We start from the raw sequence: 144,179 nt of genomic DNA on the forward strand, positions 1-144,179 counted from the left end.
AAACTGGAAATGTTTATGCTATATTTCGTAATTTTCTGTACACAATAAGAAAAATAAATTATTCGAAATTAAAAAAAAATATATATATAATAAAACAGGATCTAAAGAACTACCTACTCATTTACAAATATCGTTATTAGTATCATTACGCATGCGATGCTAAAAAATTACAAGATAATTACAAGAAATCGCTTTTGTTTAGAACAACGAGGTCTAATAGTTCAGTTAAATATTAACTCTCTTTAAAAATATGCTGCAATATTTTTAATGAAGCAGCATAACAATGGTAATATGTTCGTACAATTTAATAATAAGCACTACATAAATCATATTGCTTTTTAGATATTTAATTCCTTCATAGATTTGTTGCATGCTCATCAACTCAGAAGTGTCACAGGCTATATTTAACTACTGGAAGGTGTCTTAGTGGAGCTACCCTTAGCTCTAAAACAAATTACTTACCATGAACCAAAACCATCTTTTAAATACATGTAGCCTTTATTGGCATATTCATATCTATTCCTTTCTTTTTACAGGTCATGCGGGAAACAAGATGTTTTAGTTGAGCCAAGCTAATAAACTGGTGACACAACAGAAGATGGGTACAATGACTTATCTGAGGAGTCTGATGGTGACTTACCTAAGTTGATAGTTGAAAAGGACGACTCATACATTCCTGTCACCAAACAGCTGTGTGTTGATAGATGTGTCGATATTGCACATATAATCTAACAAATGGAATCACTTAACTCCCACAAAAAGGAATGCACCATGAGAAAATTTAATTTCCACAAAAAAACCTATTCTGTTTTTTTTTATACATGGCAATAATTTGTATGTGCATCCTGCGACCAAGTTCAACACATAACTTCTCACAATAAAGACCAGTCTGAAGACATCAATGATGCTGCTGTTTGGGGAGCTGTGTCTGTGGGAATTGGCTACAGTCAACTCGAAGAGATATTTTCCGTTATGAACACTCCCGTTATGACAAATGAGAAATTTTGAAAACACGAAACTAAAATTGAACAGGTGTTACAATTATTATCAATGATTACGTTTCTTTGCCTAGTGCATTGCGCACGTACTTTGCGTTTCCATGAAAGAAATAATACCAGGTTACATTCCATTGCATTATCTTGTAGAACAAATATCACCAAACTACTCAGTGTAATAGCCTCAGCATTAATAAATAGCGACACACTAATTAACACGAATATTATGAACGTTAAGAATAAGCATTACTTATATGAACTTAAATAAATGTAGTTAACCAACAAAAACATTTTATATTCCTTCAATACTGAAATTATTTTTACTTTGATATTAATGACTTTCAGGCCTGGGAAAAATATCTGACAGCAAAAGTGAACACAGCAGGCGTTCAAAAAAAATTGCTGAAGAAAACGGCCAAGATTTATATTGCCAGTTATCCCAAAATGAGCAGGAAAAATATCAGTACCTCACTTTGCAAGTATGATCACCGGTTTTCCGTGAGCAGCACAACTATCACTGAGGGGAAATGTTGAATTGTCTGGTGCATTTGTTTTTTTATTTACAATATATTTTCTTGCTTAAAATATTTGTCTATGTGCCACTCTATATCAGTGTTGTAGTGACAACTACAAAGTACTTTTAATATTTTCAAAACGTCGCTGACGAGCGGCGAGATGCAAATGATGCATCACCTCTCAGACTCACAGCGTTTACCGTGTCTCTCAAACACCAAACATCTAAAGTGGTATTTGTCCAGAAACCCGGATTGCCGTAGAGAGATGTCGGCGTGCTATGTGTAACTGACTGACACATCAATGATATCTCTAACTACCTTATTACATTAAATATGTAATGTATTTTCGTGTAAGCTTGTGCGCCATCCTCTAAAAATAGTTAGTGCATAAATCGGGTAACGTTATTACATGATTAAAAAAAGTTTCATTACATGTATTAGCGTCACCCTGCTCACCTAGGCTAAATGCGACGACATCTCTAATATTGAATGTAAACAAACAGCAAATAAAGAATTTATGCCTATAACTATAAAAGTTATATAAGCTTATATACTGCACAGGCCGTATGCATGTGTATGAAGCATCATTAAAAAGAATCTAGGAAGTATATGCGAGATGGCAGGCGTGGAGCAGGAACACGTGTGAAGCCGCGCACTGCTGGCCAGCGAGCCAGGCGCCGGGCCACGACACGACAAGGTGGGCTCTGCGCTCCGAGTTGTTGTCTGTCACATCCTCCCCCACCCCTTGTCCAAAGGGCGCTCCCACAAGCCAGCGCGACTACCTGCTCCCAGCCTACAAGCAGTTAGCTTTCCCTCCGCTAGGAGTGACACTGTCCATTTTCTTACGCGCATCGCCTTTCCATTGTTCGGGAGCGGAGCGACATAAACATAACCTCCCCTTTGGAGGCTGTCTCGCCACTGAATGCCCAGCGGCGCGACCCTGAGTCTTATACAGCGCTGTCAGGGTGTTCGGCCATCAGTTTTCATGCTGTTGTGAGTGATGTATCAGTTTGAAGACATTCTGAAGTAGGGACGATTTTTGGACCTCTTGAACAGCCTTAAGTAAGATAACCGCATGCACAAGTACTGCTTTGTTTCTTGGAGCGCCACCTACATAACATGGTGACTCCTGAATGTAAAGCGTTTAGTGTTCTGCAATTTGCTGAGAGTGAATCTGTAATTTCAGCGTCCCCATTGGAATATCTCTGGGGATTTATAAAAGATTGCGTCTACATTCTGCTGCTACCTAATGATTTACCAGAGCTGAGATACACAATTGAAGAGGCTATTGCTTACATTATTCTGGACTTGTTAACTAAAGTGTAGGAAGAATTGGACTTATGGTTGGATATGTGCCACATATCTAAACATTTGTATGAAATAAATAATAGTTTCAAAAACTAAAAACATGTTTTATATAGAAAACCAAACTAAAAAATAGAAAATAAATTTTAATAAATTTGAATTAAGAATAGTGTACAATATTTTTACAAATATAAATTAATAATAGTGTAAATAAGAAAATAATTTATTTTATTTAAAAAAAATCGTGGGGTGCATGGAGTCAATAGTTATAAATATTTTATTGGCAGATATGAGTAGAAGGTTTATCATTTCGATAATATCTTAAAAGCACCCCACACTTTTTTTTTAAATAAAATTATTTTCTTATTTACACTATTATTAATTTATATTTGTAAAAAAAAATTTTAACTATTCTTTATTCAAATTTATTAAAATTTATTTTCTATTTGTTAGTTTGGTTTTCTATATAAAGCGTATTTTTAGTTTTTGAAACTATTATTTATTTTCTAATTTTTAGTTTGGTTTATTTATAGAAGCATTTTTTTTTTCCTCAATTTCTTCCAGGTAAAAATCCTTAAACTGTAAGTTTTGCTCTCTATCCAAATATGTTTTTGATCTGTCAAACTTATCCATATTTTCCGTGTTTGATGTCTTTTATTTAATGATTTACTGACCTTGGCATAGTTTGGAGTATTTGTAACTGCTTGGTGTAGATTTGCAGGTTGGTGTTCGAGTGGAATTTCAAAAATCTGCCCATCAGGTGTGGCTATTGAGGTTATGCATATGGTGTTTGATTTCCCATCTGCTGTTGGTTTCACAGCAAAAACAAACCTCAATTTTACCATGTTTCGTGAAATATTTGCATAAAATGTTGTTTTATTATAATGTTTCACTCTTGGTTAATTGGTAAAAATGAAACAAAGACGTAACTGTGTTTCTCTATTTAAAGAAAGAAACAACATTTAAAGCCCTTATTTCAGTTTTTTTCTTCATATTTTTTACAAATATAGATAATATTCTCTTCAAGAAAGTATATTGTTCACAATAATCATAACCCACTCTCAATTTTCATTTAATTAAATGTCACAATATTTAGTAGGCTTTGTTTATATCGCGGCAAAGACAAACTGAAAGAAAAGAGTTCGCACATGAGCAAAATGGTTTTCTGTACATACCGTATTTACTCGTGTATAGCGCGCCCTCGTGTATAGCGCGCACCACGATTTTTGCAACAAATTCCAAAGAAAAAAAAATAGAATTTTTTTTTCCCATAAATAAATTTTACTAACTTTTGTGGTACCTGATTATTTAAATTGATGTGTGGTGATGCGTCAGGAAAATACTTAAACTCTGCTGTGTAGACGGAAGATAATGAAGCGCTGTATCGTCACAACTGGTAAATGGACGGGAGGGAGGGAGGCGTGCCACGCTACGTTGCTAAGCTGCCGCTACGTTGCTAAGCTGGGGAGGAGAACTAGATGACTCACCAGTCGCTGCTGGGACGAGGAATGGAGGAAGCAAAGGAGGGAGGGGGGGGGGGGACTGGTGACAACATTCTCTCTCTCTCTCTCTTTTTACTAGCTTCTGAGCTGGCTTTCTGTAAAGGGGGGAGGTCTAAAAATAAACAAGAGACCATGATGTGCGAGCTTGTGCCGCGCGCGCGTGTGTGTGTGTGTGTGTGTGTGTGTGCGAGAGACCAGGTTGTGAGTTGTGTGTGTGTGAAACAGAGGCCTTGTTGCTTGTGCGTATGTGTGGGGGCTGGCCAGAAACGTCACCCGTCATACGGCAGTTAACGACTTCCACTCCTCCCTGCCTCCCCCCACCAAACAATTTTTTTCCGTGTATAGCGCGCATCCTTATTTTTTTCCTTTACTTGAGGGGAAAAAAGGCCGCACTATACACGAGTATATACGGTAATTGTCTTTGTTTCATTTTACCAATTATATAAATTGACAGAAATCTTATTTTGCAAATTGATTAATGGAATAATCTTATCAAATTAGTGTATTGTCATCGGTGCTCGATAAATCTACAAAGTTTCAATGAAATCTGGCCGTTTAAAGTGGGTTAAAATCGCACCCAAAGAAGTCGGTTACAAACATACAAACAGGTGAAGCTAATATAAAGCGTGTAAAAATAGGCTAATATACCTTCAGTTTGATGTTTAATTTGTTGAATAGTCTGAATTAAACATTTTTAATATACCATTGAAACAGGGACATTATTTTATGGACACCCAGTATTATAGTTTAGGTATGAAATTTTGTAGTTACAGGTTAGGTAAAGAACTGCGTAGTATGCCCAAAGGTATAGTACATTTTGGTTTTTTTACGTCATAGCTCTCGTATTCTGCATTTGTTAGGAGTAATTTTTTTAATGGAATGGAATTCAATTGGAACAGAAATGTTTCAACATGGTGCTGCCATCTGTGGAAGACTCGGAAATCTCGAAAAGATGGAAACATCGAGGGGTGTAGTAAACGTATTGGTGTGCCAAACTAAACTTTTTAATAGTACAACTAGCCTTTAATACATTGTTATAATTTATAGTCATAAATATAAATTATGACAACTTAAAAAATAAGCTAAAATGCTGGCATTGAAATGTGGAGATAGTGAGGGGTTGTAATAACTGGGTTTTACGGTAGTTGTTTTTGTTGCACTGACTACTGCAGCTAATTATTTAATCAACCTTTTTTGTCCTGTTAATTTTTTTCTGTTTTGTTAAAACATAGCTTAATGTTTAATAAGCTTTTACTTAACACGTCCCTATTACACAACATCGTCACTTATCCAATGTTCTGGTGGATAGTTTATTTCTGAATAGTGAGATTCTGCTTTACATGGTTTACTGTACCTTCGCACAGACTGCAATTTAAGCATGGGATATACAGTAAAGTCCCTTTATTCTGGACCCTGCTCGTTGGGACATCCAGTTAATCTGGACAAGATTTAAAAACATGTTTTGTTTAGTTAGTCCTAAATCAGTTCATAGGTTAAAAATCTAAAATTGAGCTCTAGGAAAATTTATATTTATGAGAGAAAATTTTTTTATAGTTTCACCCATCTGTGAATTTTAGTATGTGCATTTTAAGGCAAACACAGTTTCTTCTGGACTTTCTATGATCCAAATGATCCGGATTAGCAGGACACTGCTGTAAGTGGTACTACATTAGTTCAACTTGTTTATTTACTTTTCAAAATATAAAGATACAAACTGGAGAGGAAGTCTAGGGTGGTTTGGCTGGTGTGGCTGACAGGTTGAAGCCACCTCCGACGAACTGCCGCTCTCCGTCGCCCGCTGCTTCTGTGGCAGTTGGGCTTGCGTCGTCTTGGCTGCGACGTCTGTCTCTGTTGTTCTGCTCCTTGCGCTTCTGGAAGAGGAACAGTCATCTCGTCGGCTACATCGCCGGAAAAGCACTGGTGTACAATCGTAAAAAAAATAAACAACAGGTGAAATATAGAATTTTCTTAAAGCAGTTTATTAGGGATGGGGCGACCGAATCCAATATCCGCCGAATCCTAGGGATTCGAAGATTCGGCGGGTCTGATATAGGATTCGTCAAAGGATTCGGTTTTTTACTATTTACGGGAAAAAAAATACAGTAAAACTCACGAGGTCCCGCATGGTAGGTTTTTCCGTATAAAGCGTTTAAATTGCCCGAGGTCGCATCATTTACGCCATTAAATGTGTGATATAAAGTCCGTTAAAATTTTTTCTGAAACTTTCTGTCTCAAATTATGGCGCACGTAAAACGTAAATATGAAGAAAAGACAAATGAACAACAATATACGAAGAAATATGGATGATGTACCATAACTACAGTACAAAGCCAATAGATATTTTAAGATAATTACCATAATAAGAACTAAAGATTCTTTGTAGAATACCATAATTACTACAGAAGCATGATGGCTACCATATTTGCACTATATTTACCGTAACAACCGAGATGTATATTTACCGTGATAGTAATGTATTATTTATTTATGACATATTAAATTAAAGAACATTGTTGGAAAAAAAAAAGGATGTTAAACTTTGATATGTATGGTTGGCACATTTTGCTAAGAAATAATGTGATGTGAAAGAATGCAGTACTACTACGAAAAGTGAAAATGGTACTCGTGGATTTTTAGGTTTTTTTTTTTTTTTTTTTTTTTTTTATTATTACTTAACCTGCAATTGGGCTTTCACCCGGTGGCAAGAACTCCCACTCACTCCCCTCTCCCCCCCCCCCTCCATCAGCTTTCTCCTCAGCTCCCTCCCATCCCTGACCTCCACCATTTCCTCCCCCAGCCCATTCCACTCCCTCCCCGTCCTCACCAGGAAGGTGTTCCGCCCTCTCTCTGTCCGCCTCCACACCCTCTGGAGCTTACATCTGTGGTCTCTTCGTCCTCTGTACTCCCCTCTATGTACTTTGCTTCCCAATTGCCCCCATCCCCCTTCCCCCTTCAGCACCTTGAACATCCTGACCAACCTTTCCACTCTTCTTCTCCTCTGTAACGTTTCCCACCCCAACTCCTTAATCATTTCCGTTGGGCTATGCAGTTTCCCATCCTGCCCCTCCCTCCTTCTCCACATTCCCATCACCCACCTAGCCGCTCTGCGCTGCACCCCTTCCAGCTCCTTCACCTCAGTCACCAGGTAGGGGTCCCAGACCGCCGCCGCATACTCCAACATTGGCCTGACCAATGTGGAGTATGCCTTCTCCTTTGTCCTCCTCCCAGCTCCCTGCAGGGTCCTACCAAGCAACCCCAGCGCCTGCCTTCCCCTCCTGACCACCCCCTCTATGTGCTCCGCCCATCCTAGGTCATTTTTCAGTGTCACCCCCAGGTACTTATATCCTGCTGCCTCTCTTATCTCCTGCCCCTTCCAGTAATATACATTTCGTGTGACTTTCCTCCTCTTTGTAAATCTGACAACTTTTGTCTTACCAACATTCAAGGACATTCCATTTTTCTCCGTCCATTGCTCCAACCTTATCAAGTCCTCTGTTAAACATCCCCCTTCCCCCACAACCTCATACACTACACAGTCATCTGCAAATAGCCTCCATCTGGCTTTCATGCCCTCCCCCAGATCGTTTATCATAATTGTGAACAACAGAGGCCCCAGCACACTCCCCTGTGGCACCCCCGACGTCACTTCCCCCTCCTCGGAGCTTTCCTCACCCACTCTCACTCTTTGTCTTCTATTCCTCAGGAAATCACCCACCCAGTTTACCACCCTTCCATCCCTCACCAGCAACTCAACCTTTTCCATTAACCTCCTATGGGGGACCTTATCAAACGCCTTTTCAAAATCTATAAAGATTGCATCTATCTGCTTCCCCCCGTCCACCGCTTCCACCAGGTCTTCCAACAGCCCAGCCATCTGGGTCTCGCATGAGAACCCCATCCTGAATCCATGCTGCCTGTTATCCACCCACCCCAGAACTTCCATTTCCCCCTTTACGTACCTTCCTACCAACCTCTCCATCACTTTTCCTACACAGGACGTCAAACTGACCGGCCTGTAACTTCCTGGCTCCGCCTTATCATTTCCCCCCTTGTAGATGGGAACTACCACTGCCTCCTTCCATTCCATTGGTAGTTTCCCCTCCTCCAGAGACTGCTTGAAAACCTCCAACAGGTACTTCCCAATCTCCCTATCACCCAACTTCAAATGACTATTCCCTATACCATCTGGCCCAGCTGCCTTTCTCCCTTTCAACCTCCTGATCACCTTAATTACATCTGTCAGTCGCAGCTCAAAGGCCTTCCTGCCCATTAAACTGTCGTCCTCTTTACCCTCCCATGCCTCCCCCTTTGTAAATACTGCCAGATATTGCTCCTGCAGTAAGTCTGCCTTTTCCCTGTCCTCTGTATATTCCTGCCCCCCTCCTCCTCTGAGAACCCCTATTCCCTCCTCACCCTTCACTCTTCTTATGTATCTGTAGAGCTCCGCCCCATTTACCGTCCCCCCTTCCCCCATCAGCTGTTCCATGTAAGCATCCCTTGCTTCCCGCGATTTCCTCCCTAGTTCCTTCCCAAGCGCCTTCATTTCCGCCTCTATCTCCTCTCCCCCAAGCTTCCTTGCCCTCGCATGCAGCCTCCTACATTTCCTTTTCAACACTTTCAACTCCCTTCCATAGTAGGGAGGGTCACCTCCTTGGCCTACCCTCCTCTGAGGTACAAAACGTGTAGCCATCTGCAGCAGAATATTTCTTAAGGCAGCCCATCTACCTTCGAGGTCCTCTATATCTACCCATCTACTGTATTCCCCCTTCAGGAATGCCTCTGCCCCCACTCTATCAGCCTTACCCCAACAGTTTACCACGTTTCCCCTCCTTACCCTTTTCTCCCTCCAGCCCACGTCTAACTCCACTACTGGGATCCTGTGATCACTGATGCCCTCCATTACCACACTTCCCCTGACCGCCTCCATTGGTCTCACAAGTACCACATCCAACAGGTTCCCGTCATCCTGCTCTCCTCTCCTGGCACCTTTTCTGGTGCTTTCAGTCACCACCTGCTCCAGTCCTCTGTTTGCCAGTTGAGATGCCCATCTCTGTTCCCTTGACCCCATCCCCTCCGGCCCCTTTTCCCATGCCACCCCTGGCATGTTCAGATCCCCCGCCACTATCACCCACTTGCCTTCCCCTAGCATGTCCAACCTGTCCTGCACCTCCCGTATGGCTTCATCCCCTTGCCCTGGTGGCCGGTACACCGCAATCAGCCGTACATTTTTCTCTCCTACCTGGAACTGCATCTCCAATAACTCCGCTCTCCCCCCAACCCATACAACCCTACCACAGAGTCCCTCTCGCATGCACACCATTACCCCTCCTCCATTCCTGTTCCTGTCCCTTCTAAATATTTCAAAGTGTGCTCTCTTCAGTTCCCCATCTCTAATTTCCTCGTCCAACCATGTCTCCACCGCTACAATGATATCCGCCCCATAGGCTTCCACCCTGCCCCAGAACTCCTCCACCTTCTTATATATACTTCTACAGTTTATAACTGCGACTTTTACATATTGGCATTTTCCCCTTTGCGCCTCTGTCCCTTCCGCCCTGATACGAGTGCCCCTTCCCCTTAGAACCCCGATTTCCAGCACTCTTGCAGCCCTATCCAACTCCACCCCCCTCTTTCCTCCTTCCTCGCTCCCCGTCCAACCAATCTGAGTTTTGTTGACTTTAGCTGTCACCTCCTCCCTAGCATTGCTATCGGCTCTATATTCACAATCACCCCCCTTCTCTCCACCTTCCTCACTATCTAGTTGCTATCTTCTTCCCTGCTGCTCAAACCTTGCCCTTTCCAAATGGCCAGAAGTCTCCCTTCCTAGCAGGTCTCCTAGCATCCATTTTCCCCTCTCTGTTAGGTGAACCTGATCCCTGCCCACACAGTCCTGCCCCACCCATTTCCTGCTATCTACCAACATGGCTCCCAAGTCCCTACACACCCTCTCATACACCTCGCTGACCGCCGCAGCCTTGACATAGTTTATACCCCTCCTTACTAGTACCCCACTGACCACAACTCTGGCTACAGGGAACTTCTCCTTCACCTTGCCCACTAGCCCCCTCATATCCTCCTCTACTTCCCTCCCCACCACTCTACCAGCCACATCATTTCCCCCTACATGAACAACCACCACCTTAACTTTACTGCTTCCTTTCATGCAGCCTACCCTCTCCCCCAAGTTCCTAATCTTTGCACCCCCAAACGCAGCTTTATATATACTTCCTTTCCCCACCCCCTGCAATTCTACCCCCTTCACAATAGAGCTACCCAGGAAAATCACTTCGGGCTCCTGTCTAACTATTGTACCCCTTTTCGTATCCCTGCCCTCTTCATGCCTGTTCACATCTACGTTGCTTGTACCCACAGCCTTACTGCCGGCCTCCTCCCGCACCCTCCTTGCTACCCCTTCATTCTGCAACCTGACACCTGTTTCCTGAACTTCCCCAGTACATGCCTCTGCATATGTGGCCTTAACAGCTTGAGTCCTTACTTTCTCCCTCCCTTCCAGCTCCTCCACCCTCCTGCGCAGCCTATCTACCTCCACATCTGCCTCCTTTCTCATCTGCCTTTCCTTCTCAACTTCCTCCTTTGTCCTCTTCAGCTCGCACTCCAGCCTTTCGACCCTTACTAACACACTTCTCAACCCATCCTCCCTTTTTACTTCTTCCTCTACCCTCTCTAATCTATGTTTTATTTCCATCTCCTTCCTGTACAACACCTCACCTAATCCTTCTTTCAAATCGACTTCCCTCCTTGTCCCACTCAGACCCTCAACAATCTTTCCTCCCAGAATATCACCAATGAAATTGAGTGCCCAGTCCTTACCCACATCTACATTCCCTCCTTCCCTCTGAGTTCCTGACACCCCACCTACCAGCTCCTGGCTACCACTGCTTCCTGCCATTGCCACTACACTTCCTGAACCCTTGTTATCCTTGTCACAATCCTTACACATCCACTCCTGCCCCAGACTACCCAGCTCCCCCTCCTCTAGTCCTGCACACTCCGTATGGACCCAGCCTTCGCATTTGTCACACCGTACACCACTCTCTCCATCTTTCCACACCTTTTTACAACCCACACATTTAAGCTTCGACTTACATTTCACCCTACCCATTTGTCACAATTCCAGGTTATGTCAGTCTCTTTCGTTTTCAGTAATATCGGCCGAAAATTAACAAGCGTACTGTATTGGAAGTCGGCAGAAATGCCGATTCAACTAAATATTGGCAAAATCGGCTTCTTCAATACAGCTGTACATTTAATGACATGAGTAAACATATTTCAGATTTCAGGATATTGAAAAAGACTTTAATTTCCATGTAGGTTTATGTGTGTATGTTTTTTTGCAAGTGTAAATTGAATGAAGTAAAATGCTTTTATTTTTATTACTTTCAATTGATTAAACTTTAATGACCAGTTACAGATATTTATGACACTAATTTTGGGGTTAAGCAATTTTACTAAAGCATTCCAGCCAAGCAGGTTGCCAGCGAGAGACGCTTCTCTTCTGCTGGAAACACTATCGCCAATCGTAGAGCTAATTTAACTCCTGAACGTGCAGAACAAATTATTGTTCTGCATGATAGATTAAAGAACAGAATTTAATACTCTGTGACAATCTCTCTCAGAATTATTGTGCTGAAAAGTGGAAATGTTGAAACAATGTGAATGTACTTTTCAAACAACATGATTTTTGGTGCTAAGTTTGTTGAAGCTCAGTAAGGACTCCAGAAAAATTGACAAGGATTAAATTTTCCCAAAGATATGTTACATTTACAAAAACATATACTTGGTTATGTTAGTTGGATGATATCAGTTACTAATGAACCAATGGAAACAGGTAAGATTCAATGGAAAAAAAATGTTATTTTTTTCTAGCAGTGCAAAATGTAAACACACACTGTCAATACTTACCCAAAATTAATAAGCCCACTTCATTTTAATACTTTATTCAAACATTATACTAAGTTTAAGATAAAAATAATTTCCCAAAAGTGTAACTGTACCACGAAAGCTCGAGCTTGGCTCGAAGTAAAATTCTTAGGCTCGCAGACCTCTAGCTTATTTATAGAAAAAATCCTAACCGCTAATCTGTACTAAAACTGAAATTTCTCAAGAAAATTTTTTTGTCTTTATATACACTTAGGCTATACCAGAAATGTACCAAACTACATGTGATAAAGTCAAGGGACTTTTAGTGCAAGCAGAATACATCTCACTTACATTAGATATGTGGACATCATCTGTTAAAAGATTCGGATTCGGGTTCGAGATTCGGCAATTCCAGTCGAGGATTTGAGTTAGGATTCGGATTCGAGGAAATCAGGATTCGCCCTATCCCTAAGTTTATATTAACACACAATTCTGGAAACAGAAAATTATATAAGACTATAAAACACTTCACTAAATTTTCTAACATAACCATAACAAAATGTATCTAAGGAAAAACACTTTCAGATTCTGCATTGTTTTTACTAAGACTGGAAAAATTGCAGGCCTAAACATCAACTAGGTATCCTGTGAGTGAGGCAACTCAAATAATTGCATTAAAGTCTTTAAATTTATTTTTAGAAGACCTTTCTAAAATAATTCACAATCAAATTAAATTCAGAGATAAAACTTGAAATACATTATCACAGTTCATTTCCATTATTTCAAACCATGTCCTAAAATTAGAAGAAATGGACGTGATTAATTTCGAGTCAAGTAGTCACAGAAGGTTTGTTTTATTTATGTGTAGAGTATTAAAATGGATTATGCTCTAATACTTTTGGTCAAAATAAATAAAATAATGCATGCAGAATCTTACTAGTAAATATTATATTTGGTTAAAATGTTGACCAATTTATCATAAGACAGATAATTTAACAAAATAAATTTTATCAGCTCGTGTTTAGAAATATTTTAAGTATTTTGGTATTTTTTGGAGATAAGAGAAATAATAACTTAAGTAAAAGGTTGGATTGGTCAGGTCAATTACACTAATTATTTTTATTATAAAATATAATATATATTTATTATTAACGTATCCGACAACATAAAATACCTTACACTTTTGTTTATATTCGTCTACCTTCCCAGAATATAAAATATTTTAGAATTTAAATGACTAAATTAACTTTTTAACACCAACTTACATGTTAAAAACCTGCTCTTTCACTTTAAAATAGTCAAATGGAAAAGTGTAAACACAACTGAAAGAAAGTTCAACTCCTATATTTCTTTTCCATTTTTTCCTGCCATTTTCTGATTAACGATGGTCAATGACTTCTCTCATTTCAAATTCAGTAGAATCCCGCTGATGCGACCCCTCACGGTTTCCGGAAAAACTGACTTATAAACGGAATGGTTGCAATAGAGAATTCGGGCCAATTTAACCACTTCCGCTTGCTGCAGGGCTCGCTCTCTTTTATCTCTGTCTCCCCCTCCCACAAATATATTGGCTGGCAGGTCTCGCCCTCTTCACCTTCTTTATCTTATCTCTCACGCACACTTGAAGCACCTAATATGTCGCGCCCCTCAAAATTTTCAATTGCAAATTGCTGCCTTCCTTCTGTACTGCATTTATAATTTCTTCTCTCTTTTTAAGAATCGTGAAGAGAGTAGACTTCGGAATGCCATATTTCTGTGCTATCTTCGTCTTGGAAATTGTCTTCTTATCCACTTGCTGGATAATCTCATAATTTTTCATTAGCGACAAACTGGTTCGCTTTATACTCATTTTCACGAATCCACGAGTCCGTGTAAATTCAGAAACGAGTCACAATCGTCAAATGGGACCGGGACGGCAATAGACGCACGCGTAGATGCTATCAGGTGATGCGCACAGATTACCGGTATTGGCTAGCGTGGACAGTCAAGGGGTGGTATCTTTTTTTAGCCGTCTTTTGTATGCCTGCCTGCTTACAGTACAGCGCTCGCCAAGATAAACATGAACACATAGCGCCCAAAAAAGTGTAACAGACTTGTTTTTCAGCCGATTTTACTCAAATTTTCGACTTTCTCTGCTCAAATTTTTCACGGTTTCTCAAAAAACGGTTGTATAAATGGAATGGACGCATCAGAGTGGGGTAGCATCGGCGGGATTCTACTGTATACTTTTTACAACAAAAAAAATCTACATGCAAATTTTATTATCGCCTTGTGTATAAAAAAAATAAAGCCATCTGACAGTTTCAAAAGATAATAAAAGATATGAAGTTTCAACTACCTACTACAAGACGTAACACTTTTGGTTTTGCTTAGTTTCGTACCAAATATGTAGGGATGTGCGAAAGTGACTTTATCCACACGAAATGAAAGTGAAAGAAAATTTATCAAGTTTCGCGAAAGTGAAACGAAAATGAATTTTTCTATGAGATAAATATATTCTTAACGAAAGTTAAGCGAAATTTTTTAATTAACAAAGAAAAAAAGTGCCCCAAAATTTGCTCTTCAATAATAAATTCTATTACATAAATCATTTTGGTACCTTTTGATGTATATATAAATATTACTATTTAATAAAATCAACATCCGCCCTAGACCACACAACACAGCCCCATGTCACTCGTAAATTTCAAGAATCAATCCAGATCTTTCAGCGCACAGACTATTTCCTTTACAGTCGTAATGTCGCAGTCTATGATAATATATTTATCACGTGCATGGTACTGATGAAAAAATACGTGAATACTGCGGAACGGCCGCCATCTTGCACCACTGTCACACATGGCTAGCTCAGGAAGCTGTAAACTAGGCAATGGACATGGTCAAAACAAAACATAACAAATGGTTGCTGCCAAGTGGTCATTACATGCAGTGACTTGTTGACCTTTTTGTCTAATTGGCTGTATATTATGAGGATTTTATATGCCAGTCAGAGTATGTAAAATTTAAATAAAGCAGACGACAATGTTTTTGTTTGGCTGTGCGCGAATAAAAGTAGGTACGTTCTTTGTTTATGTGTATACGGTAAATACTAAATAGTGTACTAACAGTTCTGGAATGTATGTTTTACGAATATAGTACCTACACTACTGTTTGAAAGCAAATGAATCAGGTAATTTTTCAAATATTGCATGATTTTGTTTTGATACCTAGGCCTACTGTAATCACGGTTGAATTTTGTTTACTTTATCTGCCATGTTTGTTCAAATTATGATTTTACCGTATTTTCATTAACGTGAGTTTTTTTCATCACCACGTAAATTAATCTTAATGGAAATCTTTTTTTTAATTAATGTCTTTATATGATTTGCATATGTTATTACATTATTAGTAATAACAAGCAAATCATATAAGGACATTACAGTAGAATCTCAGTGCTAAGTACTTACAGGTACCTCAAGTTTTTGTACTTAGCACTGAAACATGCATACATATCTTTACAAAGAGAAAAAAATATATAAAAAAATAGCTACAGGAGAGCCGCAATGCCATATGTATTCGCAACTGCGACTTGCTTTTTTCCCCGTGTCTAGTTCTCTGAGTATATCCACTTTTTCCTTAAGCGTGAATTGCTTTCGTTTCTTTTTATCTCCAGGATCATTCATATTGTAGCACAAATACAATGCGGTGTTTAAATAACGTAACCTGAAAATAAACTCAACAATAACAATAAACAATCCCGGCACAGACATCAAACAGTATTTTTAGCGTAGCGTAACACTTTTGTCTAAATAATTAATACTTCTCTCAAACCTCAGTCTTTCGATGTATCGAATGGTGTTGTGTTGCTCACGTCGCATACTACGTACGGTATAATCTATGGTTGTGCGCGCAACGTTTGTTAACTTTGTTTTGAGAATTTAGAGGTTAGAAAATACGTTGCATTGGTATTTGTGTATCTTTGTTCTACTACATTAATTATTTAGCTGGAAATTTATTTTCCAGTTTAAGTAAATTTTGGTGTAGTAATGCCACGCTACTAGTAGAATTTATACGTTATAGTGAAAATGATACTTTAAACTGAAACCGTTTTGCATGGCGAAGATACGATTTTTGGCGGGGACTTAAAAAAAATTCGTTAAGTGAAATATACTTTATAATAAGGAACGTTATTGTACCGGTATTATACTGTACATTTTTATTAAATTACGATTTCTTTTTCAACTAGAACAAACGAACTTCGGTAAGCTATTGAACTTTCGTTTGGCTCGAAATATTTCGCTAAAAACGAACTTCGACAGATGAAATTCTTACCGAAATCGAAAATGAAAGTAGCAAAATTTCGATATCGGTATCGGTATACCGAACATTCGCACAACCCTACAAATATGTATAGATACTATCAATTGAATATTTTCCTGCTATCGTAACTACATAATATACCACACTTTAAGAAACCTGTGAAAATGGCAGGAAAACATTAATCGTATGAACCTAAATACAATATTTCACTGTAAAATATTTGCATAATAGTCGTATGTGATTTTAGTTTAATGCACTTGTCGAATATATATTGAGTTTAAAAAAATACAGTCAAGTCTAGTCCGGTAGATCACAATGAACAAGATTTTCAAGAAGAGTTGAGCTGAAGCTAATCACACGACTTGGATTCAGTTTACGAGTCTCGGCCCACCTCTAAAAATCAGTACAAATGACTTAACGACAAAAATTAGAATAACTGCTTTATCTAGTTATCTGCAGTCTCATGCATTTTGCAGTCCTTACTTGCTTAACTTTACAAGATTTGTACCTCATTGACAATGTTGGCAAGCTAAGTTAACTAAATCACTAAACCATTGGTGCTCAACAGTCCACAGAAAGAGGGGGGAGGGGGGAAGGTGCAGGAGTTTGTGGTGTTGGAATTCTCTCGCTTCCATCAGAAATTCATGAAGAAACTTTGGCTAGACTGTCCATTTGCAACTGTTATAAAGTCATTTTTCCCAACATTGTCCAACCTAATGTTATTCATGAAGCTTTAGAACAATTATTACTGTATAATAGGCATACACTACCTATAAAAGTGAGAGAGAGATTATAAGTAGGTTCTGGAGTAAAATATAAGAATATTTTATCATTGGAAGTGCTTAATCTTCTACTAGTCTTATATGAGGGGTTGTCCTATGCTACCGTACTTATTTCGTTGCTACACGGAGCCAACAAGGATGGTACTTAAGCTGCTATTGTACCAAGTCCAAATATGGTAACTAAATAACCACCAGCAGTGTCTATGTTCAGTACTGTACATGTCACTCTTTCCTTCCCCCTCCCCTTTTTGTTGTAGTCACGTCATTGTTAAACTGCTGGTCGCCAAGTCCCAGACACTGACAGCCGTTATCCGAGGCTGGGCAAAACAAACATGCTCTGATCGTCAATACATAGGGACAAGATTATATGGTGAAATGCAATATAATTGAAATAACACTGCAAAGCATGTCAATACATATGTATAACACAAAAATGCACATTTATACACAATTTAGCACCAAAATGTTACTAAAAACATAAAATCAATAAGCAATTTGAGAAACATAATGCAAAATTACAAATATTTAATCTTTTAACATGGTAAATTCATTGAATGTAATTTATTTAGAATGAATTTTGTGCCAGAATGTATGACCTAAATGAATTTGGAAAAAATATTACGTATATTGTTTAATCTTGCACCTAATATTAGAAACATTTTTACATTGATGACAGCACATGTTTCAAACACACACAAATTTGCAGGTTAATTTTCTTTTTCTTAAATAGTTCTTTTACAGACATGCTTTATTACTAATTATTTTACTGTATAAGTGCATCAGGTGTCAATCAAAATGAGAATATAATGGTGAAACAAGAATTAAGAAGAATTTTAATTTCATATTTGTTGAATTATACACTTTTTTTTAATGAATAAAGACAATAATATATAAAAATAAAAACAATAACACAGAAATATCCTGTTTTAAAAACAACGTTGTCACGACTTGAGTAGCAGATGCAAGCATGCAACAGATCAGCGCTCTGGAGGCGGTGGTCAGAGCAGAGGGGCACGCACCAAGACGCAGTACTTCTTCTTGAGATCGCCGAGCTCCTGGGTGGTGCGGTCCAGGTCTGCCTTGTACTCGCTCGCCTGGGCCTCGCACATGCTCAGCTCCGCCAGCAGACCCTGGGACACACAGCCCGCTCAGCTCCCCCGCACCGGTGCCTACCAGTCTCTCTGGCAACATGAGCTCAGCTCTGTTCACAGCATCTGTGAAAGTGGAACGGAAGTCGATGAACGGACATGTGATGTAAAAGATGGCAGACCCACGTGTAGCAACATAAACCTGTATATTGTCACTTTTGTAAATATTAGGGTACGTAACAATCACACTGGTGTGCCAAATGAAACTTTATGATAGTGAAATATATTTGGTAAACTAAAATCATCATAGTAAAATGTAATCCCAAGTTTAAAAAACGTAAGAAACTCTGGCATTACAATGATAATAATAAATATTCTCCTTTCCAACTCCCAATGTCCTGATGACGCAGTGGTATTACACGTGCTTGATCACTTCAAGGTACATGGTGTAAAACCTCTCCTCCTTGTCATTATTTTCCATTCTTTAATAACATAGTATTATAAAGAAATTAAATTTTGAATCAACTCAAAAAGGGCAAGGTTTGTTTGTAGAAAGTATTTACAGACAGTCATTTAAGCAATAACAAATGTACAAATTAATTTTATAATACATTTTTTAAAATGTTTCAGATTACGGTAATATTTTAGTAATGCCATAGAAGTATAACTTCTAACATGTGCGGAAAATTTATAGTATTAACTGTGTAATGAATTTTAACAAGACGGCAAGTATTTTAATGAAATTCCAGGTGAAAATCAGGTCCAAAACCAGGATCTATTGGACTGCAACCTTTAGTTTGAAAAATACCTAAAAGATAGCACCACATTTGTAATGCTTATAGAACCAACAAAATGTTAAATATCGTTGACACCACGGTTGTCCCAACAGAATTTTCCTAGCTAAATAATTGACAGGTATTTTTTAAGTTATTATATTACATTATGATTATTCAAGTTTACAAATTGTATTCCAAGATAGTTTCACTACCATAAAGTTTACTTTGACATACCAATGTGCTTAGTACATCCCCCGATGTTCACAAGTGCATGTTTACACACGTGGGTCTAACTTCAACTCGTGTCTACATGAGTGCATGCATGGACTTTCTGTATACGTTGTGTAATGTGCATTTAATTCATTGAATTTCTTGGGCATACTAAAAATTCAGCCTCAAAGTGCCTAAAGAAGTACGTATAATCTCAAAAATGCAGGCAATGATAATTCCGTCTTGGGGGAAATGACACATGTTCAGCAATGAGGAATTTATGTGCGATGCGCTCGGTACTCCGGTTCTTCGGCTAGTCTTGAGAGGTCGCTGCTGTGTGCCACCAGAAGGGGTCGGATGTGGAAGCCGACACCTCAATATGCCCTCGGGATGATCCAACTGCCTTAAGAAAAAGGCATTATCTACCAGAACCTCAGCATCAGATTTTAAATTTAGATATTATAATTAACTTTTAAGCTTTCCTAAGGCTACCTAGGCAATATTTGTTAAGTGCTTAAACTTACTAGTACTAGTTAAAGCATTTTGAGACATAACTGTATGTTTTACTGCAGTGTTTTATCATAACAATGTTGTTCAACTTTTAATGTATTTAGTATTTCTGCAATTGAAATAGCTTGCTTTGTTAATAGTGTCAAAATTTCATTAAATTAATCATAATCCATATGTTCAGTGTTTCATCTTTAATACATTTTCTTTTATTTACACTAGGAATGTTATTCAGTTCCCACTTAAAAGACCACACGTGGAAAGCACTTAGAACAAGAATCTGTAGTAAAGTTTTCAAATTATTTTTTCGTTATGAACCTGCAACCAAAAATTTTGGTTGATTTAAGACACACCCTTATACGTAAGTATTTGTCCAAACATTAATACCCCAACACAATTAAAAATGAAACAGAGCTACCTTACCCTGAAAACAACCTTAAAAGTTTGTTTCATCACTATTTGCTTATGCTTCAGCAACAGTGCTTAAGTAACATTCTTACAATAGAACAACATTTTCTCCCACCAAAACGGCGTTCTTAACTCACCTTTATCTTGCGCTGCTTGTCTCGCATCTGGGCCTGAGCGCGGTGCAGCAGCTCGGCGGTGCTCGGTCCCTCCTGGGGCTCCGCGGCGGGACGCTCCGCCTGCATGCGCTCCAGCTCACGCAGCCGTGCCTCGCGTTCCACCGCAGCATCCGACTGCGCGAGCAATCTGCGCTGCAGCAGCCGCACCTTCTGCAGCAGCTCGTAGCGGTCCGGGTCCGAGCCCTGCCGATCACATCCCTCGCTGACTGCTCCGTCTCCCGCACACTTACACCACTACTGTGCAGCAGCTCGTAGCAGTCCGGGTCCGAGCCCTGCCGATCACATCCCTCGCTGACTGCTCCGTCTCCCGCACACATACACCACTACTGTGCAGCAGCTCGTAGCAGTCCGGGTCCGAGCCCTGCTGATCACATCCCTCGCTGACTGCTCCGTCTCCCGCACACCTACACCACTACTGTGCAGCAGCTCGTAGCAGTCCGGGTCCGAGCCCTGCCGATCACATCCCTCGCTGACTGCTCCGTCTCCCGCACACTTACACCACTACTGGGCAGCAGCTCGTAGCAGTCCGGGTCCGAGCCCTGCCGACCACATCCCTCGCTGACTGCTCCGTCTCCCGCACACTTACACCACTACTGGGCAGCAGCTCGTAGCAGTCCGGGTCCGAGCCCTGCCGATCACATCCCTCGCTGACTGCTCCGTCTCCCGCACACATACACCACTACTGTGCAGCAGCTCGTAGCAGTCCGGGTCCGAGCCCTGCCGATCACATCCCTCGCTGACTGCTCCGTCTCCCGCACACATACACCACTACTGTGCAGCAGCTCGTAGCAGTCCGGGTCCGAGCCCTGCCGATCACATCCCTCGCTGACTGCTCCGTCTCCCGCACACTTACACCACTACTGGGCAGCAGCTCGTAGCAGTCCGGGTCCGAGCCCTGCCGATCACATCCCTCGCTGACTGCTCCGTCTCCCGCACACTTACACCACTACTGGGCAGCAGCTCGTAGCAGTCCGGGTCCGAGCCCTGCCGATCACATCCCTCGCTGACTGCTCCGTCTCCCGCACACATACACCACTACTGTGCAGCAGCTCGTAGCAGTCCGGGTCCGAGCCCTGCCGATCACATCCCTCGCTGACTGCTCCGTCTCCCGCACACATACACCACTACTGTGCAGCAGCTCGTAGCAGTCCGGGTCCGAGCCCTGCCGATCACATCCCTCGCTGACTGCTCCGTCTCCCGCACACTTACACCACTACTGGGCAGCAGCTCGTAGCATTTCTATCAATAATATTCACAAAATATTTATTGCGTTTAATTATATGGACTAGTATTCAGTATCAATCACTAAATTTCTGAACGTGATTCACACATAGTTCAGCACCAGCCGCTAGAATTTGTTATGGGAGCAGCTATGTCAATTATAGAATCATTCAATTTGCAGAGCGAAAGGTTAAACTATATAATGAAACGTGTCAGACAAAAACAAAAAAAAAGACTTCAAAAAATACTGAATTTGACAAGAACACCTAGTTAAAATTCATTAAAAAGTTTAAATATATAATTTACACACACATTATATGACTATAAATTATTCATTACTAAATGATAAAAAAAAATTTTTTTTAAGTATTCCAGGATAAAATTTTATTTATTACCTATGCAAATTCATGGAAATGGGCTCACAGCTAGGTCAGATTACCAAACATAAATATCTTATAATGGAAATACCAAAGGAAAATTAACAAACATTACAATGGTGTTTAAACAATTTGTACTATGCTGCTATCCAGAATGAAATGTACAAATGAGCTTTGGTCTTCTTCAAAAAAATCATTTGGAATGATTCCAAATGCTGTGCTGAAATGAAAACTAATAGTAATGACAAACTCCAGGCGAACTAAAAAGTGCAGCACGGTGCAGGTCAACAACTGGAATCCACCTGGAAAAAATCTTAACACGAGCATCCCAACTGGTGCCGAATTACAGAATGTGCCAATCCATGGAATACAAGATTAAGACTGTTCACTGACATGGATCAGTTTCACACGCATGCTGGTTATTGCACTCTTACGAGGTCACTTTTCTCTGAGAGGTATGTCTTTCATTTGTGTTTGGTCACACATATTGTTATTGGATATTTACTTGACACTATTTGCAAACTATAAATACAAAAAGAAAATGAACTAATGTGATAAATGGCAAGTCCCATAAAAATCAGAACTTCTAAGAAAGGTTAAGTCAGTCAAAACATACAAAAAGTCAAGGAATTTAAAAAAAACATGTTTAAGTCACTAAAACGTGCTGATTTTAGAGAAAATTCTTGATCTTAAAAAAACAAATGGTTAAACGTTAATGTGATTTTTGCTGATATTAATAGTACTAATTTTCATCAGTTTACATATAATTACAAAAATACATGGAAGTCACTAACTTAAATGTTATTCTTGCAACCCGGTACACGGATAAAAGCACTACAGTTGAAACAAAATAACAAACAGCCAAAACTTTTGGAGCAGAGATAATGTTAGGAACTTATTTTTTTGTGAACACAAAAATTTAGAAAATTTACCAGTATTATACATTGCTTAGGCTGGTATTACAAACAGTTCTACATTAAATTATTTAGCCAACTGTGCTTACTCATGTTTGAAGTTTACCATTCAGTTGGCGACCATTCACTAACATGTAGCATTCTCTCTCTGCCATATTCACCTATACACCAGAATCTAATTTGGTGACTTTATGTAGCCTCATTTTATCTTTGTAAATATAGCTAACCTTTTTTCAACCTTAATTCTTTCATTTTTATTCACCCCTGCCCTTTTATGTTAAATAAAGTTGTCGCGTGGTGGTTTCCCAGTGGATGCCCCTTCTCCCAAAAATTATGCGCACGAGGTCTCTGTGTACGGGATTATTTGCGAATATACACGAGCAGGGGCGACAGCCTCCCCTCACAACTCGGCCTAGAACTAGTCGACTCTCCCTACTCTACGGCAGGTCCCGGACTTGACTTTTGTTCCATCACAACGTCTATTGCACGACTCTCTCTCACTAATTCGACAAGTACGGGTGTGGGTCGAACGGGGCGGGACCAGCACTACAACTCCCGAGGCTGGAGAGCGAACTCTCGGCTACCAGTGGCGCCTACTGACTCGTCTGGCCACGGGCCGACCTGAAGGCCTGGGTGTGACGCCGGGAATCGCCGGCCGCTTCCAGGTACTCAGCTGGCCTGGTGGGAGAGGAGGCGGGCGGGGGGTAGCAGCCGGTCAGGAAGGCTCGGATAGCTTTGCCAGCGCTCGGCAACGGGCGGCGACTGCTATCTCGGCCGTCTGCGGCGGCCCACATGTGATTAGCAAGAGAGGGGCTGAAGGCTTCGGGACTACAGACGTGCGTGGCACATCGCACGTCGAAGTAAAACTTCTATATAAGAAAATTGAAGGGACCAAATAGTTATGTGCTTGTTATAAATGAAAGAAGCAAAGGTAATAAGTATGCACCTTCTGATTTTCCACTATTGATACACACAATGCATGAAATTTTGAATGTGACTATCACAAAAATTGCAGTTAATTTGGTGCACCAATTGACAATTAAGTTCTAGAAAAAAAAAATTATATATATTAAATTTTAAATTTAAATACATTTATATATATTAGATACATGTAAAACTCTCAACTGACATTAAACTGTGTCAGTCAATCAGGCCATATTCTGTCAAAATTTATGTGTTTAAAGAAATAAATCAAAATAATGATCATGTATTTGTTTTGATTCTTTTCTCATTACTTTATTAGAAATTTTCACTATTTTGGGTTTTTGGCATAGTTTTGTAATGTATTTCTGCTATAATTTTTTGTGAATATTTAAATATTTTAAAAATGAATATTCTTAATTGCTATTGTTTCATTAAATTTTTAAACAGTTTTTGGTAAAATGAAAACAATTGACATTCTGAGCATCACTATGTTGTGGTGTACACATTATACATTTAGTATCCTCATTGGTTCATCTGTCTAATGAAGTCTTTTTTGTCAGTATTTACAGTTCTTAATACAACTGTCTTGTCATTGTTAACCACTGTGTTTGTCTGTGCTGCAATATTTTTTTAGGCTAATTTATTCCTTCCACGGAATACTCTGTGCTGTCGATGCATTTAACTTTTAATATCAGCTGGGTTTGGCATGTTTGTTTTGTGTGTGTTTGTGTATTCATCTCTTTGGCCATTCTTGAGGTTTCTCTATGACAAAGTGTAGACCAGCCATGGTGATAGTCCAAAAAATTGTTTTAAATAAATAATTTATCAAATACATTAATAAATAAAATTGAATAAATTTTGGTATTATAATAAAAAATAATATGTATTGATACAACTGTCCCTTTGTTATAACTGTGTTAGCATCTGAAAGAGAAGAAAAATGTTCGTTATATGTATAGAGGTGAAAAAGGTTTGGTTGGACAGAGTTTTGAATGGTAGTTAGAAAACAGTTTGTTATAAAGAGGTACACCATAAAGGAGTTTTGCTGTACACCTACATATATTTCTATGGACTCGCAACTGTCTTTCAGGGTTTAAAACTCCATTTGGCCTTATTCTTTAACGGAGGCTTTACAATAGACAAAACAAAGTAGTTTGTTAGAGTTGGACACGTGCGAGGAGCGCCATGCAGCGACCAGTGTTGCAAGGAACCACAACAGCCTCGGAAGGCCGAGATCAGGAACAGTGGGACGAGGCGGCCCTCACCTCCAGCTTGCGCCAGCGGTGCACGTTCAGGGGCGTCTGCAGCTCCTCCTCGAGGGCACGGCACTTGGTTTGCTCGCGCGCCAGGTCGCGCTGCAAGTGGAACACCTCCTGCCGCAGGTCTGTCGAGTTGGTCACGCTGTCCACCAGCAGCCCCTTCTCTCGCCTGGGGCACAGCCACATCAGTCCGCGTTCAACTCTCGCGAGAACATCTCCGTGGGACTTCAACCTTCAGTCTTTATTCCTGGTCTAACTGGCACCCTGCACACGGCTTAGAAAAGGACTCGGTTCACGCAACATCTTTCATTTTCTAACTGCCGAACAAGTTCAAGAATTTATGTATGCATGTACAGTAGCATCACAATCAACTGAGCTATGGTTGAACAAGGCTCCTTTATATCCAAGCCGACCTAAACAGCAATTACCTGGAAAAAACTGTTCAAACATTTGCTTGAAGACATAGAAAATGATCAGGTTGGGCAAATCACGAAGTGACGTGAAGAATATACACGGAAGAAAAGCTGGAAAATACCACCCCGAAAACTAATACGGTTTTCTTATTATAACAGAGTTAACATAGATTTTGCTTATCCAACTGAGCAGAGGTTCACATTTGCTCGGACATTCAAGGCCCTACTGTACTGAAATAGTTTTTCTACTTTTATTTTTTAAAAAAAGGAGGAGAGGGGCGGGGTAGAAAACAAGAAGAAAAAAAGTTTTATTTGTTTGAAAATAATTGCAAAAACAAGTAAAATTTTAATTAATTGTAGCAAAAAAATTAATACTGTGTAGTTGGTGGTTTATCGTTTGTCAGTTATCGAGTTAATATTTTAGTTCTCCAGTAATGGTGGTGTGGGTAGGAGCATTCTTCTCTTGAAATTTGCAACAAAAAAAAATTAATATTGTGCTCAATGTTACTAAACGCATAGCGGTAAGTGTGAGGAAGGACATTGAGTAGCATCCTATCCCTAGTAAAAAAATTCAAGTTTGCTTATGTATCACACTCAAAATACTCTTTTTTTTTAATTTGTGTTGTTTTCCTGGATTATACTTAAAACGAGAATTTTAAGGCTGCAAATTTTAAATCATAAATACAAAAATAATATCATTAATCCAGCACATTCTGTACGCCAGCGCCAAACAAACCAAACATGTTCTAATTCATTCAGTTGCACGCAGGCTACACCTGCCCGCCAGCCACGCTACTGCACTGCCGGGTTTTTTAGTTTGCTCAGAGTTTATTATTTCGGTCATTTTTTACTTCAGACCAGAATTGCCTGTTTTGTAGTGGGCTGAATTTTACATTATCACTTTTTGTATTGCCTTTTCAATAAAGTAAACTCCCTATAATCAGGCATCCCATAGTCCAGAATGCCTGATAGTCCAACCCCAGCAAGGGATGTACAGATTTAAGCCAAATAAGCATACTCTAGCGAAAAAATTTAATTTCTAGCAAAGTTCAAAAATGCTCTTTTACAGCATGCACACGAAGTGATGATCGGAAATGCTTTGAGTGGTCCGGGATCAGTCAGAAGTGATCGGGACGCTTCGTGTTTCCTCAGCAGAACTCTGCAGTCATTGACAGCAAATTTAGTTTTGGCCTGCAGTTCCAGCTAAACTCCACATTGCAACCTGAGGCGCCTGATCTCGAGACGCAGCAGGCGGATGTCGTCCAGCCGCTGGTCGTACTGCGCCTGGCCGCGGCTCAGCGTCGTCTCCAGGATGCGATCCTTCTTGTACACCAGAGCCAGCTCGTCGTTGCGACGCACTAGCTGCGTGCCCAGGATGTCCCGCTCGTTCATTATCTGCCGCACGCACACGCCCGCGCCCCTCAGTGTGGTGTCTCAACCCCCGTTCCCCCCGTCCCTTCCGTACAATTAAACACCCTCACACTACGAACGTCAAAGTTAACATTTTTAAAGTGAAACATCTTTGCTGAGGAGGCTACAATTTTATAGTGTTACCAAAATTCAGATCACATGAGGGGAATAGTTAAGTGGTGGAGGAACAGGTACATTGTGGAGGAGACGGCAGGGGAGTGGTGGAATGACGCAGCATACTTGCATGCTTTCACATTTGCATACTTGCGTTCTTGAATACTTTCATACTCTAATACTCACATACTTGCACACTTGTTAACATGCACTATTGTTAACTTGTACACTTGCATATTTCCATACTTGAACACTCGCATACTTGAACAATAGCATACCTAATTTAGCACTCATCATATATTTGCATATTTTATTTTACCTGTGATCTCAGCCTAAGAGAATTACGTTTCCTATACATAATAATATAATAAGCAAGAAGTTTCACTTCAGTCACGCATGAACTCTACATTTGTAAAATTTGTATTTGTAAAATGCCCACAGACAGTTGGAAAACTTTTGAGGTGGCATGACATAACAACAGTCAAACAAATATATAAACACATAGAGAACACAAATACACAATTGACATTGCAGGCACTTCAAAGGTATATGGGCTACAACAGAAAGGAATGTGACTACAGGACAAAAAACACCACAGACAAAAACATTAGATGAACAGAGGATAACACAATAAATGAGAATATTTAAAGAGAATGGTACGAAAAAAAAAACACATTTAAGTCAGATGAGATATTTTGTTGGTCTGACCTGTTTCCCCAAATGTTGAGAGAGAAGAATGAACTACAAAGCTGGTGGGAGGAAGGTAGGTTTAAAGATTCAAAGAATCATCTACGGTCATTAGAGATGGACATACACGTTGCAGTAGCATCCTGTTTAAAGCAGCCATCCGGCATCATTCGGAAATATTTTGGGAAACAGCGGAAAACCAAAATCATGAGTGGCCTGGGACTAAAACTCAGATTCTTCTGAATGTTAATATATACTGAAGGCTTCCATGAGCTTCATAGGAAAGTGTCAACAGGTGAAGTACATTCACGTGAACCTTCAACTGCGTGTAACACTATCCTTAAAAAATACTAAAAATGATTAAGCTGAGTAAACAGTGTTCAAAAGGGTAATCTAATAAATTATAGCCAAGGATGGATGCAAAGGTTAAATTAGCAAGTAATGAAATTAATACATTTCGTTTAATCCTGGGAAAAAGCCTCACGTAAATCCTTGTACAAATTCATCATTCTTTCACATACAAAAGTAATACTGAGTATTTATTAATACTGATAGCAAGAAAAAGCAGCGGTACAAATGCCACGGCAAAATACGTGAACGCATATCTAAGTTTTCTTTAGGATTAAATACTTGATAGAATACATGATAGAAACTTGATAGATACTTGATGGATAGAAGTTTTACAATTAATATAACGCTTACACACAGGGATAATGAATGTCGTTAACACAGACAAATGCCTCATTAGAGAATACAAAAACGTTAAATGAACATGCAGGCGACCGCGGCCTGACCTACACTAGGCGGTATAAAGCTTACTGTAAAGCATGATAAGGCATGATATAAAAAAAAAAATTCACAAATTAATACATTAAATACATTACGTAAAAACAAGAGTGAAGACATGACGGGGAGAAACGTCAAACAAACTATACGTGGTATTAATACAAAAAACGAGCAAGGTAAACAAAAAGAAATGCCAAATAGAATTTAGAAGGTGACGGCCGAAATAAGAATTTATAGTACAGCTATTACCAAGTACCGATTACATGACTGTAAGGGTCACCACCTTACAAAACACTTACGTGCATTCTCCCCGCTGTCACACTCTCTCTCTAAAGCAATTAACTGACTACATGCTTAATTCAGCACCGCACGACCAGCAACGACTGAGTGCTAACGAACAAGAAGAGCCTTCAAGGCAATACACCTAGTTTTAAGTAAGAAAGAGGGCGCCACGCGCATGCGCGGACACCTCACGAGGGGAAGTCAGACACAGCACTAGACGCAGAGAGGGGGGGGGAAAGTAGGAAGGGAAGGAGCGCCGAAGTCCGCCGCGCGGCACGAAGTTCAAATGACGCGCACCGACCACTTCAACTCCCCCACCCTTGACGAACGCAACCGCGAGCCTCGCCAACCAAGTCACAAAGACACGAGCTGGAACTGCAGGTCCGGTCACAACACTCTTGAAGTAACTCAAATGTCAAGTCAACACAATTCTATGTGTGTACAATAACAAAAGTGTATCTAACTGACGATTTCTTGAAGTGAGTTCAACACATTTCTATGTGTATACAACAACAAACAATGTTTCTAAATAACAATTTCTTGAAGTGAGTTCAACACATTTCTATGTGTATACAATAACAAAAAATGTTTCTAAATAACAATTTCTTGAAGTGAGTTCAACACATTTCTATGTGTATACAATAACAAACAATGTTTCTAAATAACAATTTCTTGAAGTGAGTTCATGACTGGCATAATTTTCCGTGTAGGACACCTAGTATGGATTCTCAGTGTATCCACTGAAATAAAGAGTCTTCAGCGTTTCCACTGAAATAAAGACACTTCAGCGCTGAAGAGAAGGTTTAGAGTACGAGACGTCCCTAATAAATTCAATATCGAACAGCATCTTCTTCATCCCAAAGTAGCAGGAACAGCATGCCTTCACTCAGCGCGAACCCAGGGCAAGAACGGCGGGCGTCCCCACCGCCTGCCCACGCTCGGCGCCTGGCAGGCAGGGCCATCCGAAGCGGCCGCTGCAGAAGAGTCAGTCTCCGCACGCGTCACGGCCCCTCACGGGCAGGAGACGGCGGCGACTCCATGCCACCGCTCCTCATCGGTGACGTGACGGCGACCAACGTCCCAGCAAGCAAGTGACCTTGCAGACACGACGAACCCGGCGGGCGGCTGCGGTCACGGTATCTCGGGCAGGGCGAGGAGCGTCGGGAGCGCTGCGGCGCGAAGTCCTCTTCTGGGCGTGGCGGGAGCATCGGTGGGAGGAAAGGAAAAAAAAAAAAGAAAGAGAAGGAAACACGAACAGCCAAACAACAACAAAAAAACTAAGTCTAAAAAAAAAGAAAAAAAATAGTTATTGATGAAATTTCTTTAATTGACCCACATGGGCCTTTTTATATTTTCTAGAACCAGAAGGGTTACGCAATAGGACCGTGTTGTCTCCCAAAAATGTATCAATCACGAATGGCCCAACAAAAGCAGAAATCAATTTTGAATTAACATTATCAGCCAGTTTTGGCAATTTAAAATTCTTTAAGAGAACCAAGTCATTAACAGCAAAACCATGTGGTCTCCGCGTAGCATTATAAGAGGCGGCTACAGCCTCGCGGGCCCTCTTAAGATTACAACTCACATCATCAAGCATGGCCTCCAGGGAATCACTGTCAGAGGCGAGTTCCAGAGGCGGCAGTCCCCAGGAGTTAAGCAAGGGATGGGTCAACTCACGGCCCATGAAGGGAATGGAAGGGGGAAACCCTGTCGCCATATGGACAGCAGAATTAAACGCCACGTTGATGAATTCAAGGTCACTGTCCCACAATGACTGATCATCCCTGTAATAAGCAGTAAGAGTGGCTTTAAGCACCTTGTTTACACGTTCAGACTGATTACCCTGGGGGCAATAGGGACTACTGTAAATGGGTTTAATAGCCCATTCAAAACACATATCCTTAAATAATACAGACCGGAAGTAACGGGCATTATCACAGGTTATCATAGCAGGAGCACCAAAATATTTCCACACTTGCTCTCTTAAGGCTTTAACAATACTAATCGCCTTCATATTTTTTAAGGGGAGTAACAACACAAATTTGGAAAAGATATCCAGAACCACTAGAATGCAAATATTTCCCTTTTTGGAGCGTGTAAGGGGCCCAAAAATATCCATATGCAGAACGTGCCATGGAGCAACCGGGGGATCTGCATAATACTGGCCAACCTTGGCACATTGCGGGGGTTTAGAAACCTGACAGTCAACACAGGACCTCACGTGGTGACGCACGTCTGCTCGTAGTTCGAGCCAAGCCAGATGCGCGCTGATGCGGCGGAACGTTTTTTCGATACCCAAGTGAGCACCCAACAATGAGTCATGAAAGTACTTAAGAACCATCGGACGAAGGGAGGCAGGGACCACTGCCTTCCTCTGCTTGCCTGACTTCCCTGTGTAATAAATTACACCTTGTTCCTCTACGTAGGGCGTAACAGTGCCATGATGCAAATCCCTGCGTATGTGAACGCACAGCGGGTCATCCTTCTGACAATCACGGATACTAAGAAAAGACTCTGGGAAGACCTTGCACACCGTGGCACTAATTGGCTCAGAACAGGAAACTGGCAAGGCACTGGTGTCAAACTCCTCAGGGGTAAACATCCGTGACAACGTGTCCGCGACCACATTGTCACTACCCTTAAGATGGTGTAGCTTAAAGTTAAAACGGGACAGCCGTAACACCCAGCGCCCTAATTTTCCTAGCTGGTTAGGGTGGTTAAATAACCAGCTAAGTGCCTAAGTGTACAGGTCAAATTCCTGACAGTCCAGGTACGAGGCGAACTTCTCAACGCCAAACAAGCATGCAAGCGCCTCCTTCTCATACACGCCGAGACGCCTTTCTCCGTCTGTCAACGATCGGCTAGCATAAGCTATGGGACGTAATCTATCATTTTCGAGGTGACCCAAGACGGCTCCTAGAGCCATGCTAGACGCATCGACCTGAAGTGCGAACCTACGCTGAAAATCCGGAAGGATCAAAACGGGAGGAGAAGAGACAAGGGCCTTAAGATTATCAAAGGCTTTCTGTTGTGCGTCAACCCATTCAAAGGCTGTATTTTTCTTGCGCAGCTTATTCAACGGACCACAGACCGCAGCATAGTCCGGTATAAAGCGTGCATAGTAACCTGTCATGCCTAGGAATCTCTGAATTCCCTTGACGTTTTTAGGGGGCGGAAAATTAACTATGGGTGAAACCTTGTCAGGGTCCATAATGAGCTTTCCCTTAGAAATAATGTAACCAAGGAACTTAACATGGTCCTGGGCCAAACGAAGTTTGTCAGGATTAACAGTTAACCCAGCCGCTCGAAGACGGTCAAACACCTGAGTTAGATGTTGTTTGTGCTCTTCTAAGCTAGCGCTATAAACAATAATATCATCAATATAGTTAAAGACAAATGTATACTTTAAATCAGAAAGAATATGGTCCAGCACGCGGCTCATGGCCTGACTACCAAATGAAACTCCCATGGGCACCCTATTGAACTGAAATTGTCCCCAAGGGGTAGAAAATGCGGTGTATTTACGGCAATCAGGATGCAAGAGGATTTGATGGAAACTGGCGTTCAAATCGATGACGGAAAAAATGGCTGTCTCTCCTAGGTGTTGTAGAGCGCTCTCTACCGTCGGTAATTCGTAAGAGTCCTGAATGACCTTATCATTTAGAGATTTGAAGTTGTGAACCAAGCGAAATTCTCCAGCCTCCTTTTTAGGAACTAGAAAAGTAGGCGAGCTAAAATCAGAAATAGATGGGGCAATGACCCCAGCTTCCATGAGGCGATCGACAATAATCTTCATTTTTTGTAGTTTAGGGGGTGATACTCTGTGGCCTTTGGCCTTAACAGGCGTGCGATCCTTTAAATAAAACTTGTAGGGCAATACATCACACCTACCTATACGACTGTTTATTACGTCAGGATAACGACTGAAAACGTCCGAAATCAGAGAGTCTCTGAAGGTCACGTCACTCATGTCAGGACAAGACATGACTTCAGGGGCGGCATTCTGCGGAATTAATTTAATTTTTAATGAAGGGTGAAAGCCAAAAACAAGATGCTGATTAGCCACGTCAATCAAACAACGAGTTTTCCCCAGAAAATCCAGACCAAGGATAAGTGAATGACACAAACCAGGAATAACGTAAAAATGCCAGTTCCAGGAAAATCCGGCAATTTTAATGTGAAGCTCAACTGTCATGTTAGCGCGTACTACTTCTCCGTTAGCTACACAAATAATGACGTCAGGGCACGTAGTCACACGGCTCTGCAATGCAGGAAATTTATTACGTAAGGAATCAAAAAAATCAGCACTCAACAAAGAACGAGTGGCTCCGGAATCCACTAAAGCCGGAACAATATCACTAAACAAATTAACATGAACAAAATTGTAAAATTTATGAAAAGCGGCTTTTCTCTGACAACGATCGCGGCGACCGCTCATACGCCCGATCGGGGCCCGTTTCCCGGACACTGATCCCTATAGTGCCCTGCGCGGTTGCACCTAAAGCATTTGCGTAAATCGCGGCTCACAGCGGGCTGCGTGCACTCAGACACCGCGTGACCGAACTTTCCGCAGTTGGCACACCTAGACCGGCTGGCCTTAAGGCCGGGCGCATTAGTGGAAGGGGGGCGCCTGTCGGTAGCGCGGCCGGAGCCGACAAGGGGCTCGGTTACACTAACCGCACAATCAACGAGCTGCGGCGCGCGCGTAGCACGAGCGGACTGAGAATAAACATTCACAGCAGGCTGAAATTCTAAGTTTTTGGGCTTATAAAACCGCGATGTAGATGAAATGGGGAATTCCTCCTTATATTTTCTAACTGCGAGCAAGCGATTCTCCACTTCAGAGCTCCACTTGCGTAAAGCATTCAAAGTTGTGGGAGGACTAAGCATGGCGCTATGTTGAAACACAAGCGGAGAGACATTCCCTAATATAGTTTGTACTAACTCTGTTTCTGTGAGGTTTAAATTCAGAACGGCGGCATAATTGGCCACGGAATTAATAAACTGAAGAGTGGGCTCGTTAGGCAATTGAAACCTAAATACTAAGTCCCGTTTTCAGCTCTCAAGTACACGTGGAGGACAAACAAATTGCAAAACTGAGCTCTTGAACTGAGCAAAAGAAAGATTCTGAGTAATTGCGTCAGTAAGTAATTGCAGAAATGCGGCTCCACAGAGACTCAGCAGGGCCTTTAACAATTCTGCCTCACTAACTAATTTCAGCCCTTCAAGACGTGATGCCGCACTTAAAAAATCCAAAACAGCTCGTGGCTCGCAGCTATCAAGCCGAGGAAGAAGCTTGAGGTTGGAAAAAAATATTTTTGAATTAAATTTTGAGTTCAAGGCAGGGCCAGAAGGGGGTGGGAACTGCCGAGACGGTACCTCATCCGCCGACTCCCAGGAGTTACGAACATGCTGGACGAGTAGGCTCCTCAAAACAGCAACAGTAGCGCCCTCCTCGAAGGAAACGCCCTCCTCGGAGAGGATTTGAACCAGCTCGTCACGGCGCAGACGATACACCCATCCCGTGACCGGTGACCCCATGGTGCATGCAAGACAAAAGAGAAAAACAAACACTTTAGTGCTCAGCATAACAAAGCAGAGTTGCGCAGTTGAAGGCTTCCATGAGCTTCATAGGAAAGTGTCAACAGGTGAAGTACATTCACGTGAACCTTCAACTGCGTGTAACACTATCCTTAAAAAATACTAAAAATGATTAAGCTGAGTAAACAGTGTTCAAAAGGGTAATCTAATAAATTATAGCCAAGGATGGATGCAAAGGTTAAATTAGCAAGTAATGAAATTAATACATTTCGTTTAATCCTGGGCAAAAGCCTCACGTAAATCCTTGTACAAATTCATCATTCTTTCACATACAAAAATAATACTGAGTATTTATTAATACTGATAGCAAGAAAAAGCAGCGGTACAAATGCCACGGCAAAATACGTGAACGCATATCTAAGTTTTCTTTAGGATTAAATACTTGATAGAATACATGATAGAAACTTGATAGATACTTGATGGATAGAAGTTTTACAATTAATATAACGCTTACACACAGGGATAATGAATGTCGTTAACACAGACAAATGCCTCATTAGAGAATACAAAAACGTTAAATGAACATGCAGGCGACCGCGGCCTGACCTACACTAGGCGGTATAAAGCTTACTGTAAAGCATGATAAGGCATGATATAAAAAGAAAACTCACAAATTAATACATTAAATACATTACGTAAAAACAAGAGTGAAGACATGACGGGGAGAAACGTCAAACAAACTATACGTGGTATTAATACAAAAAACGAGCAAGGTAAAGAAAAAGAAATGCCAAATAGAATTTAGAAGGTGACGGCCGAAATAAGAATTTATAGTACAGCTATTACCAAGTACCGATTACATGACTGTAAGGGTCACCACCTTACAAAACACTTACGTGCATTCTCCCCGCTGTCACACTCTCTCTCTAAAGCAGTGGTTCCCAACCAGTGGTCCGCGGACCATCAGTGGTCCGCGAGAGCTAAAATATGGTCCGTGAAAGATTTCAAACTTTGAATGAACGCGCGTCGGTGAACAAAAGCGAGCGCGGCGCGCAGGCGACCGGGGGAAGGGCAAGCAACTGACTAAATATTATAGCGCAAGCCGGTCAGTCAATCGTACGTTTTCTTTTGTTTTGCTCAGCAGTGTTGTGTTAGTGATTCTGTTTAGCTGTTTAGTGGGTCAACATCTGTAATTCCTCAATATTCTTATGGATATTTTGATAAAATATGAACAGGGTAAGTAGGCTACGCATTTTTCTCTGTTAAACGTTTTTAATAAAAACATGCAATTACAAAACAGATTGTGGACTTTAGTTTACGTATGATTCTTGTGTTTGTGTATTACAAATGTTCACAACAGTTAGGTACAGTTAGTTGAAAACCTAATTATATATAAAATAAAGCGATATGAAATTAAAAATTAAGATAGTAAAATAACACTGGCCTCCCAAATTAAAAAGTGGAGCCAACGACAAAAATTCTTAAAAATATGCTATCATTAAATTGTTGAATTGTTGTTATGCTGTTCTAGGTTTTTCATAACGAAATAAAAACACTGTTAACTCTTTTAATGCCAAAGTCGGATAAATCGCCTTTTCTGTGTTGTACGAAAAATTGGAGGATTAAAAAATCGGCCTGAATATTTTTTTTTTCAAAGACACATTTACGACAATTGCAGCGCACTCTACCGTTTCGGTTTGACTCGTCCTACTATTGAGTTGTTTTTTTCTCAAAATAGAGAGCAGAGCTGTCACGCTTCTGTCTTCCTTCCCTGATAGAGCAGGGTTCTCATGCTGTTTTCGAACAGATTGGTACCGTGTTTGTGTGCATTTCTTCGTTTTGAATTTAACTTTCCGTTGTGAGAAATTCAACTTTTATTTTTAAAAAAAAATTATCTTTTGATTCTTTTGTAAATTATAAGTGTTAATTATTTTATACATAAGTATGTGTTCCTGCTTATAAAAATTTATTTTGCGAATATTTACAAAAATTATATATTTCTGGCAAACAAATTATGAAGTTGCTTTATCAAAAAATAATAAGCAGTTTTGTGGATATTATAAATTGCCAGTTATTCTTTATTGTTGTTTATTGTGCGTTGAAAATCATTTTTGTAATAGTTGTAGTGATTATATTTTCCCACTAAATTCTTAGTGCCAAGAATATTACTTTGATAACCATGCCCTATTCGCACGCCAATCCATTAAAAAATATAACTTTTTCACGAGAACTTTAAAATAAAATAAATAGAGAATGCATTATATGTTTTATTTAATCTTAAAAAATGACAAAGAATAATTTATTTATAAGATGTAAAAATTTATACTTCCATACTTAAAGGTAAAAAAGTTATTAAAGGAAAAAAAGTTATTAAAGGTAAAAAAGTAATTAAAGGTAAAAATTTATTAAAGGTAAAAAAGGTATTAATATTTAACTCCAGATATGTAATTCATTTAAAAATGACTTGGCACTTTTAGTATAACAGTCATAGAATTAAACAATTCGAGGCTGGCACCAAGAGGGTTAAGGGAAATTAAAGGTACCTACCAAGACCCTTGTTTTTAACGATTAGACAACATTATTTTTTAAATTGTATAGTAAAAATCTAAGTTTGTAAAAAAAATGATAGCGAGGTTAGAATTTTTTGGAAGCCAGTTTATATTTATTTAATGATTTATTTTATGAATTATGAAAAAATTTAGCTATATTATTTTTTATTCTTTTACTTGGCATAAAATATAATATAAGCATAACAGTGTACATTCTATTGCATTTTGGTTTTGTTTTCAGAAAATGCTGCCTAAGAGAAAATATGATAATAGTTACATTAAATTTTGATTTACTTCGATAGAAAGTAATGGAGAAATAAAACCACAATGTGTTATATGCGCAACTGTTCTCGCGAACAAATCCTTGAAGCCAGTGAAATTAAAACGCCACCTAGAAACGATTCATCCAAATTTTTCTAACCGACCACCAGAGTTTTTTGAAGGAAAATTGGAGCGTTAAAAAAAAATAAAACTCGGGCCTAGTGGTACAAGATATGCATCATCTGAAAAAAACATTAGTAGCATCGTTTGAGATATCGAAATTAATAGCACAATCAAAAAAGCCTCACACAATAGGAGAAACTCTTGTGAAACCTTGTTTGATCAAAGCCGTCGAAGAAGTTTTAGGGTTAGAAGCAAAAAAAAAAAATACAAGATATACCTTTGTCGAACAACACGGTGAAAGCTAGAATTGAACTCATGTCAAATGATATCGAGGAGCAACTTGTTTCAAGAATTAAAATGTCGCCATTCTTCGCTTTGCAGTGCGATGAATCCACTGACATTTCTAATTGTGCTCAGTTACATACTTGTTTTTGTCCGCTTTTTAGACAACGACAACATAATCAAAGAACTGTTGTTTTCTCAGGAACTGGAAATTAATCAAGAAGTATCGACTTCATGAATATAACTGGATATTTCCATAAATATGGCATTATGTGGGAAAAGCTAGTCGGTTTCTGTACGTATGGTGCTCCTGCGATGTTAGGATTACATTCCGGTCTAGCAACGTTAATCAAACAGAGGAATCCGTCAACATTTACATCGCATTGTATCCTTCATCGCCAGGCGTTAGCTTCCAAGAGTGTTCCTAAATGCCTTAATGATACAATGCAATTGGCCATAAAAGTAGTAAATGTCATTAAAAGCAGTGCCTTAAATTCACGCCTTTTAAAAAAAATTGTGCACTGAAATGGACTCCAACCATGAGAACCTCCTCTTTCACACAGAGGTTCGTTGGTTGTCGAAATGCAATATGCTGGAAATATTATACGAACTGAGAGGACAGATTGAGTTGTTTCTAGGTGAGAAAAAAATGTAAGACTTACTAGTAATGTTTTCTGATTTGACATCCCAGATGCATTTGGCATATCATGTGGATATTTTTACACACTTAAATAAGTTGAACTTGCAAACGTAAGGTTCAGGAAACAGACAGTTAGAAGGCGTTGCAAATATTTTTAATTTTGAAGATAAACTTCGTGCTTTTATATGCAAACTTAAGTTATGGATTAGTCAAGTTTGTGAGGGCAATTATAGTGCATTTGCAACATTGAAGGCACTCCTTGACGACAAAAAGTATGTTATGTTTAGGGAAAGCATACAAAAAAACAGCAAATGTCATTTGCAAATGTTGGTTGATGAATTCAACAGTTACTTCCCAGAATATAACAATACAGAAGCTAATGTGGACCAAAAACTGATACGCAACCCTTTTGGCACTAACACTAGAGAAGTTGCAGAAGAAATCCAAGAAGGACTTATTGAATTACAAAACGACAGGAACTGTAAGGACGCTTTTAAATTCTGATTCTTTGGAGACGTTTTGGTGTAAGAAAGCAATTTCATAAACTAAAACTCGAGAAATCGCTTTGCGCTATCTTATGCTTTTTTCAACAACTTATATATGCGAACAAGGATTTTCTGCATTACTGATCATTAAAAACAAATCCAGGAATCGACTGAAAGTAAGTTATGATATGCGTGTAGCTTTGAGCAAAAATATTACCCCAAGAATTCATGATCTTGTACAGAAGATGCAAGCTCAAAAATCTCATTGATGCAAACTGAATTGTGTACTAAAAATATATGTTTTCAATCATAACACTGTTAATTAATGTTTATTTTGGTTTTTTAAATTATTTATGTTAAACGTTTCGATTAACATTGACCGATTAGGCTTAAAGTTTATTTTTAGATTGATACAGATTATTGTTTAACCTTGTGGTCCCTGCTAATAATAATGACATTAAAGTGGTCCCTGATCAAAAAAAGGTTGGGAACCACTGCTCTAAAGCAATTAACTGACTACATGCTTAATTCAGCACCGCACGACCAGCACCGACTGAGTGCTAACGAACAAGAAGAGCCTTCAAGGCAATACACCTAGTTTTAAGTAAGAAAGAGGGCGCCACGCGCATGCGCGGACACCTCACGAGGGGAAGTCAGACACAGCACTAGACGCAGAGGGGGGCGGGGGGGGGGGGGGAGTAGGAAGGAAAGGAGCGTCGAAGTCCGCCGCGCGGCGCGAAGTTCAAATGACGCGGACCGACCACTTCAATACAATGTTTTATTGTTGCACAATCTCACTTGGTGGTAACTTGCTGGCTTGTGGAGGTAAGCAGTGAACCTTGAAGGTTAAAAAATAAGGAGGGATCTAAGAAACATTAAAGCCGAGATCTTTAAAAAATTCATGCGACCCCAAACGTTTTGAGTGAGAGTTAATTAAAAATATTTATGGAGTGGAAAACTCATTTCAAAAATTTAAAATAGTATCTTTGTACAATTTTTATTAAGGGCTTTTATGATGCCACTTGTGACAAAGTAATTACCATGGACTTTTTTTTTGAAACAGCAAGCAGTAAATAGCAAAAAAAAAAAGATTTTTATGGCTATATATGTAGCTAAAAAGCCATTGGTCAGAAAGCAAAGAATGCTGTGATTAGTGGTGCACCGATGCGAATACCGATGAATCGTAATCGGCGATTATGGGTACTTTCCGATTAATCGTAATCGGCGATTATCTTAACGATTACTTTGCCGATTATTTACGTCCCGGCATAATTAAGTAGGTTTTTACCGTGTAATATTTTGTTACAGATTTTAGGACGAAATACTGTAATATTTGTATATATTACAAAATTCATCTAACTCTGTCATATCATAATTACAGATATTTCGTTAAGTTTAATAAATCTCATTGCCTCGAACAATAAAAAATACATTTTTCCTACACGTTTATTTACGTTTCGTCTTTTGTTTGTTTAGTGGTCTTGTTCATTACCTATAGCCAGACACGTAAAATAGATGTCACGCACTCAAAATACCACAAACAGTTGCAGTGGATTCTATGACAATCGATCTTTTCGAGTCGTAGTAGCGGTTCAAAATCGTGGTCCCGATACCTTCTAGAGTTTATCACTGCATTTTACCAACTCGTTATGGGCGTCTTTGGTAACATCCGTTCTTGTGTTATTTGTATGTGACGTGAAAAGTGAAAAAGTATTTATAATTTTATATATTCAGTCAACATAAATAAAATAACATGTGCTAGAATTTATTTTTAGTCATTTTTATATAATTATAGTGAGATGGCGAGTAGGGAGAAAAAAAATGAAGTGTGGAAACATTTTTCTATAAACTCAAGTGAACAAAATAAAGCAGCATGTTTACATTGCTAAACGGTAATTTCTTGATGCAACCTTATGTGATAGTCGATAATAATGCTAGTTTTCCGCAACAAATACTTACCCATTGTAAATTACAATTATTAGACTGTAGTTCAAGTTGTTTACAATAACAAATATTTAAATAGAAGTTAATTTAATTTACACTTTGCAATGACTTAATAGTGTATTTTATATATTTTTATACTGTTATTATAACTGTATTCTCAATTTTACCTAATCTTGTTATTAAATTCACATGGCAATAAAAAATTTTGTGTGCATTATTACACTTAAAAAAACATTTCTTCATTGTAATCGGTAACTGAATCGGTATCTGCCGATTATTGCTCTCATAATCGGTAATCGAATCGGTAATCGGTAAAGTCATATCGGTTCACCACTAGCTGTGATATACGACAGATGCCCAAAAGGAAAAAAAGAGGGGTGGAGAGGGTGCCTTAGCTAGCAACCGCAGTGAAAAGAAACAGAAGGAAATAGATGGAACCCAACAACAAACTCCATTCACTCTCTCCTCCTCTGCCAAAAGGTTCTGGAAGCCGTAAAGAAGAGCAGACTAAAGACGCATGTGACGCAGTTTACGTGTGGGTTTTCAACTAAATACATGGAAATTCACAGCTGTCTTAAGTGCCTTAAGGGACGCAATTATGATGCATATTATGTAGATTTTCAACAGCCAAATTTCTTACATCAAGGTCACCTAATATTCACATGCCTACATTCAAGATTGTCTTATATTGAAGCTCTCCCTTGGACTACAAGACTCTCTTACATTTCAAGTTCTTTTACACTCGGCATTGTCTTATAATCAAATCATCTTTTAATCAAGTTCTCTAATTTTCGAGAACATATTACCTTCGAGGTCTTATTATTATATCAGGGTTTCGCTACAGTCAAGAACACCACATATTATAAGGCTTCTCATATCTGAGGTCATTTCACACGACTGGATTGATATAATGAATAACATTAAAGATGTGTTTCATTGTATTTTAACTTAAAAAATAATCCCTAGTAATATTATAAATGTGAAAGTGTGTTTGTCTGTTTGTCCTTCTATCACAGAGTAACAGAGCAATGGTTCAATATGATTTTTTGCATATAGATAGTTTATGGGATGGTGAGTGACAGACTACAACCCTAAGGGAGTGAAAAATGGGTAAATTCAGTTTAATAATAGACAATCATAGGAGGTAGGTCATAGACACACAAGAGTGAGTTTGTGTCCACCACACAGTCAGATAGTTAGGTCTGGCAACTTCCTATCCTTCTCCTTGGTGAAACCCATACACTTAGTGAAGTTCGCAGCTGCTAGCGAACTAAAGGTGCTAATAACAGTTTAGATTAGAACTTTGTCCATAGATGGCATCCGTCACGTCTTGCCTAGGAGTTACCTGCCTTCCCAATAAATGAAACTCAAGATTGACATCCCGGTTTTGCTGATGCATAGCCTTGATGCATCGATATTGTGCAACCAATGGGACTTTAAAATCAAAATTTCCAGTTTTTCAAGTGTGTGTCCTACAGACTTGAAACTCGGTAGTAATGTTCCTTACATTATGATGTGTTTAGCCTGGGCAACGCCAGGTTTACTATATAAATGTAGCTTATGTTGATCATGTACTAATATATTTATTTAACTCAAAAATTTTCATTATAATTGAATATTTCTAATGAATTTATAAAAAATTGAAAATGTATTTTTCATATACTTTTTAGATACCATTACCAATTTTTTTCACCTACTGAAACAATTTATTTTGACTTGATTTCCGATTTAAGTAAATTTTCTTCAGTATAAAAATCTGTGTAATTAAAATTTAAGCACACTTTATATCTTTTTAAAAAAAATTCTTGAAAATATGACAACACCAAAAATTTTCTGTTTAAAAAAAATTGAGCTCGAAATAAAAATACAAGCAGTAATGTTGATGAGACTAATGCAGTGGGCCCAGCAAGGAGCCGGCAAAGTGCCACCAACTTCGGACATCAGGGATGAACAAGATTCCTAGAGGTGGATGACAGACTTCACATCCCCAGGGAATATCAGGCTCAAAAAAATTAGACGAGGAGAATGTGAGGAAGAGGATAACTATTTTTTTTAAAATTGACATCTTTTGTGGGGGTGGAGGGCCCTTAGTGCCGCAACAAAAGGAAGAACATTATTTATGGATTTTTTTTTTTTTTTTTTGGATAATTGATTTCTAAAGATTAGTTCCACATTTTCTATAACAACAGCTTCTTGCTCATTTTTATTTTCCCCACTTTGAAAGGAGGGGCAGCTGACTCCATCCCCCCTGGATTCACCTTTGTTACAATAAAATGCACAAACTGAATACAACCTTGGCAGGAGCGTACCTGACGTATCTCCTTGTGCTGCCGCTGCCGCTCCTCGTCGCCTTGCTGCACAGCTCGCTGCAGCTTGCGCTCCTCGAGCTGCATCTCCTGTATCTGCTGCTGGCACGCCCTCACGTCCTGCTGCAGCCTGTTGAGCTCTCCGCGCAGCCCCTCCCGCTCCTTCTCCGCCCGCTGCAGTGCTGCCACCGCACACACACACACACACATGTCACCACGGTGATGCCGCGCACACGCTTCAAACAAGCCAACGGTCTACGCAATACCACACAATAACACGTACAGGGGAAAATTACCTCGAAAGATTCGGTCTCTCATGCCACGTTGGTTACTTCATTATCTTGTCGCAATTATTAAAGGAATATTTCTGTAAATTTATCACACTAAATTTTTTTTAACAGATATGTACTCAATAAGTGTAATATAAGAGTGGTAAAGTCACAAAGGTGTTTTTAATATAATCACTATTACTTGTGTGATGTTTTACAACTCACAAATAACAGACAGATTAAATACAATTATGTTTTAAACACTAAGTGTGCGAAGAGGTAGGAAACCATTAAGTTTAATCATTCATTCCTGTGTGTCGTGTTACCAAAATTTTCTGGAGTGAATAGGGCAACTACTGAAAACCAAAATAAAAATGGGTTTCTCGAGTTTCAAACCCATGTCCTCCAGAATGAAAGTTCAGTGTCCAACCAATGCAAGACCACAGCTGGTTTATAAAGCTATACATTTACACATACGTAATGGATTTTTGCCAGATGCTGCCTGTTCCTGCCGTCCATGCAGTCCTTCACTGCCCGTTGTGAGCTTTATGAGCCCAAGTTTAACAATCCTTCAGAACCTTCTGAAAAGATTTTGACTGTTTTATAATAAACAGGGTTCTCACAGCCTTTTCGGTTGAATTTTCAAGCAATTTTAAGGGTTTAGGGACCAAATTGATAATACTGATCTTAGTAAAGGTTACATGTCTCTTTTACAGTTAAAATCATAAACATAAAGCATTCAAAATACAGATCAGCAGAAACAACAAAAAAAAATTCTATTATCTATACAGAACATGCAATCAAGATGACTCTGGAAATTTTTCTTAATGCTCAACTCTTCAGTAGCTACCATGTATGTTTAAAATTCATGGGTGTAGTAAGATCCCATAGTAAAATACTTTACAACCACTGGTGGCCACCTATGAAACTTAATTCAATTTCAGACTGCTCTATTATAATGAATTCAAATACTGTATTTACCCAAAAATAATGAAACTCTGAATGTAATGTGATCCCAACCTTTTTTATTATGAGTTAATGAAAAAGACATTAATGGATTGGAAATCGCAATTCAAGTAGACAGCACTTGAAAATTATTTTAATTATTAAATTTATTCCATATTTATTAGATCATTTCAGGTGCCACTTTCGTCAATAGACGGTCTCGTACATGGTCTCATCTGAAACACTAAGCCACAGTTAGAAGAAAAAAAATCATGTTCTATGACCAAACTTCAAAGGCAGTGGCTGTTCAGAAGGCGAAGAATGTGGTGATGTACGGTGGTTGTCGTCGTCTGGGAGGGTGGAAGAGGACGGAGCCACAATGAACCCAGTGACACACTCCATTTCCACCTCTCCATCCAGCATCTCTCATCTGTCCTATCAGGTGCAGAGATTCAGGAAGACCGACTAAAGTGGCTTAAGTTACGCAGTTTACAGGCAGAATGTGTGGTTTTTCAACTAAGCAATGGCAGCTCCAGAATAACTTTTTGGGAGGAGCTACCATACAAAGTTAGGATGGAGATGCAAAAAATGACAACAGGTAAGTCAGAGATTGGCCTTGGAATATTATTTAAAAATTTATGGTCACAAATACAGAACCTTAATACTTCCATACAACTTTCGACGAGATAAAAATTTCAAGTTTAAGTAAAGATAAATATAGCCTCCTAAATAAAATAAAATAAATAAAAATAGCCTCGGAAGGGGGCATCGCCCTACCGCCCCCCTTCTGGAGCCATGCTTGGATACAAGTTTGTGATTATAATGTGACCACCAATCTTAGATTCCACAGTTTTGGTAAAAATAATAGCATTACATTCAGGTAAATACGGTAATTAAAATATTTCCCTAGCCTTGGAACTATACACAGGAATACCGAAGACTGATGTAGCTACATCCTCACGGAGCCACGCAATCACGTACCCAGTTCTCCCTTGATGAGCTGCCCCTCTTTGTGCGAGATGTCCTCCTTCATCTGCTCCACCTGGTGACTCATTATCTTCAGCTTGCGCTTCAGCTCCGTTGTCTCCGCCTTACGAAACAGACAAAACAGCCATTTCATCCTCGCCACAGTCATTCTTGTTTCATTTGCATCTATCCTAATTATATTTCAAATTTGACTATCAACTTGAATAACTGTTCACTTTTTCAACTTGACAGGGTTACTTAAAGTTATCAATTTTTTTTTTTTAATTTTTACAAGTTTACGAAGGGTAAAAAGACACAGATTTTCTCGATACCTTTATGTGTTTTACCATATTTTAAGATCCGTAATATTTGCACAAGAGGCATATCCTGTTTCACTTCGGTTATCAGAGACGTAATTAAAGAAATATTTTTGTGATTTCCCTCTCATCTCCCAATTTCCATGGATTTATATACTCACAGCAACCCCAATGAATAAATATATTGTGTTAGGCTGCTTGTGCAGTAAGAGCGGGAGGGAAACACACTACTCTTGGTTCCCATCTCTAATTGAATATTGTACAGAAGCCTGTTCCAAATACGTAATTATACGGATGCGGGCGTGATCGCGACGCCTCACACATCACATGTACGGGGTTGAATGAACTAACTAAATACTTAGGGCTTGGCCACACGGGATACGACAAGACGAGACGCAACGCGACACTTGGGGGTAATATGAAAGTGGCCACACCAAGCGAGGCGAGACGTGACGAGTCACCTAGTGACAAATATTAGTGCGCCAATCTCAGTTTGCTCAGGAGACGGTCTTGCCACTTGCCTCAAACATGGATGCAGAAAAATAGAGTGCAGTTTATGCAGAAAATTGCTTGTGGGATATGAGCTCACATAGTTTAGGTGATGGTGACAAGAGGCATAAAGATAAAGAGTGGGCTAAACCAGAACCTACTCATTTTCACCCCTTAAATGATGAATTTAGATAAATGTTGGGGGGGAAAAAAAACATAAAACTCTACGTGCATGTTGTCCTTTAATTTCTCTTTTAATTTCAAAAGATTCAGATGTATTAACTTATTCTTTAACATATTCAGCACGCGTCTTGTATGATACAGCGACATTCAAGTGGTGCCACGCTGTTGGAGACAGTTTCGTTGTGTCTTGTGGCATCGTAACTCATCCCATCGCATGCAGTGAGCCAAGCCCTTAATGTCTAGCTGATACTCGGGTCGTCAGAGATGAAGTGCGACGAGATGAGAATGGAGCATTGAAAGGGAAGAATGGATGGGAAAACTGAGAAATCTTTCAAACAATCCAAGCACGACCCTGTTGGGACTAAACTAGAAACTAGACTGCCTTAGTCAGAAGTGAGATACTCAGAGACCATGGAGTCTCTGTACTGGGTTGAGTCTGTACGCTATGCCCTACTTTATTTTATTTATTTTATTAATTTATAGGTTGAAGGGCTCTGCCTTCCTTGGCACACACACGTTGTGTAGAGCTTCATTAAAAACCACATACCGTGTTTTCTCGCATAATCGTCACAGATTTTATTCTAAAATCAATTTTGAAAAGTAGGGGTGCGACCATTGTGCGGAAAAAAAATTTTTGTTAGGTAAAGTTATTCATAAAAACAAATCCCGTTCATGGAAAGTACGTTTATTTAAAAAAAGGCGGAGTATACAAGAGCACGCCAAACAATCTATATTAATAATTCCTTAAACAAAAACCTTTCTTCAACTTTAAATAGAAAAACCAAAACCAAAACTCTAACGCGAACGCGTGAACTAACGTGTCGTAGTGTACACACTTGCCACGAAAGAATGCGGGCTATCAAATGTAGTTAACTCGGCACCTGACAGAGAGCGCGCGAGTTGGATCCAATCGGTGAGATATCGATATTCGACTACGTGAGCGCGCTCTATACGGGAAGCAACATAACCAAACATGAATGATGCGCTGGCTACATTTTTATAAGCGGTACGCCACGGTAACGCAGACAATCAGATAAAGGAAATACCGTTTAAAAACGTCTTTAAAAGAACATTTACGTGTCAGACAACTTTGTATTTCCGTTAATTAAATAAATAAGTGGTAATAACCGAAATTAAATTTTAGATTATACCTACACCGCGGCGCCGCAGACGATCAGATAAAGGAAAAAACTTTTAAAAACGTCTTTGTAAGAAAATTTACATGCCAAACAACGTCGTATTTTTCCGTTAATTTATTAAGTGGTAATGAACGAATAAATATTAGATTTATACTTTAAAATACATCGTTTTATATGGAAAAGATACCTACACAAAGCGTTCGGCATCTACTAGCGGGACCAAAAACATCATGCGACTTTTACGCAAGAAGTTTTTTTATCCCAATTTTGACAGCCGAAAATATTGTTGCGACGATTACGCGCGTGCGACGATTCTGTGATAAAACACGGTAATTTGAAAACTGCTTAAGATATCCGTGTGGGGTATACTTACAAAAAGCATTTAGAAATACACAGAGGGCAGATGAGTAATTCTGTTTCCGTACTTTCTTTTAAAGTGTATTTTTAAATGAGTGAAAATGGCTAAAACGTGTTTACGGAATAATTTTGGGGTTGAAAAAACCAGGTACAGATTCTTGACAGCACTCAAGGGCCTTGCATTATATCTGCATTATTATTTCTCCACCATAAATATTATAGTTACCGCTCAAATCTCGTAGTTGCCCCACGCATGACGAGAAGACTGCGCGTCAGTTCACAGCGTTGCACTTAGAGGAGATACCGCATTAGAAGCACCGGCGAGCGTCGCACTTATCATCCCTGACTAGGTGGGCCTCTTAATGTAACACGCTAAATCACAGAGGATAAAGATGACGACATAGCGGGCTCCGAACCACTTGGGTACAGACTCTGTGCAAGTGAAAAAAGGCCAACGAAGCCCGGTGCGAGGCAGGGCTCCAACCTGGGACTCCAACAGGCTCTGGCTGAGCGAGTTCCTGTCCGCACGCGCCGCGTCGTACAGCGTCTGCTGCTGTCGGAGCTTCGTCTCCGTCTCGGCTATCTTCTTGAGGCCGTCGAACGCGAGGGACTGCTTCAGCTTCAGCTCACCCGCCGCCTTGTCCACCTCCTTCTTCAGCTCCAGAGACTGAGTCACGTACCTGCAGGCCCGCGGACCACGGCACTACTTGGCTTCTGGCCAGTTACAAACCTTTATACAGCTGAGTCGAGGCATCATCATCAGGTGAGTATAGGCTACATGGCATGTATGTATTACAGCCTACTTGCACACTTTGTTATATAGTGTAACGTATATGCCAGTTCATTTCAGCTACTTTTAAAATTTTAATTTTTTAAGTCTTAAAACATGTTAGGGTTTTAGATCTTTTAAAGGTTCCTTATCAAATTTAAATGAGTTGGTCCTAATCATAAAAAATTTATCTGTAAACACTATTATAGTTCTTTCCAGACAGGACAGTTGGTATTAGCAAAATGTTGCAAGAACAAAAGGTGTTAAGAATACGAATCAATTGTTAAATTTTAGTATTTGTTTTTAAGTCATGTTTTAGGTGGGTTTTTATTTATATGATTGGCTACCCGTTTATTACAAGCATATTTAAGGATTTTAGGTTTAGGTTCATGTATGAGTTTTTTTTGTGAAGTTCGCAAATGGAAACTGATTTGAACATGGTGCTAGTGGGCAGACACCTTTATCTATGGGGCAAAGTTGCAGTCTGTGTTGCGACCATTAACCGACTCGGGGATTTTGGGCAGCGAGGTTTGGGATCCTCCTCCATCCTAGCTTGAAAGATCTATATCTTTATATCCCTCTGTTTCCCTTTATCTCTCTATCACTCTATCTCTCTCTATATTTCTTTTATAATTAATTCATTTAATTATATTCATCATACAATGAAAACACATAAACTGTAGATAAACTACATGAAATACACACATTTGTTGAAACGATTCACATCACAATTGAACGAATGGTATAGGAATACAATCGGGAAAACTGAACACACACACACACTCAAACACAAACACACACAAATACACACTGCATGTATGTGTGTGTTTGTGTGTGTGTGTATACAGAGAGAGAGATAATAATAAAATACACACAAACAATCAGGCTCAGCTATGTTGTTGTATGATTGTTTTTCTGATATACCTCTGAAATGGATTCCCCATCCCTCCTCATGGAAGCTAAAAGATGGCTGGCATACAATCATTAGAATAAATACTATGACAACTTCCAGTGCACCCTAATGTCAGTCACAGAGGGTGAGGCCAGGGCGACACTCACTTGTCACGCTCGGTCTCCGTGGCAGCCAGCTGCTTGCGCAGCTTCGCGCCCTCGGCCGTGCAGCGATCCAGCTCCGTCTCGAGCGTGCGCTTCGCCAGCTCCTGCAGCTGCATCATCTCCGTGTGCTGCTGCGCGCCACCTGCGACGAGCCCACACCACCTCCCTCGTCTCGCCATCATACGCATCGGTCCAGCGCCACCTCCTGGCCACACTCGGAGACCAACTGCAGTCCGTCCCACGCCCGGACGGCGGCACAGGCTACCACCCAGGTCGTCAACATTAGATAGTTTATTTTGCATACCACCTTTAAAAATATTTTTTTTTGTTTTTAGTTTTACTGTATGTTGAATTTTTTAAAGAATATAAATTAGTGTTTATTGACAGTATTATCACAGTTCTAGTATTTTTAAACTAAATATAATAATTTTATGCTAAACAACAATTATTATTTCCCCAGAAAAACTATTTGTAGTAGTTCATTACTATTAATAACAAGGCATTGCATAAAATTATGTGCTATTCTTAAAAAATGAAAAAAAAAATACTTAATTTTAAATAAGATAAAAATATTGAAAAAAAAAATAGTTAACTACATACTAAATGGCATCTTTCAATTACCACTTCTTAGAAATAAATATTGAATATCATTTAATGATGAAATACAACAGGAAAATGAATATCCAAAATCCAATATTCAGATTCTAAATTTTAATTCACAAAATACAATGTTTAAGATACATTTAAAAATTTTTCTTTACATTACAAGTTGTGTGAGATAAAACTCCCATTTAAATGCACACTGTAATTCAAGGATGAAATGTGTTACAAAACAGCACACTAAAGCTAAACTACAGTATCGTAAAGAACTAGTACAATGAAATGTCTTTAAGCCCAGTACGTTCTCAAGCACAACCATGCCTGATTATCCAACTTCAATATAGTTCTAACGTGAATACCAAGTGTGACCTGCTAGAAAACAGGAAACTCTATACTGAAATGAAAACTGACAGTAAGTAACCAAAAACGTTGGCAGCGCTGCTGCGATACGACCAGCGGCCAGAACGTGAGTGATTCGATTGGTCCCGAAGTATAGAATACAGATCATTAGAACGCTGGAGTCAAGATTTATCACTGTACTACATCACACATGCTATCACACTACTCAGACTTGATTACCCCATTCTTGTCAGCCAGGGGCTATGCCCCTGTGAGCCCCACGTGACCCCCCACAGCCCCCTTCCACCCCCTCCCACCATGTTCAATCTCCTGCCAGCGAGTGAGCGCGGGCAACATGTTAGACCCAAACCAGCACCATGATCCCATCATTCTTTTATCACCTAAATCTATTTTTAACACTATCTAAATATCACTTTAATTTTATATTGTCAACTTCATTTTTCATTACTACCGCAAGTGTTTTTTTTTTTTCAGCATGTAAACAATAAGGATGGAGCAGTGTTATACACATGGGATTTTGGAACGCACCCCGTTTCTAAAATATTTTACATACAGTACACTCCCTATTTAACGCGGTTGTCGGGGGACATAACTTTTACCCGCGTTGTTGCATAACCGCGATGTTTCCATGTGACCAAGGTCAAAAGGCATAAAACACCGCCTGTGTTCTAATAGGTCGGCAAGCACGCACAGTATAGACGGCCCGCCTTTGTGCGGACTTTGCATCCGCAGTTTTCACTAAACACGGGTGAAAAAATAAAAATAATAAATTTTAAAGATAAATATTAAATGTTGAATTGTTTTTATTTTTCCGTGTGCCGCGCACAGTTTGTCGCACGGCCTACGAGCGCGCCACACGCCGCCATACACACGTGCGGCACACAAGCTGCTGCCAGTCTCGTGGTGTTAGCCACAGTATCTGCTTCGTCAGTGTCCGTAACAAAGTAAGTGCAGTGTGTGCGGTTACACACGATTCTGTGGTCAAAGTCTTCTAAAAAGAAAGGCCGTAGTGATACTTCAAACCGAATATGAATCGCAAAGTACCGAGTTTGATTGACAAAATAAAAATTCTAGATTTACTTACAGATAGCTTGTCTTTTGCAGAAGCAGGCCGCAGATACAGGAAAAAAACGATTCTAGCATTCGTACAATAAAAAATAAAGAATCGTCTCTCGTGTCAAGTGGTTAAACTTTATTATCCATGCTTGCAGTAAATTATAAATGGTCACATGTGGGAAACAAAAATTGCGCCAATTAAATTTTAGCGCAATCAGTGACGCCGTATTAAAAACCGTGTTAAACTGTCTTTACTTATTTCACCAAACGCTGTGTCGAGTTGCTGAGTGTGTGTGGCTCGGATCGGCAAGTGTTATATTCCCCAGCCTCTGTTTAAAGGTCGGGAGACAGCTACACATAAACATTTCCGGGACTTGTTTACTACCTCACGGCAAAAGTGGTACAGTATGGTTCACGTAAATATTGGACCACTGGGAATTCCTGGGCAAAGATTAAAAATACGCTAGCCGATTTACTTTACTATTTAATGTTAAAACATTATACCAAAGTAAAAAGATGAACTTGTATAATACAATGAATTACCCAATAATATTATGTCTGTAGGTTTAAGTTGTAACAAAACATTTATATACAGATGTCCAGTAAAGTACCAATTAAGATTCTGGAGTGGAATTTTAAACACCGGACTACCTGATTTTGCCTTGTACGCAGCGACGCTGCTCAGTCAAGTGACTCATGCTCTGCCTGTGTGCTGCGTGAACACATTCCCTCCCCCACTCCCCCTCGTGTTTCTGCCCGCTCTAATCTCTACCTCTCTCCATATTCTCGGCTCGCCTCTCCCTACCCCGCGCTTGCCGACAACCAAGCCTATCCAACATCAATCCCCAGCCGAGTCACGCTGGATGTCGCTGGGCGGTGGGCTTTATAAGGTCCCCTGTCCAATGCTTCATTTGTGAGATAAAGCGACTTTAAGAACTAGTGTTTCAGAAAATATCACTGGGCTGGATTGGACCATAATTTGAAAACCATACAAGATAGAGGAATAATGTACGGAGATATCTTGTTAAAAATTTTACTGCGGACATTTTCTACGCCTAGGCTTTTTACTGCCCGATGCTTAGTTTGTTAGTTATAACGTAAAATTATCCTAATCGGCTGTCAACCATTTATTCCATTATTATTATTCATTTCTGACTGGGGGACATGGTTTGACCCGCGATATACCCGATTCCGCGATCAATCGAGGCGCGATATACCGGGAGTTTACTGTATGTTTAAATAAAATTAACATAATATTCAAAGGGCATGTGTTTTATTTTTTAGATTTTTACTGAAGATTTTTTTTGTTCGTTTGTTAGTTTCATTTACATTTTCTAAATCGGACTAATTCTCATTCTCGTCCAGTGGTCGGCCACTAAATGCTGCCCTCAGCCGAGTCTCCTGAGATTGCCACTTGAGGTAGGAGGCTCACTGCATCCCCAAGTTTTCAACTCGGATTAAGAAAATCAGTTTACATCTGTTGCTTACAGTTATAATTTTAAAACTTTGTTTTCTTTAGGGCATACCTCGAGTGGAAGAATGCTTATATAATTATTTGTATTCTCCGTTAATGAATTTTTTGAACTTTAATGACAAACCTTGATCTTAATCCAGGCCACAAGGTGAGCTAATTCCTTTACTGTTTCACCTATATAACAACATTACAACCAATTTGTATAAGAGTTGCATAAAAAAAATGTATTCTTACCCGGTATCACAGTATATTTATCTGAACGACCATGTGTGTGATGCAGTCGAAACTCCAAGGCGTGTTGGACGCCTAAGCTCCTACGTAATCAACGACTATCATTAACTGTGTATTGTGTCCGATGCGTAGAGTGGGCCAGGTCCTGTGGTGGGAGGAAAGGGGAAACTTCAAGTCTTACACCCACACAGATCACACGGCCCTGATACACTGTCTCCGCTGAGTCAACGTGCCCTTCCACACGGTGGCACCCACAGTAACCTACGACGCTGATTTTATCAGGGCACCTCTAAAACTTCTGGTGCATCAACACAAAGATTATTTGAAAGTTTAAATATTAGTTAAAAAAGACAATAAGCTGACTCACTCTGTGCACGGGTCAAGTTGTTGGTGAGCAGCTGGATGGTGCGCGCCATGTGTGCAGCCTCCGCCTGCCGGTCCAGCAGCTCCCTCTGTGCCATCTGCAGCTCTCGCTGCTGGGCGTCCGCAGCCTCCTTCTGCTTAGTCAGTCGCTGCAGCGCTGCCAGCCGCTTGCTCTCCAGCTCCCGGACACGCTTGCGCTGCCGCTCGTATGACTGCTTGGCCCGCCGCACCACGCCCTCCAACTGCACCATCCTCGCTTCCTTCGCCTGCGACACCACCCCCTCCACTTGCTCTCCAGCTCACGGACACGCTTGCACTGCCGCACCGCGCCCTCCAGCTGCACCGTCCTCGCTTACTTCGCCTGCGACACCACCCCCTCCGCTCGCAGCGTAACTCCTAGGTGCACACATGAACGCAATAAAATACTGTGGCCAAGCAACTGGCCTAGTCAGAAATTATTTGCTTTTGTCAAGTATTTTATAATCATAATTCTAATTCATGTGTAATGATTCAGCTTATATTTATAAAAAAAATTACTGTTTTTAGTTAGTACAGTACACTCCCGATTATCCGCGAAATTAAGTGGCAGGGCCACTGCGGATAATCCGCCAAAGAGCCGAAAATGGGAAACAAAAAAGGAAACAATTTCAACTTCAATATCTAAAAATTTATGTACAGTAATGTTACAATTAAAAGTAAAAAAATTTTAAATGATGCTAAAATGTTAGTATTTTACTGAATAATTAACATACAATACATTTCAGTAATGTAAACACAAAAGTGCTCAACAATATGACTAGAAACCAAGCGCAAGAGAATCAAAAATAGCAACACATACCAGCCTACTGCATGTGTTCCGAGAAGGCCTGTGGTGTTTTACTGTATACTGCACACAATATACTCTTCAGTAGAGTTCCAATTTGCTCACTTGTAATAAAATACAGATTTACATATGTGCTGTATTTTTTCATAGCATTTGCGGATAATAGGGAGTGTATTGTATTAAGATTTAGTTATTTAATTTTTTTAGCTATTTCCTTCTATGTATTCGCTTATATGCTGTTAATAATTTTTGTTTAAAACAATTTCAAACCTTGCGGAAAGAAAAATAACTTTAAAATAATTATGAATACTGGGAAGCGCACAGGGGAGTCAGGGAAAACTTTTGTTTAGTGACAATAATTGAGAGTTGGCACTGCTGGTCTGTTGACTACAAGAAGACACATCTTTGCCGGGGCTGGGTGCGTGAGCAGACAGTCTGTAGGTACTCGTGAGCCGAGAACTACGTCACAAGCCATTAAATTGGTTGGGGTCGTTGCAAGACCATGGATGAGGCGGACTTAACTTGACTATGCCGGCTTGTGTGTTAAGACTTTGCAAAAGCCTGGAAAACACATTTGTTCGGCTGCACGATACTTAGTGCCGTATTTGAGTGTTGATGCTGAACCAGAAGAAAACTCTAATTACTATTGTGATGATTTTTGATGGTGATGGTGCAGGCAGCTTATATCGCATGCGGACAGTGTAACAGGAACAGTTACTATATTTGCGAAGATGCAGTCGCGAGATTTGAGTTTTGTATCCCCAATCATGTATTCGGGAGCAAAGCTTGAGAAGTGACTTACTCGCTTCATTGACGAAACAAATTTTTGGCAATTATTTAATTAATCTGTCAGGTTGAGGACTGCAGCAATGAAACATTCAACTGAGTGTAATGGCTGTTAAATTGTGCATGACTCCCCCAGTAAACAAGTTGATTTTTAAATAGAAATTTAGGTGTTTTTACAATTTTAATATTGAAGTTTTATTGTTATTCAGGCGATTGTTATAATTATGATTTTAGGTGTAAATCTTTTGCAATCATTGTATAGTATTTGTTTTAATTGGCTATAGTTTTTACTTTAAATCAACTTGGGAAATTATTCTACAAGCACTGCCATGAACTGGGTCAGTGATGGTACATTTTAGTTCACAGTGTATAAAATATTAATTTTGGTATGATACTTTTAGAAGAATTTTTTAAGAAATAATATCTGAACATCATGTTAGTTAAAAGACCTTTTGAATTGAGTGAATGCCCAATCCGAAAAAGCGATTTTGGAATTTTTCTGCTAACTTGGATTTTTACCTTAGCACCCAAGAGTTGGTTCACGCGTAGATATACATTTTTAAATTAACTGGAATTTTTTAACTTCTCGTAATTTGCAAAGCTGCTGGGTGTTACTTTTGTGTGGCCTACCTCTACCAGAAAAAAGGTCCCACAACACACGTAAAACAAACAACAAAAAAGCTACGTCAAATACCACTCCCTACAAAATAATTAAATTCTCTCTCCCATAATGTAACAAACTAATTCATCCAATCAATAATTTTAAAATTAGTAAGATTTTTAAACCACTTAGTATTTTAAAAAACTAAAAAAAAAATTTGGGTTTATATTTGTGTTAAGTACTTGACATTACTTATTAAATGAAGTTTCTGACGGAAGCTAATTTTACAGTTTAAATTGCGTGTGCGATATCACCCCGAACAAGGTGTGATATAAATTATCACCCACCTCACATGCAATCGCCTACTGTGAATACATTTGTGTGGTCCAGAGACAGCAGCCCCATTTCCTTGGGTTTCTATACTTGAAGAAACCCCACGCACCATGCGGCTAGTATGGTTCGAGCAGTAGTAAAAGCAACTATAATTGGTTTCTATTCTAATTTAATTTTTTTTGGAGATCTGTTTGAAATCTAATTTGGTGTCCCTCTGCCCAATCGCTAACTAAAACTTGTGTGCATCAGTCAAATTATTTTGACAAAAAAACTTTAAACTGTTACAAATGAAAATTTATTTGTATTTAACCATATCTTATCCTAAATACACATAAAATCAAATAAAAACATACACTTAAGTTCTCGTTCAACTGTCAGATTATTTTTCTGGAAAATATCTGAAAATCAAAATGTCTGATATTTAAATCATTATTCTCTATACCAAATAATCATTAACATCCAGAGTTATGTTGATAGGCATTCAAAAAACAATCATTTAACATTATAAACTCGAAAATAGCACTGTTTAGGCAAAAAATAGTTTGATAGCAAAATATTTACAATGAAATTATTAACATAAGATGTCTCTAAAGATTTTTAAATACACATATTTTAAATTTTGTGAAAAAATAAATATAACTTTGTGTACTGTAAAATTATGGCCAAACCACAATCATCAATTTGGCTCATCAAAATCATGAAGCATGTAAAACAATAATAAACCTGCAAAGATACCTCATTAAACATTAAAAATTCACACACTGCATACAAACTTATACTTCTGCTATGCAGCAAGTAGGGGCACCACTTACCTGTGCTTCACTTTAACCAAGAAGCATATAAAAATCTTAGATCTGGTCTTATTCTTGTTTTTGTAAATTCATTTAACTTTGTCTGGTATAGGGCTCTTACAAAGTCCCATGGCTCTGTATGGACGGTGAACACACTACAAGTACTTGCCACCATGACTAATGTAAACAAAACCACCACTGGCTGGTGTTTGCTGCAGGGTCAGTCTGGTGTACAGGTTCGCCAAACTGACAACCAGTACACAGTGAGAATATTTTAAAAAAATACTTGACTGGAAACATTAACACCCGAGAAACCATGCCTACCAGGACCATAAATTAACAAAAAAAATTTTGTTGTGATTTCACGAAACTGTATCATTTTTGTCTTCTGCAATGGTTTGCAGCCTGAAGTCTGTAAAAATCAGTAAAGCATCAGTTTTGAATATTAAAACCTAAGTTATGGAGTCCATTGCATTAAGTGTCTGTTAATCGAGGACTTAATGCACTTCAGCAGCCAGCCATTTTTAACACAGCGTAACATCTTAAATTGTGGCACAAGTTTCCTCGGTTCGCAGCCATCTCAACCAGGTGTAACCCTCACCCTCACTAGGTTTGCCGTTGACCACCTGACTACGACCGTCACAAGAAAGGTGGATTCCTAGAGTGTTGAGATGCACCTACTCACCTTCAGCTCTGCTGCCCTGTCCGCACTCTCGCGAGTCGCAGTGGCGAGCGCGGCCGTCTGTGCCTGGAGATCTGCCTGCAGCCTCTGCAGCTGTCCTTGGAGCGCCTCGCTGTCCCGCCCCAGCGCTTCACTGGCCGCCTGCAATACGTCGCCACGTCTCGTCTCGTCTCGCACCGCTCCAGGAGCGATCAAGGGGAACCGGGGAGTACCCAAAGACTGATGGCTACATACGCTACATTTCCAACTTGAGTTGGACCTCAGACTCATCTGCGAGTTTTGATCTATTATGTGTGTGTATGGTTACTTACAGTAGTGTAGAATACACTAAATACTATTCTATGACAGTATACAAGTGTTTATATACTCATACTATTACCACACCAATTAACAGATAACACTACATAACTAAACATATGAAAAATACAGTAATCACGATACAACAAAAAATGTAAAAGCTTTAGGGGTTTCACTAATAAAATACTATGCACAATAATTATATGTGCATTGGATTAAATAAATGTAATAACTTTTTCTGGGAAAGTAAAATTTATATGTCATATGTTAGTATCCCTCACTAGTTAGCAAGTCCGAGGAGTGGAAACTTCATGATTTTAGGTGGGGCACAAATGTCTTGTAACAACCCAGATTACAGCCTTACCATGAAAATCCAGTAATAATAATTTGTCATAATTTTTTGTCATATTTCAGGTTAGGTTATCGAATAATGTAAAGTTTTTTTTCCTTTTAGATGTAATTTTAAACTGACCATGTCATGTATTGTGAACGTATTTCACCTGCTTCCTGATGGTGACTGCAACGTGGACCGAAACGTCGGTGAGTTATTTGCCGAGGACACTTGCTACAACCCAGAACCCGAGCTACTTCAGGCAATGTAGTTGTTTGTGCTACTACCGGGGTGGAACACTCGTGAACTCGGCCGAGGGCCCTACAAGGTCGCCGAGGGACAGAGGACGCACCCTCTGCTCCTTGAGCGCGGCCTCGAGGCGGGCGACGCCGTGCTGGGACTCCTGCAGGTCGAACTGCAGCGCCGACAGCGCGGCCGTCTTGCCGGCCAGCATCTCCGACAGCTCCTGCAGCTCTGCCTCCATCTTGTCCTTGAGGCGCGTCTCCTTGGCCAGCTCGTTGGACTGTGTCTGCAACCCACCCGCCCGCGTCGCGTCTGCATCCCCACACGCTTGTCCACAGGTGCCTACCGTGGGGACTGACGTGCCCCGGAGTCAAACAATGTCCTACGAGGCGCAGAGAGCACAGACCTCTCAGGGTGTGACGGGGCATCAGGGTGTTTCGACGCGCGCTCGCTGCAACTCGCCAGTCCTCCACGGGACTGGCGGCCGATAACATAGGCCAAACCACTGGGTAGGGAGATGTACAGGGCGCATGATAAACGTAAGAAATTTTATGAAATACTTTATTTGAAATTAGCTGTCAAAATCCCAACTTTTACCTTTTGGGCTGCCTACCTGGGAGGAAAACCAGCTGGATCACAAGATGGAAACTTTCCAGTATAAAATTGAGTGTTACTGGCTACTTATGACTTGACTATTATTTATCTCAGATATATTATTGGGGAAAGGCGACCGGAATGTTGGAAATGAAATTTTAATATCTTATTATGCAAAAAAAAAAAAAGTGAATTAGGTTACTTTTATGTAAAGATTATACATTAATTCAATAAGTCTAATGGTAGAGTGATATTTCACGTGAATATTACACAATCAGCTGCTATGTACCAAACGCTTTTACAAGGTCACCTTCTACCCTCCCCCTCCCCCCTTTTTTCAAACTACCAAAAAAAAAAAAAATCTTAGTTATTATTATTTTTTAAGTTAGATAATTGCTATTTCAACCAAATGTGCACCAAAAAATATATGAAATTTTCAACATTCGTAATAACTGTTTACTTTTTGTAGTACAAATGGACGTATTTATGCAAAAAGGAACCAACCCACATGAAACCTATTCTGAGTATTTTAAAGTTAAAGTTAATAATAAATTGTAATTCTCCTATTGATAACATAATGTGGGTATCATGTTAATGGTCTAGTACAGGGGTCGGCAACCTTTTGAGTCGGAAGAGCCAAAAATTACAATTTACAAAGTTTCAAAGTTTTTAAAGAGCCACAAAAAATTTTCTTGCCAACAATAAATAGTACTTGCATAAATAAAGTTTTTTGATAAAAAAAACTTATCTATTTATTCATAAGAAATATTTATTCATATATAAGTAGTGTTTTTTCACAACAAATTAGATAATATATGGTCTTATTAGATAATAACTTATTATATTAGTAAAAAATTAAAACAATAAAACACTTACTTACAGCACTAACTTGTACTTCAATAACAATAAATTGCGCAAACACATTCAATGGGAGCGTTGGCTTTGCATGGTTTTAGAAAGATTGGATAAATTTGGCTCATAACTTGTGGTTTTAAGTTTCAAACACGACTCTAAACTTTCATTTGTTAGTTGGCTTCTTACTTTACATTTAATTATATTCATGCAAGAGAACGCTTGCTCGCACGAATATGTCGATCCGAAGATAGTCAGCACTCCAAATGCCAACTTCTTCACCTCACTGTAGCAATCAGGAAGACTATTCCATGCGTCGAATATAAGTGCCTCAACTCGCGGCATTTCTTTTAAAGCTGTCCACTTTTGTTGCGTTACGTACATACATTTCTGAACCTCCAACTCTTCCAACTTTCTTTTCAACTACGTAAATTTTCTACTCCACAAAGCTTTACTTTTTAAATCGAATAATTGCATTTCTAGAGATCTAGTATCAACTCCAAATGGCTCAATGTGGATTTCGTTACCATTTGTGTTGAGAGGATTTACTATGAATGCTAGAGTGGTTTTGTTCGTTTTGAATTGAAATCTGTCAGCAAATTCATCTTTAATTTTTTTTATAACTGTGCTGAAGTATTTCGTGTCAACAGTTGCACTGGTTTTATCACGATATTGCTTTAGAAATTTAAAATGAAGTAATTTACCGCTCTGAATATCTTCTGCAAAAATAATTAATTTTTCTTCGAAACTAACCTATTCTTCTACCAAAACATAGGCTGGGTTTCCCTTTCCTTGCAGTTTTAGATTCAGCTCATTTAATTTCGCTGTGATATCCACCATAAAGTAAAATGTTTGCAACCATTTGCCGTCATCTAATTCAGGGTGATTAATTCCTTTTTCATTGAGGAGTGTATTTATTTAATTCAAGCACAAAGCAAAACGTTTCAACACCTTACCTTTGGAAAGCCATCGCATTTTATTGTGAAGAAGGAGGTCAGAATACTGAGTCTCCATTTCGTTTAAGAATTCTTTAAACTGACGATGGTAGAGTGCTTTTGACAAGATGCTGTTAACAATCGTGATTACCAAATTCATGACCTCAACTATTTCGGCCGGAAATAATTGGGCACAAAGTGCTTCTTGGTGTATTATGCAGTGAAACGTAAGAATTTCGTGGTTTATTTTACTCTGAAGAATCGTTGTTGTCCCTTTATTTTTCCATGTCATACTTCTGGCTCCCATCAGTGGCTATTGAAACGATTTTATTTAAATCGATCTTATTATCTTCGAGGCATTTTTGCACGGCATTCGCTATATCTTCCCCTCTAGTTTGTCCCGAGAGTGGTAGAAATCCTAGAAGTTCTTCTTTTGGACCTTGGGAAGACATATACCTAACAAAAAGGGCAACTTGTGCCGTGTCTTTTATGTCGCAAGACTCATCTATAGCAAGTGATAAGGAAGAAGCCAGTTGAATGTCTTCCACCTGCAAATATGTTACATTTGAAGAAATGTTTGCCTTTCTGTCTTGTACTGTTTTAGCGGATAGTGGCAAATCTTTGATTTTTTTCAAGATTTCTGGTTTGTTTTTGAAATCACGAAACAGTTCTTCAGATGAACGTATGAAGCAATCTTTGACATACTCACAATATGTGGATAGTTTGCCTTTTTTTGCGATTTATAGTGATGCCGCGAAGCTTGCCAGATTAACATTACTTGTAGATTGCGTCCAGTTACTTAACATGGAACTTGATTGCTGTTTTTGTTTTTGGAGCTCGTCGACAGCATTTTTTCGTTCTTCACCGGCTGGATATTTACTAGCAAACTGAGTATGTTTTGTAGTGAAGTGTGTCTCTAAATTTGATTTCTTATTGTGTGCGAGTTTTTCGTGCAAATGAGACAGGTCGGAAGGCCATCTGAGTTGCATATGAAAGCGAACGACTCCGTCCAATCCCGATTGAATTATCGATGCCCTTCTTCAGTTCTTCTCTTTTTTTTTGTAGATGCCATGCTTGCGGTGAAGCTGTAATAAAGAATTTTTAAAATCATTATTTAGGTATCCAAAACAGCAGATGACAAGTTTTGCAATTATTAACTATTTTAATAAAAACACTTTCGCGGTAATATCAAAAAGTGTACTTTGTTTCTTTTTTGACACTTCTTATTGACTTCAAAAAAGGAGTTAGATATATTATTTTTACAAAAATGTATAATATGTATATTAAAAATATAATACTTATTATGTTACCTAGCTTTACTTCGGTGTTTTATTATTATTATAATATATGTACATACATACCCCTGAGAAGATAATTCGCTTCTAACTCTTCTACTTGAAACAACAAGCTATACGTCACAGCCAAAGCACTGGTGAAGACGCCAAACTGTCTTGCGTCGAAACGAATTAAATCCTACATAGAAACATCAGACGACGGCGTTATTCGAGAGCTTCCGACGGACCACAGAACAAGGAGGGAGATATAGAAGTGCGACTGATATGTTGCAAACTGAAAACATGTTTGCGCGTCAAGTGGCGCTATCTTTTGGGTGGGCCCGTAAGTACTAGTAAAACGAAAACCTCGGGCGGATGGATAGCTTTAAATTGATAATTTAACTGCTTGATGACATATTGTTTAGTAAAATATAACAAGCGTGGAAAAAAAAAAACAGGCTTACTACTGGTTTGTAATAAAAAAAGTATTATCTGTATAAATAACCTGGTGATGCAGTATTTCTGGTACGGAACTAAAGAGCCACAGCTTCACATCCAAAGAGCCGCATGTGGCTCGCGAGCCGCAGGTTGCCGACCCCTGGTCTAGTATAAATACTGGTATAATAATAGCAACGACGGTACGATCAACCTTGTAGGTACTATTTTAATTTATTTTCAAATAAAATATAACAAAACTGTGGGTTGGTTCCTTTTTTGCATAACTACGTCCAAATATTATTTCATTTGATGTCGATGCCTGTCACAATTCACAGCCGTGGGTATTGACTAGTGCTGACCTCCAGCTCCTGGGCCAGGTCCGCCAGGTGGTGGTCCACGGCTCGCTGGCGCTCCAGCAGCTGGTCCCTGGCGGCCGAGACCGCCTGCAGCTGTGCCTCCAGCCGCCCCACCTCGCCGCGCAGCGCCTCGCACTCCTTCCGCGCCTGGTCCGCGCCCAGCCTGCAACCGCGTCCCACCACCGGCCACTGCACTGGCGGGGAAGAGCAGGCGAGCGAGCCCTACCGATCCTCCTGCCCTTCCCCTGCCCCCGTCGCGAGCAGAAGCCGTGACGGGTCCCAAGCTTTCAGATATGTTACACCCAGGGGCGCAACAACTAAATTTCCAAAAGGGGGGCAATATATATTTTTATAAAGAATTATCAATCCCCCCTATTGAAGTGGGGGGTCCGGGGGTCCACCCCCGGGAAAATTTGTATTTCAAGGTGGAAAATGGTGCTATTTAAGCAGTTTTATTATCTAAAAATTAATTACACAGCACTTTATTTGCTCCCGTTTGCCCCCACTTCAAGGTTTCAGAGGGGGGGAAAAATACCCTTGCCCCCCCCTGTTGTTGCACCCCTGCTTACACCTATTGTATTTAATAAGGGGGGGGGACCATGCTTCTTAACCCCCCCCCCCTCCCCCACATACACAAATCCTGGCTACACCACAGCGTCCGACCACGTCCGACCACCTCCTGAACCCGGTCATCGTGAAGCACATAACTATACACTACTCTTCCTTCCCACAGTCCACTAGGTATCACCTCGATCCTGCACACACCGATACTGTGCCATTTCAATTAGGTATGCCCAAAGATCCTAGCAAAACAAAAACTCAAAACATCACAATAAGAACAAAGTCCGGTCTTGTGGAAATTTTTTCTTTTGTATTCAACTTATGATTTTTTGTTGTGTCCAGGATATTTTGACATACTAAATTAAAACAAACAAGCATCATGTATCACAGGATCACAGGATGAAGGGGTTAATTTGATAAGGAACTTTTAGTGTTCATTATACCATTGTTTGGTAAACATTTGTTTAGATTTATATAGTCTTAGGTATTGTAATGGGTTAGTTCTTTTCTGCTAAACGTAATCTAATTTGTCAACAGAATTTGCCTTGCAAAGTACTTAGAGAAAGCTAAAAATAAAAAATAAAAAATTTATAGCATAAAAATACATTTTGTGTAAAGAGTCAAAGGCATAGCTACTGCCTGTATTGCTGCACAGGAGGATTCGATTAAATCACACTGGACAACGAGACAAGTCAACAAGCTGGAGTAATTTTCCATCAAGTTTCTTACAATATAAAGGACATTTCCTGTAAGTACATTGTCTTAAGTTGAGTTTTCCCAAATCCTGCTGTCACAGGGGACGTTCAAATTAACTGTTACAGCTTGCTATACAACTTCAGTATCAAATTTTTTGACTCGTGGCTTATAAACACCTAGCATTGGCCACTTGCTGAAGTCAGCATTCGTAAACTGAGGTATAATTATCATGATATTTTTTAGCCGCCCGCATAGAATAAACAGCACTCTCTCCCAGCTGTTGCAGACTGTTTGTAAATATCAGATTTTAACATAGCTTTAAAAAAAAACCTTGAGAATATTAATTATAATCTGTGATGCCAAAAATAAGATAAATAGCTCAAAATTAGATTATACAGTAAAATGTTTTTGAACCGCACCCTGGAAACCATCACCCATCCTGGATTAACAATTTTTTTCCAGATTATCTAACACCAGCATAGTTTTGTTAACAAGTGTGAAACCCACTAAAAAGCACGAAACACTGTGCCGGAATGCAGGGGCGTAACTAGGGGGGGGGGGGGGGGTGTTTAGGGGTTCAAACCACCCCCCCCCCCCTTCTTAGCACCAAATCTTTAATTAATTTCTTATTCATCACTCAAACAAATTTCATACTAAAATTAATAAAATTTTTACCAATACAATATTTTAATTTAAGTACCGAAAACTGCTAAAATAGCACTATTTAACACCTTAAAATCCAAATTTTCCCGGGGGAGGAGACCCGGACCCCAAGCTTTAATACGGAAGGGGGGGGGGGCCATGCTTCTAAAACACCCCCCATACACAAATCCTTGCTAATGCTACTGCTGGAATGAAGACCGACAGTAACCAAACGCCGGCAGCCGCAATACACCGGGAAACAACCAGAGGGCTGGCCCCACACAGTCGGCGCCAGCATTGAATATATGTACTGTATAGAAGTCGCGAGTGGATAGGATTTACTCAACGTTTTTCAGGAGCGTATGAAGAGCAGCTTGGGAACTTCACCGCTGCAGTGCGCTGCCGTAACACCCTGTATCGTCTTAGGTTGTCATGTACACGTTAGAGCGCAGCACTGTCGCCCGCTGTCATTCCCCGCAACCCCCCATCCATCATTCACTGCAGCTCAAGGACGTTCAGCGGGAGGGGGGGAAGGGGTGTTTGAAGAGTTCGACACTTGTCCGCCAGGGACCACCACAAGTCGATGCCCTAGAGATGGTGGCGATTGCGGCGGTGAATTAACCAACTACCTCAAAACCGTATTAGAAATCTTAACCTGGGCTGGCGACTTCTATACGGTATATATATTCAAAGGCGCCAGCGAGCCGACACTGGGACGGTGCTGCCGCGAGCTCACCCCTCGTCGGAGGCCCGTCGCAGGTCCCGCTGCGCCAGCTGGTGCCTCAGGTTCTCGATGGCGTCCTGCGCCGCCTGCTCGCGCTCGTGGGCCGCGTCCACCCGCGCCATCATCTCGCGCAGCTCCTGCGACCCCGCTCCACCTCACTTCCCCCAACACTTTCCCCGGTGAAGTTTTAACAAATAATTCACACATTCTGCAATTTAAGATAATCCAGCCTTCCCCATCCCTGTAAGTAGGGGCACCTGTATTTCGGGAATACATTTTGTGTCAAGGTATTTCGCAAAATACTGTAGCTTTTCTCCTGTGTTCATTGGCTGAGGTCGGTGAGAGGTGTCGTCCCGCTCTTGACGGGGCCAATGAGAATGTGGTCACCGCACCGCTGCACCCTCACAATTTGCCACGACTACAGCTACAGTGTTTTGTGAAATACCTTGACATGAAATGAAATCGCGAAATACAGGTGTCCCTACCTATAAGTGCTAAACTAGTTTAAACAGAACTTTCATAAAAATTTAAATTTGTATTTTCGAACCAAATTTGGGATAAGTACAGTGGAAGGTTCTGTGATTTGGCACAGTCTGTAAACAAGCACTGATTGAGCAGACTGCATTTACATTTTACATGTGGAATTTCAGCACAGTTTTTCTTGTTTCCTAGCGAGCTACATTTCACCGGTACATTTCTGTAATTATTAATTCAAGAATACATGTGAAGCATAGATGCAAACGTATCAGAGATACTGTTACACAGTATTGATAATCTGTATTATTTATTCATATGGAGCACCATATTACAGTTTGGTTTGGATATCTTTGTACTGTATACCTATTAATTATTTTAGTATTCCCGATAAAATTAAATTGACATTTGATAACCCGGAAAAATCGTTAATTCAGAAAGGTTATTTTCCCGAACGTACCAAAAATAGACCTTTCTCTGCACAGTACATTATCAAACAGGTTTCTCAGCTACTGTTCGATGAAGGCCAACATACCTGTTTGAGCTGATCGATGGTGCTCTTATCGTGCTCGGAGAGCCTGATGGCCGTTGCCACCTTCGCGGCATCGGCGTCGATGCGAGCCCGTAGCGAGCCGTTCTGCTCCTGGAGGGCCAGCTCCCGCTCGTGAGCGCGACGCACCGCCGCGAACATGCGCTCGTACTCCTGCCTGACTGTCGCCGGGGCCTCGCTCTTCTCCAGGTCCAGCAGCACCTGCGAGTGTACCAGCGTTCACGCACCGCCAGCGTTCACGCACACCGCGAACATGCGCTCGTACTCCTGCCTGACTGTCGCCGGGGCCTCGCTCTTCTCCAGGTCCAGCAGCACCTGTGAGTGTACCAGCGTTCACGCACCAACAGCGTTCACGCACACCGCGAACATGCGCTCGTACTCCTGCCTGACTGTCGCCGGGGCCTCGCTCTTCTCCAGGTCCAGCAGCACCTGCGAGTGTACCAGCGTTCACGCACCGCCAGCGTTCACGCACACCGCGAACATGCGCTCGTACTCCTGCCTGACTGCCGCCGGGGCCTCGCTCTTCTCCAGGTCCAGCAGCACCTGCGAGTGTACCAGCGTTCACGCACCGCCGCGAACATGCGCTCGTACTCCTGCCTGACTGCCGCCGGGGCCTTGCTCTTCTCCAGGTCCAGCAGCACCTGAGAGTGTAACAGCGTTCACGCACCGCCAGCCTTCACGCACCGCCGCGAACATGCGCTCATACTCCTGGCTGACTGCCGCCGGGGCCTCGCTCTTCTCCAGGTCCAGCAGCACCTGCGAGTGCACCAGCGTTCACGCACTGCCAGCGTTCACGCACCGCCGCGAACATGCGCTCGTACTCCTGCCTGACTGCCGCCGGGGCCTCGCTCTTCTCCAGGTCCAGCAGCACCTGCGAGTGCACCAGCGTTCACGCACCGTCACGCACCGCCGCGAACATGCGCTCGTACTCCTGCCTGACTGCCGCCGGGGCCTCGCTCTTCTCCAGGTCCAGCAGCACCTGCGAGTGCACCAGCGTTCACGCACCGCCGCGAACATGCGCTCGTACTCCTGCCTGACTGCCGCCGGGGCCTCGCTCTTCTCCAGGTCCAGCAGCACCTGCGAGTGTACCAGCGTTCACGCACCGCCAGCGTTCACGTACCACCAGCGTTCACGCACCGCCGCGAACATGCGCTCGTACTCCTGCCTGACTGCCGCCGGGGCCTCGCTCTTCTCCAGGTCCAGCAGCACCTGCGAGTGTACCAGCGTTCACGCACCGCCGCGAACATGCGCTCGTACTCCTGCCTGACTGCCGCCGGGGCCTCGCTCTTCTCCAGGTCCAGCAGCACCTGAGAGTGCACCAGCGTTCACGCACCGTCACGAACATGCGCTCGTACTCCTGCCTGACTGCCGCCGGGGCCTCGCTCTTCTCCAGGTCCAGCAGCACCTGCGAGTGCACCAGCGTTCACGCACCGCCAGCGTTCACGCACCGCCGCGAACATGCGCTCGTACTCCTGCCTGACTGCCGCCGGGGCCTCGCTCTTCTCCAGGTCCAGCAGCACCTGCGAGTGTACCAGCGTTCACGCACCGCCGCGAACATGCGCTCGTACTCCTGCCTGACTGCCGCCGGGGCCTCGCTCTTCTCCAGGTCCAGCAGCACCTGCGAGTGCACCAGCGTTCACGCACCGTCACGCACCGCCGCGAACATGCGCTCGTACTCCTGCCTGACTGCCGCCGGGGCCTCGCTCTTCTCCAGGTCCAGCAGCACCTGCGAGTGCACCAGCGTTCACGCACCGTCACGAACATGCGCTCGTACTCCTGCCTGACTGCCGCCGGGGCCTCGCTCTTCTCCAGGTCCAGCAGCACCTGCGAGTGTACCAGCGTTCACGCACCGCCGCGAACATGCGCTCGTACTCCTGCCTGACTGCCGCCGGGGCCTCGCTCTTCTCCAGGTCCAGCAGCACCTGCGAGTGCACCAGCGTTCACGCACCATCACGCACCGCCGCGAACATGCGCTCGTACTCCTGCCTGACTGCCGCCGGGGCCTCGCTCTTCTCCAGGTCCAGCAGCACCTGCGAGTGCACCAGCGTTCACGCACCGTCACGAACATGCGCTCGTACTCCTGCCTGACTGCCGCCGGGGCCTCGCTCTTCTCCAGGTCCAGCAGCACCTGCGAGTGCATTCGCGGGACTGCACAGCAGCAGTGTGGATGACATTTCAGCAGTGTTCCTAACCATTTGGAAACTAAATAAATAAATAAATAAATAAATAAATAAATAAATAAGGACTTTCTGAAAACATTTTAAAAGACCAATCAACATCTACTGCAGTGGCGTAGCCAGCATTTGTGTATGGGGGGTGTTAAGAAGCATGCCCCCCCCCCCCCCCCCGGTCTTAAAGCTGGGTGGTCCGGGGGTCCTCCCCCGGGTAAATTTGGATTTTGAGGTGTCAAATAGTGATATTTTAGCAGTTTTCGGTACTTAAATTTAAATATTGTAATGGTAAAAATTTTATTAATTTTTAATATTAAATTATTTTGAGTGATGAATAAGAAATTTAATTAAGATTTGGTGCTAAGGGGGGGGGGGGGGGGGGTTGAACCCCTAAAACCCCCCCCTGGCTACGCCCTTGTACCCCTGTATTAAAAATCAACTACAGTAATCAAAATAATTTAAGTATAACATAATGATCTTTGAATCCTGATGAAATACAATGTGAAAGGTCAAAAACATTTTTGTGACTGACAAGACAATAAAATAATGTTTAACTTTTTAATTGCTCTTGTATAATTGTTCACATAGTTTACTTTTAACTTTAAATAACTAGTGCTAATTTTTGACATTATCTCTGTAACTACAGTAGAGTTGAACAACAATTCAACAACTGGGTACCGAGTTTTTTTAGTGAAAGAATGCCACAGATTCTTCAGATGCAGCAACGTCTGTCTCCAACTAGGCCTTCTTTCGTTTCAAGTACTTCAGTCATAAGATAAAACGTTTCCTTTTCTGCAAAAGTTGAATAAAATTAAGGACTTTTAAGGATCATAGTAGAGTATAAGGCTCTATAATGGAAATTAAAAGACATTTTAAGGACTGTACAAACTCTGATTATAATTTGTGATATCCGAGAGCTACAGAAGAAATCAATGACGTCAAAGAGTAACAGATACTGACATCAAACAAGACTACGCCCTACCTTAAGCCCAATGAGCCTCGCCCCGCTTCAGGCCTCTTCTCCCACCTACAGACTCTATAGCCCCCACGTAATTCAACATGTGCATGTATGTGTGCCTCCAAGTAATTCAACATGTGCATGTATGTGTGCCTGTGCTCCACAAGAGGCATGCAAAGAATCTGTGCATACCTTTAAAAGATAACAGTTCCATGATTTTTTACAATTATTTTGTACAGATTTAAAAAAAATTAAGAATACACATATCTGTTATAAATGACTGCAAGTTTAACATTTACAGAATGTATGTACAGTATGAACTAAACACAGGTATGATATTATTACTATGTATTATATACTATGACTATGGCCATTAACAGGAATCAATACAAGTAACTTGTTATCCACATTGAGAGGCGATTACCAAAATGCTTGCCACCTTCTGCAATGAATTCCATAAACTACTAACTTTTTCTTTTTTAACTTTGTATTCACGTCTCGTCACCAACGAGGTCAACACAGACGCACGGATGACGAGAAAGGACTCTGCCATGGACCATAACTGGTCCAGGTCCTCTTCACTCACACTCGGGCAGGAGTGACAGTCACACAACTCACCGCCTTGTACTCTCGCTCCAGGACACTGAACTCGTCCTCCTCGCTCTCCCCATCCTCTCGTTCCGTCTGAGACTTCTCTTCTGTGGACTGCAGTGGAACACAACTACATATACACATTCAGCTAAATAATTTACTGCAGACAATTACTGGTACATGTTTTAAGTTAATTTGAAGTTGTATTTACTGCACAGCAATATATCTCATTAAGATATGAACTTCTCACCTTAAAACCTTGTCAATCAAAACCCCTTTTAATTTTTTTTTTTGTGATTTTTTTTAATTTTTGTAAGTTCTTGGTTAATTGAGCTTTCTATTAACCAAAGTTCCAAATTATTCAAGCCAACCTAAAGCGTCACTAATGGCAAATATTGTTGATAAATTTGTTCAGGGACACAGAAAAGGATAAAACTATTATTGATAGCTTAAAGTAAATTAACTTCAAACATGCCATGTACAAGTTGAGAAAATCATGGGAGTGACGTGAAAAATGAAGAGGAGATGGAATAATATAATTCTGAAAAATGATACTGTACATCTGGGCCACCTGAATACAAATATGTCCAGCACTGGTAACAAGCAAAGTCTTGTACAACCTTCCTAATATAGGTGAACAAGCTGAACGATTAACAAAGATCCGCTCTGTCATAATACTTTTCCACTAGGATGTTGCCAACAAACTAAAAGGCTTCAATTTTTGTATAAATTTCTCTTGTGAAGGTTTATTAATTTGATGATCATGTACCTAAACACTAATATATCAATAAACTATTTTTCTGTTCTAAATTTTTATTTTTATTTTCTAGTTACCATACGAATATCATTGGGGGCTTTGCCCCACCCCTCGGACCAACTCCTATCCTTATGACAGTTGTTAGTGCAACGTAAATAAGCGTGTGACAAGTACGTGCCGGAGTGTTTGAATAATGCTAACTTCCGCACGAGGGTGATAAAGTGTGCTGCAGAATCAATGCCTCGTTCCCCTAAAAACTTAATATTAATATTGTTATATTGTTACCTTTTTATGTTTTGCTCTTAAAGTTTTGTTTTGTTTTCAGTTTTTCGAAAATATATATATATTTTTTTTATTGAATCAATTTCATTTAATGAGAGACTCTGGCACGAACGCTCTCGAATTCGAACACAGGATTCCCAAAGTGGGCAGTAATATTAAACTTCATTAAAGTACTACAAATGAAATTCAACTTTTATTTTGTTTAAATAATTTGTAATATTTTTAGGGAGTTAATTATGTATTTTTTTAACTACGTCCACAGCACAAATTTATATGACTTAACGGTCATTTCAGCTTGGCGTGGGCACACTGTCTAGCTCCTGCTATGGCCATCTTCCACCCCCCCCTCCCCAGGTGAACTTCAATGCTTCTTGTGACCAGACTCTGCCAAAGCACCCCGGGACTATCACCTTTGTTTCAATGATCCATTCTTGCTGTCATCTTTAAATACTATTAAATTTTTTCGTGCATCGCCAGAGCTAGCCACGAGGAATGAACTGTTTCATTAATTAAATACTTACCCCTCCGGGAACCAAGACATTATCAGAAATGTATCTGGAGTTGCAACTCCAGACAATGGCCGCGTAAGCCTGCAATCTTTACTGACAAACATATCGTCCAGCCACGTGTTGCAGTTTCACCGTTTAACCACTGTGTAAAGTTCTCTTTTAATGTAATTCATGTGACAAGTAACAAATGGAACTTAATGGAACCACGTGATCTCTTTGCGGTCACGGGTGCACACGTGAAAGGGTAGCGGTGTGGGAGCTGCCAAAATTTCACCAGTGTTTTCTTTTCAGCTCATAAGCGTTAAGCGTGCCTAACGCTGAGAGCGGACCAGGTCTAGGATGGTCCGAGTCAACCCCCACATGGGAGACATCACGGCCCTGAGAACTGAGTTTCTGCAGGTTCCGTATACCTAAATACGGTGGTGACCAGTTGCGACATTATCACATTCTCCGCCGACATCAATACCTATGTTATTAATTACACATTTTTGTCTACGTCAATTTTTGTTTCAAATGTCAAACTTAAGATCATGTTCAAATGCAAGTTAAAAACATAACAATTATGGAAGCAAATAAACAACAAAACCACCTTAAAAAATATCGTTAAAAAAAAGGCAAACCCTTTCAGACATTTTTGAGGTTGTAATTCATCTGTCTGGCCATCCAAAGTTAAAAGCTTAGTAAGGTTTTGACAGGTGAACAGTAGGAATATATCAGTCCATCTGACTGTCTGCAGATCGTGGACGAATGTGATGGATTGTTAGTCCATTCACTGTGTTAACTTTATGTCTGTGTATTGACGTCAACCAGGGCTATGCCCTCCCTTAAGCTCAATATGCCTTGCCCTGCTCCTCCTACCAACAACCTCTATGACCCGCCACACATTTCAAACCTCCATCCAGTGTGAGTGAATGAATACGCGCTTGTCCGCCACCCAAAAGGCGTAGGTAATGTCAGTGCCATGTCCCCTATAGTATTTTACTATTTTTATTAATTTTACTGTATGTTTCAATTTTTAGTCCATGCCCCCGAATGTTTATTATCTCAGGGTAGATATAAGAATGGAGTTGAACCATGCACCAAGTGCATTGACTGCACACCACTAAGAGGGATATTTATCAAACTTTATAAATACTGCCATGAGTTAAGTAATGGCTAAAATTGATCAAATGTGTTTCTTAAAATTACATGAATGTTTCAAGGGGTTTAATCGGTATAACCTTTGGCATGAATTCAAATACGACCTGTCAGTTGGAAGGGGAAGCTTCCCCTTGCAGTCATGCCACCTCGCCTCAAATAGTGTGAAATCATGTTAATGGTAGGTTAGGTAAGGATAGTTACATCTTAAATTGGTAATTCCTAATAAAAAATTAAAATTATTTTACAATATTTTTAATGTAGCTATAGTAACCCAAACAACTGTCCAAAAATATTTCGAAGCATTTTTAATATAGCTAACCTAACGTAATTAACCATTCCCACATTTAACTGTGATTTCTAAGAAACCAGTAGAAATTCAGAAATTCAGTTTTCAGGGTAAATACAGAAACATGTTTAGTGTTTGAAAAAAGTATTTTTGAAATTTTATTGTTACTTCATGAAAAGGCTGCGCAGTAAAAATATTACAGTGATTAAACATAATATTGTTCTCCACAAAACATACAGTGACATACACCCATATAAAATAAGAACTCACTAAACCTCTGATTGATTGATTGATTGATTGATTGTTACACTTGTGATTGGGCTTCTGCCCAGTGGCAAGGAGTCCCCCATCTCCACCAATTTCTGAAGCCTCTTCCTCAAGTCCTTTCCTCTTCTCACATCTGAATACCCTCTCACTCCACCAGTCAATATGCCAAAAACCATTACTCTGTGGGCATCTGCCTGTACAATAGTTTACAACAATAAGTTAAAAATATAAACAACAAAAACATTTCTGCAATAAATTTTCAAAGATTGGTAAATTTTATGAAGAAAAAAAATTATAATAAAGGTTGTAGGATGACTTAAACCAAACTTTCTCATTATGATTTTACTGTAAATATAATGTATTTTATATTTTGTTGTTATTATTATATATACCTACATTTATGTGTATAAAATAAATAAAATGATCATTAAAAAGATTTTAAAATATAAATAACAATTTATTCCGTACAAAAGGCACTGCTAGTTTGTATTGTGTAGGTACCATAAAGAGAACAGAAAGAAATTTAAAAATAAAAAGATAAATACACACAAAGAAAAACAGCTTAATTAGACAAGATCAAATCTCGTTTCGTTTTGTTTATGAGACATGGTGTAAACTAGCAACATTGTACATCTTGAGAAATATTGTTTTAAATGTTTTATGCTCATTTTCCACCTAGCTAAAATCAGTAAATAATTTCGTGTGATTTCTTAATGAATAATCAATTGCGCGACGTGTGGCAGTCCAACTGCAAGTAATTCAACCTAATATAAACACATGAACAAGAAAATATAAATTTCATTGCCATACCTCATCTGGAGTTGCACTCTCTTCCATTTTTGAAACGTTCGTGTGTTATCACAGTTACTTTAAATTACTCCTGATATAAGAGGCAATATGATTTCCTATAACAGTTTAAAATTTGCTTTGTAAATGAAAAGCAGTAGTGGTTGTAAACGAATGCTCTGTTCGCTTGTTCTATTTGACTGTTGGCATAGCAACAACTGTTTTTATGAAAACAGACTTTGGTTGGCATAATTACAAACATAATTTAAGAATTAAAACTCACCGCAAGAAATAATTTCCAGCAATGAATCTGGCCTTGTCATTCTTACATTGACATTGACTTAGAACAGTCAAATGGGATAGGAAAATGCAAAGACTCGAAAGAATAAAAGAGGGTTCATTTCATATAATAAGTATATATATAATAGAGATCAAGCCACTAGTACAGTACGCCGTGCGGGCTACAATCGACAAATTTGCGGGAAGCAGTCTTCGCATCGCAGCACTCCTTTATGCGTTCCGGTCGCACACACTTCTAGCAAGGCGCCGATGTCCAATAGCAGGCTGTGTAATCGAAGGAGCACTGATTGTTGTTGTCATCACTCTCACAGATTATGGAAATTTACATAAAATGTTTTGAAGTGAAACTTCTTTGGGTGCGATGGGAGTAAAATATCAAGGCCCATCATATTGTAATTAAGAACCCATGAACTTGTTAATATGTTAATTCCAACTAAGAATATGCTAGTTTACATAAATCCCATGTATGGAATATGAATTTTTTTTATTAATTAATCATTATAGATTAATATATGAGTTACAGTTGTTCTTTTTTATTGCACAAATAATTGCTGATTCTTCAGTTCAGTTTTTCTGTTTTCCTGTTAATTTTGCCATGATTTCATCCGAGTTTAAATTTTTTCATTTTATTTCTTAATAAAATTATGTGATAGTTACTGGCTTGTATGTTGTACTAAAGACTGATTATTGATTCGATTATTGGTCATTAAAAGAAGTGTCTCCTGGGAAATAAGGAGCAGAATAATAAGTCAGGTGAAAGGTTTACACATGACTCAAAATAAGCTAACACCATTGGCCAAAGAATTGATATTTGTACAGTTTCTGTATACAAGCTCTTTGAAATGAAAAAAAGAAAAGAAATGAAAAGCATTCGGAATGTATATAATAGCTATCCCCTATAAAATAAACTAAAACAGTTTACACATAGTATAGACTTAGCAAAGGCATCTTAATGTAATGTCGAAGAGTGGATGCCACACAACCTAATTTATTCATTTATCTCGCCCTAAACAAATCTGCATATTACAAATGTAATGATAAGAGTTGAAATTTTCCCCAATTTAACCTCCAATACAGATACAGCTGATACATTTGTAAAGAAACGGCTGCCATATTGGTATGTGTAAAACACTGTAATCCCCTACCCCTTTTTTTGATTCACTTGAAACGAACCTAATGCTCCATCTGTATATGCTCTACTCTAATATTCACACACTCTATGACCTAAATTTTTCAATGATGAAAGTAATTGTAATTTTAGTTAACCTTTATCTATGGTTAGGGTTACGTCTATGAAGTTAATCATGTTTATAAACTGAAGAAATTGAGTAATTCCGATTTCATAGGTTATTTCACTAGCGAAGAATTAGTTTTGTGATACATTAAGATGTCATTACGGCAAAGAGCTGCATTCTTTTTTGAAATTCTTCTTCGTGTGCCTCCTATTTATTTAGTCGATGAACTTCTGAAAATAAACTTGGGGATTCCTACTAGTGAAAATCAGACTATAACGTACAAAAATGCAACACTCACATCGTTACCAGACACAGAAAGTGAAATAGACCGGATTGTGATGCTCGTGGATGATCAACAAATGTACAAAGTATTTGTCTTGACAGTTTTAAAAGTAGTTTTATCATCCTTGGGTAAGTGATTGTATTTAAATGTATATAAGAGTTTCATAGAACTGCCACTAATAAGAAAATGTCTTAGCGTATTTTTTCAGTCTGGGATTTATGTATGACACGATTTTTAATCTATGACGTCATCAACATGACAGCTTACATCTTTACATTTAAAGCCCCGGACACAATCAAGTTGAACGTTTTTACATGAATTATTGTAGCAATAAGCTTTTACACAACTTAAAACAATCATAGTCTCCTTGCTAACACAACATTAACTTGACCCCATTCTTTTATTTATCATGGTTGTTTTAGTCTTCGATACATTAATGCTGTAGTTTTCAGTTCTGTAATCATAAGGGAAAAAATGAATATTTGCAGAATATAATAAATAATAATTAACATTTTAATATTAAATGCTAGAATTAAAATTGTTTAGCTAGGACATTTTCTAGTTACGAGGCTTCTTGGAAAAAAAGAGCTTTTTAAAATCATGTAAATTTTGTATATACTGACCTGTGTGGTGTTTAAATTAGACTGTGCTTCCACCCAGCGGCAAGGATAACAGTTTACAGCTTGCATTACAATACCTATGTATTCACGCTATCTCCAACATTTATTGTTTATCCGTGTGAGTTTTTTTTAAACATTTTTTGCTGTTTTAGTTCAGTACGTGGAAAGATCTTGCACATGAAAGAAATTGTGCAATAAAAATGAATTACGATTGTCGGATAAATAATTTCTTTTTATTTGACTTACAATCACAATTCATTATTATATAACAATGTTTTTTTATGTACAGAATCTTTCAACATACTGAACTAAAACAGCAAGCATCGTGTACCGCAGGGTTAATTCAGGAATGTCTCAAGTATATGGAAAAAAATATATTCTAATTTTTTGCGGGTAAACAATGAATTGCGGTGGCAGCGTAAAAGCACAGGTATTGTAATGTAAGATATAAAAATTGAATTTTTTCACAAACTAGTTGGAATCACGAAACCATCCCTTGGGAATAAATTTAGGGACGTATGTAGTGTGTGAAAACCACTTTTCAAATTTTTTATTTAGGTTCTAAAAGGCTGTGATGTCCGAGTATTGCCAACAGTTTTTCAAAATTCTTACTAGTTTCTGAGAAATTTCTGTTTATAGGTTACAATAGGTAGGCGAGACTGTTTTCCATGAAAAATTGGACTGATTGTTGTTGCCGTCATACTGTTTACTAGACACTTAGTGCAACTTGATTCTGGAGTTATCCAGAGGTCCTTAGGAATATAGCATAGCCGAAACTGTTATAAAAAGGACAGGGTTTTTTAAATGGGCAATAGTCTCAATCGCAGCTTTTCCGTAAATTAAAAAATTCCGAAAATATTTTCTTTTCATACAATAGAAATGTTTCTATATTCACCCTGAAAACCGCGTTACTGAATTCATTCTGGTGTCTGAAAAATCCACTGTTTAATGCTTGTATTACAAAGTGTGTACATTGATGCAGCAGTGGCCATTTTTTTCTTTTCCGCGTTGGTCTGTATTTTTTTTTTTTTGAGAAATTTAGTAAACAGAGGTATTGTTTTGCTATTCAAAGTAGTTGATAAGACAATTTTATTGCAATGATTATGAAAATTTTAGTGTTTCTTTTTTCTGTTTGTTGTTTTTATAAATAACTAGGTAATTGCATTACGTTATCAATGTTTTCTGACATTTGTATTTAAAGTAGTATTTTGAGTCACTTAGTAACAGATTATTCCAATGGCAGCAAAAAATTCAAATTGAATTAGAGATGCCACCACCACCGTTTTTAGCTTTTCTTATTTGTCTGTGTGTAAATGAAATGTAGAACTTGAGTTAAATCTTGAGAATGGTCGATTACATTAGGTTAGTTACGTTAAAAATTCTTCAAAACCTTTTGGACTGTTGGTTGGGTTAGAATGGCTACATTAATAATACTGTAACATATTTTATAAGGTTGCTTAGGAATTACCAATTTCTAACCAACCGTTCATATGATTTCACATTATTTTTTATGTGGCTATACTAACCAACCACCATTGTTTTTAAGTATTTGTAATGTAGCTAACCTAATGTAATGGACCATTTTCACTATTTAACCAAAGTTCTCCAAATCATAAACACACACACACAGACTCATACAGGAAACGAAAAAAAAAATTGTGGTGGCCGCATCAATGCAAAGTTATTGTAATGTAACCTATTAACAGTGATTTCTCAGAATCCAGAAAGAATATAAGGATTTTGTTTTGAAGGTAAATATAGGCACATCTCTAGTGTTCAAAAAAAAAATCCTGACTTCATTATTAATTCATGGAAGAGAAACACTATAAAAACATTATGTACTGTTTAATGTCGGTATGTTATGGCCGGGGCCAAGACTGTTTTCCTCCTTAGTTGTATTTAAATTAATTTTGTAATATCTGTGATAATAAAGCTAGAGTTTAGCAATTTCCCTGCATGTTCGGTTCACCACTTGACATGGATGACATGGATATGTAAACATGACGAATTGTACATTGTAAACAGATAAAAAATTGCTTGTAATATCACTTGTTTGACCTCCTAACCAATGGCTAGACAGCGATACAGGGCGTGTCGTGTGCTGCAGGGATCCTGCTGGCCCTGTGCGTCTTCACGCTGCAGAGACAGCAGCTGGTGCTGGTGTACAAGTATCTCACCTCGGTGGGCATCGTGTTCCTCTCCTACTGGATGAACGTGAGCACCATGAAGGCAGCGGTGGACGCCATCAGCGCCAGCGCCTCTCCGACCAGCCTGCTGGAGGACGTGCTGTCCCTGGACGTGGCACGGCTGGGCGAGCCGGGCAGCTACGGCTTCGCGCTGGTGCAGAACTACGCCTGCCAGTGTGCCCTCGCCTACCTCTTCAAGCTGATGTACATGGGGCCGAGGTACCCGCTCGTGGAGATGCTGCTGCTGGCGTGCTTCGTGGGGCCCTCGCTGCTGGTGCTGCTGCCCCTGCCCGTGTCCGTGCTGCAGCACGCCCCCGTCTTCGCCGCGCTCCTCCCCCTGGCCCTCGTCAAATTTGTGCTCTGCTACAGCTCCGTCGCCGTGGTGCACACGGTGTACGGGGGCTACCTCCACGCCCGCGACTTCGTCGGCAACTTCGGCTTCTCCGCGCTGATCGAGTCACAGTGGTCGCGACTGTGCGTGCCGACCGTGCTCAGGGTGTTCTGGGTGGTGCGGGTGCTGGAGCACTGCGCGGGCCTGCTCTCGGACACGGGCGTGGTCACGCTGGAGACCTTGCTGGCCGGCCTGAAGAGCCTCCTGGTGACGGGCTGCGAGACGCTCACCGCGGTGCTGGGCATGACCAGTGTCGTGTCATACGTGTGCCACTACGTAGGCTGCTTCTTCCAGTGGTTCCTGCTGACGGAGGAGGAGGACGACCGCAGCATAGGCACCGTCTCCGCGATCCTCTTCTACATCCTCGCCTTGCAGACCGGCATCACCGGCCTCGAGCCCGAGAAGAGGTTCGTGCGTCTGTGCCGCAACTTCGGGCTGCTCTTCACCGCCCTGCTGCACTTCATCCACAACATCGTGAACCCTCTGCTGATGTCCCTGAGCGCGTCGCACAACCCCTCCCTCCACCGGCACGTGCGCGCGCTCTGCGTGTGTGCCTTCCTCGTGGTGTTCCCCACATCGCTGCTGGCCTACCTCTGGTCGCACCACGCCGTCAGCACCTGGCTGCTGGCCGTCTCTGCCTTCAGCGTGGAGGTCATCGTCAAGGTGGTGGTGTCGCTGATGATCTACTCGCTCTTCCTGGTCGATGCCTACCGCACCACCTTCTGGGAGAAGCTGGACGACTACGTCTACTACATCCGAGCGTTCGGCAACACCGTGGAGTTCTTCTTCGGCATCTTCCTGTTCTTCAACGGGGCGTGGATCCTAGTGTTCGAGTCGGGCGGGGCCATTCGTGCCATCATGATGTGCATCCACGCATACTTCAACATCTGGTGCGAGGCCCGAGCGGGCTGGAGCGTCTTCATGAAGCGCCGCACGGCCGTCAACAAGATCGACTCGCTGCCGGAGGCGAGTGGTGAACAGCTGCGCCGGCTGGACGATGTATGTGCCATCTGCTACCAGGAGATGGCAGGTGCCAAGATCACACGCTGCAACCACTACTTCCACGGGGTGTGTCTGCGCAAGTGGCTGTACGTGCAGGACCGCTGCCCGCTGTGCCACGACGTGCTGTACCAGGCGGAGCCCGAGGACGCGCGCGAGGGCAGCAGCAGTGACGAGGGAGCGGGCGACGGAGACGACGCACACGAGGAGGAAGCGGAGCCGTTGTTCCCGCCCGCCAACAGCACGCGTCACCGGCCGGAGCAGGACCGGGACAGGTGAAGCGGCCGGTCGGGATCCCACGGCATGAACGTGGAATATGAGACTGCTGCAGCACCCGGCAGATTCTGTGGATCCTGGTGGATTGGGTTCGTGCAGTTCGGAGCTTGCCCGAGCCCATGACTCGAGACTGAGCAATGTTCCAGATGCAGTACCTTTGCTAACTGATACCCTTCATTCTTATTCAGTTGAGTGTGCACTTTGTAATTTTTTAACTGGTTTTTTTCCCAGGGTAAATTATTATTTTTGTGATACTTCTTAGGAAGGAAGGTGAAGAAGCAAGATTTTATATTGTGATATGGTCAGGTTAGAGTTGAGACACTCTTTGTGTTTACTTTTTTTGCTAGGTGATTCATTTGCACTCTTATTTATTTTTGCTAGCATTTTATTCATTGGTAAATTTTTGAATATTGAAGCCAGGAGTATTAATTTGATCAGCTTTATTTTTTACGATGCTGATATGTTGCAGTTTTATTTAAAATTATTTTTTGCCACTTTCTGCTCTGTTTGCTCTGTTTTGAGTGGTTTAAAGAATTGAAATTTAAATAGGGAGGGTTGTCACTTAAACTTTCTTTTCACAATTACAGAACCAAACTTATAAAATCACTTTAATTAGATGTAAAATAATGACACATTACATTATTAATTGGATATATTAAAACAAATACTATTTAAAGTTTTTTGAAACCAATTTATCTGTAATTGTGATTGTTTAAATAAATTATGTTTAGATTTGTATGTGTTAAAAATTTGTGTGGATCAGAGGAAATTTGTATATTATCTGGACCAATTCAAAATTAAAATGACAGTTCAAGTAAATATAATTTTTAAATATGGGTATGTTTTAACGAATTATAAAATCTACTGGTCACATACTTGTTACTCCCCATTTGTCTCTCCTAATACTAAGGAGCATTATTTAGGAATATAAAAAATTTGGGATTTCCTGCAGAGTCAAAACTTTTAACTGTCATATGTTTTTGTATCTTTACATCCTGTTTTTTATATTATTTTATATTTAGCATTTTGTTGAAGCAAATGCACTGTAGAAAGAGGCATGGTGTGTCTGCGCATAAATATATATATATATATATATATATATATATATATATATATATATATATATATATATATATATATATATATTTTTTTTTTTTTCCCATTTTCTTGTAATGAGCTTACACCTTGGAAAACATTTGGCAGTTCATTTTTAATTTTTAACAGCTGTCTTTGAAATGCTTGTGTAGCATGGAGAGTCTTTAAGAACAGTTTTCAGCATTTCAGTATTTTGATATTTTCTTGAAGTCCAATTACATTGATGTAGATTACTGGTTCCTGGCTTGCAAACTCACTGCTCACTTACAGCTCAATTTACTTTGGCTTGTAAACTTGCTGTTTTATTATCAGTCTGGTATAATTGGTGTGTGTGTTTATTATTGAAGTCTAAAATAATAAACTATGTAAAATGAAATTTTAAAAAAAAATTAAACTGAGAATATTGTTACTTTTTGATTTAATTTTACTAAAATATTAATTGTAGGGTTTTAATATTTGGAACATTTAATGAGCTAGTAGGCTAGATTCAAGCTGCTTTGTTCACTGAGCTAGCAGCAACATTATCATTTTCCCTCCCTCCCCCCCCCCCCCCCACACACACACACACACAGGCGAGTATGTCGTTAGTATTATTTCACAATATTGGAGTGTTGAGTGCTCTGGACCTACCATAATTCCTCCTTTGTAATATGTGGTGCAGTTTGTAGGCTTTGTAAACATGTCAGGTCGCTGTCACAAATATAGAATGACTATAACTTGTTTTTAATGGTGTTTGAATGGCAACCATTTGCAGAGACTACATGCATCAGATTGTGATTGTACCAGATGTATCAATATCAAAACAACTATTAAATACAGCAAGTGCTTCTTTAATGCCATGAGTATTCTTTTAGAAACTCAACTGTAGTTCTGGAGAAACACAGCTTTATAAATGTTACATGTTCACTTGAGAAGGATTTTAAATCGGAACCTTCACTGGTTTAAGTTTAGTTGATTGTGTGGTAGTGATACCTCGTAAGAACATTACAAAAGCAGTTCACCTCTAATAATTGGTTGAGACGTTTTGTTATGTGATGTTTTTTTGTAAAATACAGAACACGAGAACTGGTGGATCCAAGCTGGCGTGTGTCTGCCCTGTGAAGAGTGCTCAACTTAAGTCTTCATTGTGAGTGTACCTTTTGTTAGTTTTAAAAACTACATCATTCTTATTAGAATACTAAACCAATGTATACATTATTTTAGCATGGTGAAGAATATTTTAACCTTAAATGTTATATGAAACAATTGTAACAAGAAATTCTCATTCTCAACATATGATTCCAGCTCAAATGTTCCTTAAAGTAATGGGAATGCTACTAATTAACTTATTTTAAATGTGAACTTTACCTGGTTTCCAATTGAGGGTAACTTCAGGCAGTTATAACTGTGAAGTCCAATGAAAACTTTGAAAAAATAAACTTTATTATAATGGAACTACTTAAAGAATTATGAAGAAATTTCTTTAACATGTTTTTAGGAGAGCTACAGGTACTTTTGAAACCACAGCCAATCTCAGTATTCATGTTTGCTAGATAAAATGTTGTAATTGCTGAAAATTCAAATTATTTATATTAATAACGTTTCAGTAGTGTTTGGATATTAAAATCCCAATTATCAGAGTGTGTTTATTATTCTAGACTTTCTGTGTCATGTTTAGAAAACTGTGTAGCCCTTTTTAAGATAATTTTTTATCCAAGGTATTTTTGGTCAAGACACTAGTATATTTAATATTAAAGTTTGTTATTAGTTAAATTCTCACTTGTACAATTTTTTTTCAACATTATTTCAGTGACATTGAACTAAGTATAATCATGTGAAGAGTTTGGTGATACTATTTATTTTATTTTACTGTCTATGTTCTTAATACATTCAGATATTTTATTTTTACAGTGGTTCGAGAGTAAGCCAAAGTCTTGATAAACTTCCAGTTACACTGAAGATAAAGAGAAGGGATAATGAACTTAAAAAATAAATACACAATACAGTACATAAAAACACACAGCAACATTACCCAAAACATAAAGTAGCGAAAAGTCCCATAGTGCATTAAAGATTACAATCACCCACCACTACAGTTACGTATACTGAAGTAACCCAATTAAATACAAATGGAAGTGTTTATAATGAAATTATGTAGATTAAGTGGTTCTGACTTTCAAGTGGTGTTTACATGTTTATATACTGAATTGTTGGTCACAATGTTTGTGTATATATACTTAAATCACTTGAAATACACTTTATTTGTTTTATTACTGGTTTATAAACTATCCGAGAATGCAAGAAACACGCTATGCATAAATTTCAATATTGACGTTTTCAAATACCAGTTTATAAACTATGCTAGAAGCGAAATTGCAACGCAAGCATAGACTAACTTTCAACTTCTGGGGTTTTTGACGGCCATGCTCAGAGACCACAACATTCTTTTTACAATACATATCACATTTTTACTTTAAAACTTCCACACAGTGAAAGAAAATTTCACTTTCAAATCAAATTATCGACCATTTATTTTATTTTCAAGATAAAAATTAATTTTTTAAAGTAGCATATAAATTTGATTTTCTACTTTTTTACAGTTTAAAGTTCTATGGTTGATGACGTTTGTGACTTGGGTACTTTATAAATGACTGATTTTCTTGTGTGTTGCATTGTCGCGTTCCATGCGTTGTTTATAAATCCAGCCTTAAGAGTTCATTTAACACTTAAAAAAGGTCGGCTCTGTTAATGCTTTTGGTCTGACATCCGTTCATCCACGACGTGGAAAAATATACATTACTATAGACTTGAAGGCTAGTGGGAAAAATTATGAATTTCAGTCAAAATAATTAGTTCTTAAATTCATGGTTTGATGTGATCGTTTTGTAATCGGGTTTAGTTAGTAACAAACATTTTCAAATGTTTACTTTATGCCGTGGGCTCTGACATCAATTTTCTTATTACAGATTATGCAAACAATAATTGACGAATGTAGATCTACCTGTAAGGTGGTATTTTCTACATTAGAGTTTTTTTTGTTTGCAACCTTTAACTAAAATAATAACTTCAGTTGTTTCACTTTAAATGAGTACCACAAACAAATGGACTATAACAAATGGAGTATAACAAGCGTGAAGCTATGTGCAGTATTAATGATAACTAAGAACCAATTACAGTTTACCGAAAATAGTGAATAATTAGTCACTGATTGTTATTAATATCAGCTTTACAGCATTACTAGTTTTACGTTCTTTGAACCATTCATATGCCATTGCATATGACCATGAAACCTCTAGATTTGAAAAGAAAGATGAATACACAAACACAGAAAACAAGCCAAAATCAGCCAATGTCCAATGTTATACATACAGTCAGCAGGGAAGGAATTGGTTGCTGTGTTGTATGTCAGTATTTTCTGTTCTTGTTACAACTGTCATCAGTCCACTGTTTGTCTGTGCTGTGATAACTTTTCCGACTAACTTTTTCCACGGAATTGTTTTTTGTGCTGTCTATGTGTTTAACATTTGACATTAACTGATTTTAGCGTGTTTTCTGCATGTTTGTGTATTCATCTTTCTTATTGATGCTTGTGGTTTCTCTATGACATACAGTTGAAACCAAAATCGGTGTATGTCCATGAAAATCTTTTAAATCAATACTATTTTTAAACAATAAATAATTTTTGAATAGGTATTATTTTAGCAATTTTTAAATTATTTCCATTGAACTCGTGATGAATATAATATGTTTACTACAGAATTTTCAATGTAGAATATTTTATTTGCATTTGCTTTAAATGAATTACCCGATTGTTAATTGAGATACTTTATAATTAACGATTGTTTTAATTTGCACTGACTAATGCGGGAGACGAGTGTAAGTAGTTGTAGCCCCAGAACCATTGCCTCCCGTAAAGGTGTGTAGCTTTGGGGACCAGCATATTTGTGTTATGTGGCAGCTGGCTGGACTTAAAATTTATTTAAGATTTTAATCACCTCTATAATGGTTTGGGATTATCTGACTCTCCCTGCAAGACTAGAAGCCAGTAACAGTCTTGCAACAAACACGTGCAACCAGGACGGAGGGTGCAATGTGACAACAATCAATTAACAAATGACGCTGGCCTATGTATTTTTGTGAAATTTACCCTAGTGAGAAAAAATAATGTGAATTTTGCTAGTCACAAGTGATTAGCAAAGGTCCTGTCATTTTGCATTAAAACTGGCTTCATAAAAGTACATGTGTGTTAGTTTCACATTGATTGTTTTTGTCTGTTTGTGCACCTTGCACATGGGGCTCTTGACCAATGAACATTCAGTGCTCAGGAAGCTCTACTCCATGTGGCAGTCAAATGGGCCAGACGTGTTGCCTTGGAGGCTGTTGGCAAAGAACAAGCGAACTCTGCTCTGGTTCGAGAAAGTGCTGTGGAGATCTTGCTTGGTAATGTGTTTTAAAGCACAGTCAGTGTAAGAAGGTTCACATGATGCTGATGAGTTTTCTAAAGACACCGCTGATGGTGTTTGCTGTCTTTGTAATGTAAAGCGCACAATTCTCATAGTTTACATGATCGTAGATCTACGAGTGTCAGTGAACTCCAGGAATTCTGTTCATTCTTTGACGGAGAAGTGCTCATTCAGAATGCTTTTAATGTTTATACACATACACAGGTATAGAATTTAATAATTTTGGCTGATCAATGAAAGTTAATTTCTAACATTAGTTACAGTGTGTATATACAACTATACATTCCCTCCCCTTGCTCTCTTTTATAAATGGCAGGATACACCGGTTTCTTGCCCACCATGTTCTGGTTCCAATGCTACGTTTCCTCTTTGGAAGGTTTATGGTGGCACTACCACATTTGCAGTTGGCTGGTTTCAGTTAATTTACTGGAAGTTTCATACAAAAAGTATGAGCATGATAATTTTAGCCAGTTAGGCCTTTAAGAATAAATACAGTTTGAAGCCAAAATTAACAATTCTAAACTTCAAACATCTACATTTTGTTACATGTTTGCAAGCAGGGCTGTCAAAAAATGCTAAGGGCCTCAGGGCAAATAATTCCCATTACTTTATGTACAATTTTACACATCCCACAATTAAATAAAAATATTTAGACTAAATGTTAACAGTGGCCATAACATAATCATCTGTGCATATTTTATAACTTGTGAGGTATACAATGAATTCTATTATCAATTGACTAGTAATTTTGTCCTACTCTCAAGGTAAATGCATGCATTAAAAAAAACTCAAAACCCAATCATGCCCTTCTAGTAATCCTCCCCCCCCCCTCCACCTTTTCACTCACTCTTGCTCTCTCGGCAAGCCTTTTGCAAGGACATCACTCTGGAATGTTGAGACGTTTTTAAATGACTCATCTTGGCTAAAGCTCTGTATGTATTTTGAAGATCCAGACAGGTGACAGACTTATGATAACTTCAACAAAAGTTTTAATGATGAAGTGACCGGCATTACTAAATTAGCCGAACCTACCTTAAGCTAAGATGTAGTTTGGTGTCGATGATTTTATTTGAAATTGGTACTAAATATTGATGGAAAGTGTGTGCTTTTTGGCAGTAGTTTTTTTTTTGTAAGTGCACTTTTTGGGTAGGTACTTAACACCGTGGAAGATTTGTGTAATCCTTGTTTATGTTTACCTAACAATTATTGCTTTATTTTTTTTTTCATATTGTGAGAAGAGTATGAGCTTTTTTTTTCTGTGATGGAGAAGATGTAAATTGTTATTCCAGATTATTAAATAAAAGTGTGTAAATAATATTAGAGCATTTTATTTTCCTTCTAATTGTGTATATATTTAGGAGTAGAATAACATAATGCCTTAACTGATAATATTAAAAAAAAATTCCCTACTTCGGGAAGGGAAGGATAACCCCCCCCCCCTCCACCCTTTTTTTAGTGACATCAACTTGCTTCAACCACTGGAATCAGTTGATTTAAGCGATGGCACATGTGGTTATTCAGTTAGAGGCTCAAGCTTTTATAATGTTAAATACAGGATGAATCTTTGAAGATAGGTACCTGAAAAGATTAGGTAATCATCGTACAATGTGACGATAACTTACCTAGAGGTAGTGTAGCAAGTTCCAGCACTGCCTCTTGGTAAGTTCTTGTTATACTGCTGTTTCAATTTATTCTTTTCACACACACTCCATGGAACCTCGTTTTAAAAACTCGCCCTATAAATAAATACAGTAGTTTGACACACTTCACATCTAAATATTCCTACTATTTACGAACTTTCAAAACATATTAAGTGCCAAAAACTTTCATAGTTGACCTTGCAAAAGTGCTATATTTGTGCGCCGTGACAAATAAAAGGCCATGCAGTACATATATTCGACAACCAGGCTAGACTTCCATACTACTAAAACTCCAGGGATGGTACTGATCCTCTTGGTATCCGCATGGCGATAGTGGTGTGTGTCGGGCTAACGATGGTGCAATCACAAGGCTTGAAAGGACACAGATGTTTACATGGCAGCCTGGTGGTGAAATATACTATGGAATTATGGATTATCTAACAAAGATATGCTTTTGACGGTTTTACCGGCAAACAAGCCGTTCAGCGTTAGGCCTTAAAGATGTTGTTTCTTCGCAGTCAATGCGTGCCGTCTACCTCAACACTAGTCCAAGGTCGCAGGGCCGCGAGATTGTAGGCGCGCAGTCGCAGTTAACGACGCGGCGTATTGGTCTGTTGCGACGCCGCTAGAACACTTCCCCGCTCCGTGCGAACATGGGAGGGGGGTGGAGGGCGGGCAGTGATGAGGAGCTCGTTAAACGAGCCGCAGCCGTAATTCACAGCTGCCATTCTGCGTTCATTAATTCCTCATTGGAATTTAATTAACTCGCTACGGGTTATGCGCGACACACCAGTTACCGCGAACAGGATATTAAAAGGGGTAGGAAGCTGGAGGAAGAGGGGAGAATGGGGTAATAGGCGTGCTTGAAATGCATGAGCTCGGTGATTACGACCCTAGGGCTGGGAGTAATGGCTGAGCCTCGCGCGTCGGACGTGATGTTAACTACTGCGCTTTTGCGGATTCTCGTGTGGAAGCAATCACTGCCCGTAATGTTTGTAACCAAGGGCGCAACTAATACTTTCAGTTTGGGAAAGGGGGAAGGGGGTTGACCAAATGGCTAATATTTATGTTTATAAAATTAATAATCAACCAACAATCCAAGTATCGAACCATTTGCGTCCTTTGACTTTGGGTACGCCGAGTCATGTTTACATGAAACTGGTAGAAACATCATGAGAGATTGGCGGGTGGTGAAACTGAATAATTCAACCATAGCAAAACATTGATGGAAAGGACTGTAGGGGTTATGACGTGTCGCGTCATCCCGGACAGACCCGACGCCCGAAGCATCCAGAACAGTGGCGTGAACAGCACGCCACTCCACGCGGCCGCCTCTGTAAGCCACTGAGGAACAGATGACAGTTCCAAGTAAGGGGGTGTGAAGTCGGGCCGCTCTAATCCCCATGCGTGACGTCAGGGGCCGCCAGGCCAGACTACCGCCAGTCAGCCTGTTCAGGTACCTGGCCTTACTTCCCAGTGCGCTCGTAACAATATTATTACTATATAGTAGGGATAGCCAAGCTGCTGTGCCCTGTGCTCATATCGCCAATGCTTTAGCTATGTTTAATACAACAACTGTTACTTTACACACTTTGTATTTTAAAAAGTCATACCTATCAACTATAGCAATTGAAAAAACGAAATTTGAAAGCCTGTTGTCTTATTTGATTTTTGCTTCATTAGCAGAAGGTTAGCTATTTCTTTTCAGAGCGATGGGTTGGACGCCTAGTTAAAAACTTGACTATATAAAGGCTTTAAGTCCGCTGTCCAGATGTTAGGCCTACAAAACGTACTGCGCGAGTCGGTCAGAGCTGCACTGACTTGGTATGGCGGACCCGTCGGCGAGGAGAGAAGCCATTGCTCTTTTCTGCTATCGGAAAGCAATTTCTCCTTTGCTGGGGGGGGGGGGGGGTGACCAAGGGCTAAGCTGCAATAAAAAAACCTTTATTGCTTCGCAAGATGGGCGCGGAATTTGCTCCAATTCAGGAGACGCTCTCTCCGTCTTCTCCTCCCGACGAGTCCAACCTCAGGGCGTTATCTGCGACCCGGGGCTGGCAATCCAATAACCCCTCCCCCTCAACCGCCCCACGGCTTTCTCTTCTCGCCTCCTTTATCGCACATCCTCCCCACGGCCCGGGGTCAGAGGTCATTAATCAACCCCACACCCGTCACCAGGCCTGGACCTTTATGACTCTCCTCAGCTTCTTACAAATTTTTCCTTTCTTTCTCTCTTCTTCCGAGGGGGGGGGGGGGGCACATGACCGTGGCATGGGCGACTGCGCAAGGCATTGTGTCGCCTCCTTCATTCCGCCCACTAGAAACTGCCTTTACTCATAGGCATTCTTCCAGTTTAGCTTATAAGCTTCAAATGATAGCTGGTTTTTTAAAAGATAAAAATACGTAAAAAAAAAAAATCTGTCTTGTAAACGAGAGGGCCTATTGAAAGTTTCTGTACACAGACAACAGAACAAAAAATTATTTTGTATAGGTATCTTGATTACGTTGTAATTTCTTTTTAAAGTTGTTAATTGCCTCAACTATATTTGAAGTTTTTTATTGACTCATTTATAAACAAACAGGCTTACCCAAACTGTGAAGTTATGTTTTCTATGAAAAAGGTTTTTATAAAGTTTAGATTAGCGTGTTGAAGCTAACGTGAATTTTCTCATTTTAAAACAATTTTTCCATTAAATATATTATATAAATATATCAATATTATATATATGTATATAAATAAATATTCAATAAAATAGGTGAAAAATATCCCAGGTGAAAAAAAAAATTCTTGGATGGCATTACTTCTTGAAAAAAAAAAAATTATTTTACCTCACTGAAATATTGCGACGTTCCTGCATCACTACGGGTGTGTTTTGGGGATGTATTCCCCCTTCCTCTTGAAACCCTTACTATCTATAATTCCCAACAACGTAAGGAAAGAATCGAAAGCAAACAGCCCACCCCTGTACTCTCGTGAGCATGATGCTGGATGTGGCCGTGACGTCATCCCCAGGTCGGCACGGGCGGGCGGTTATACCGTCCAATCAGCCGCCTCCTTCCAGCGCGACCATGCTCGGTGCTAATGGCGAATGTTCGAGCATGGAGTAGGAATTGTCAAGGGACGTATGCTGTGACGTAGTTAAAGTCACTTTTCAACTTCGCCATCGCCATTTTGTCACACTCAAAACATTGCGGAGAAGTCTCTTGATAACGTCTTAGTAAGTATGAATTAGAATACCGTCGTTAAACCGTCACTTCAATGCAAAAATTCCACTTAAAATTGTTTCTACAATGCAAACACTACACTTGAGCTAATGTTTTGGTCTCTAACCAATGTGACGCTACACTTAGCCGAAGACTTCGCCCAGTTACCATGCAGACATCGCCACCGCCTGGTTGCAACACCGCTCTGTTTAGTTTACTGCAGGAACGACGGAGTTTATCTCGCCCGAGCAGAGCACAGGCGCGACTGGCATCGGCTACTGGTTCGCTCCCCGACCGTTGCGCGGCGTAAATTAGCGCGACACACCCACACAACAGTCCGTTCCTACTAATGAGACATTTATATGCTTCGCTTTAACCACGTCTCTCTCCCTCTCTCTCACGAACCACCGCGACAACAAATTACAATAACGTATTACGTACGCGCGCGCGTTTTCAAAAACAAGAAGAAAAAAACGCAGCACGAGTTTCAAGTTTATAGTGCCTTCGACGTCCGGTTAAATACGGAATCACTTAAACGAGGGGATATTAAACCAGTGCTTGGGCCGGGCCCTAAAATGTAGCACCTGGTCGCCCCAATATTTCCTAACCCCCCGTCCTCTTTTCACCATGCGTTTTATTCATTCATCCCGTGCTTTTTATTATTCTCCGGAGAACATATCCTCCAGAGTTTAAATGACCTGAATCGAGTGTTTATGTACAGTCGCGGACATCGCTCTCTCACTTTTAACGGTTAGAGCCGACGCGATGGTCGAAACTGAACACCGAAAATTATGTCTCGTTGGTTTGGGGGGGGGGGGGGGTGGAACCAGCCCACACGGATAGTGGTATAACAGTCTTTAATTGGCGCTGGGATGGCCATGTGTTTACACGGTCGGTGGAATGAAATTATTTATCTGTGCGAGTTGCTGGAAACGCGCAATCACTAGTTGCCATTGACCGCTGAGGCCCGGAATACAATGACACGGAAGCGGAGACGGATTACGTAAGCGGAGACGGATCTCACGGAACCGAGCATCACAAAGGCACGCATGCGGGCACGGACCCGTGCTGATCAGCTCGGCAATGCTCATCTCTTTCGTTTACGTCACACCGTGCGACCAATAGAAGCCGAGTGTTTGGTCGCGGCGGTAGTCATGATTCTTTGCGTTCTAAATACGTTAAAAATGGTTTCAAAACAATAATATCCAGTGTTCTATCATTACTTCGTGGTTTATTGATGTGTAAAATTTCAGCTCACGGTAAACGGCGTTTGGTAGAAGTAATTTCGTGAATACGGTGGAAGTTAAGGGACGGAAATGTGTAACAGGAATTAGGAGGAGCGCCAACTATTCAATTTTATTTTGAGAAATCAATAGTACCATCTTGTTTAACAGAATTATATATGGGTTTTAAAAATGAGAAACATTTTTGCCGTTTATTTATCAAACGAATACTTAAATATTTACAGCCATTATAAGATTTTAAAGTAACTCCTTTTCTAAAGTGTACCTACCCAGAAGCAAATAGGGTACAACTACATTCATGAATATCAACGAACTAATAAATCACTCCTGTGCAAAAATGATATAAGTACTTATGTTTAACAACAAATAGTGTTATCCTGTTAAACAGAAATATACCCAGTTCGGATTTTAAAAAGATTTTTTTTTTCTTTTCAGATTTCCTTTAAACGAAAAATATAGAAGATAAGGGCACTAGTGGTATTTGAGATAGCTATGTTCGAGAAGTGATAGTATTATTTATATAAATAAACTTAAGGATTTAACAACCCATAAAAAAAGACCGTTTATAGCCTGTGCCAAGTAAGAAGCTCGACTTTGCATGTTTAGAGTGTTCATGCGTCCTTGGTGTTTTATAGTGTAGTTTTTTTATGTGTAACATCTTAGCTCTCGGTATCAGAGTTTAGTGGGAGTTATTTCGTGAATACGACGGGAATATCTGGCAGAAATTAGCGAGAAGCGCGCGCCATTGTGTGCCTATAGCCGTTCGTTCCTCTAACATTAGCCTTGAACGGCGCGACGCATTGCCATGCGGTTTCTCTAATACGTTATAAAAACCATGTAAAATAAAAATTTATGATAAATAATATAAATAAAATAATTTTATAAGTTGGGAATGTGTATTGTTATCCTGGATAGTTTCACTAACGTAGAGTTTACTTTGGTGCAACAATACATTTAGTAAATCCCCAGAAGTTCACGAAAGTTAATACATACGGGTGTATACTTCGACACGTGGGTCCGCAATCTTGACGATTTCGGCTCGTGGCTTCAGCAGTTTCCGCTGCGTACATGCGCATTGGACTTTCAACCTAGCAAATTTTCGTTGTGTAATGCGCGCTTATTTATTGCATTTCTGGTGCATACTAAAAATTCATCCTCGCGCCAAAAGTATAATCTCAAACATGTAGGCGATGATAATTCTGGTCTAGAAGGAAATGTCATAGGTTCAGCGTTGAGTCTTTTACATGAGACGCGTTTGGTACTACTGTATACTGTTGTTCGGCTAGCCCGAGAAATTAATAGAACCAGCTTGTTAAAATTATAGTTAGGTATTTAACAAGGGAAAAGTTTTCACCATGTTAGCCTAAAACGAATACTTTTCATATAGGTATTTATCACGCTAGACATTATTTTAAAGAATTAAAGTTAAAAGTCGTGTCCGAGTTTCGTATTGTAAGTTTATGTGTAACATGGGAACACATGACACACACACACACATAAACCCCGCGCCATCGAGCCATATTCGTTACATATGTTACACACGTTAACTCCGTTGCCTACTCACTTCCGTTATCCTGTAATTATGAAATTACTTTACCTCTATCAAAAAATTTAACTTCAGAAAATGTAAGATTGTCTTCATAAAGGAAACTAAACCATATTTCGTATCGTAAGAACCACGTGCACGCTTAATTGCAATCGGATATCAGTAGTAACTAATGATTCCCTTTTCTCTTTTACAATTTCTCTGGCTCCTTTTCGCATCAGCGCCAGTAATTTATAACCTTTAGTCAAGGTCTTTCTCATTCAGACTGGCCTGCTCTCCGAACACTTCGCCTTATCTAGAAGCAATAAAACAGAAAAAGGAGGAAAATAAATGTCGCCTGCTTTTAACTGGCTGTTTTTTTTTTCCGGGTTGCTTTATCTTCCTCTCTCTTTCTGGCTTCTTTATTCCGGAGTGCCTGGCGCTGGTATCTCTTAACAAGAGTTTTCTTACAGTACCAGTAGCGTAATAGGCCGGGCGTACCAATTGGTTTGGGGCCCCTCAGTAGCCTGAAACATGTCCGCGAGTTGAGATAGCTGCCACGATTTACGAGGCGGCCGCCAGGAGCGACGCTGGCTCCAGCGCGTGCTGCCATCTGTGGGCGCAGCGCGGAACTAGCTCGGCGACAGTTCGCCCGTAAAAAAAAAAAAAAAAAGAAGCGAATTAAGGAAGTGGAGAGCCGCGTAAAATATCTCCACGAACGAGGGAAAATGGAATTGATAAAAGTTACTAATTGGTTAGGTTTCAAGGTCCAGGTCTGCTTCGTTAACAGCCACCGTTCAACAGTTTCAGAAAGGAGGCGGAACGAATTACGAGCAACTTTGATCTGGGGAATTTCAAGAATTTTAACGTAATGATTTGATAAAAAAAAAAAAGAACGCTCCTAGATGTATAAAAGAGCAGAATATCCGGTCTTGTTGCAGGTAACCTTAATAGTTTCGCTTTTCCATTCGCGAGCTCTCGGTACTAGCTACCTTATTTCACTGAGGATTCCCGCAGGAGAAAGATTGTTAGTATGTTAAAAAGCAATCGGGTCGCGGACATGTTAATCAGTCGAAACTAAATAAATAAATAAAGTACTAAATTGTTATTCCTGCCACGTTGCTTCAGCTAGCGTGTCTGTAAACAACTCATATACGCCACCAACTTCGCCCATAATGAGGGTGGCTCTATTTGTTTCGTGGTCGTTAGTGGGTGCTATGGAAATTACTCTTAAAGTCCAATTAAAACTGTGAAGCAGGTTTAAGTAGAAACGACGTGGAATGCTGGTAAGTATTTTTAACTCACACTCCGGCTCAAACTTAGCCGGATAGGTAATATAGTCACGTAGCCACTGTTTTATAATGTGTCTGTTCTTCGTATATCTCTAGCTACAGATTACATTCATTTTACTACGAGGGATTAAGGATTCCTTATGTTTGGTGTTTGTAGATATTTTTATTATTGTTACCGGTAGCATATAAAGGATAAAAAGGATAGTCCAATTAATTAAATGCAGTTTTATTTATTAACTAATATTTATTCCATTCTTTAATTTATAACTTTAATTGTCTGTCCACAGAGTAATCTCAATGTTAATAAGTCCTCTATTCACTCCCCCCACTGGAGCTCGGCTCGGCAGTGGTTCTCTGCTACGGGTCTCTCACCGCGCACCTCGGTCCTAACACGCTGCCTCGCACTGCAGCGCCGCGAAACCGACCCGAAGCACCTGTCTTCGCACTCGAAGCCCGTCTCTCGTCGCCCGCTATCGCTCGCCAAGAGGTCTCTCGCCCTCTTCACTTCACTGACATCAGGTCAGTCCCTCTGTTCATACACCTGCCAAGTCCTGCCCTGGAAGGGTCTCGTAGCCCTCCGAAGTGTCACGTCATCAGAATGCCCGATTCAACACTAGAAGCTGCGAGAACAATGGCGACCTAGTTACGCCACTCCACGCAGGCGGGGCTCTGGGAACGAGCCGAACCCTCGAGAAAGGCGGAGGGGTGCCGCTGCAAATCAAGTAACCGTGTAGCGATAATAGAGAGACGGGCGCTACCTGCATCGTGGCTGGCCTCGCTAGCCGTGTCGTGACATTTTCAATCGCCGAGCATAGTAAAGGAAACTTTAGCTCTAGACATTTTGGTTTCTACTTTTTTAGATAGCCTACAATTAAATTAAACCCTTTTAGTTGGTGGTGAATCATGGAACTGTTAAATAAAAATAATCTTATAATTACAATGCATAAATGTCTAAATATTATGTAAGATTAGTTTGATGGTAAGTTATTCTATTTCTATCTGTAGCCTACTCTAAGAAGTAGAGATAGGTTCTCCTACTAATTACAAGTAATTTTCTAATGGATTTCCCTGGATTACTTTATTTTTATTACTGTGAAATGATTTCTGTACACTGGTAGATATATTAGTTCACTCCATCTGCTAAGAGAGTTTAATGGCAAACTGATAGCATTATGAACAGCAGTACGGTGTTGGCTCTACATATACCGTTTACAAAGCAGGGCAATTAGTTTGATATTGTCCACAGATAATATATCGCATCTCATTAAACGCAAGGTTTATAGGTTACCAGCCAATAGCCCGCGGCTTCACTCGCGCAGTTTCAGGGTATTGCTGACATTTACACATTTACAGTTGTAAAAAAAATAGTATGTGATTTATTACAAACATTTTAACTTAAGAATAGGTGTATACAAGTTTCAATTCATAAAAAAAAAGTTTAAGAATGTTTTTTTCTAAAGTCGTTATGCTAAAGTCTTTTGAGATTTTTAGTGTATAGGTTAAAAAAACATACATATCTGATTTTATGAAATGCTTTTGCCCGTGACTCGTCTGCGTGGACTTCAATATTGTGTACAGAGGGGGATGAATAAAGAGGGAAAATTAATTATAAAAAAAGATGGTCAAGTCTGATTTTTTCTGCAGTTTTGTCTCTTAAGTCGTGAAAATATATATATGTATTTTTAAATATTGAACTGTTATTAATAATACGGTTATTCATGATAGCAAAACATAAATTTGCTGTCACAGTAGCTAATAATTTTGATCAGGGTGGGAATTTCAAAAACGTTTGAAAAAATGACTATAAGTAATTAAAACACTACATTGGCCTCGGCTTGACGTTTAGTTATGGGAAATTCTGTATAATTTCATTAAAATAACGTTACTTAAAAAATTTTCAACTAGAGCAAGGCGTGTTAGAACACACGTAGGCTACCAATGATCTGACTGTAGCGAACACCCTTAAGGCCCAAAGCGCACGCTATACGTCGGCAATGTCGACCGTATAACTCCGCCTCGCACACAAACACGCTACTGGCTCCGCTTGTTCGCCCGTTTTATTTAAATTCCAGTCTCTTTGTCGTTCTAATAGTAGCTATAGTGCTGGAACTTCATGACACCTATAAAAACGAGTGAAAAGATCAGTTTTAGCCATTTAGAAATGAAACGATGAAATATGGCGTGGATATGGACGTGAAAAGGTTCCACACCGTGACTGGATGCCACTGAGAGCGGTCAGCCAGACGCCGCACAAAGCCGTCCACGCGCGAACGCCCGTCAACGACATGAGTCAATCCTCCCGCGGCGACGTAATGAATTAACTGGCGCGTTGAAGGAATGTTTGGCTTTGAGGCGGTTCACGGGGGAGGGGGAGAGCTAGGAGCTGTTCCTCGGTGGGAGAAGACCTTCACATTGCAGAATAATTGTTGTAAACACAGCTGCTGCAGTGAGCCTGTATACGCTGTCCCACGAAACTAGTCTTCAGGAGGTGGTTTGGAGAAATTATCTCTTAAATGTTTCCCGGGTGACAAGATACATTCCTGCACACTGTCAACAATAATTGTAATTTTAAAAAAAATAGAAATTTGTGGTTAAAATTGTTTCTCGTAAATCTACAAATATAACAGCCTAAATTTTACGATAGGTACATTCTTTTGGGATATACTAAATGGTAGTTATGAACAAAAAAGAATTTCAGTTTTCCACATTATGATGAACATTGAGTTACAACAAACATTCAGTATGTTCCATGAAAATTTATTAGGAAAAGTGTAATGTATTACTTGCAGCAATACAAAAAAAACGATTTTGGCAATCATTTGCCAAGGAATTTTCTTGTAAAACAAACAGTGTTTTTATAGTGTTTAAGGGGCCCGCCTCGTCAGGGGTGTATGTGTGTCAGCGAGGCGGGATGATAAGCGCGACGCTCGCTGGTGCTTCCAGCGCGGTATAGCCTCTAAGCGCAAGTCTCTGAACTGGCGCGCATTCGTCTCGTCGTCACAGGATAACTGTGAAATTTGAGCGGTGACCGTAACATTATATGGCGGAGAAATGAAGATAAAGGTGTTATGCAAGCCCCTTAAGTGCTTTCAAGAATCTGTACTGATTGTTTTATGCCTAAAAATTACTCTGAAAACACGCGTTTTAGGCATTTTTAGAAGCGTTAAAATGCCTAAAACGCGTGTTTTCAGAGTAATTTTTAGGCATAAAACAATCAGTACAGATTCTTGAAAGCACTTAAGGGGCTTGCATAACACCTTTATCTTCATTTCTCCGCCATATAATGTTACGGTCACCGCTCAAATTTCACAGTTATCCTGTGACGACGAGACGAATGCGCGCCAGTTCAGAGACTTGCGCTTAGAGGCTATACCGCGCTGGAAGCACCAGCGAGCGTCGCGCTTATCATCCCGCCTCGCTGACACACATACACCCCTGACGAGGCGGGCCCCTTAATGCGTTCCTTGAACGCAGTAGAGCGGTTTCGCCATCCGAATATCTGTTGGACGATGACTGGGAGTTATTCCCCCACCCCCCATTCTTCCATGTGGCACCTGCGTGACGGGAGGGGGTCTCGGGGCCGCAGTCAATGTGTTGACCTCTTTCAGAATTCCTTGGCCGTTTTTACGACAGACGAGCGCGCAGCGGTGTTAATAGAGACGCAGTCCATTACCTGCGCCTCGGAGGATGTCTTACTGCCGGCTCTTCTGGGCGCAGAAGCCCGCAAGTCCGCTCCCTCGCCGCTCGCAGTGCGTGGCGCTGTCTCTCGCCGACTGTCTACCAGGCATTTTAAAACAGCAACTGTAAACTGTACAATTTGAGTTTTTTAGTTTGTGACTTTACCTAACGTAAACTTTAAACCGTAAACCGTAAAATGTAAAATGTTAACTGTACACCGTAAAATGAACAAATTCAACGTTGTTGCCATACATGTTATTATCATAAAAAATACTATGTTATAGACTTGTTTACAAAACAATGGCCTTACTGATATTGTTTAGTTTACAAAAATATTTTATTTGTACAGTTAAATAAAGTTCTTACGCAAATTTGGTTGATTCCGTAATTAAAAATAAGATAAATTTAACATCACTTTAGTAGTAAAAAATCTTTGGTTAAAAAATACTTGTTCTCACTAATGTTAAATCACAATATCTACAACACAATGTCCATAAAATAATTTCCCAGTCATAAAATTTAACAGTATAAACTGTAAGTGTTGTAGAGCGTTGGTTCAAGGTCACAATTAAAGAGTAACTCAAATAGTTTTAGATAAGCGCAAGTGCGAATACTGCTTTGTTGTTTTCTCACTTGCAGCGCGAAACAATGGGCTCTTTCCTCGATTAGTGGAGGGTGAACCTGTAAACTTTATTTGGCAACAGGATGGAGCCCCTCCCTATTGGAATCTCTTTGCACGAGAGTGGTTGAACGTCTAAGTCCCTGGCCGTTGGACTCGTCTTAATGGTCGAGACGACAGAGCTCTTTTTCGCTGGCCTCCACGTTCACCTGACATAACGTCATGCGATATTTTTTCCTTTGGGGTTTTATAAAATATCGTCTACGTTCCGCCGCTACCTAATGATTTGCCAGAGTTGAGACACAGAATTGAAGAGGCTATGCTTCCATTACTCCGGATTTGTTAACCAAAGTGTGGGAAGAATTGGACTTTAGGTTGGATGTGTGCCGTATAACTAACTGTGCACACATTGCACATTAAAAAAAAACTAGGTTAGCTTACATTCAATTTGATGTATGATTTGTTGTAAATATTCTAAATTAAACTGCTATAATATACCACTGAAATATGACATTCTGTAGTGTTCTAGCGATGTTGTGAATAAAACCTTAGTGTTGCTTTGACTCCACGCGGGACTGTAGAACTCTCCTATCGCTTCGTGGGTATCAGGGTCTTCGCTGTGTGGAGGCAGTGGCAGGGCGAAGGGAGGGGGAGGGAGCTCCACAATCCACGGATCAGGGCGACATACATCGCGCTCAAGTTCCAGTTGAATCCGCCGGGAATCGAACCCTTCATGGTCCCTTGCGGAGAATGTCACGGGAGTTTGAACAACCGTCTTGCATGGAAATACAAGCTAAAATAATGAATGAGAGAAAAAAAAAATTCTACAATTAAGAAAAGAACAAAATTTCTCAAAGATGTTACAATTTTTTTTTGCTAGTTTCAGGTTTAAATTTTGACTTATTTAGAAGATCAGGCTACAGAAGTAAAGTTGTCATCATCGAAAACTAAAAGTGGCGGTGTTTTTTGTTGTTGTGAGTTTAGAGTTAAAAGAGATGGTATTTTTGTTGACTAAAGACTACGCATAATCTGAATGCACTGACTTTTCACTAACTGTATTTTAAATCCCAGTCAAGCATTCTACACATGGCAGCCCATCAAAAGCTAATCAACCCACCCAGCTATAAAGTACCCTACACAAGTTAAAATAAACAAAAGTACGTATCACTTACAAACAATGTTCTAGAGTAATTTCGGGAAAAGGCGCAGCTTTGTACGCCCCTGAGAGGGGGAAAAGGGTGGAGGGTGTGTGCGAACAAGAAGTTGACTCCTCGGGTGGCAAGTAGGTCCAAGTGTCGAGCAACATATATACGTAGCATTAGAGTTTGGAATAAGCGAATAATAGCCTGTCTACGACATAATAGTCTATTCAGGGCGGGTTACCGCCAGCTCCCCAGCGCGTCGGTGTTTGTGGGCGAGGGGGGTCGGAGGGGGACGGGGCTTATCAGAAAATGACTCATTTTAGTCGAGTATGAAGAGCGCACAGGCGAGAAACCCAACCCGCAGTGCAAGAGTGGCACAAGTGCATCACACAGGCGAGTTCCGCTGTAGGTGTCGACATCTGGTCAGTCTTATGGCTCAGTCACGCACGCTGTTTCATTGCTATGACCCGGGGGGGGGGGAGGGGGGGGCGGGCTTGCGTGCACTTGCAGAAGCGTGACTGTGAAACGAGTTTGATGTCAAAACTATGTCTAATGGAAAACTTTATGTACATATTATTTTTTGTGCTTATTGCATGCATATAGGGGGAAAAAACAAGGGCAGTGTTCAACATGCAAGCACGTGTCCAAAGATGACGTGTCGGTTAACACCGCGTGCAGCACTATCGGGTTGCGCTTCCTCCCCTCCCCCCTAATAAGCAACATCATATTGTTCCGAAACAAGAGTCTTCGGAGGTGAAGCCAGATCCGGTAATGAGTGATGGTTATGATTCTGACACTAGTATACGTCGCGATGTTATGAGTGATTCATTGGGTGAAGTACAGAATTATTTATGGAGCTACAACCTTCGCTCGGGTGATTTGCGCCCCTGGCTATGTCTAATGACGGGTTTGATTCGGGTATTTCATTGTAACTTTTTTCCGAAAGCTTTGTGCATTGGTTGTTGGGTCACACATTTGCTCCCCAGATGTTTACTGAAACTTATTTCCCAACTGCAAACTGTCACGCAAATGGTCATAATCATGAACCCTTGCAGTGGCGACACCAGAAGAAGGCCGGGGTGGGGGTGGGGGGAGATATTCCCACCTCTCCAAAGCTATAAGAAAATTTGTGCTGTTTCTGTGAGGGGTATGTTATTTTCATGCTATGCAGGGTGAGCTATCACAACGCCTGGAACAACAAGCTACATGCCGAGATTGATAATGCAACAGTCCTGACCCCCAGTTGTTGACGTAAGATTTTTGAGTATACAGGTTCAAATTTTATTATTTATTCTATTTTTATGTGTAACATCTTATCTCTCGGTACACGGCACTTGGTATGAGTAACTTCGTGAGTGGAAGAGAAGTCTCATGTAACGGAAATATGTAACCACGGCGCTGCCATCTGTGGTGGTTGGCGCGATCCAAAGTTCACAAAGCCAAAATGAAACGTTATAGTATTACGTTTTTAATAACTTCAACAAGATGGGCAGTATTTTAATAAAAAAATTACTTATTGAAAATCAAGTCCAAATACGGTTTTAGTATTTTTTTCGAGTATTTTTCTCTTTGATCGGAGCCGTTTTATTAGTGCATATGCTTAAAAATTTCGGTCTGCAAATGGTATGATTCAATAGTCAACATAACCGCCGCGGCATCGAATTCTAGTGGCGGGTGCGGAAACTACGTGTGATTCGCGTCCGGAAATGCATATTTATCTCACTCGGCATTATTTTAATGAAATCTACGTCACATTTAGTGTCCAAGTTTCATATTATAAACGTATTTGCAACATAACACGTGGATTTTCTCGATACCGAGGTTAGATGTTACACATCTCTGGCGAGTACTGTGAGACTAGCTCAGGTTTTTTTAAACCTTTCAGTCCTTTTCCTGAAAACATTCCTTAATCCACCTCTGAACACTTGTATGACTCTTCACCACTGTCAGACAACATTTAGTATCAACCTGCCGAGAAAACATAAAATGCAAGGGAGCTATCATGATAAACTAGAGTAACAGTTACATGAGCATGGAATAAACAACATGACGCACGGGACTGAGCCCAGCGCGTGACTGCAGTCAGGGTTGTGATGCACATTCCGCGGCGAGCAACAACAAATATCATGTAAAATACTAAAAACAAATGCACAGAAGATAATATATTGTATGCAGTTAACAGAATGTAAATTAAAAATACATACCTTTTATAGACATGAAAATACATGTTTCAAGCAACTATTTTGCTAATGAATGCAGACAAATAAAATACTAACTAGACGATGATTAATAAAACAACACTCTCTATGTATATTTTGAGCTGGCCACATGTGTTGCATGTAATGGTTTTGCAGGTCACGAATTGGAACCACCAAACAAACAGTAAACTAAGGAAAGCATGAAAATATCTCATATTCAGTAAGACAACGTTCTTCCATGTATGTGACTGGTGATGAAATATAGAAAAATTGCACGGATTGCTTGGGTGTCATTATTTTAGTTCTACGGTAATTTACATAGAAGATACATTGCATAAGCATGACATTGTATTTTTGTTACAAGTTTTGTGGACAAATGCATGCGTACAAGACACATTTTATCTGCTACGTATTTGTAAATGAGTCATTTATTCATACCAAAAACTTTCTTATTAACTTGTCACTCAATTTAAGATAACCTCCTATTTTACACAGCAAGGTATGATGATTATGATAATCATGATTATCCTCATCAGCATGAGTCTTAATACCGGCTTCAGTGTGCTTATGACGTTATAAGCAGCCACAAATATTTTAAAATAATGTTGTTTAAAGTGTTCAGGACTTAAAATGTTTTTAGCTGTTTATTAAATATATCAGGATCAATAAAAACTTAAAAATTTTATATTGAAGTTTGAACATACTCTTGTTGTCATTTATAAACTTCCCTCATAGTAAAACTGTAATGGCATCGCATAACTAGAGACACCAGTGTGCCTCACAAAATGTAAACAACATTTGAACTGTGGCACGGAACTGAAAATAGTCATTTTGGTTTCAACGGCTTTAAACCATAAAGTTCAAACGTTTAATTAAAAAAAAAAAAAGACTGACCGCTACAAATAGTTTACCGACTGAAGTCATTGGCGTTTGCTATAGTAGGTACTTATGTTAGAGGATGGTTGCAACTATAATAATGCTGTTAATAGACACGATGTGAGACGAAGTTGAATCTTCAATACCAAACAATAGAAAGTGGTTCTGGAATAAGGCGTGTTGGGTTGCTACCTGCCTGCAGCCTGTGCATGAGGCATCGCGCCATGTGACTAGTTCTGCGGATCTCGGCTATACTCGAGAGCTCTGCAAGCTACCACTCGGCGGCTCCAAGGCTGGGTCGTTCACACTGCTTGGCGCGGCGCTTTGAATCACACCTTTGCCGCGTGCTGATATCGCACAACCACCATCGTCAGAAATGTATGCGAATAATCCCAAAAGTATTAACTAAAGAAAAAGAGAAAATAAGATATCAGATGAAAATAAGATTTCATTCATAAAAAATGTATAGTTTTGAAATTTTGAATGCTGTAATGAATGAGTAACTTGTTTAGTTTTAAAAATAAAGTTTGCTAATTTTTATTACCCTCGTTTAAGAGTGCTGGAGATAAAATTTCCTTGATGAAACCACACTTACCCCTTTTTTCATATTATGATGTAACGTGTTTTTAAATTGGTGAAACACGTGCATATTAATTTTTAAAAAATATAATTACATATATTACATTTTCACTTTCATTTAATTTGGTTGTATTCAAAGAATAGACAAAAATAAACTTTCCTCTGTTTCATCTCATTACGGATACCTGCATTATTTAAAATTATTGAAACAATCTCATTTTTATTTGAAATGTATAATAGAGCTATCAAGATTTTTACGTTATTAGATTATTAGTTATGCTTGGATCTAATGAAACAAAACTACCAAATATTCGCCCTCCCGCTGATTATATTTGTTGATATTATTGTTTTAATAAAACCAAACGGTTTTTTTTTCAACCCCTTGGCAACATAATATAAAATAAAATGGTAAAAACAAACTACAAAATTTATTATGTAGGTTATTCTTTAGTTTCTTACCACCCACTCGATTTGCTTGGATATATGATTTTTTACTATAAAAAATAACTTACCCCATTTTCACTACTAATGGGGTCAAATTTCTAGGAAAGGTAAGAACACGCTACGTAATTTATTATAGAGGACTACATAATTCATCCTTGTTTTCTTACCTTCTGCTTTATTTACTTCGGAGATGTGAAATATTTTTTTTATCTTACTTACCTACTTACACTCTTTTGACCCTCCTTGTACTCAAGTTTTGAAAAATTGTATGAAAACACTAACGCATTATGTAAAGTATTCGTGTTCAGATTCTCATCTCCCTTTTAATTGGCTTCAGATTTTATATTTATTTATTATTTAAACAAATTAGCTCTTTTTCTCTCCCTTTGTAGTAGTAGAATTTCAATCGAAAAAGGAAAAAAACGCCTTAAGTAACTCATAATGTAAATTATTCATGTTAATTTTTTTACCTCCTACTTGATTTTTTTTCCGGAGACATGATTTATTACTATAACAATTAACTTGTCCTCTTTTCACTCCTTTGCGCTAGAATTTCGAAAAAACAAAAAAGTAAAACACGCTATGTTACATTTTATGTAAGTTATTCACACACTTTTTCTAACCTCTCTCTTTGTTTTCTTTTTAGGTACGATTTTTTACAGTAAAATTTAATTACCCCTTTTTTACCTCCTTTGCAGTCGAATATCGGAAAAATATATATAAAAAAGCCAGCAAGGTAAATGCTTTTATAAACAGTTCGTGCTCAGTTTCTTAACTTTTGCTTGGTTTACTTTGTACACATATATTTTTGATAAAACAAAGTTTACCCTCTTTCCACCCTATAAAAGTTGAATTATAAATGGTCAAAATATGCAATATTTGGGCCTAACTCTAAATTCATGATGTTTGGTCTTAGTTTCTTACCTCTAGTTCTATACAATTTGGAAGCAGGCCTCCGAATTTCTTTTTCATGAAGCCGAACCTACCACTTTTACATCCCTTAGATATATATTAGAGTCTGATTGATTAATCGTGGATGTATGATTTTTTAAAATAAAACAAAACTTACTCCGTTTTCACCTCTTTAACCATCAAAAATATCTAAAAATGAAAGGAAAAAGATAAAATAAGCAATCTATATGCGTGATTTTCGGTAATAGTTTCTTATCTCTAGATCAGTAAGAGTCATAAATATGTATTTCTCTTCCTAAAATCAAACTTACCTCTTTTACACCATTTAGGGGTGGAAGTTCTCAAAACTATAATAAATGCTTGGTAATTTTTATATGTTTATTATTGAAGTCCAATATATTTTCTTATACTTGATTAACTTCGGAGGTGATTAATTATTTAAAAAGCATATTTACGCCCTTTCCACACCCTTAGGGACGGAATTTTCAAATTATATATAGCCCAGTGTTTAAGTTAGCTGAAGGCCTTACTAATAAAAAAAACTTAATCAAAATACATTCAGTAGATTTTAAGCGATGCCGAAATAAACAAACAAACGTTTTAACAACTATATTTTTGGACTTAAAATAATAAAAATAGCCGTTTCCAATTGTTTATCTTATAAATACATGCAATGTACAGACTTTTTACCCCGACCAGTTTCATTATTAGTATAGATTATTTTTCCACATTTAAAAAAAAAAATTTATTAAATACACTTTGTTTTAGGTATTATATAAAAATTTAAAAACCAAGCTTGAGTATAAGTTATAATTGTTTGCTTGATGTCTACATGAGAATATTCTTACAATATACCAAAAAGTTATTTTTAATGTATTTTAATGTTTATTATTATTGTAATTTTTTTAAATATGTAATTAATATTTAATTATCATTAATAGTTATATGTGAATTATAAATTATAAAGTTATAATTTTAAAAATTTAGTCTATGTAAGCTCCCAGAGAAACGTAAACCCAAATTAAGTGTTGGATACAACTTATTGTCAGTTGGACTATTCAGCCAGAGATTAATATTTTTTCTTTTCAAAATTAATAATATTTTTTATTGTTTTAGGAAGATGTCTACAATTTTTGGAAGGAAAATTGTAAATATATCTGCGAAATTGTTTTTTGGAGAGGAGGGGACGGCAATTTTATACTGTTTACGCAGAGTGGGATAGTTTGAGAACCAACAAAAAAATTTAAAAAATTAAAACCAAACGGACATTGCTTTAATTGTGAAGCTCGGAAAAGTCCGCAGCGAAGAAACCCGCGGATGAGCCACCGAGCACCAAGCACCGAGCACCACCGATATCGCTGTGCGTCCAAGTATCGGTCCATGCGATGCTTTAAGGTTATCGGGAATGCGCTACGGCGGGGCAGACCCAGAGCCCTGTTGGTGGGCATCGCACTTCAACGATGTTCGCGATAGACATAGTAGCCGTTTGTAATGAAAGTGCGAGACGTGAATGTTTATGTGCGTAAGTGATATTCGCAGAGTGTTTCCGATATCAGTATACTTCCGAAAAGTGCTATAATATTCGTTGTAATAAAATATTTGTATTATATATAAAAAAAAGATTATTTCATGTTGAGAATTTGTGGGATTAATTAACATTTGCAATGTGAGATTTCACTGTGTCAAATATTGCAGGTGCTGATTTAAAAAAGCGATATTTACGATATATATCGATATGAAAGGGCGGGAATGTTCGATGCCTCGAGCTCGCGCCGAGAGAAGGGGTGTCTCTCGGGCCTGGAGCGCGAGGCTGACAGGCAACAGGAAGCATCGCGCGCGCGGTTATCTCTGCCTCGCGGAGGAGCGCCTACACTAGGCGTGACAGCCGGCCGAGCCAGAGCGCGATAAGCCAGCACCTGGAGGCGCGGCGAGACTTGCGCAGCTCTTGCGCCGACGGCTCGAGGCGCGCACAATTTCGGTCTGTTTGACAGACAACGGCCGGAAATTGGAATAAGAAATTCGGGCGTAAATGAAAGATAGCGCGCGAAGGTCCCCCCTCCCCCCCTCTCAGCGCTGGAAGTAAGGGGATGCGAGAGGAAATTCTGCCGCCAGCCACCGCCGCCCTATTCTTGTAGTACAATCACGACTCCGCAAGAGGGTGGGTGCCGGGGACAAGAGAGGGGGAAACACCCTTTCCTCTCACCCTCTCTCTCACTCTCTCTCTCTCTCTCTCTCTCTCTCTCTCCCAGACCAGCTTCCGCCGCGCCAACAAGAAAGGAAATTACGTAAACTATTTTCGAATAGAGTCGTGCGGGAGCCTTTTCGAGCGATAACGTTGGTAATACTGTGTAACGGGCTCCCCCTGCCCGCCATAAAAGGAGCTGGCGAGGGTGTGGCGAGATTGCTGTACGTGTGTGCACACCCCAGCGCTGCCAACCCCCGCGCCGGAAGAGGGAACGGGGGTGGGGTGGGGTGGCGCTAAGTTGGCACAGAATGTCCTGGATCCCTCCACTCACTTCGGCACATCCGAGTACACACTGCACACTCGAGTGTCGTTGGAATCAAGAGTTGGGACTGAGTTCTCCGAATGGCCCAGTGATTAGGATCATAAACTAAAGATTGGGTCGATTTATTTTTCGTCTACCGTGTATATTCCGCTTATTATCTATCACTAGAGCGGTCAAAAATAATCCCTTTTAAGCGTCTGGTACTTTAATATTTATTTGGAATCCCAACTGATCTGATTTGTTTTTCTCAAAAAACAAATGAATGGAAATCTATAATTTGACATAGTAGTTTAGTGACCTGTCACCAGTTCAACTCTGACAAACAAGGGGATGCAAGACATTTCAATAACGACAAAGCAGTGTAATCAAAGATGCATCTAAAAAAAATGCGTCTACTAAAAAACGACGTGACTGCATACTAGTTTACAAAACGTCAACTGATGACTTTCTTTTGAAGGTTTTTTTTTAAATCATGAACACAGAATAACTTGAGAAAATTAGGGTCGGTTCTATAATACCTATAGTAATATAGCAAAATTTTCGTACCTCATAAATTGTTCTATACTGAAGTACCTAATGTTTAATATTCAAACTAAATAAAATGGTGGACGCTACACTGATTGGCATAGTAACGTCCAAAAGCAGAGACGCTGGAGCCATGGGAGCATATCCCGTCGGCGGGGAGGAGGGGGTGGCAACTGTAGCTGTGAAATGGGGATGGTAGGTCAAAGTAATATTAACGGTAAAATAAGTTTCAAGGAAAATTTTTGGAATGTTATAAAGTTTCCTGTGTATTGCATGCATGTAGGCCTAGATTGGTCTTATAAACTGTGTTCATGTCTTCTGACTTACTTTCCCTACCAGCTCTAATACTTATACGAAGAAACCTGATGCGTACTTCACTGAGCCAATGAAAACATAGCGGCTGTGTTACTTTCCATGCCTTATTCACCTGAAGATAACTAACTACCCCTTGTTAAAACTATTTATTATAACCATAATAATGAGAAGTTATATTGGCTTGCAGAATAGCTTTGTGTTAAAGGGTTCATCGCTGTAAATAATCATATCAGTCTTCGGATTACGTATAGTTTGACACGCCCTGATAAACAAAAACCCAATAACTAGGCGCAGGTTTTTAATTTACGAAAAAATTCCGAATGCTCATCCGAATACAATATAGTGCGCCCGCTGTTTCTTCCTTGTGATTGGCGGCCGTCTGCAAGAGAAGCCGGAAGAGGTGCTGTGATTGGTGTGCTGGCAGAAACAACCAGTTACGAAACTCAGCGACGCGACAGTGTTGCACGCAGATATCCTCGAAATATTTTCGCGAAAAATATACATGCCCCGAACAAAAACCTGTTTGCAAAATTAAAATGAAACTATCATGTTGTATTCGAGCAAAAGGAAAATGAAGAAACATCCAACGACCTTAATGCACCGACTTGTAATATGCAATTATGTTGAATCTGGCAGGACTAATTGGTAGAGACAGCAAAATTTAGCGGACTCATTTTGCGAAAGGTTAAAATAACTCTGACATCTCGAGCAGTTTTTTTAATCGCATTTTTTTCCTGAAGCTGTGCACGCCGTATATGTACCCAGGTAGGCGAGAAAATGAATCTGCGAGATTCGTGAATCTCTAATTAACAACTGCTGGTGTTTGAATCTCTGTCGCTGGTGACGTTAACATTTTTTCTCCTTAAATCTACGGCAGACAATGATTAGAAATTATCCATAGATACTCGTAATTTTTTTGGATACCTATCTTCCTAAATTTACGAACTTAGAGTTTCTTCCTCTTCTTCTTCCTTCCACGCGAGGTGTGTGGTGGTTGTAGCCACCTCCTCCAGGGGCGCTTGCGTGCCTGGCTACAAAACCCAGAAGTGGAATAAAGAACGTGTCCAGGTCTCCAACCCGCGCGCGGTAGACCAACTCTGCATCCACAGCAACCTCTCTTCTGTAATCTTATACAATTTTAATGCAAGCCCATTGCAACCCGCATGTCTGTGTCTATGTAGGTGTTACCTGGACCCGGCTTAACATAGTTTTGATCTACATACCTATATGTAAAACGGTGAAATTATTCATGGCTTCAGTTGCTTCCATAGCTGGCCAAACTCCGCACAAAGGACACGATCCCTGCATGGCTAATGCCAGCATGACTGGGCGTATAGGCTTCGGTCTGAGATACATCTAGGTCTCTCCCTAACCCGGAACCCTCCTGCAAATACACTTAATTTAAGTTAGGTTAGGAAAAATAAGTCCTTCCACTTGCTTGTTTATCTTGTTTACAACCGAGCTCAGAATCCAGGGAAGTTCATAAGAAGATCCACTGCAAAGCTCCTGTGTCCACTGGCTCCCTGGACGGAGAGCAGAGCTGTGGTCGCTGGCCACCAACCACGTGGCTCTCCCGCCCCCCACCCCTGCCCTCCGGCCGCTTCTTTCTCATTTCCCTCGCGGCCGCCACGGAGAGGAGGGGAGGGGGGCAAAATGACACTTCGGCTCGCCCTTATGGTCGTCGGCGGAGGTTCGTATTATCATTTGTTTCTGTGGCGCTCGGGAGAGTGGGTGGGGTGGGGAGGGGGGGGGGGATAGGAAATGTGGTTTTCTGACGGGAGGATGCGACTGGAAGGCTGAGGGAAAGGGCCGAGTGAGAAATGTGTTGAGCGCGCTGAACCGTGCGGATCGTGTAACTCGGGCTGTGTGCGTGGCGAGAGAGAGAGAGAGAGAGAGAGAGGGATGGAGAGGTAGAGACAGCGCAGGAAGCGAACCTAGCGGCCAAAGTGAAAAGCTTCCCCCTCCCCTTCATTCTCCATCACCGTTTACCCCCTCCAACTAGCCAACGGCAAACCCCTCGACATCGAAAGAGCAATTTAGATAACCACCGCCCTTACAATGGATCGTTTTTAAGGGTGTTGCGAAGATCGGGCACGGAGGGGAGGAGAAGGGCCTGATTGACTAGAAGACCGATAAAGAGCCCTCCCTTCGTCCTCACATCTCTGCTTCCTGAAAAGGCGCGCTACTTCGACAGCGAGGGTCCCTGAGGAAGGGGTGAAATCGAGAAGGCTGTGGAAATTTGACGTGGAAGTTTAACCCCACTTCAACCCCCGTATCTTCTTCGCAACAGTGCCCTGCCGCCTTCCCTCATAATCGATACGTGTGTTCGATGTAATATGTCGATACAAACGCCTATTAGCGCGCCTCGTTACGAAATTACGACGTCAAGGTCTGGTTGGTAAAGAGAGAGGGGGAAAAAAATTCATCGCAGGAGAAGAAAGAAAGAACGGAAAATAGAAAAATAGAGAGAAGCGTCTGCGTGGTGTTGATTAATTTATCAGCCGCGGCAGAGCGACGGCGAAGAAGGACGGAGTCACAAAAAATAAAATGGCACGAAGCATATTGAAGGAAGGCGAACAAAAGACGCTGAAATTAACGGCGTACGGCGATAAGTAAAATGGCGCGGATGGTAATAAAACTTTGGCATTCGCGTCGGAATTAATTTGTTCCCGACAGGTTGTTTTTAATTGGATAATTAATAAGTTCTTGTTTCAGAAGGGTGAAATGAGCCTCTCAGAATAAGATAATATTTCTTTATTTTTTAAAAAAGAGAACGTGGAAAAGTGTAAAGTTTTAAAATCCAATAATTAGGAATGGCAACAGCTTTTCTTCGTGGAAAATATTTTGAAATGCGAAAGTGTTTTCTCGATTTTGTGCGGGCACGGGAATTATGTATTTGTCTCATTATTCAGTTTACAAGTAAATAGAGCACAATATATTTTGACAACTCAATTGGTCGTAGGATAGAATACAACCACCAATTATAATTACGGGTTCTCTTAATGACACACTTTCAGCGAATAGGCTATGAGTCAAAGATACGCACTCAACAGTCACCGCCTCTTTTTACACTACTCTTTAAAAAAATGAGGTAGAATGTGTCGTGTAAATGGGAAGTTGAAAACCAACGTCCGCCATCTTAGCTTTCTTCCTCTCCTGCAGTCTGGTCCGCTTGGCGCGGCGAGACCTTTTGGAGACGTCACAAGCTGTTCTCTCTTCTAATCGTCGTTTATTACAATTCAGGTTATTGAAATTCGACAATTATCATTTTTTCGTAATTTTATTCGTGATTTCACCTCACTGTTGTTTCATCCTAACTTTTTTAAAACTTTTCAAACGTGGTTTAAAATGTTTATTTTCTGCAGAAAATGAATTCAATTTAATTCCAATGGGTTAATAATACGTGAGTCAAATATCTTCTCTCAAAGTAGATGAGTCGCAAGGAATATAAGGTTTGAGAAACTTGCCTATTACCCGTAGTGACCTGTAAAAATTAAAAAAATAAAAACAACTATTTATAACGGCACAAGCTTAAAACCTACCCTACATATAATATATGCGGAACTAGAATTTACCAGGCCCGGTTTATATTTTATAATGTTCCGAAATCGTTACACTCCACTTTGCTAACTGGAATCCCGATCTGTAAGACGTATTCCCGTCAAAACAAAGACCAACTAATTGCGGTGTTGAGGAGTCGTGACTGTGACGTCACCCCTGGCCCATGTCACAGGTAGGCGCGGACCACACACGGCCGGCCCCCGAACTACTCGCCCCCCCCCCCCTCCACCGCTACTCGCCGCCAGCAGCTCCGATTAATTAGTCCGACACTGGGTCCTCGACTCGGGCCTCTAGCGCCGAGCGGAACAAGCGCCCATGTCACACTGTTCAGGGCAGTGGCGGCGCGCGCACTTTGCGGGGGAGGGGCGGGAGGACCGAGGCTTAATGCGGAGGGATGGGGATCGAAATACGCTATTCGGATTCTATAGTTTTTAGGCCATTACAGTTTTATATTGCTGGATTTTTTTTTTTTAAATTTGGCTTCATTAAGGTATCCCTACTAACACATTATAAATGCGAAAGTGAGATTGTCTATTGGACCCGGTATTTTTGATGCAGGCGTACGTCGTCGTCTATTGGCCAGTCGTCCGATCGTCTCTCCGTAGGAGACCTCGCATTGGTCAGTGCGCCCCTTTTGTGATGCTTGACGGATTCTGTTCCGCCATGCTCTTGAGTTAGTGGTAAACAGGGCAGTTTCACTTACGAATGCCTGTTAAAGCTATACAGTGTCTCACACTTAGTTTGTAGTACATGCAAAGTACTTAAATGGCGCCCTCTGTTAACAGATGGTACTACCCGGCTTGTTATAACATGAAAAAAAAAATTATTTTTTTGTATACCATTGTTGATATTATAATACTTTTTCCTTTCGAAATTTTTTATTTGTTGATTTTTTTCTAAGATCACAATATGGCGCCTATTTGAAAGTTGTAGTAATTATTAAATAAAATATTAATTAAATACTAAACACCAAATTGTTATAACACAGGAGAAGCTGTTTGTAACAGTTGGTCACTATGAATAAAAATGCATTTCATTCAATAATGTGATATGCTCAAACAGAACCCAAATTTCTAATATTAAATTATATGTCCATTGTGTTGAAACCAAGATGGCGGCTTTCAGTTACGTCTCCTTAGAAGTTAAAAAAAAAAAATGAATACTATCAAATGATACTTTTGATCAAATACAACAATATTAGGTATTTATTTACAAAATTTTCATCCCACAATATGTATTTTTTAAATACAATGTTTCCAATACATTTTAATGTTGTGTTTCAAACAGTTGTGCTCCGTGGTGTACATCTGGCAACACAGCACACCGAACAAGGACGGCGCAGCGGGCGGTATCCCGAAGAGGGGGGTGGGGAGGAATTGAGACTTCTCCAAGGACAGGCTGACCAGGAAGGGAGGTGGTTCTCTCCTCGTCCACGACCTGTCAGCGGCGCGGCGATCGCGCCAGGGTAGCGCCTAACAACCCCTTCGCCCGCGGGAGCTTCCAGGTGGTCGCGAGGATGGAGTGCCGTGTCCACCCCAAGCGGCGCACTATGGCCAGGCGTGTCCTCACCTGAGATTCAACATTATTGTTTGTTGTTTACAAACAACTACAGTTGCAAGAACAATTTAAGGTCCCAATATTTGAAATCTAATCCTGGAGTAAAATTCCTGAATAGAAAATTCAAAGTATCTTTAATTACTGCCGTTTTTATTAATATTATATTCCTGTATTAGCTTAATACAATACAAAGCCTATGTTAGTCATTGTCAATGTCGTCGCGAGAAGCATATTACGTCATGACTATTCTATAGACTACAATGATTCGATTGACTTTTTGAGGTTGGTTGCTTTATTGACATGGAGAAACTAAGCATGTGACGAAAAAAGTTGTAAACCGATTGATAAAGTCACAACAAAATATTATATTTCTAATAGTTTACCTAAAATTAATGTGCCTGCCCGTAATAGATTGCAATATAAGTCCATTTAATAAGAGCAAATATTTTTCTGAAATATAATTAAATTTTCTTTAACTATGGATCACAATTGATCAATTTTTTAAATTTTTTTTTGGAAATTTTCCCATTGCTAATATCTTTATCAAAGAACTGAAAAAAAAAAGACATCAACATTAAGCGATAAACCTATATTTTGGGAAGCGGAAAGATGACCTTTTTTAAATTTTGCATCTGTGGAAGAAAAAAGTAATTTAAAAATTCTGAAAAAGTGCCGTATTCGTCATTTCTGAAAATGCGTGGGTAGAATTATCTCTACGACAGATAACTTGACCAAACATTTCTGTTGAAGTTCTTCCACACCACGTGATGGTCGGCAACCTCGCGCCTGTCAAAGCGAAGAAGACGTGCAGCCAGGCCCTGGTCTGGCGTGTCCGAGGCGCGGACACACTCCGAGGTCTCGCGGCCGCCCTGCTGTGGACCGCGCTAAGCTTCAGGTGTCCTCTCCGCGGGTCGACCACTAATTGGGACAATAAATTGTACAAAGTTTCGAAGTGTCTTTCCTCGGTCGTCCTCCTAATGGGACACTGCGGTGACACATAATTCCTCCCAATCATGAGGGATCTCCCCCCCTCCACCGGGCCCAGATCCAAACAAGCCCGGCTCAATTATACGAGGGCGTGGGTCGAAGACACAGACTACTGACGAGACGGGCTGCGACGCGAGCTTCTGGAATCCGGTGCTTCCAAAGGGACGAAAACAATTCCGGTGGCACTTAATATTATTCAAAGCTTTGGGCGCCTGTGGTGGTCAATAATAACTATATTTATTTTCTTTTAAATAACGTCTCATTACCTGATAATTTATTTATTCTTTATATTATGTTGTATATTCTGACGACACCGGTTTTCACAATTATTTTATAAAATTCATTAGGAAAACGGTTCCGTCACGAACTAAGCAAATACAAATTGTTCAGTTTAATACTGATTCGTTCCAGAAACTATAAACCTTTCTTTATTCGGTTTTTGATGTGTAACATCTCGGCTCTCGGATACGGCACTTGGTGGGGGTAACGTCGTGAACGGGACGGAAGTCGCATGGAAGGGAAATGTTTTGAACATGGTGTCAAGATGTCGGACCCACATGTAGCGACATAAACCCGTATATAGTCACTTTCGTAAACATTAGGGGACATGCTAAACGTATTGGTGTCCAAATGAAACTTTATGATAGTGAAACTGCCCTGGAATATATTAGGTAAATTAAAATAGTCACAGTAAAAAAAGTAATCACAAGTTTTGAAATCTGGCTTTACACTGTTGATAATATATAGCTCCATTTAAAGCCCCTGTGATCTCCGTGGCGAAGTGGTGGAGCGCGCGGTTAATCAAACAGAAGGGGTGATTTTTATGCTACTCAAACCTTTTCAATGAAAAGCCTTTTACTTTTTTTTTAATAACAGATTACTAGATTAAAATGAATTGTGCTTTTAAGTAAATATGTATTTCATATTAGGTAGGTTTATATAATTTATTTTTACTTAAAATTAAATTAAATTATACATTCACAAGTAATTTTAACAAAAAATAATTATCTGATCAAAAGACCAATGTTCATTAGATAATGAATGTACGTGCATTATTTATGATTTAACTAACGCTTCATATAAATGCCACACTTGTTAGTCTAAAGAAAATGCGAAATGGTTTTCCTTCACTTTAGATTTAAGTTTAAAATGGGAACTCCTACTATCTTAAATTATGCGTTTTTCTTTGTCTCGCTTGGTAATAAAAATTGTTGGTTACAATTTCTCAAAGTAAATATTATATTAAGTTAGCAATAAAGTAATATATAAAATATGTGCATGGGTAGCATTTAAAATTATTATAATGAAATTAGCACAAAAAATATTTTATATGATGTGTGTAGTACTGTCTGATTACTGTAATATTATAAATATATCACAAATAAACTACATTAAAGCAAACACAAATTACTTTGAATCCTTTATTTACATTTTATGTTACTAGATTTTACAACTAACTTAACAATGAAAATTCCATCTCGTTAATTTCAAAATTGCTCTGTTTTTGCTTTTACCTAGATACTAAGCCTACTTTTTTTTTGCAAGCGAAGTTTAGAAGATAAAATATAAAAAAAATCATTCACCAGATTACATGGTTTTTAAAATAAATAGCTGCAATTATAACATAGTTTCAGTATTTACTTAAATGGACAGCAACATGTTCATCCCACCCCGATATGCTTGTTTTGGTTGGTAATTGCGTTGGCTGGTTTTCCGCTAGGCTTCCTAGATATCAAGTTTATGTAATAACGAATTCTTTCTATTCCTCTGTTAAACAAACTTTTATTACCACTTTTATACCTATGGGTATAACAGAATGTGTAGCAGAAATTGGGCATCAGGTGGGTTGGGCTTAACTATTTAGTGAATTTTAAAAGCTGGGCAGTATTTCAATAAAAGGCCTTGTCGAAAATCAGGTCCAAAACCGGTGTTTTCTATTCTTTTTTGCTTTTTTTCGGAGCAGTTTAATTATTTAGTTTAAAAATTCGGTCTCCTAATTAAATGATTCAATAATCGACGTAGCTACTCCGGCAGCGAATTCTAGCTGTGGGAGTGGGCATTACGTGTGATTCGCGTCCAGAAATGTAGTTGAAAACACAATTTGCTTATATATTTCACGTTCGGCATTATTTTAAAGAATTCTACGTAAAATTTAGTGAGCGAGTTTCGTATGATAAGTGTATTTGCAACATGAGAATACATTTATTTGCTCGTTACCAAGGTTACACGTTGCACATCTCTGGTGAGTAGGGTACTGAAAGTCACTCAAATTTTTTTCTTCCAAAGATACATCTTATTTTAATTCAAAACCATTTTTACTAGTGTAGATAAATCACGAATATTTTAACCTACTTACAAACATGATTGGAACTTAGATTAAAATAAACATGATTGTTTCTGAATCTGAAATTTTGCACACGTCAGAAAATAGTTCTGAAATTACCTATGGGTGCTAGTAAAATATTCCAAACAAATCCTGTAATGATTACTAGAGACCCGAAAAATTCGCGGGTTCAATGACCTTCAGGATGGACTCCAATATCCTCTAGACACTCGAGCAAATGCCAACTGTTCATTGGCTGCTGACTTGTGAGACGTCTCGACTGGGTGGTCTGTGATTCGACACTTCTATGAGTGAGGGTCTCTAATTGTCCCTCAGTCCTCCAGATTAACTGTAAACCAATTGCAGAAGCAGCAATAAGGTATAATTATTTGAATGTTAGCAAAACACGAAATGAACCCGCGAATTTTTCAGGTCTCTAATGATTACAAATCGTTCCACTTCGCCGTACACCACGGAGCCTTGCCAGTGAACGGCTTCTCGCCTGAAGACTCGCGGAAGAACACGCTGAGTCGCGGTCACGTGACGAGGTGTCAGAGCTGGAGGTGGAGTGCGCAGACCCGCTTGGCACAGCCTGTGGTCGGCACGTGACACGTCAGTGCAGTCACAGCGTCATTCGCCATAGCCACAGACTGGGAACATTAGCGGAGAATATCCTGGATATGTTAAAATTTCAATATGTACAATTTTTTTGTTGCTTCAGCTATTGGTTAACAGTTTATCTGCATGACCTATGAGAAACCCTCAACCAAATAAGTACTTACTCCTAGGCCCTGCGTGTTACGGGTCAGCAGCCAATGATCATGTGACTATCACCCAAGATTACACTTTACTGTTAGATTCTATAGGTAATAGAAACCATTGAACCCGTGAATTCGGTGTAATATAATGGGTATAAAAAGTCATGCAAGTGATAATTATAAAGTCTTATGCAACATTTCACGGTAATTCTATATACATTAAGTAGGTACTTATCTAAATGTTGGAAATATTTGTGACAGAAAAACAAACGCAAAGGAAGTTACGAGTTGAAATTTTATAATCGGCTTCAAAAAAAGGAATGCTGATAAAATAAAAATATATCAATATGGCGTGTGGGACAAAACCTTAAGTTGGAGGAACACTACTGCGAATTGGGCTCTTCATACGGCATTCAAATACGACGTCCAGTGCAGCAGTTGGTCAGGTAATGAAGGCCACTCAGTTCTCTGCTGGTGATGACATACAGGGTGTGTTATGTAACAAGTGTATCTTTGTATTCCTTACCCTTTCTTATCTTCCCCAATATCAACGACAAATCAAAGAAATTTTTTCCAACTCTCGCATTTATGTTTTTATATTATGTCGTGTTTCAATAAATATCTCAAAATAATTTTATTATTTTACGCAGCACATAACGTTTAGGTTCCATTATCAATAATAACTGTCACTCGTATAAGCCTTTCCATCGTCTATATAAAGAACTAGTAGTCATCGTAAGAAGATCTGTAAATAAGTACTATGTAGGCCTATAAGTTTTTCTAATTTCACGATTGTGGAAGCGTAGAAGTGTTTTTTTTTTTTTATGAAACACATTATCTTGTAACTTGTAGCTTGTAAAAGTTGTGTGATGTTTAAGAAATAGGCGTTTGGGGTCATCGCGCTTGAAATTATAGGTAACCTTAATTGGTAAGAAATAATGGTAACTGCGTCGAAAAGTGGATGGACCAAAAGTAGTTAAACCAAGAACATAAGTACCGTCCTTGGTACTGACGTGGTTGTAGCGCGAGGGGAACACCTCGTTCCACTTTCTTGTGAGCCCAGAGGTAAGTGAGGCCACGTTTTCTTTTGGGATGCGGATAGGAAAGCCTAGTAACACTCATGGTGAAAGTCTAGCTTCCTTCCTTCTCTAAGTAGTACTCCAGTCCTACCGTAGGTTGACCACGTGACCTAGTTGGAGTCTTAAATACAGTATTTCCCCTAACTGAAAGTTCACGCTGTATTGTGACGTTATCTACGTTCTTACAAGTGTTCCCTATTCAGCTACAAAAAGAGCTTACGTACCATTATTGTACTTGTATCTGTTACGAGTTAAACAAGCAAAAAGCATTGAAAAAACCAATGCCTGAAGTGTCCCACATTATCACATTAGCGAACCAACCTATTGCAAAAAACTAGAATATAAATAAGCAAATCAAGGAATTGACACAAGACATTTAGTAATTAGCTATTGGACTGTCGCATATGAGGTACAGATCTACGCCGTACGGAACAGTATTATGTAATAAACTCAGAGATTACGGTGGGCAGCACACTACTGCGTTACCGCGGGTGCTTGGTAGATACGTGTCTCGTAGATACGTACCTGGTAGATACATGCCTGGTCGATACATGACTGGTCGATACATGACTGGTAGATACATGCCTGGTCGATACATGCCTGGTCGATACATGACTGGTAGATACTTGACTGGTAGATACGTACCTGATAGATACGTTCTTTAAATGATTCTCGCAATGGGCAAGTTTTATTAACTTTTTTTGGACATATGCCATTAATAGTTGACACAGCATGTCATTAAGAAACCTAAAAAATGGACAAAGAAATATGTTTACCAAAATACAAAGAAAACAAAACAATTATTAGTTGAAGTCAAATGTTTGATGCATAGAAATCACAGAAAATTCAGTGGAAGGTATTATTCAGAAAAATGTAACAGCCCAGATGAACTCAATGGGCTGACAATGACGAGTCAGTTGTTGCGGTCGTAATTTTTATGCCGTAACTTTCTCGTTCATCCCAGAAGGTGTGGGCCGCCTGCCACGCATGACGTCATCACCACGTGGTCGGAAGTCACCTCAGTGGCGATCACAGAGTAGTGTGTACTAGAAGCAAACAGGGGGTGGCGGGGTGTATAGGGGACCCAGCAAGGGAACAGCAGCAGCTAGTGCCACGTCGTGTTCGTGTTCGTGTCGTCATGGTAGTCAGACTGCCCCGACAGCCGCCGAGGTGCGCCGCTACGACCGCTACGGACATGGACTTGGATCTGGTAAGAGAAGGACTTAGTTCGCTATCCACGCTGGAGGAATGCAGAGACCAGGTAACAGGCAGAGCGAGTGTGGAGTTGCGCTCGCTGTACGCGTAAAAGTTGAAACTCGTTCGTAGGTGAAGCGAGGCAACTATACCAACTGAAGTTTTGGCATGGACTCGTGGGAGCTGTGAGTTGTGCCACTGATGGCACGAGTGACGTCATGTTGAGACGTCATCCAGACGTATGTCATTGCCGAAGCCGAGACAACGATCACTGTGGCAGTTGCATCAAGCACGTGCTGGCTGGCAAAGGGGCAGGCAGCTAATATAGAAATATCATGTTTGTCATGCAATTGGACAGCGATAAGTAGGATGTTAGGTTAGGTTCGAAGAGTTGTACTTACCGCAGCGCTGAACACAAGTTTCATAGTTGGTTGTTCAGTTGGTTTAGCTGGACGTCGGGCGAGTAGTCAGCATACTTTGTGTCGCGAGACGACTAGCAGGTTTCGCCAGCGAGGTCTGTGCTGAGGCGAGCGAGTGTTCTACTCGCTACACCGCGCCGTTGGGAGCAGACCACTAGCTGTTGTGTTCGTCGGCTGAGACAGCGACGAGTGAAGGCGTGTTATATTTTATTCGGACCCTGAGGATTTAAGGGGTGTACATCAGCGGAGGAGTAGTTCATGTAAAGCAGAGATTTTAAACAATTCTTGAAAATAACTTCGTTATAGTAATTTATATTGTATACAATCTCTTAACGATATAAATTGTATTTCAAGTACAAAGGCATCTTGTGGCGAGATAATTTTGTGAAAATATTAATTTTTGTTATTGTTTTCATAAATATAGAGTGAATTGTAAAGCATTGGATATATTCATGATAACAACAATATTTAGGAAACTATTTATAATAAATACATACTAATTTCACGTTCAATAGAAGCAAAATTTAGCGGTGACATAATATTCAGATGCCTTATACATAGTTAAACGTATTGTAAGCAAGAGGTTGATAATCATTGGTTTGGCTTGTACAATATTCGACCTGCTTGAATTTTTTAATTTTATCACTTTCTTGTAATTAATATTGCACTGTTTGTATGTTCACAGCGGGTCAGTTCTAAGAGAGTACAGCTGCACAGCAAGAAGGAATTAAATGAACAATGTAACATGTGTAAACGTTTGTGCTTGCGTGCGATATGCAATTTGAGAATAAAAGAATTTGACGCAAATTACTCTACTTTTTATTTTTAAAAAACAAAAACTAAGTCTGTCATTCCGTCTTTCGGGGTGCAGCAACCACAATATATTTACAACAGAACATACAGATGAACAAACGACCTCGGACGACACAACAAACGCGACGACAGAGAAACGCGCAGGAGAAACCAGCGATGTGACTTAACAGATGTTCTGGACAATACAACAATACAATAACGAAAGCACAGACGAACACAGTAGGCATCCTGCAACAAAACAGTTTGAAGTTGGCTGATTTTGGCTTTGTTTTTGTGTCTTTTCATATTCATCATTTTGTGCATTGTTGATTTTTCTCTATGACATCCAGTGTAAACAGCAATGATATATATATATATATATATATATATATATATATATATATAAACTTTTCAAAGCCTGTTTCAGTGTAAATCTTGTACATGCCAATACTGTGCCGAACAATATTCACAGAAAACTCATTAAAGTATAATGGTGACTTTATTGAATTGCCCTTCATTACAATCGCGATCAATCATGCGGGATATGTTGAATGACTTCCCTCCCGGCCCCGCGGTGATAACTCTCGGGAGAAACTTAATGAGCAATTAGTTCCGCAGCCAGCCGGCAATAAAAGCAGGGCAGTTAAACGCGCGCCGCGGCCAGAGGCGACGCCTAATGAACGGTTATCGGTTTCTGGGCGAGTGAGCGCGCATATTTCTCGCACCTGTCCGGGATTAACTCGCTGCGCTACCAACAAATTAGTGCCGCGGCCGGCCAGCTGTGAGCACACCCTAGTTATTACACCGAGGGCGTGGTCAGCGTGGCCACGCCCACCCACAGCCTGTTATATACTGCAAGCAGGGGCGCGTGTTTATTCGCGACCAGCTGGGAGTTAAAACACTGTAACATCGACTGTGTTTCGTGGCTGGTCGAGTTTCTTTCAGGTTGTGGCGGGTGAATTTTAATGATTAAATGCTTGAATTGTAACGAAATAAATAGAGGGAAAGATTTGAAATGTGTGAAAATGTTACCTAACTGTACATATTAATGTGAAATAACCGAAATAATCTGAAACGATACAAATGGAAATGAAATACATCCACATTAGAGACCTGAAAAATTCGCGGGTTCATTTCGTGTTTTGCTAAAATTCAAATAATCATACCTTAGTGCTGCTTCTGCAATTGGTTTACTGTTAATCTGTAGGACTGAGGGCCAATTAGAGACCGTCACTCATAGAAGTGTCGAATCACAGACCACCCAGTCGAGACGTCTCACAAGTCAGCAGCCAATGAACAACAGTTGGCATTTGCCCGAGTGTGTAGAGGATATATTGGAGTCTATCCTGAAGGTCATTGAACCCGCGTATTTTTCCGGTCTCTAATCCACATATACCGAAATGAATCGGAAACTTTATACAACAAACAAAATCACGTTTTTATTTAGATTTTCTTATTTGCACGACTTAAACAATTTAATAAAGAGCCCCTTTAGGTTTGGTACCAGATCTAGTTTTTTTTTTAGGTTTTAAAATCGGTTTTAATGTTAGCTTAATTATTTCTGTAAAACTAATTTTGATGTTTATAATGTAGCGAAGTGTTGTTCCCGGCCTGCGGAAAGCGCCCGCACTCGGCGCTGCAGTAGCGGGACTGAGCGGTACTGCAGCGAGGGCGCAGCTGGGCCAGGGGTTTGCTCACCGCACAACCGCTCGCACTCGGCGCTGCAGTAGCGGGACTGAGCGGTACTGCAGCGAGGGCGCAGCTGGGCCAGGGGTTTGCTCACCGCACAACCGCCCGCACTCGGCGCTGCAGTAGCGGGACTGAGCGGTACTGCAGCGAGGGCGCAGCTGGGCCAGGGGTTTGCTCACCGCACAACCGCTCGCACTCGGCGCTGCAGTAGCGGGACTGAGCGGTACTGCAGCGAGGGCGCAGCTGGGCCAGGGGTTTGCTCACCGCACAACCGCTCGCACTCGGCGCTGCAGTAGCGGGACTGAGCGGTACTGCAGCGAGGGCGCAGCTGGGCCAGGGGTTTGCTCACCGCACAACCGCCCGCACTCGGCGCTGCAGTAGCGGGACTGAGCGGTACTGCAGCGAGGGCGCAGCTGGGCCAGGGGTTTGCTCACCGCACAACCGCTCGCACTCGGCGCTGCAGTAGCGGGACTGAGCGGTACTGCAGCGAGGGCGCAGCTGGGCCAGGGGTTTGCTCACCGCACAACCGCTCGCACTCGGCGCTGCAGTAGCGGGACTGAGCGGTACTGCAGCGAGGGCGCAGCTGGGCCAGGGGTTTGCTCACCGCACAACCGCTCGCACTCGGCGCTGCAGTAGCGGGACTGAGCGGTACTGCAGCGAGGGCGCAGCAGGGCCAGGGGTTTGCTCACCGCACAACCGCCCGCACTCGGCGCTGCAGTAGCGGGACTGAGCGGTACTGCAGCGAGGGCGCAGCTGGGCCAGGGGTTTGCTCACCGCACAACCGCTCGCACTCGGCGCTGCAGTAGCGGGACTGAGCGGTACTGCAGCGAGGGCGCAGCTGGGCCAGGGGTTTGCTCACCGCACAACCGCCCGCACTCGGCGCTGCAGTAGCGGGACTGAGCGGTACTGCAGCGAGGGCGCAGCTGGGCCAGGGGTTTGCTCACCGCACAACCGCCCGCACTCGGCGCTGCAGTAGCGGGACTGAGCGGTACTGCAGCGAGGGCGCAGCTGGGCCAGGGGTTTGCTCACCGCACAACCGCTCGCACTCGGCGCTGCAGTAGCGGGACTGAGCGGTACTGCAGCGAGGGCGCAGCTGGGCCAGGGGTTTGCTCACCGCACAACCGCCCGCACTCGGCGCTGCAGTAGCGGGACTGAGCGGTACTGCAGCGAGGGCGCAGCTGGGCCAGGGGTTTGCTCACCGCACAACCGCCCGCACTCGGCGCTGCAGTAGCGGGACTGAGCGGTACTGCAGCGAGGGCGCAGCTGGGCCAGGGGTTTGCTCACCGCACAACCGCTCGCACTCGGCGCTGCAGTAGCGGGACTGAGCGGTACTGCAGCGAGGGCGCAGCTGGGCCAGGGGTTTGCTCACCGCACAACCGCCCGCACTCGGCGCTGCAGTAGCGGGACTGAGCGGTACTGCAGCGAGGGCGCAGCTGGGCCAGGGGTTTGCTCACCGCACAACCGCTCGCACTCGGCGCTGCAGTGGCGGGACTGAGCGGTACTGCAGCGAGGGCGCAGCTGGGCCAGGGGTTTGCTCACCGCACAACCGCTCGCACTCGGCGCTGCAGTGGCGGGACTGAGCGGTACTGCAGCGAGGGCGCAGCTGGGCCAGGGGTTTGCTCACCGCACAACCGCCCGCACTCGGCGCTGCAGTAGCGGGACTGAGCGGTACTGCAGCGAGGGCGCAGCTGGGCCAGGGGTTTGCTCACCGCACAACCGCTCGCACTCGGCGCTGCAGTAGCGGGACTGAGCGGTACTGCAGCGAGGGCGCAGCTGGGCCAGGGGTTTGCTCACCGCACAACCGCTCGCACTCGGCGCTGCAGTAGCGGGACTGAGCGGTACTGCAGCGAGGGCGCAGCTGGGCCAGGGGTTTGCTCACCGCACAACCGCTCGCACTCGGCGCTGCAGTAGCGGGACTGAGCGGTACTGCAGCGAGGGCGCAGCTGGGCCAGGGGTTTGCTCACCGCACAACCGCTCGCACTCGGCGCTGCAGTAGCGGGACTGAGCGGTACTGCAGCGAGGGCGCAGCTGGGCCAGGGGTTTGCTCACCGCACAACCGCCCGCACTCGGCGCTGCAGTAGCGGGACTGAGCGGTACTGCAGCGAGGGCGCAGCTGGGCCAGGGGTTTGCTCACCGCACAACCGCCCGCACTCGGCGCTGCAGTAGCGGGACTGAGCGGTACTGCAGCGAGGGCGCAGCTGGGCCAGGGGTTTGCTCACCGCACAACCGCCCGCACTCGGCGCTGCAGTAGCGGGACTGAGCGGTACTGCAGCGAGGGCGCAGCTGGGCCAGGGGTTTGCTCACCGCACAACCGCTCGCACTCGGCGCTGCAGTAGCGGGACTGAGCGGTACTGCAGCGAGGGCGCAGCTGGGCCAGGGGTTTGCTCACCGCACAACCGCTCGCACTCGGCGCTGCAGTAGCGGGACTGAGCGGTACTGCAGCGAGGGCGCAGCTGGGCCAGGGGTTTGCTCACCGCACAACCGCCCGCACTCGGCGCTGCAGTAGCGGGACTGAGCGGTACTGCAGCGAGGGCGCAGCTGGGCCAGGGGTTTGCTCACCGCACAACCGCCCGCACTCGGCGCTGCAGTAGCGGGACTGAGCGGTACTGCAGCGAGGGCGCAGCTGGGCCAGGGGTTTGCTCACCGCACAACCGCCCGCACTCGGCGCTGCAGTAGCGGGACTGAGCGGTACTGCAGCGAGGGCGCAGCTGGGCCAGGGGTTTGCTCACCGCACAACCGCCCGCACTCGGCGCTGCAGTAGCGGGACTGAGCGGTACTGCAGCGAGGGCGCAGCTGGGCCAGGGGTTTGCTCACCGCACAACCGCTCGCACTCGGCGCTGCAGTAGCGGGACTGAGCGGTACTGCAGCGAGGGCGCAGCTGGGCCAGGGGTTTGCTCACCGCACAACCGCCCGCACTCGGCGCTGCAGTAGCGGGACTGAGCGGTACTGCAGCGAGGGCGCAGCTGGGCCAGGGGTTTGCTCACCGCACAACCGCTCGCACTCGGCGCTGCAGTAGCGGGACTGAGCGGTACTGCAGCGAGGGCGCAGCTGGGCCAGGGGTTTGCTCACCGCACAACCGCCCGCACTCGGCGCTGCAGTAGCGGGACTGAGCGGTACTGCAGCGAGGGCGCAGCTGGGCCAGGGGTTTGCTCACCGCACAACCGCCCGCACTCGGCGCTGCAGTAGCGGGACTGAGCGGTACTGCAGCGAGGGCGCAGCTGGGCCAGGGGTTTGCTCACCGCACAACCGCTCGCACTCGGCGCTGCAGTAGCGGGACTGAGCGGTACTGCAGCGAGGGCGCAGCTGGGCCAGGGGTTTGCTCACCGCACAACCGCCCGCACTCGGCGCTGCAGTAGCGGGACTGAGCGGTACTGCAGCGAGGGCGCAGCTGGGCCAGGGGTTTGCTCACCGCACAACCGCTCGCACTCGGCGCTGCAGTAGCGGGACTGAGCGGTACTGCAGTGAGGGCGCAGCTGGGCCAGGGGTTTGCTCACCGCACAACCGCCCGCAAATAAGTTCTATTCGTTATTTTTATAATTATTACGATTTTAATTTTTAATTTTGAACTGATGAAAAAACCTTTACAGTCGCTACAGTGACTTTGTACACGACTGTTCTGGCCATACACGAGAGTTGGCCGTTATTCGGTGCAGTTATAGAGTAAACAATTTACATAAGACTTGATGAAGACGCTCGCAGGCCCACGTGAGTGGCTCAGCGGCGACATAAGGCGGGCCCACGTGTGGTAATGACTCGGGTGCATCATGTGTAGATTACTCAGTGCTAGTTGGTAAATAAGGCACACGCAATGATAGTGAAGAGAGGTGGCGTGAGCTGTCCCAGCTACGAAACAACAGGTTTGGACTTGAAGACATTTTTTTAAACTTTAATCCCACATGTAGTTTGAGGGGATTGTTGGGGGTCGATAAAGGCGGATCGCATGCAACTCGACGAGACGGTTATTAATAAATAAAAAAAAAGAGTGGTCGCACGTAATGCGCCACTTGACAAGTGCGGTCTTATCAGCGAGGCGTCGTTGTTAACGAACCGAGAGGCACAGTTACACGTTGTTGCACGCGACAGGAGATAGCGCTGGCTTCTCGCCGCCTCGCTGCTGTCGCCCAGGCAGCACTGACCTACTCCAACATGCTACACTCCGGCACGCACTGACCTACTCCAACCTGGTCTGGCACGACGAACTGGAGGCAAACATGTCTGCATTCGTTTCAAACTCATTTACCCTTTACGTCATTAATATCTACAGTTAAATTGGCGAATCATCTGGTCTATTTGGTGACCTTACAATTACTAGAGGTACGGAAATTTCGTAAGCTGGAATCAAACCTTCATACTAATGGACCACAGTTGTTTGTCACGCCCTTCTGCAGCCGCGAGCCAACGATGCTCAGCTAGGAAAGAAGCAAGCAAGTCAGGCAGTGCCAATTAACAACGATAAAAATGTTCTCACTTGGAAATCAGCCCATGGAATAGTAAATTACTAGAGACCGTAAAAATTCGGGGGTTTAATGACCTTCAGGATAGACTCCAATATCCTCTACACACTCGGGCAAATGCCAACTGTTCATTCGCTGCTGACTTGTGAGTCGTCTCGACTGGGTGGTCTGTGATTTGACACTTCTATGAGTGAGGGTCTCTAATTGGCCCTCAGTCCTCTAGATTAACAGTGAACCAATGACAGAAGCAGCACTAAGGTATAATTATTTGAATGTTAGCATAACACGAAATGAATCCGCGAATTTTTCAGGTCTCTACAAATTACGTCTTTGAATTTTAGATCTTTTTGTGACAGTGTGGACCTGTTTTCTTAATATTTTTATGTGTTAACATTTTATCTCTCGTTATACGGTATTTTGTAGGAGTATTTTCGTGAATGGAACGGAAGTTGAATGAATGAAAATTATCAACCACGGTGTTGCCATCTGTGGCATACCAGCGTGATTCATCCGAGAAGACTTACAGACTAGCTAGGAGTGAAAACACTGTAGCGTCATCTGTGTTTCGTGATGGGGTGGGTCTATCTCTGGCACAACTCTACTGTCATCACACCAATCACAGCTATTCTAGTGGAAACGAACAGTCCTGAAGGACTCGGACAAATAAGGGAATGTATTCTCTTGCAGACGGCCACCAATCACAAGGAAGAAACAGCTGGTGCGGGCATACCGTATTGCAGTCTAATGGACGTTTAGATTTTTTCGCGATAAATGCCTGCCCCAATTCATCATCATACTCCTATGTTGCTTTCGTGAACATCGCAGAATTTATACCGCACATAGGTATTATTTATGTTATAATGTATATTCATAAAAGAAATGACAACTTTAAAAATACGTTAGAATCATGACATTACAACCCTTAGTAAACACTGAAATGAAGAGATAGCGCAGCGTTCATCATACTGTAGAGACATGACCTACATATACTTGACGGGAAAAAAAAGAATTTTGTGATGAAATTTTTACTCTTGGATCTTAATTGTTGTATCAGCTCAATAAGGTTAAGGTTTGTTTGAAGAATGTAGTTAAAGACTGATTTCTGTCGTTTAAGCAAAAAAAAATTACACATAGTCTACTCGTGTACTTCCTAGTGTTATATATTTTTTATAATATGTTTTAGGTTAATATTTCAGAAATGCCATAGAAGTACACCTTTTAACATGTAAACTTTTTGTTTTGAGAAATCAATAGTACCATCTTGTTAAAAAGAATTAAAGTTATGTTTTAAAAAAGGGGATATGTATCTTTTCACCCTGAATTGAATACTTAAAACGCTACAGCCATTTTAACATTTAAAAATAACTCCTTCATTAATGTGTACCAAGAAGCAAAAAGGGTATAACTACAGTCAAGAATATTAATGAAAAAATGAATCACTACCTTAAAAGTGATGTAAGTAGTTATTTTTAAGTACCAGTAGTGCCATCCTATTAAACAGAAATATAGTTCAATTTTAAATAGAAAAAATATTTTCTCAGTTTTCCCTTAAAACGAATACTTTAGAAGATAAGAGCAATTAAAAGTTTTGGTAAAGTTTAGGATATGTTACAGTTATTAATTTTGATGGTTTTATATAGAACGACTATGTGGTATAGTATAAATATTAATCAACTTAAGTATTTAACCCCCTTATAAAAGAAAATTTACAGCCTGTTCCAAGTAAGGAGTTCGATTACGCAAGTTTAGAGTGTTAAAGCGTCCCTGTTGTTTCATAGCAGTGTTAGTATTTTTTGATGTGTAACATCATATACGGGCATTTGGTAGGAGTAATTTCGTAAATGGCACGTCGCATTGAACGGAAATATGTAACCACGGTGCTGCCAACTGTAGCGGATGGCGCCAACCAAAGTTCACAAAGTCAAAGGGAAACTTTAGAGTATTAACGTTAAGTGAATTTTTATCAAGATAGGCAGTGCTTTAATAAACTCCTTGCGCCGAAAATCAGGTTCAAAGCCTGGGTTTAGAAAATTTTCAAGTATTTTTCTTTTTTATCGGAGCCGTTTCATTATATAATTTAACTTTTCGCTCTGCAAATCGAATGATTTAATAGTCGACGTTGCTGCTCTGGCAGCGAATTCTAGCGGCGGGTGCGGAAACTATTGTGATTCGCGTACATATACTTAATTTGCGTATATTTATCACGCTCAGCATAATTTTAAAGAATTGTACGTTAAATTTCGTATCCACGTTTCATATTATATATTTATTTTCACCATGAGAACACCGAGATCAGATGTTAGGTATACATCTCTGACTATTACTGAAAGACTCGTTCACTTTTTTAAATATAATTTCCGTAAAAGCTTATGTAAATTAACGGTAATTTATAACAGTGCTTCTTCACACTCATGAGGTGACAAGAAAGATTACATGAGCTGTCAAGACAAACCATTTCACAGCTTGGCTAATCTCACTTATTTGACAGAGGTGCTGCAGTTCACAAGCAATGGTGGTGAAGAAGAAATGCTGTAAAGTCACATGATTGCTGTGCAGAGTGCAAAAGTTTATTTTCTTGTCAGAACACCTGAGACACTTAACATTCCGTTTGCAAATATAAATCCTGCTGTTGTAGGTACAATCTTACATAAAACGTTCCTCGACATCTACGCAAATACAAGTGCCTGAGACAACTGAATGAAGCACTTCTATCACAAGACAGTTTTTGGTACCTACTTGCAGACAGCAAAATGAGTTCATCTTGTGGATAGTAAACAAACAAATATTGTCTTTGCCTAACGAGAAGAAACAAGGTGGTATGCTGATAGAACATTTCAACGCTCTGCATTCAATGTTCATGGTGATGGTGAAATAAATAAGACTCTCCGTACCTCTGTACCTAGCGATTGCGCTCTCCTACTCGACTTCTTGATCAAATGTATCTTCTAAGATGGTATGCAGATCTCTCGACGGAAGTCACGTACTGTCGTCTCTGAATACTGTAGTTGGTATCCTGGCGTTCTCGCAGCTCCACGTAGTTTTCGTGTTTATTTTTGTCCTGATTTTGTGAACTTGTGATGCATTCGTGCATCATAAGTACTTATTTTCTGTGATTTAAGTTTTGCTTTTGAATCGTAGAAAACGTTTGGCTAATTAAATATTTCTTACTCCATTGCTCACTTTTCACAAAAACATTAGAAGTTCACCCTTTGATAAGACAGACTTTTCATATTTACATGTCTTTAAATAATTAAATTTGCAGCTTCACCAAATATCACCTAGATTGTGTTTACAAAATGAAAACAAAGTAAGTAATGAATTAGGTAGCTATTTTTATCTCCTGTGGTAATCTATTTGAGGAATTTTCTCACAATATTAGCATATCATTCATTAATGTTCCCAGTTATACTCTTGAAAATTATTCCTTGTTGAAACACTATGTACAATATCCAGTCCTTCTGCGTAGCACACTTTCAGTTCACTACAGTGTACGGTGAACTGAGTTAAGTTGTATGTACACATATTAGGATTTAAGTGGATTGTAGCCCTTTAAAGTAAATCAAGAACTGAAATTGTGGAATTTCGTAAGGACATAGCTCCATGCAGAATTTAGAACATAGAATACACTACCCTTAAGAATGTAACATAGTACGGGTTTTACCACGATAATACGAAGGATCTTTTTAACAGAAGGACAAAGCTATCTCTAGCTTCAGCAACTGCATTTTAGACCTAACGTATGAAGGATAATTACGGCTAGGTGTGTGAATGCGTCTGGTTACACGCTTCAACAAAAGCGCTATAAAAGAAACCCAATGCCATCAGGCGCAGGACAATTTCGAGCAAGAAGCACAATGGTTCGTCGAGGATCCTGCACCTGCAAGAAAGTCAGAAAATGCTCAGTGCCAGCGCCTTCATGCAACGTGTCCAGCTGAGCCTGACTATCCTTGTCGCGTGTAGACGTGAGAGGCTTCCAGCACTCCGGAGACCAGTGCCACAGCTTGGAGGATGGTACTGGTAGACATCTCCGCCCGGTGCCACAGCTTGGAGGACGGTGCTGGTTGACACCTCCGTCCAGGGCCACAGCTTGGAGGATGGTGCTGGTAGACACCTCCGCCCAGTGCCACAGCTTGGAGGACGGTGCTGGTAGACACCTCCGCCCAGTGCCACAGCTTGGAGGACGGTGCTGGTAGACACCTCCGCCCAGGGCCACAGCTTGGAGGACGGTGCTGGTAGACATCTCCGCCCGGTGCCACAGCTTGGAGGACGGTGCTGGTTGACACCTCCGTCCAGGGCCACAGCTTGGAGGATGGTGCTGGTAGACACCTCCGTCCAGTGCCACAGCTTGGAGGACGGTGCTGGTAGACACCTCCGCCCAGTGCCACAGCTTGGAGGACGGTGCTGGTAGACACCTCCGCCCAGGGCCACAGCTTGGAGGATGGTACTGGTAGACACCTCCGCCCGGTGCCACAGCTTGGAGGACGGTGCTGGTAGACACCTCCGCCCAGTGCCACAGCTTGGAGGATGGTACTGGTAGACACCCCCGCCCAGTGTCACAGCTTGTAGGATGGTACTGGTAGACACCTCCGCCCGGTGCCACAGCTTGGAGGACGGTGCTGGTAGACACCTCCGCCCAGTGCCACAGCTTGGAGGATGGTACTGGTAGACACCTCCGCCCGGTGCCACAGCTTGGAGGACGGTGCTGGTAGACACCTCCGCCCAGGGCCACAGCTTGGAGGACGGTGCTGGTAGACACCTCCGCCCAGTGCCACAGCTTGGAGGACGGTGCTGGTAGACACCTCCGCCCAGTGCCACAGCTTGGAGGACGGTGCTGGTAGACACCTCCGCCCAGTGCCACAGCTTGGAGGACGGTGCTGGTAGACATCTCCGCCCAGTGCCACAGCTTGGAGGACGGTGCTGGTAGACACCTCCGCCCAGGGCCACAGCTTGGAGGATGGTGCTGGTATACACCTCCGCCCAGGGCCACAGCTTGGAGGATGGAGGATCAGTGCCGCTGCAGCGAGCCGAGAATGCCGTGCTGCTGCGCCTGGGGCACGAACAGCCCCAGTGGGGGCGGCCCCCTCATGCCCGCCGCCGCCATGGCCGCCGCGAAGAAGGGCGGCATGAGCGGCGGGCCCGGGGGCGGCGCCCCGCCGAAGAAGGGCGCCAGCAGCGGCCGCGCCGACAGCCGCAGCTTCTCGATCTCCGCCTCCTGCAGCCGCTTGGCCTTGGCGCGGCGGTTCTGGAACCAGATCTTCACCTGCGGGAACAACACGAAGACAACGGTGAAGTCTCAAGATCCACGGTTCTTACATCTGCACCACGGTGATGGCACATACTCTGTGATCACAATATAACATGCTTGTAACTGGAAGCTGTGGTCGAGGCAGTGACTCTGACACAGGTGAGTGTGCGCCCACTGTACCGGGTTTATTCATCAAGCAATAGTGCATGAAGCGAGACAACTGTGGTTGCAAGTCGCGAGCAATTTCAGTCCTCAGGGGCGTAAATCTGTGGGATTCGTAAAGGGGGGGGGGCGAGAGTTATGCACGTGGGGTTAACCGACGCAAGTCATCTCTGGATACGGTGCCCATTTTTAGCATACATGCATGCAACAAGCAGATTTATAGGGTAAATCCAGGAGAGATGGACCACCTTTTTTGAAACTCTTATAATTTTGTTATTTGTCAATATATTGGTGAAGTAAATTTCGCTATGATATTCTGGTGAACTATGTATATGAAAAGCAAAGGTATATGTAGAAAATTTACGTTAACAAAGTGAAGAAATATTTTGAAAAATTTTGCAGTACTGGTCCATTTATACCATATACCTAGGGTTAGATGGACCAGCCTATATGGGAGAGATGGACCAGCATTGAGAAAGCTATTTAATCATTTATGACTAACTTTAAATTCAGATTTAAGCACTCAATTAAACAAAAATCGTTTCTGACGTACAACAAGTCTACAGTGCCTATACATTAACATGTTTTACAAGGTCTTTCTTCTTTCAGATGTAGTTTTTCAAAACCCGTAATGATTTTAGTTTTTTTTTTTCCACATACATCGCACTTATTTTCATACTTTGTGCAGTTCTCATGCGACCAACGGGAAAATACTGTGAATTTAATCCAGTCTTCTGTTCTTTCTGTAGTATTGTTGTCCTCATTACACCCAACACATTCATCTTCGTCCCAGTCACCATCATCACTGTCATCCTACAAAATTGGCTGAGAAAATCCTTTGGTGTTCGGATTTTTATGTTTGGTAGGCCTAACAGTCCTAGTTAGGATAGCTTCTTCTTCCGTCTTTTTCTTTCTTCTTGTTCTTTCGTTTTCTTCAGTTTGTCATGTTTTCCTTGGGTAATATGTTTTACATTATCCTTAGAATTTATTACTTTCGAAACACTTGCACTCTTACCACGGGCTGTAGTTTTTTTTGTTAAGATTGGAATAGGTGAGATGTTGTTAAAAAATTTTGTTGGCAGGGGTTGTCGACCCCTTTGACTCCGGAGACACTGGTGGGCCCTGACGAAGTTCCAGGAGTCGCCAGGCATTCATCACTGATAGGCTGTTCGAAATTTCTTATAGGCAGAGCAGATTCGAGTGGAGGGGTAGACCTATCGGTGACTATGGTTTCTTCTTGGTTTGATGTCAAACCAATGTCTGGAGAGTGTAGTTGAACTAAGTTCGTTTCAGTAGCTTCAGAAAGTGACGTTTCACTAGAACCTCTTGTGTCAGGGGTGATGATTGTTGAATCTTCGCTAGGTGTCAGGTAAACGTAGTCTGGTATTGCAGACATGTTTAGCGGTATAATTCCACATGCCTTGAAGCCGGAAACTGCATTTTCTACAGTCGCTGATTTTGACCAAGCACATCCTAGCAACTTGCCAAATTGCAGTCTCGTAATTTTCCGCAATGGGTTGTTCCTCATGAACACATTACATTCTTTGTTGTAGTTAGACTTCAAAGATTTAAAAAAGCTTCTGTCAAGTGGCTGCAAGAAATGGGTCGTGTGACTAGGAAGGCTAAGCAAAATTATATCATTTTCATCAGCGAATACAAGCATTTCCACACTGCTGCAATGGGAGGAGTGTCCGTCAAGAATCAACTGTACTTTTCCAGCAGGCATTCTTTGCAAAAAGTGATGTTTCAACCAGTCGAAAAATAATTCAGAAGTTATGTAAGCAGATTTCACGTTCATTGCAATCATGGAACCCGGAGGCATGCCATAACTGAACTCCTGTTTCTTATTCTTCCTTTTAACAATGCAATAGGGAGGAATGTAGTTGCCCTTGCCATTGAAACAACACACAATGGAAATGGTTTCACCTTTTTCTCCAGACGTAACAGTGCTGACATTTTTTGATCCTTTTATTGCAACAACCTCTCCTGGTTTGTTGTTTAGTTGAAACCCACTATCGTCCACAATTTTAATGTGCCCAGGCTTACCTATCAAATAATTTTTAGTCAAACCTTTTTCTAGTAGGTCAACATACTGTTTTAAAACTGTGTTATTCATTCCGAGAGCTCTATTCTTAGAAATACCCTCTGACTTTCGGACTGAGATTTCAGGATTACGAATCAGAAACGATTGCAGCCAATCATAACCTCCTTTTTGGGCGTCTAGGTCAAAGCTGTGTTTAATTCTAATTTGTTCGGCTAGCTGGAAAGCCATGACCGCACACAATCCCGCGATGGTGTAAAGCCATGTGTTTGCAGTTTCTGAATGTGAAGTACAATCTTTTTTTTTTTTTTTCATTTTCCGTGCCCAACAATGAGGATTTCAAATGACTACAAAAAGTTGTAAAAAATTATTAAAGGCTGTACGAGGTAAAGTGAGCACTTCGAAACTTTTAAATACGAACAAGAACACGCGAGTTATACGAACACTTCATGTAATAGGCTCATAAGCTATTATTTATATCCTATTTAAAAGTGTCCGAAAAATAATAATTTGATCGAATGATAAAAGTTAACTATGGCCTCAAAAGTGTTCATTTTACTACATACAGCCTATATTGTATTTTTGTTTTTTAAGTAGGCCTAATGGAGAGAACAATTTACCTTAAAAGTTTGGAAATTAACCTACAAATTACTTAACAATTTTTTGTGACTAATTTGTTTGTAGAAACGACATTACAAATCTACAGAATACTCATTAATAATACGTAGGCCCATTTAAAACGATGGTCCATCTCTCCCACGATGGTCCATCTCTCCCACTTTATTTTGGTCCATCTATCCCGATCGTTAGGGATAGCCATTACGTTCATGTTGTGCCCAGCGTAGCTACATAACACTACAAAGATACGTTTAGCTTGTTTACATGTTGTAAGGAATGATGGTTCAAATATATTGCAAAATACTATCTCTAAGACACACCTGCGTGCACATTAACAAAATTTTTGACCTACCTGTTTTCTATTTTCTTTAATATCTTCTCAATTTACTCATACAAAGGAACTAAAACAACACAGCACGCGCAATACAGTTGCCACGACACATTCCTACCAACCATGGCGCTATCTATTAGCAGGTTAGTGAACTATGCCACCGGTCCATCTCACCCGGTGGTCCATCTCTCCTGGATTTACCCTACATAAAGTTTTCCATACGACATAGTTTAGACATCAAACTCGTTTCACAGTCACGCTTCTGCAAGAGCAGGCAGGCTCCCCTCAGTTGGGGCTTCTTAGTTCCAGGGGGTCCCGGAACCCCTTCCCCCAGATCTACGCCCTAGCCAACCACTACCATTTATAACCGTTAAACTGAAAAACATAAAAAATTACCAAGGGATATTTTTTCATGATTTATTTATCATTAATAATTTGGAAATACTAAATAACTTAATTTAAAAAATGTCATTATTATTAATGACCCAAATTTAACATGTGAAATGATAATTTCCTAAATCATATCAGTTAAGCATTCTAAAAACATGTTTGAGCATCAATTTAAATAAATAAGTTTGAATGCAAACAAAAACATAAAAGATTTAAAGTTGGTTAATTCTTTTAATGAGTGTTGGTTACCGCATTGTTTGTAAATAGGTATTTTGAGTCGTGTGATTGTCAATTTTCTGTTGCTTGGTTTACATTTGAACCAGGCCCTAGCATTGAACCCTATTTGGGAAGGCAGCATAAATTTGGGAAAAGCAGACGCCAACCTATGGAAGGCAGTAACTCGTTGTAAAGGCCGACGCTAATAGAGCCGAGGCAGTAACACAAGGGAGTGGTAAACGCGCACCTGGTGAAAGCAGAAGACACCTAAGTGAGGTAGAAGCTCACTTGAGGCAGCTAGACGGCCATCTGAAGATGCATAGCCCATACATTCAAGAGTAACCAGACACCCATCTTGGAGGAAATTATTCCTACCTGGGGAAGCAGTATACACCTGGGAGGTTGTAAAGCTCACTTGGGTGTGGAGAAGCAGTTAACATATGGGTGGATGTAAAGCCTACCTGGAGTAAGTAGTAGAAACCTTTGAAATTATAAAGCCCACCAGGGGAGGCAGAAGACACCTGGGAGGTTATAAAGCCCACCTAAGGAAGGCAGTACAAACCCGAGAGGAAATAAGGCCATCTGAGGGAGGTAGTATACACGTGGGAGGTTGTATTTCCCATGGGGGAGGCAGTAAATGGCTGGGAGGTTGTCGTGCCCATATGGGGGAGGCATAGACAACTGATAGGATGTAAACCTCACCTAAAGAAGTTATTAGACCCCTGGAAGGATAAAAAGTCCACCTGGGAGAGACAGTGTACATGTTGAGGTTGTAAAGCCCACCTGAGAGAGGGGGAATGCCCACCTGGGTCTCCGTGAGGTGCAGCGACGAGGAGAACTCGGCGCGCTCGGCGATGGACAAGTACTGCTTCTCGCGGAACTTCTTCTCGAGGGACAGCAGCTGCTGCGTGGTGAAGGGCGTGCGGGGCTTGCGGTTGGGCTTGTGCTTGCGCAGCGTGCAGCGCACCGGGCCGTGAGGCGCTTGAGGCATCGGCAACCGCGCCTCTCCCAGCGCCGACTCTGCAACAAGCCAGCCGTCAGTGACCTCCAGGACAGACTGTGAAGGTCTGCAACAAGCCAGCCGTCAGTGACCTCCAGGACAGACTGTGAAGGTCTGCAACAAGCCAGCCGTCAGTGACCTCCTCCAGGACAGACTGTGAAGGTCTGCAACAAGCCAGCCGTCAGTGACCTCCAGGACAGACTGTGAAAGTCTGCAACAAGCCAGCCGTCAGTGACCTCCAGGACAGACTGTGAAGGTCTGCAACAAGCCAGCCGTCAGTGACCTCCTCCAGGACAGACTGTGAAAGTCTGCAACGAGCCAGCAGTCCAAACTGCACAAAAACATAAAATTGCAACTTTACCAGCTAATGTTTATTCAAAAAGTATGCTATGTATATATATTTTTCATTTGTGAAAGTTCAGCCACTCAAAAAGGCAAGATTGACCGAGTGGAACGTAGATATAAAATAATGACCTGGAACAGGACTACACCCTTAACGCCTTCTTACGAAATGATGGGTTCATCTAGAAAGTAAACTAACAGTGAACAACATAGTTCCGGGGCCCCTAGGTTTCCATTACGAGGTCAATAAGGATAGAAACATACAGCGTACACAATCTTACAAATTACACTTAATTAAGAAACGTCTCAGCGAAGCATTCACTTAGAATAACCAAAAGTTATTCGTAGTTCCATCATATAGCCGTATCATCGTAGAAGCTACGCTGAATTCCGACGTCGAGTTGTGTGTTGTGTTGTAATCAAGTTAGTCAAGGAAGAAAGTACAGGAGTATTTTTGATGTTGACTTGACCAGTTTTTACAGGTTTTGTTATCACTTCTTGATTGTTCTTGTGAGTTTATGTTCGAAGGAAGTAAACTCAGTAGCTGAGTTATCCACGAATTCACGTAGACCCCCCTGGATAATCTGTAACCAGTCTTGTTCGTAAATTCAAGGTGTAAATATTTAACAGAGTAGTTATCGTCTCCAGCTAGGTGATAACGGCAACACACAGCGAACGACACGCAGGGAGATCGGAGAAGGGACCGACAGTAACCTATGTCAGGACCCAGCCCTAGTATTTGCCTGCAGTGATTTCGAGAAACAAATCAGAATGGTCAGTTCCGGAGCTGGATTAAGACGTCCCACTATTGCGTCACCACTCGGTTGTCAATTGTTTAGTGCGTTTGTTCTGTTACGAGCATATTTTAGAGAGATCACCTTCTTGTATATTGGTCCCACTAAACAGTTGTCCATGAAATTTCGCATCTAAGAAATTTTAGCTCTTAGGCTTAACTTTTGTACATTTTATTTATATGTTTTGTATTAAAAAATTACAATTTTACTTATGTCCTAAATTATATATTTCTAAATAATCTGCAAAATAATAATTGCAAAAAATTGTTATGGAATTCAAAACAAATTAATGGAAAAAACGCATTTTCCACAAATCTGGCCATTTTCCATGCAAATTGTTTTCTGAATTTTTGTTAACAATTGTCGAACACTCATAGGGCAGAAATAGATTTCGGTCACTGCTTCAAACATGAAATCGTTTAAATAAATTTGCCCCGTTGAAAGAATTATTCAAAGATTGATTAATTATGCGACCATAGAGTTTAATATTCTGGTCCTCTATAAAAAAAACCTAAATATTTTTACAAGAATTTAAACCTTTTGCCTATTTTGATGAAATATTAAATTAAAATAATTCTATTTATTACATTTGAAATGAATTTAGTAGATATTATACTATTCCTTTAAATTGTTTCCTATATGAAACAAATATTTATGAAATTGGGTAGAAAAACTACCTGTTAAATTCAGTAAGTAATTTAAAAGTAACACAAAAATAAATATATTAAACTTTAATAGTTGAATGGCGATGGTATCTAAATTTTTGTAAACACAAAAATTTGAGGTTTTTATATTGTCTGTAAGATAAAATACAAACAATTTAACTAACGCATACCTCAAAAATAGCCCGTTAGCAACAATATGATACTTAATTATGAGCAAAATATTCGTATAGGTAATCCGTAGGGGCATATATTTTTCTAAAAAAAATTTTGAAAAATATTAGACTCTATGTTTGTGTAAAAACACTATAGCTTTGTCCGTGTTTCGTGATTGGTTGAGTTTCTTCCCAGTGCGTCCTGGATCATCTGACCAATCAGGCCATGGCTTCTGTTCTCTAGGAGAATTTGAGGATAATGTTTCCTAAAGCGTTAGTTTAAAAATTATGGAAAAAAAAATTGCCTCTTGTTTTCAATTCGCCTATAATATTAAGAGGTAAATAAAAAAAGTTATAACGCTGGTAAACCACGAAATTTATTGTTGCAATTCTCTTTTTCCACATAGTAAAATGTACAAAAATATATTTTTTCTCTCTGAAATCTCTAAAATTTCAAGACTTGCAAACTAATAAACCGATTATATAAATTAGCAATTAAAAAAAGTATATTGACTGCTACATTGGCGGAAAAACGTAGAGCCTATTAAGTACAAAAGATTGCACCAAATTGTTGAGGACAGGAATGTAGTTGTACAGATTTCGTAATAGTCCTAAAATATTGACGGGTACTGTACCTCTAATGAGCTCTAATGAGCGAAAATACGTCTCAGGTGATGGTTCTCTCACAAAAAATTCAGGCAGACCACAGAACAAAATGTTCTCGAATGTACAAGTGTCCCCAAATTAGTTTATTAATTTTCGGACTTATGCCTAATGAATATTTTAATTTTAAATTCAATGGACTTTTTAAATTTCAATATGAGAGAATGAAATCACACATGCGAATAAAACCATGCAAAAATATCACAAATCAACATATATTTTCTTCCATATTGTGCAATTGTATTCCGTTACTGGTTTCTGATTCGTTCAATTATACAACTTTTGGTCCGTGTTTATGACGACTAGGATCATCGACATTGTGTGTGATGTCACAATTAGGGTGGAACGGGAAAAAAATATAATTGATAAAAAAAAGAAATAATAGAATTTTAATAAAAAGATCTTTCCACCATTGAATCAACAAATTAAATATCCATAGCTCTTAGAGGTTTTTATGGGAATAGATTTTTGTTTTATTTATACAAAAACTTTAAGTTGTGAAAATTTTTTCTTTAAACTATTTCACCCCTTTATATATATATATATATATATATATATATATATATAAACAGAACCAACCGTTTTGGATTTGATTAATTTTCATAGGGCCTACATTATTTTTAATATTTCTTGTTTTTATAGTTAACCTAGTGTAAAAATTATAGTTAAAATTTATTGAACAGCTTTAAAATATTTATTATTATTAGAGACCGTAAAAATTCGCGAATTCATTTCGCGATAGGCTAAAATACAAATAGTTATACCTCAGTGCTGCCTCTGTTATTGGCTCGCAACTCACCTGGATGACTCTGGGCCAATTAGAACACCAAACCAAAGCTTTATCGAATCACAGGCTGCTACGTTGGGACGTCTCACAAGACAGCAGCCAATGAGTGGGTGACATTTGACCGAGTGTACATATAACTATGGAGTTAATCCTACAGGACATTGAACCCGCGAATTTTTCCGGTCTCTAATTATTATAAACATGTAGTGGATACACGGAAATAAAATATAAGATTAATATTATTCGGTTTAATGTTAAAAGTAAAACATACAAAACAATTAACATGGAAAATGCATGGGTCTAGTGGCTGGCAGCCGCGTGCCATTCACGTCAGTATGTAGAACCTTTGGAAACATAAATGTATTACTGTGCCACGATTTGATGTTATACCTATTTAATTAGGCACGTCACGAAAAAATGAGCGTGCGCGGGCACTATGCAACGAAATTTTCACAGGATGAAAAAATTTTTCATACAAATACAAATTATGTGATCTTATATCTTATACGTTAGTGATTGACATTTAATTATTGGTTCATATAATTAAAATAATTTATATATTAGTGATGATATTGTGTTTATAAATTTTTCCAAGTGTTTTAGTGTAAATGATGTTATGTTCCCGTAAGTATAATTTATTTGCATTATAAATTATTAAATTATTATTTAATAAATAATTAAAATTAGAAAATTAGAACAAAATTCTGTAAATTAGGTGATTTTCATTATTAATAAAGATTTATCTCAATTATTTTATTAAATCAAGTAGTTAGGTAATTTTTATACTCTTTTTTTTATAGGTAGGCTATTAATATTGAATAGGCTACTGAGTAGGTATTTTATAATTTATTTTTAATTTGATTGAGTTTCTACTTACCAACCGTATTCCTTTTATTATTTTTATTTTATTATATTCATGCAAAATTAAAGTTAGTTTTTATTACGCCAAGTAGATATTAACTTACTTCTAACGCACCAATTTTTTTTTGTTGTAATTCATGTATAGCACTTTGTAATAAATGTTCGGCGCTTACCAACATGCAAATAAATTACCTAACTTCTTCGAGATATAGCTATGGACTTAGCCTATTGTTACGTACCTACTATAAGTACATAATTGACTTGTAATCTGCACTGAAAACAAGTTACGTAAGTTTTTCCGTGGCTGGTGCATTTGATGTAGGGCGCCTTTAAGGGTCAAGGCTCTGAACCAGAATGAGGTTGTTAATTGATAATTGGAGTCTTAGGTATGTATATAGGCTGGCCAAATGTTTTATAAATATTCACGGAGAAGAACTTATCCTGACGTCAAGAAAAAGTTTCTATTTGGTAATAAGAAAAAAAAATTATTTATTAATTTTTTTTTCTCTCATTACAACATATTTAGTAATGTAAATTTAAAAAATAATGTTTTGGATGGCCCCCGAACCGTTGTGATTTTAGTAGCCTAAAGAAGGTTGAACTTTAGGCCTACTTTCTAATAAATTATTTATTTAGTTAATTTATAAAATTAATTTTTATAAAAAAGTATTGTTATATTTTTATCAAAATCATGCTGAAAATTGTTATATTCCCCCCCCCCCCCCCATGGTTTGCACCTAATGTATAATAATTCATAAGCTCTTAAATAAAGATTTTTACTAGAAAAAACACGTGAATGCTTTAGACAGGCCCTTCGTGCCGAGTTCATGCAGGATAAAAACTTTCTCTGGTTGTATGTTTCTTAAAGCTGGTATAATCTAGCAGGAAGGAAGCCGGGCGGAGGGCACTCACTGTCGGGGCAGCGGTACAGCGCTGAGGGCAGCCAGACGAGGCCCGGCGGCAGCGCCCAGGGGGCGGGCAGGCCCGGGGGCGGCAGGGGCGGGGGCGGCGCGGCCTCCAAGCCGGGCCGGTCTCCATCGTCCACCTCCACCTCCACCTCGCTGTCGTCGCCCTCCTCGTCGCTGGAGCGCGCCAGCAGCGAGTCCACGCTGAAGGAGATTCCTCGACGGGCTGCGCCATCCTTGCCCGCGCTCATCGCCGGCGGCGGCTCATGGGTGGGGCTGCTCGACTCCTGTCGCTGCTCGACTCCTGCCGCTCCTCCTGGACTCCTGCCGCTCCTCCTGGACTCCTGCCGCTACTCCTGTCGCTCCTGGACTCCTGCCGCTCCTCCTCGACTCCTGCCGCTACTCCTGTCGCTCCTCCCGGGCGATCCGCGCGACCGGGCCCACTAGACGCCCGTCACAACCCGCCGCTTTTCAACTGGGGTCATCGCGATCCCGTCCCTCACGCAGCTGGTCCAGTTGCATGCACACTCCTCCGAGCTTTCATCCTTCTCTGCAATTATTCGCGATATTCCCTGTCCCAAACGGTATCATCTCTCCATCGGCTGCCGTCCGTGCTCGTGGTTCGTTACTTGTTCGGTTTTAAGAATTCGTCAAGTGTTGGAAGTTTAAACCATTTACTGGAAGTAGTCCTGGACCACACGAAGGGGAACAAATTTTTTTTTTTTTTTTTTTTGGTCGAGCCCCGCGTTGGGCGCCAACAAGGAAGCCCAGCCCCTTGCGGCCAGGGGAGGCGGCGAATGACAAAGGAGCCTCGACAACAAGACAAAGGAGACGCCGGAGAGCCGCGGGAGCGCGTTGGTCGCCGCCGGAGGAACGACACTCGCCGACCGAGGTGTGGGCGACACTGCTGCATGGGAGTAGAGTCGGCGGCGGCGAGGGAGGGGCGCGAGACCACGCCCCCTGGGGGCGGGGCGGCGCGCGAGAGGCGCGGAGGGGGGGAGCCCCGCCCCACCCCATGGGTGGCAGGCAGTGCAGTGGCGCGATCTGGAGTCGGCACTCCGTGGCCCGCGACACACCACTCGACCATCCTCATTTTCCCAGTCAAATTAACAAACACCAGTATATAAACAATCAAAGCAGTGTAATGTCAACTGCGATGCAAATCGTAACCTATTATGTTATTGCAATAATTATGCATAAGGAACAACACTAGATAATCAGCTAGCAAATGCATGTCCACTGGCGCAGCACACTGTTGGATACCCGTAGCCCAATGCAAGCATTAAAGAGTTATTAATATTAGCTAAAAAAAAAACAACAGATAGTACTTCAGTTAAATTATTTAGTCCATTAGTACTACCTACTTGCAAAACTGTTCATTAATTAATTTTCCGTAATCAACTA

The 144,179-nt window shown here is 40.8% G+C and overlaps 3 protein-coding genes across 3 annotated transcripts; 1 reads left to right on the top strand and 2 right to left on the bottom strand.

Annotated features, from left to right (window-relative positions):
* Positions 1-5,986: 5,986 nt before the first annotated feature.
* Positions 5,987-74,543, bottom strand: LOC134538944 (cilia- and flagella-associated protein 58-like). Its single transcript, XM_063380559.1, has 17 exons — positions 74,291-74,543; positions 70,267-70,353; positions 66,505-66,720; positions 65,508-65,632; positions 62,876-63,035; positions 58,533-58,709; positions 57,556-57,693; positions 53,541-53,802; positions 49,456-49,594; positions 48,112-48,307; positions 45,158-45,266; positions 42,966-43,144; positions 26,775-26,947; positions 25,146-25,308; positions 20,406-20,627; positions 18,299-18,409; positions 5,987-6,188 (listed from the first exon to the last, which is right to left on the bottom strand). The coding sequence occupies exons 1-17, from the start codon at positions 74,315-74,317 to the stop codon at positions 6,045-6,047; spliced, it is 2,628 nt and encodes an 875-aa protein (XP_063236629.1). The 5' UTR covers positions 74,318-74,543; the 3' UTR covers positions 5,987-6,044.
* Positions 74,544-75,825: 1,282 nt separating this feature from the next.
* On the top strand, positions 75,826-87,410 carry LOC134538946 (protein TRC8 homolog). The gene is made up of 2 exons (XM_063380563.1): positions 75,826-76,212; positions 78,812-87,410. The coding sequence occupies exons 1-2, from the start codon at positions 75,954-75,956 to the stop codon at positions 80,557-80,559; spliced, it is 2,007 nt and encodes a 668-aa protein (XP_063236633.1). The 5' UTR covers positions 75,826-75,953; the 3' UTR covers positions 80,560-87,410.
* Positions 87,411-132,580: 45,170 nt separating this feature from the next.
* LOC134538908 (homeobox protein H17) lies at positions 132,581-142,856 on the bottom strand. The gene is made up of 3 exons (XM_063380520.1): positions 142,783-142,856; positions 137,412-137,626; positions 132,581-132,863 (listed from the first exon to the last, which is right to left on the bottom strand). Exons 2-3 carry the CDS (start codon positions 137,595-137,597, stop codon positions 132,609-132,611), a joined length of 441 nt encoding a protein of 146 aa, XP_063236590.1. The 5' UTR covers positions 137,598-137,626; positions 142,783-142,856; the 3' UTR covers positions 132,581-132,608.
* Between the last annotated feature and the right edge of the window lie 1,323 nt (positions 142,857-144,179).

This window comes from Bacillus rossius, chromosome 14 (genome assembly GCF_032445375.1).
Source record: "Bacillus rossius redtenbacheri isolate Brsri chromosome 14, Brsri_v3, whole genome shotgun sequence".
Taxonomy (NCBI): Eukaryota; Metazoa; Arthropoda; class Insecta; order Phasmatodea; family Bacillidae; genus Bacillus; species Bacillus rossius.

Bases quoted from the DNA above. Each gene is read 5' to 3' on its own strand.
- LOC134538944 (XM_063380559.1), bottom strand. From the start codon at position 74,317: ATGGAAGAGAGTGCAACTCCAGATGAG. The intron at 70,354-74,290 runs GTATGGCAATGA...GTTCCACTGCAG, and splicing joins AGAGTGCAACTCCAGATGAG to TCCACAGAAGAGAAGTCTCA. The intron at 20,628-25,145 runs GTGAGGGCCGCC...TGTGATCGGCAG, and splicing joins ACCGCTGGCGCAAGCTGGAG to GGCTCGGACCCGGACCGCTA.
- LOC134538946 (XM_063380563.1), top strand. From the start codon at position 75,954: ATGTCATTACGGCAAAGAGCTGCATTCTTTTTTGAAATTCTTCTTCGT. The intron at 76,213-78,811 runs GTAAGTGATTGT...CGTGTGCTGCAG, and splicing joins AGTAGTTTTATCATCCTTGG to GGATCCTGCTGGCCCTGTGC.
- LOC134538908 (XM_063380520.1), bottom strand. From the start codon at position 137,597: ATGCCTCAAGCGCCTCACGGCCCGGTGCGCTGCACGCTGCGCAAGCAC. The intron at 132,864-137,411 runs GTGGGCATTCCC...TTGTTCCCGCAG, and splicing joins TGCACCTCACGGAGACCCAG to GTGAAGATCTGGTTCCAGAA.